This window comes from Ochotona curzoniae, unplaced genomic scaffold (assembly GCF_017591425.1).
Source record: "Ochotona curzoniae isolate NIBS_2020 unplaced genomic scaffold, NIBS_Ocur_1.0 contig_3432, whole genome shotgun sequence".
NCBI lineage: Eukaryota > Metazoa > Chordata > Mammalia > Lagomorpha > Ochotonidae > Ochotona > Ochotona curzoniae.
Genome location: NW_024465859.1, coordinates 22,509,943 through 22,646,316, shown reverse-complemented (window position 1 = coordinate 22,646,316; position 136,374 = coordinate 22,509,943). Strand labels below are relative to the sequence as shown.

The 136,374-nt window shown below is 54.7% G+C and overlaps 7 protein-coding genes, 1 long non-coding RNA gene and 1 other non-coding gene across 17 annotated transcripts in view; 6 read left to right on the top strand and 3 right to left on the bottom strand.

Moving 5' to 3' along the window:
* The window catches only part of RAPSN (receptor associated protein of the synapse), a 9,797-nt gene extending 5,761 nt beyond the window's left edge, over positions 1-4,036 (top strand). The window contains exons 3-8 of one of the 3 annotated variants that reach the window (XM_040980348.1): positions 1,074-1,232; positions 1,741-1,839; positions 1,924-2,046; positions 2,538-2,591; positions 3,473-3,672; positions 3,958-4,036. In XM_040980348.1, coding sequence (XP_040836282.1) covers positions 1,074-1,232; positions 1,741-1,839; positions 1,924-2,046; positions 2,538-2,591; positions 3,473-3,672; positions 3,958-4,030 — 708 coding nt within the window. In that variant the 3' untranslated portion in view covers positions 4,031-4,036. The remainder of the gene's footprint in view (positions 1-1,073; positions 1,233-1,740; positions 1,840-1,923; positions 2,047-2,537; positions 2,592-3,472; positions 3,673-3,957) is intronic. The other 2 variants (XM_040980349.1, XM_040980350.1) reach the window with 2 other exon arrangements.
* A 4,647-nt stretch (positions 4,037-8,683) lies between these two features.
* On the top strand, positions 8,684-13,293 carry PSMC3 (proteasome 26S subunit, ATPase 3). Its single transcript, XM_040980229.1, has 12 exons — positions 8,684-8,934; positions 9,143-9,226; positions 9,485-9,610; positions 10,019-10,123; positions 10,225-10,287; positions 10,612-10,749; positions 11,090-11,233; positions 11,331-11,479; positions 11,959-12,055; positions 12,223-12,368; positions 12,916-12,997; positions 13,118-13,293. Exons 1-12 carry the CDS (start codon positions 8,860-8,862, stop codon positions 13,226-13,228), a joined length of 1,320 nt encoding a protein of 439 aa, XP_040836163.1. The 5' UTR covers positions 8,684-8,859; the 3' UTR covers positions 13,229-13,293.
* Positions 13,294-15,030: 1,737 nt separating this feature from the next.
* SLC39A13 (solute carrier family 39 member 13) lies at positions 15,031-20,929 on the bottom strand. Its single transcript, XM_040980228.1, has 10 exons — positions 20,897-20,929; positions 19,349-19,657; positions 18,230-18,343; positions 17,785-17,906; positions 17,387-17,494; positions 17,189-17,278; positions 16,609-16,659; positions 16,392-16,524; positions 16,194-16,293; positions 15,031-16,111 (listed from the first exon to the last, which is right to left on the bottom strand). The coding sequence occupies exons 2-10, from the start codon at positions 19,647-19,649 to the stop codon at positions 16,036-16,038; spliced, it is 1,095 nt and encodes a 364-aa protein (XP_040836162.1). The 5' UTR covers positions 19,650-19,657; positions 20,897-20,929; the 3' UTR covers positions 15,031-16,035.
* An 11,044-nt stretch (positions 20,930-31,973) lies between these two features.
* On the top strand, positions 31,974-35,530 carry LOC121156465. The gene is made up of 2 exons (XR_005883868.1): positions 31,974-32,088; positions 32,724-35,530. It is a non-coding gene; the product is annotated as an uncharacterized LOC121156465 (long non-coding RNA).
* A 9,482-nt stretch (positions 35,531-45,012) lies between these two features.
* SPI1 (Spi-1 proto-oncogene) lies at positions 45,013-60,502 on the top strand. Its single transcript, XM_040980227.1, has 5 exons — positions 45,013-45,303; positions 47,340-47,436; positions 58,389-58,582; positions 59,262-59,424; positions 59,836-60,502. Exons 1-5 carry the CDS (start codon positions 45,259-45,261, stop codon positions 60,153-60,155), a joined length of 819 nt encoding a protein of 272 aa, XP_040836161.1. The 5' UTR covers positions 45,013-45,258; the 3' UTR covers positions 60,156-60,502.
* Positions 60,503-63,399: 2,897 nt separating this feature from the next.
* On the top strand, positions 63,400-78,639 carry MYBPC3 (myosin binding protein C3). Its single transcript, XM_040980347.1, has 34 exons — positions 63,400-63,424; positions 64,443-64,709; positions 65,258-65,353; positions 65,426-65,542; positions 65,666-65,814; positions 66,865-66,982; positions 67,463-67,511; positions 67,658-67,687; positions 67,817-67,870; positions 68,487-68,507; positions 68,791-68,954; positions 69,468-69,600; positions 69,765-69,767; positions 69,875-69,999; positions 70,100-70,205; positions 70,332-70,498; positions 70,797-70,962; positions 71,473-71,579; positions 71,678-71,707; positions 72,497-72,636; positions 72,794-72,874; positions 73,429-73,588; positions 74,004-74,108; positions 74,246-74,434; positions 75,263-75,397; positions 75,538-75,705; positions 76,421-76,509; positions 76,685-76,880; positions 77,011-77,150; positions 77,272-77,431; positions 77,560-77,696; positions 77,962-78,148; positions 78,261-78,298; positions 78,388-78,639. The coding sequence occupies exons 1-33, from the start codon at positions 63,400-63,402 to the stop codon at positions 78,269-78,271; spliced, it is 3,825 nt and encodes a 1,274-aa protein (XP_040836281.1). The 3' UTR covers positions 78,272-78,298; positions 78,388-78,639.
* Positions 78,640-79,361: 722 nt separating this feature from the next.
* MADD (MAP kinase activating death domain) lies at positions 79,362-125,986 on the bottom strand. Of its 6 annotated transcripts, XM_040980220.1 has the most exons (37): positions 125,859-125,986; positions 122,120-122,265; positions 120,200-120,796; positions 119,299-119,602; positions 118,735-118,866; positions 117,961-118,074; positions 117,291-117,371; positions 114,031-114,209; positions 113,456-113,691; positions 113,143-113,299; positions 112,824-112,927; positions 112,532-112,722; positions 111,919-112,175; positions 111,537-111,676; positions 110,620-110,721; positions 109,317-109,376; positions 108,833-108,935; positions 108,279-108,465; positions 108,032-108,182; positions 107,544-107,750; positions 105,797-105,850; positions 104,767-104,867; positions 104,143-104,226; positions 102,972-103,130; positions 95,805-95,913; positions 95,474-95,536; positions 95,111-95,231; positions 94,910-95,015; positions 93,766-93,876; positions 90,976-91,083; positions 84,897-85,061; positions 84,576-84,648; positions 84,341-84,447; positions 82,573-82,581; positions 82,291-82,360; positions 80,521-80,567; positions 79,362-80,266 (listed from the first exon to the last, which is right to left on the bottom strand). In XM_040980220.1, exons 2-37 carry the CDS (start codon positions 122,179-122,181, stop codon positions 80,162-80,164), a joined length of 4,956 nt encoding a protein of 1,651 aa, XP_040836154.1. In that variant the 5' UTR covers positions 122,182-122,265; positions 125,859-125,986; the 3' UTR covers positions 79,362-80,161. The 6 variants fall into 6 exon arrangements, with proteins under 6 accessions (XP_040836154.1, XP_040836156.1, XP_040836157.1 ...); XM_040980222.1 differs by lacking the exons at positions 82,573-82,581; positions 125,859-125,986 and having other exon boundaries at positions 122,120-122,517; XM_040980223.1 differs by lacking the exons at positions 82,573-82,581; positions 95,474-95,536; positions 105,797-105,850; positions 125,859-125,986 and having other exon boundaries at positions 122,120-122,517.
* On the top strand, positions 92,845-92,951 carry LOC121156585. Its single transcript, XR_005883889.1, has one exon. It is a non-coding gene; the product is annotated as a U6 spliceosomal RNA (small nuclear RNA).
* A 1,201-nt stretch (positions 125,987-127,187) lies between the features above and the next one.
* NR1H3 (nuclear receptor subfamily 1 group H member 3) lies at positions 127,188-136,058 on the bottom strand. 2 transcript variants are annotated; one of them, XM_040980218.1, is made up of 10 exons: positions 135,839-136,058; positions 135,041-135,119; positions 134,296-134,484; positions 133,647-133,913; positions 133,241-133,449; positions 132,941-133,120; positions 132,681-132,780; positions 127,974-128,087; positions 127,692-127,786; positions 127,188-127,499 (listed from the first exon to the last, which is right to left on the bottom strand). In XM_040980218.1, exons 2-10 carry the CDS (start codon positions 135,081-135,083, stop codon positions 127,353-127,355), a joined length of 1,344 nt encoding a protein of 447 aa, XP_040836152.1. In that variant the 5' UTR covers positions 135,084-135,119; positions 135,839-136,058; the 3' UTR covers positions 127,188-127,352. The 2 variants fall into 2 exon arrangements, with proteins under 2 accessions (XP_040836152.1, XP_040836153.1); XM_040980219.1 differs by having other exon boundaries at positions 135,842-136,057.
* Positions 136,059-136,374: the final 316 nt, after the last annotated feature.

The following is a 136,374-nucleotide window of genomic DNA, read 5'->3' as shown; positions in this document are numbered from 1 at the left end:
GGAACCAGGAACTCTCTCTGAGTCACCGATGTGGGTAGCAGGGGCCCAAACCCTTGGTCCACCCTCTGCTGCTTCTCCAGAGAGCTGGATAGGAAGCAGAACAGCTGGAATTTGCCTCGGCACTCCGGTATAAGATGCCAGTTCTCACTAAGTGGCAGTCTCACCCACTGGGCCACAACGCCAGTTGCAGGAAGAAGCTTTTAATCATGGCGATTGATAACTTTCTTTTGGTCATATTAACTCAGAGTTAATAATAGATGGGTGAAATAATAGATGGGTGGCCTGTGTGACAGAGAGGAGAGAAACTGGGCTGTAGCTGAAGAGACAATGAGGTCGAGAGAAGATTGTTGGTTTTATATTTTTTTGCATTGACATTGAACACCAGATGAGAAATGCCAGACTGTTTCTCTAGACGGTGGTTGTATTCCCATGCAGAGAGAAGGCTCCATAGAGACTGGGGAAATAAGGGCGGGGTGCCAGCATGTGCAGGGGTGGCCCTGGATGGCAGGAGAGAGCTCCCCTCCCCAGGGACCCAGGGACCCAGGGACCTAGGGACCCAGGGACCCAGGGGCTGGTGAAGGGAGCAGGGGAGGGGAAGGGGAAGGTGCAGTGTGCAAGGTGGATTAGAAGCTTCTCTGCGCTTTCCTAACAAGGCAAGGTCCTGGGCAGCTGATGAACAGGGAGCAAAGGCATGTGGAAGTATGCAGAGCTGACTGCGTGCCTCACTGGGGTCCTTCTAGCCCATGGCGCCAGCTCTCTGAGTGGAGACTTCAGCTGCTGTTGCTGCTGTAGGGCACAGGGAGGCAGTGCTGTTGCGGGGTTGTGTTGTGTCCACTGTGAGTGACTGAGAAGTCAGCCAGTTTTACTGCACATGCGTTCACCCATGATTTCTTGTACATCTTCCAAGTACCTGGAGCTTACTGGCTCTTGGGATACTCTGGCAAACCCTTGGTTGTGCACCTGCCTGCCCGGCAGCATCCTCTGTCTAGCAGGCTCTTCCTGTGGTTGTTCCAGTGAGCCCTGAAGAAAGCTACTCACTGCACCCCTGTCTACCCCTCCTGTGTCCCCTGCAGGACTATGAGAAAGCCCTGTTCTTCCCCTGCAAGGCAGCGGAGCTCGTTAACGACTATGGCAAAGGCTGGAGCCTCAAGTACCGGGCCATGAGCCAGTACCACATGGCCGTGGCCTATCGCCTGCTGGGCCACCTGGGCAGCGCCATGGAGTGTTGTGAGGTGGGGCGGCAGGATGGAGATGCTGGAGGTAGGGTGTGGGGTGAGGATGGGGGTCTGGGACCTCCAGGCTTGCCCCTGGAGGTCTACAGCTGAGCCCCTGAAGTCTGCGTTTATTTCCCTAGCCCTGCCCTGAATCACCCCTTCCTGCCAGGGGGATGTCCTTCACGTCCAAAGTGTGGCACTTTCAAGGCCATGATAGCCTTTGGCATTCCACCCATCCTGGATCGTGTCCCACCTTTGTCATATACTAGCTGGGTGAGCGCCACCAAGTCCTGTCAGGTCTGAGCCTTAGTCTCCACCTGTCAGGTGACAGTGGCCAGCCCGCTGAGTGCTGTGACATCAGTGGTTTAGGACGTGAGGCCCCAGACACTCTGCTAGCCACACCAGGCTCCGAGGATGCTGTCTCTTCAGACAAGTTTCCCCCTGCCCCCACCTCCACTGGGGTGGAGTGGTCCCCAGGGGCAGGCTGATGGCTGGCCTGAGCCACCTGCACCTTCCACCACTGCAGGAGTCCATGAAGATCGCATTGCAGCATGGGGACCGGCCGCTGCAGGCACTTTGCCTGCTCTGCTTTGCTGATATCCACCGGAGCCGTGGCGACCTGGAGGTGAGGCAGCGGGCACTGTGCATGTGGGCAGGACAGGTTCAGGCCAGGTCCAGCCCCTGTTCACATCCCTGCCTGGCTCTGCAGACGGCCTTCCCCAGATACGAGTCCGCCATGAGCATCATGACCGAGATTGGAAACCGCCTAGGCCAGGTGCAGGTGCTGCTGGGTGTGGCCAAATGCTGGGTGGCCAGGAAGGCACCCGACAAGGTGAGGCGAACCCCTTCCTGCAGTTCCCCCCCCCCACTCCTGTCCCGTGCTCATTGTGCCCTACAAGGTAAGGCGAGTCAGGCAGGCAGCCAAGTGTCCTTGGCTAACATCTTGCTGTGCATTTATTTACCATCAGTCTATCCCTGTTGCATGAGCCCAGGTTGTGTCCTGGCGTTTTTCAGGTTCAGGGGGGCCTCAGGACTTACCTGGGGACCCACAGCTAACACTGGGCTTTGAACCTGGAACAGTTCAGCTGCCTCTTGCAACCTCAGACACAACACCCTGTGAGATGGAAACCTTCTGCCCATTGTACATCTAAGTAAACTGAGGCAGGAGGAAACTCACCCACACAGCCCTGGCCCCAGCACTTGTCTCTTCCTACAACCTTCCTACACTGAGGGTGGCCCTCCCTAGTGCCCACGCCCTGTGCTGTGAGCCGTGCCTCCTGTCAGACGTGCTGTCCTCAGGCCTGCCCTTTGCTCACCCTCCAGGCTCTGGATGCCATCGAGAAAGCCCAAGACCTGGCTGAGGAGGTGGGCAACAAGGTCAGCCCTCTTTCTGGTATCAGAAGCCCAGGGAGGGCATGTGTGTGGTGGAGGAGGGTCCCTGTGGCCCATTCACAAGACCCCTTTGGAGGGTGGGGCAGGATTTCCACAGCTTGGTGGGAGGATTTCCACAATTCTAGGTGTGTGTTAAAACCCCGATACTGCCCCGTCCCTGCCCAAGGTCAAGGCCTACCCAGAGCTGCAGCCTCGTCAATGTCAGCTGTTTCATGGCAGCCCAGGTCTAGCCGGGGATCCAGAAGATGCCAATATGCTGTTAGGGGTAGCTTCAATTAGTAGAAGCAGGAAAGCAAAGCAATTTTTCTTCAAGATTTATTTATCTTTATTGGAAAGTCAAAGTTACAAAGAGAGAAGGAGAAACAGAGAAAGAGAGAGAGAGAGAGATCTTTCATATGTTGGTTCATTCTCCAAATGGCTGCGATGGATAGAACTGGGCCAGTCTGAAGCCAGAAGCCTCCTCTGGGTCTCTGGGTTCAGGGTCATAAGGCTTTGGGCTGTCCTTCACTGCCTTCCCAGGCCATAAGCAGAGAGCTGGATTCAAAATGGACCGGCTAGGATGTGAACCAGCGCCCATATGGGATGCTGGCACCACGGGTGGAGGGTTAGCTTGCTATGTCGGCACTGGCCCTAGCAAATCAAGTTTTATAGTCAGTGCATTGGACGTGGGCAATAAATTTCCCAAAACACAAGGTGCCCAGGCACTTCTAGGGTTGAAGGCCTCTGACGTCACACACACACTGCCATTCTGCATGAAGGGCAACCAAGGCCCAGCAAGGACACTTTACTGAGGTCCATCAGCAGCACAGGGATGCAGCCGGCACCTGACTCCTCCGGCACTAATTTTGGCTTGTCCCGGCACCCAGCTGAGCCAGCTCAAGCTGCACTGCCTGAGCGAGGGCATCTACCGTGGCAAGGGGCTACAGCGGGAGCTGCGGGCACACGTGGTGCGCTTCCATGAGTGCGTGGAAGAGACCGAGCTCTACTGTGGCCTCTGCGGTGAGTCCATCGGCGAGAGAAACAGCCGGCTCCAGGCCCTGCCCTGCTCCCACATCTTCCACCTCCGGTGAGTGGCCCTAACAGAGGAGGGGCGGGCAGGGGACCCAGGGCTGCCGGAGGACTTGCCAGTGTTCTCATTGTCCCCTGAGAGGCTGCTCCAAAGACTGGGAGTCAGACACACAGGGCCAGGCCAGATCAACTACAGCTCGGCGGGCAGGGCTGGGAGACAGAGCAGGTCTGTCTGTGTCTCCCTGACTGCTCCCAGCCGCAGTCAAGTCACCATCCCAGCTGGAGAGGAAGACAGCGACTGGGGGTAGCCTAGATGAGTGGGCAGAGCTGTATGCCTCCCTAGGTGCCTACAAAACAATGGGACCCGGAGTTGCCCCAACTGTCGCCGCTCCTCCATGAAGCCTGGCTTTGTATGACGTCAGTGGTGACTGCTGAACTTTCACCTCTTGCACCATCTCCTCAGAGGCTGCTGGCCATTTTGGGGGGCAGCCAGCTGGAGTGGGGGGCCTCCCCAGGACAGCCAGAGCCCTGAGGCCTGCCCCTTGCAGGTCTCTTATGTACCTCACTGCCCTCTGTGCCCTTTTGGACTTTGTTCTTTATAGAAAAATAAACCAAAGCCTGTACTTGGTTCTGGTGGCTCAACTTTCCCTGGCCCGGCCTGGGGGGAGGGCGGCCAATCTCTCCATGGTAGCTTCCACAGCACCCCTCACCCTGGCTCCAATCACCCTGTAAGGACCCCAGGGTGAGACGCTGACAGGTGGGGATGGGAAGGCGATGTACAACCAATAGGCCAGAGGAAAGATACGGGCATGTTCCCCATGGCAACTCCCACATCCACATGGTGAAATGAACCTTCCATTCAGGTTCCATGACTGAAGGAACAAATCATTCATTCATTGCTCAGGCACTGGTGGTTGAGAAGTCCAGTGGCCCAGGGGCTAGCGGGTTAGGAACCTGTCGGGGGGCCTGCCTCCGGTTGCTAAATGGTACTCTCGGGGTTCCTAAGAGTGCTCATCCCATTGGTGAGGCCCTACCCTCCTGGCAGAGTCACTTCCCCAAAGCCCCTCCATCATACTGCAGGTTTCCATGTGAATCTGGGCAGAAGGACACAAAGACTTCGGTTTACCCAGATGATAATGGCAGATTTTGCAGCATAAAATTTTTTAAAATCCGTATTATTGGAAGTAAATACATTAAAAACCAGATGAGGAAGTTGGACCTCGGGCCTAGAAGGGATAGTACCTTAGGACCAGGGTGGAATGGGCACAGGCTGCCCTGGCTAATGCAGATCCAGGGAGCTGAGGTCCCACATGCGAGGCCTGTAGTGAATTCCCCATTCCTGGCTCTGGCCCACTGACTGTTAGCATGCACTTGAGGAATGAGCCAGCAGGGATGTGCGTGTGCGTGTGTGTGTGTGTGTGTGTCTCCCCCTTTCTCTCTCAATCTCTCTGCTTCTCAATTTACTTATTTATTATTATTATTATTTTAAAAGTTTTTTTTTTTAATTGGAAGGTCAGATTTACAGAGAAGAGAGACAAAAATCTTCTTTCCGCTGATTCACTCCCCAAGTGGCCACAATGGCCAGAGCTGAGCTGATCCAAAGCCAGCAGCCAGGAGCCTCCTCCAGGTTTCTCATGTGGGTAAAGGCCCAAGGCTTGGGCCATCCTTGACTGCTTTCCCAGGCCACAAACAGGAAGCTGGAAGGAAAGTAGAGCAGCTGGGATATGAACCGGCACCCATATGTGATCCCAGCATGTGCAAGGCGAGGACTTTAGCTACTAGACTACCGTGCCAGATCCTATTTATTATTTTTTTAAAAGTATTTATTTGAAAGAGTTACAGGGAGAGAGGAAGGGAAAAACAGATCTTTCGTTTGCTAGTTCACTCCACAGCTGGCCACAATAGCTGGCTTGGGCCAGGCCCGACCCAAGAGCCTGGAGCTCCATCCATCTGTGTCTCCCACAAGGGTGCAGGGGCCCAGGCACTTGGGATCATCCTCTACTGCTTTGCCAGACACATTAGCAAGGAGCTCAACCAGAAACCAAGTAGCCAGGATTTGAACCAGGCCCCCTGATATGGGATATGGGGTTCCAAGCGGTGTGTTAATGTGTTGCACCACAATGCCAGCTCCAAATATGTGATCTTTATAAAAGAGGAGGACTAAAGGGCTGGTGAGAGAGGGAGAGGTGTGATACTACTCAGCGAGGGCACATGGCTAGTGGACGAAGACTTGCAAAGGCTGAAGGGATGACCCAGCACTTTAGGAAGATGCGTGCCTGCGCAGTCAGTGATGGCACGGTGGCCACAGCTGGGAACAGGAGGGAGACAGGCTGAGGGCCTGCTGAGCCGGTGGGCAGTGGCAGGCTCGCCTGGACCCTGGTCCTCCTTAAGCTAGGCTGGCAGATGCAGGATTTGGGTTGGAGCAGGGACATGATCTGGCTGGGGTGTAAAAGAATCCCCTGGTTGCTATGTTGAGAACAGGCTCCGTACACGACAGCTGGCCCGGATACTCTAAAAGTGTCGAGGTCGCTAAAAACCCAGGCAACTCTGGACCAAACAGCTAAAGCCGCAGGTCCCGGCACTGGATCCTGTTTTTGTTGTTGTTGTTGTTTTCTTTTTAGGTTATAGTGGGGAAAAAAAGTTATTTGTTAAATAAATGAAGGCATTTTATAGGGACTGCGTAGTAGGATTATATCAATGCATTGGTATGAACCATGAATTTATTTCATAACATAACCCCCCAAATTAAATTAAATTAAATTAAGTTTTAAAAAATTGACTCATAGAAGTCACCACCATGGCGAGGGGGTTAAGGTGGAATCAGGGTGGAAGGCCACAGAAGCGACAGATGATGGTGGTTATAACTGGAGGACATGGGAAGAGACACTTATTTCATTTGGGAATTTTTAAAAAAGAATTATTATTATTATTATTTTAATTGGAAAGGCAGATATACAGAAGAGGAGAAACAGAGAGGAAGATCTTCCATCTGATGATTCACTCCCCAAGTGACCGTAACTGCCGGTGCTGCACTGATCTGAATTCAGGAGCCCGGAACCTCCTCCAGGTTTCCCACATGGGTGCAGGGTCCCAAGGCTTTGGGCCATCCTCAACTGCTTTCCCAGGCCACAAGCAGGGAGCTGGATAGGAAGTGGAGCTGCCAGGATTAGAACCAGTGCCCAATGGGATCCTGGCACGTTGATTCCAGGTTTACAATGAAGCACTATAAAGGACTCAGAAGAAAGTCCTTTGATATTTTAGTTTTTCTCCCTACCAGGGAATGGGACCTGGGGACCGACCCAAGAGAGTACTAATGGATTTGGGCATAGGGCTCTGGTGAGGAAATACTTCCCATGGTGGTTAGGGATTTAATTTGTTCTTCATTCCATGGGGAAATCCATAGGGTGTGTGTGTGTGTGTGTGTGTGTGTGTGTGTGTGTGTAACAGGCACTCTCCTAGGCCCTTGGGGACTTGTGGTATAGGAACTGTGCCACTTGCCCCAGGAGTTATAGGGCTGGCATGGGGGTGGGGGACATACAAGTTGGAGGGGGAGCTGGGAAGGCTCCAGAAATGACTATAAGACCCTGCAGGAGTTCCCCAGTTCCCAGTGGGGACCTGGGGCTCTGGGAAGAGCAGAAGCAAAGCCCAGAGGCATAGCTGGTCATGGCTTTGAGGGGCAGAGGCCGAGGCACAGGAGGTCTGGTGGTGGTAGCCTGGCCCTACACTCTAGGTACCTATCCTGTTGTCTTTGTTGAGGGACTAACGTTTGGGAAGGACCACTCAGCTCAGACTTTGCTTGCTGTTTCTTTCTTTTCCTTCCTTCCTTTCTCTATCTCTTGCTCTTTCTTTTTCTCTCTTCTTTCTTTCTTTGAGTGAGGTGGGGCACTCTGGGACATGGCTTGCGACAAAACAAAACAACAAACAAACAAACAAACAAACAAACAAACAAAACACCCTGGAGCAGCAGAGCTAGGCACTACTAACCCAGGTAGTGTGAGCTCTTCCTGCCTGCAGAGGCAACCCACTGCATGCCTGCCACGAGAGCCAGCGATTGCCCACATGAGCTGCGCTGGCATTCACCCGCAGTCTCCTCACCGAGTGCACTTCTCACATACAGAGGGCTCTGGGAGTCTGCTCTGATGATAGAGCAGTTTCTCGCTCTAAAACTGGTTCCTGGGGGCTGGCATGATGACTTAACAGGCTAATCCTCCCCCTTCAAGCACAGCAGTTCATGTCTCGACCCTGCACCCAAGTGGGACACCCAGAAGAAACTCCTAGATCCTGTCTTTAATTCAGCTCAGCTCCTGCGGCTATTGTAGCCACTTGGGGAGTGAATCAGTGAATGGAAGATCTTTCTGTCTCTCCTCCTCTCTGTACATAAATCTGCCTTTCAATAAAATATATATATTTTAAAAAGCCCTCCACTTTTAAAAATAAATAAAATAAAAATAAAATAAACAAAAATACATAAAAATACATCCTGCATCACGAACTTCCTGAAAACATGCATTTGAGAGACAAGAGAAAAAGAGCCTTCATCCGTGGGTTCACGCCCTGGGTCACTGCAATAGCCCTGACCTGGGCATCCTGGGCTGAAGCCGCGAGGCAGGCGGTTAATCCAAGCGGGTGCCAGGAACCCAAGCCCTGGCGCCATCACCGCTACCTGCTCGGCATTAGCACAAAGGTAGAATCCGGAATCGAACCCGGCATCCCATGTGGGGATCCCCACTGCTAAGTCAAACGCCAGCCCCGACATTACTGTTGCTGTCCTTTCCACAAGGCTAACTATGTTACTGATAGTTTTGGGGCAATGCCATGGAGCAAATATCCAAATTCTTAGGCGGGGCCAGAGTTTGACGTTGAGCGTGCTGTGGCCAGCTTAAAACTACATTTCCCAAGAGCGCCCCGCGGAGCCTACGTTCTCTCCCACCTCTTCCGGTTTTACACTCAGGCCCCGCCCCCGCTTGGCGTTCTGACCAATAGTGGCCACCCCTCACCTCTTGTTATAAATACCGGGGGCGGGGCCGTTTCAGGACTCGCCGGGGTTGGCCTGGTGGGGGCCGCGTTCGTCTTCGCAGTCGAAGACGCAGATTCGCTGCGTCGGCGCGGCCGGCGCTGGTCCAAGCGGGAATAGGGGTTTCGGGGCGCGCGGTTCGCCCACTAGGCCAAAGACCTTGAGAAAGACGGCCTTCACCTTCCGCCGTGCCTCGTACCCGGTCAGGTGTGCGGCCTCCTCGTTGAGGAAATGAATCTGTCGCCGACACTCGAGAGTCCGGTGACTCGGCAGGAGAAGATGGCGACCGTGTGGGATGAGGCCGAGGTGGGCACCGGGGCAGCGGGGGGACCCCGAAGCTGGGCCCCGCTGGACGGGGAGGAGGTGGCTGGGGATCCAGGTCTGTCCCTGTCCCGTGGTGGGGTAGACGGACATGGGACAGTCGGGGGAGGGGTGGGCAGGGGTCCCGACTGACTCCTCCGGGGAAACAGGCTGTGCGTGGGGAGATGTCTGAATGCAAAACCATTCTTAACAGCAAGATGGGATCGGAGAGGAGGTGCGCAAGATGTCCACGGAGGAGATCATCCAGCGCACGCGGCTGCTGGACAGTGAGATCAAGGTGGGCGTGGGGGGAGCCCCGAGCGGGCAGCAGGCCTGGCACCTGCAGCTGCCCCCCAAGATCCCAAAGAGGGACAGGGTGGCGGCCTGCTCTTTTCTCGAAGCTGGGAAACTTGGCCACAGGTTTCTTCCTGTGCTGGATGTAGTCAGAGCCTAGGAGCTGGGCCCGTTTACCCAGGGGTGGGAGTGGGGGGCTCCCGGACCCCTGCCAGAGCTGAGCCCAGCCATGATGATTCACCTGCACGGGTCCTTCTCACAGATCATGAAGAGCGAAGTGTTGCGAGTCACCCACGAGCTCCAGGCCATGAAGGACAAGATCAAAGAGAACAGTGAGAAGATCAAAGTGAATAAGACCTTACCGTACCTTGTCTCCAACGTCATCGAGGTGTGTGTGTATGTGGAGGGCTGAAGAAGGGTTATGGGGGTCGGCGGGTCTTAGACCCAACCCTGGCTGGGGCTGCTTGGGTAGGGGTGGGTCGACACCAACCAGCCTGCTCCCACCTCCCTTCCCGGGGACCCCTTGCCACGCAGGTGCAGGGCCTGGGATGGCTCACAGGTCTCCTTTTCTTCCCCGGGGAGGGCTGGATGTGCCCTATACAGGCAAGCGCACCAGCGAGAGGGAGAGCTTGCCACACCCCCCTGGCCTGGCTGTCACACCTGTGCCAGGCGAGCTTCTAGCAAGAGGAGAGCGGCTGGGCCGCCTACCCTGCTGTGGTGGAGACTGTCCCAGCTGTGGATGCACCAGGCTCGGGGGCCTGGGGGGAGCCCAGGGGCTGAACGTCTTCCTTTCCAGCTGCTAGATGTTGATCCTAATGACCAAGAGGAGGATGGCGCCAACATTGACCTGGACTCACAGAGGAAGGGCAAGTGTGCAGTCATCAAAACCTCCACGCGACAGGTGAAGCCAGCACAGCAGTGGTGCAGGGGGAGGTAGGGAAGGGCAGAAGAGGTGTGAGGACAGCTGCTGAGGGCACTCACCCCTGGGACCTTCCCCCACAGACTTACTTCCTGCCAGTGATTGGTTTGGTGGACGCCGAAAAGCTGAAGCCCGGAGACCTGGTGGTGAGTGGCGCTAGAGTCTGGGCTGGGCCCCAGCAGTGAGGGTTCTCACACCAGCCAGCTGAACCCTAGTCCCGACCCCCTGCTGCCCCCTCCTGCCCGCTCCCATCCCAGCCTCTTCCCCAGTTTCTGCCCCTGCTTCAGTCCCAGGCCCCTGTCAGCTCTGGATGTTGGCAGAGCAGGCAGCCCAGCAAGCCTGGGAGACAGCGATGGCTTGATTCTCATGCTGCCCAGTGCTGGAGCTTTCCTTTCACTCTGCAGATACACCCCCCACACACCATGAGCTAGGGCTTGGGACCCCCTGCAGACGTTATGCTGTGCCCTCAGGGTGTGAACAAAGACTCCTACCTGATCCTGGAGACGCTGCCCACAGAATACGACTCGCGGGTGAAGGCCATGGAGGTGGACGAGAGACCCACAGAGCAGTACAGTGACATTGGGGGCCTGGACAAGCAGATCCAGGAGGTGTGGGCTCGGTGGGGGCCGTTCACCTGTCGGGATCCCACCTCCTTACTAGCCCTGTTATTCTCAACCTCTGTCCTGGGAAGGAAAGGAAGGGTGCCAGGCAGGGAAGCAGATGTGGACAGCTTGATCGGCCCGTGCAGGGCCAGACTGGGACTGGAATTTAGGCCTTCTACAACTATTGGCCAGGCCATAGACAGCCTTGGTGGCAAGGAACATTCATGTCCCCTTTGGGCAGGGGCTGGCAAGGGACACTCTAAGTCAGAGGGGGAGGGTACAGTAGTGGGTGGGCTGTGGGAACCATTGCAGTGTCACTGTGCTCACTCAGGCTTCTCCCCTGTAGCTGGTCGAGGCCATAGTCCTGCCCATGAACCACAAGGAGAAGTTTGAGAACTTGGGGATCCAGCCTCCCAAGGGGGTGCTGATGTACGGACCCCCGGGGACTGGGAAGACATTGCTGGCCCGGGCCTGTGCTGCTCAGACCAAGGTGAGGCATTTGGGAGAGTTGGGCTGGGTGGGCAGGCTCCAGGGGCCTTGCATTGCCCCCAGCCTGACCCCTCCCCCCACCTCACTGCCTCCCCCAGGCCACCTTCCTCAAGCTGGCTGGGCCCCAGCTGGTGCAGATGTTCATCGGGGATGGTGCCAAGCTGGTCCGGGATGCCTTTGCCCTGGCCAAGGAGAAAGCTCCGTCCATCATCTTCATCGACGAGCTGGATGCCATTGGCACCAAGCGGTGAGGGAGCCGTGGCCCCAGGGTGGCCTCGGTGGCTGTGAGTAGGGGTGGCTTTTCCCTGTGCTGGATCCCAGCTCCCTGCCTGGGCCTGTCCTCCCTGGCCTCCTGCATCCCTGACCATCCGCTTGCTTACGAGCTGCCGTTGTATACCTTTGAGGGCGCAGGTCTGGCGGCCTCCATCCTGTGTCCCCGCAGGCCTCTGGGGGCTCCACCCACAGTGCTCCTTAGGGTAAAGGCTTTCTTTGCTGTGCCACCGCCTTCCCCACCTGCCAGGCTGTCGGTTCTCATCCAGGCTATACCTCTGCCAGGGTCCTCCGCATTAGACCATGTGTCCTGGGATCCCCGCTGTGGGCTCCTGTGCCTGCTCCACACACACGCTGTTCTTACTGGACAGCCTGGGTTGGGCTTCGGCGGCAGCACGGGGGCAGACTCAGCCCCCAGTGGGGCTCAGCCGTGACTCCACCTGTTGTGTGCCCCAGCTTTGACAGCGAGAAGGCGGGGGACCGAGAGGTGCAGAGGACGATGCTGGAGCTCCTGAACCAGCTGGACGGCTTCCAGCCCAACACCCAAGTGAAGGTGAGCGGCAGCCCTCCTGGAAGGAAGAGGAGAGAGAGGGACCCTGTGTCTGGCTCTGCCCTCTGCAGCTCTCTGCCCGCGCCCGGGCCGCCCTCGGCCTCTGATGTCCGTGGCTGAGCCTGTTGGTGAGCACCTGCTCAGTTCAGGGAGCTACTTCTCTTCCTCAGGTGATTGCAGCCACCAACAGGGTGGACATCCTGGACCCCGCCCTGTTGCGCTCTGGCCGCCTAGACCGCAAGATCGAGTTCCCAATGCCCAATGAGGAGGCCCGTGCCAGAATCATGCAGATCCATTCCCGGAAGATGAACGTCAGGTGAGCAGGGCCAGAATGGCCAGCAGGGCGTACCCTGGCTCTCCTCTCCAAGCTGTCTTCCAGCCTTGGCCAGGCCCCACCACAGTGCACCTGTCTGAGGGAGTGGGGCCTCACGCCTGGGTGTCCAGCTCCATTGGATTCCTGCCCACTGTGACAGGGCCAGAGGTGCTGTCTGCCAGGGGTGAGCATGCCCAGCATGGCTGGGGACTGTCCAGGCAGGGTCTGGCGTGCCAGGATCAGACCCGCACTGCCTTCAGCCAGAGGTCTGACAGCTCGAAGCAGTGCAACATGTTTTGGGGACAGTAATGGTGGCAGTGGCACCACCATGCCTCTGCTGAGCTGCTGTGAGACCAGCTTTGGTCTCTGCCACCACTGCTGCCTCGCCACAGACCCAGGGTGGGGAGAGGGAGAAACAGAGACAAATCTTCCATCTGCTGGTTTGCTTCCCAAATGGCTGCAGGGCCAGAGCTAAGCCTGGCCCTGGGAGGACTGGGAGGACATCTGTCCGTTGCATGCCTTTCATTATGCACGTGCTTCCTTTCCCCAGCCCTGACGTCAACTACGAGGAGCTGGCCCGCTGCACTGATGACTTCAATGGCGCCCAGTGCAAGGCCGTGTGTGTGGAGGCGGTGAGTGGGCAGGCGGGTGGGCGGATGGGTGCCTAGGGCTCCTGCCCTGGAGATGAGGGAGCTGGGAAAAGCCAGAGCGGCGGTGGGGGCCAGCCCTCAGCCTGTGTGTGCTGGCTGCAGGGGATGATCGCGCTGCGCCGGGGGGCCACGGAGCTCACGCATGAGGACTACATGGAGGGCATCCTGGAGGTACAGGCCAAGAAGAAAGCCAACCTGCAGTACTACGCCTAGTGGGGCCTCGTCGCCCGGCTCTGCTGTTGGCACAGTTCACAATAAAAGATGGTTTCGGGTCCCTGGCACCTGTCTGCATCACTTTTTCTGGGTTCTTGGAGGGGGCAGTACCCGTGGGAGGCCCCTTGCCCTGCCACAGCAGTTGTCGGAGTCGCAGCTGCTAGGGTCCTTGAGCCCTGCTCTCCCTCCACCCCCGCGGCTCCAGTCTGCTCTCCTGCAAAGCCAGGCTTTGGGTCTTGCCTCCCTGACATTTGTCACAGTGTGCCAGCTGCGGGACCTCCCCTGGGTCCACACTCCCGATTCTTCTGTGTCGTCCTCCAGGGCCCTTTCTCTGCTGCGTTGTCTTGTGCTGTTTGCTCCCACCCTACATCTGTCCTAATTTGTCCTGAATCAGCGAGGCTCGCCATCCAGGGAACAGGGCTAATGACCATCAGTAGGGCATCCACATTAGGTGTTCTAAACAACTCCACCCTGAGGCTGAGGGGCAAGGCAGCCCCACAGCCACACCCTCTGCCCAATTTCCTGAACCCCTACATGGCCTTTCAGAGTGGCCCCTCGTCAGCTCTACTGCTCAAGAGAGCCCCACCTTTTCCCTTGTCAAGCAGATGTGACCACCATGCGTTCCCCATGGAGGACCATCCCCTTCCCAGCCCTCAGGAGCACCTTGGCCCTGCCTGGGGTGTCACACTCCAACCAGGCGCCTAGCACCCAAGGCAGTGCTTCTGGCCCCAGCCCCTCCTGGCCTGGGTGGGCGTTCCTACTGCCTCCTCCATTCCCCTTCTGACCACACAGTGAGTCTACAGGTGTGTCCTCTTTAGCTGTAACGCAGGGCTTCCCCACAGCCAGGAGCCCTGAGGGCCTGTGTAGGCCAGCCTGGGCTGGTGGAGACCAATCTGTCAGACCCATCCTCCTGCGGGGGGCTTCAGCCCCTTGGGATCTCTGTGTCCCTCAAGCCTTTATGAATGCTTGTCAGGGAGCCAGATAACCCACCTGGTGAGGATGTCACTGGTTAGGGCTTGCTGCCCACCTAGGCTGGACCCCATGACACCCCCCAGCCAGCTAATGAAGGCTGCTTCCCTTGGTGTGGACAGGAGTGGGGGCCTGGACTCTGGACAGCACTGGTGGGGAAGCAGCGCCCCCTGGTGCCTAATGTTGACAGAGGAACTGCCTTTCTTGTTCTTTCTGCTTTTCTTCCATCCTCCTTTGCCTTCCCCCACCTTTTTTTTTTTTTTAAGATTTATCATTTTTATTGGAAAGTCAGATTCACAAAGGAAAGGAGATATACAGGAATATCCTGCATCCTCTGGTTCACTCCCCAAGTGGCCACAGTGGCCAGAGCTGAGCTGATCCAAAGCCAGGAGCTTCTTCTAGGTCTCCCAAGAGGGTGCAGGGTCCCAAGGCTTTGGGCCGTCTCCCACTGCTTTGCCAGGCCACAAGCAGGTTGCTGGGTGGAAAGCGGGGCTGCTGGGATATGAGCCAGTGCTCATCGGATCCTAGCACACGCAAGGTGAGCACTTTAGCCATTAGGCTACTGCGCTGGGCCCTTTCCCTTTTTACATGAACAATAATCACTGCATTGAGGCCAAAGCTGACTTTCCTTTCTTGATTAAGTTATCAAGCCTCTTGGGAAGAAGTCCTGCCAGTTAAGTCTTGAGAACAACCCCCTAGAGTGCTGGGAGGTGCACTGGCACTGTGGCAGACTGGGCAGTGCCCAGCTGCTCTCAGGACTATAGGCTAGCACCAAGGGCCAGGCACCCAAGGGTTCCAAGGCACGCTGCAGGGCAATGGAGGAGCCCGTGTGAGGATAGCATTTATTTATTTATATCTCATCCATAGAACACATATTTACAAACAGAAGTGGAGCCACCGCAGACCCTTACTTGTTCAGACAGCGCGGGCCAGCACAGGGCCAGAGCCCGGCTGCGGGGCAGGCCAGCTGAGCCTGGGCGTCAGCCAAGGGTACGCTGGGGATTATGGCTCGGCATTCTCCCGGGGCGCATTCCTGAGCGCTGAGCACACGGGGCCCTCACCACCACTCCCCCTTCCCCCAGCCCAGGGGCCCTAGTGGGCAGGGTAGCTGCGGGTCACACCCTTCCAGCTCCCAGGGCGTCTGCTGGACCTTGGGTTGGCAGGAGCATCGCTGAGCTGGACTGGGAGGGCAGCCTTTCGGGCTTGGAGCTGCTCACAGCCCTGTAGGCTGCTGTTTGGCAGCTCGCGGTGGCAGGAGCTGCTGGCACTGCCGGAGAGTGCTCACTGGGGATTTGGGAGCTGGCCGGGGTGGGCAGCCCTGAGGAGACGGCCTTGGAAAGCATCTGTTGCTGGGTGCGGGTAGGGCTGGGGCCCGTAGTGTGCGGAGGCGTGGGGTGGGGGGCCCACCAGCAGCCCCCTGCCTCTCCTTTCTTTGGCTGTGCAGGTGCTGAGGAAGGGCCAGCAGAAGGGGGCTGCTCAGGTAAAGGTCCCAGCAGGAGGCAGGGCAGCCTCGGGGGTCCCCTGTAGCCCTGAGCAACTCAGGGCCACTCTCTTTCCTTCTGGGGTCCTGGCAGGGCATGGCCCCTGTGGAGCACAATGCTGCAGTTCCTTGCTGTTCCCTGTGGGGTGACAGGGTGGCAAGGAGAGAAGGCCCCGGCGCGGCAGGAGGCACGTGCTGCCCTGGGTCCCAGGGCACAAGGCCCCAGGGATCACAGTGTTGGTCTCACACACGTGCACACCCCCACACCCCTCCCGCTGTTCGCGCCCCGCGCTCACACACACTTGTCAGAGTGAATCGGAGTCTCTTATTGCTGGGCAGGGCGGGGCGTCGGGGAAGGCTACTCTACGAAGAGCGAGAAGAGCACCATCACCACGATGCCCGAGCAGAGCAGGAGCACCTGCTGCAGGGAGTGCCTGCGGAAAGAAGGGCACGTCATGGGCGGGTGTGCTGGCCGTGCCAGGCCCACAGGGCTGCAGCCAGGCCAGGGCCACTCACCACGGGTCGTCTTCCTCCAGGAGGTCGGGCAGCACATTCACCAGGGCGATGTAGAGAAAGCCCCCCGAGGTGAAGGGCAGGATCCAGGCCACGGTCTCCTCTGCGGTGGGCGGAGGGTGCCAAGGGGCTGTGAGCCCAGGGCCCCAGGCATGCCCCCGCCCCCAGCCTGCCGCCACCGCAGCCCACTGAGCCCCGTACCTACGCCCTTGGGGGACTGTGTACAGATAGCGAAGCAGGCACCCAGCAGGCCCCCCAGTGCTGTGGACAGCTGCAGCTTGGCTGCACTCCAGCGGTCAAAGCCGGCCCGGAGCAGGATGGCAAAGTCGCCCACCTAAGGGGAGGTATGGAAGCTCACCACGGGCCGGCTGGGCCACAGCCCCACCCCACCCTGCCCCTGCCACCCTGGGTTGCTCACCTCGTGGGGAATCTCATGCAGGAGGATGGCCATGGTGGTCAGGAGCCCAATCTGCAGGGGTGGGAGGGGGAGGGGAGCCTCAGTCTGGGGCCATGGCGACAGATGCATGCACGCACTCAAAACCTGCTCCAGCCCACCTCTGGACTACTGGCCGACACGGCCTGCGCCCGCTCTGCGTTCTGTCCTGGGGGAGCCATGGGGAATCGTGCAACCCACAGGATGGGGAGGTGCGTACCACCAGGCGGCAGTGACAGGGACCCAGTTGAGATGTAGGGTTCATAATGTGCCCTGGGGGAAGTTAGGCCAAGCCTGAAGGTAGGGACACCACAGGCAGGGGGACAGTGTGAAGTGACAGAGGGCTCAGCTGGCCAAGCACCAGCAGATGCCTGGGACCGGGACACCACAGGCAGAGGAGGGCAAAGGGGAAGCAGGGGTCAAGCCCAGCAGCTGGACAAGGATGCTGGGAACACAAACAGGTGCAGTGTGGTCCCAGGATGAAGGGGAGCAGCAGAGAGGGTCAGGCGGGCAGGTGGCACCAATGTGCCAGGGTAGGGGCCTCCCCCGCCAACTCTCCACTCACCTTCTTGCTCACCAGGAAGCTGGCAGCCACGGCAAGCCCGTGAGTGAAGTTGTCTATAGTGTTGGCTAGCAGGTTGAGGTAGCCGCTGACCTGGGCAGGGGTGGGGTAGTGTTGGGGGGAGAACTGGGCTGAGTGGTATGGTTGGGGTGGGGGGCACCGAGGTTTGCGTGTCAACAGTGTCCTGAACTGGTCACTCACTTTGACGCTCCGAAGCACAGCTCGCAGGCCAGGCTGCACAGCTGGCTGGGCTGGGCACTGGCCTCCATTGAGTGTAGCGGCAGTGGCAGTGGGGTCTTTACTGGGGCCCTGGAGATAGGGGGGCAGGACAAGGAGGGAAAGGTGACATTCAGTGCTGCCCCCTGCCCCTCAGCTAGGGTTGCCACAGGAGAGCAGAGAGGAGTCCCTGGAGTCCCCAGCTAGGCCTGGCTGCTGCTCCATCAACGCCTGCCCCCAAACTCTGAACTCCGGCTGCTGCGCCATTAGAGCCACGGCAGGCACACGTCACCAGTCCCCAGGCCCTCCCAGAGAAGTTGGTCTCCGCCTCCCACAGCCCCCAGGCAAAAGGATGGAGACCCAAGCCCTGCCCGCAGGCCCACCTGGCCACTCCCTTCCTTCCTGCTGTCCAGGAACATCTTCTCCAGTGCCAGGAAGGTCAAGAAGCCGGCGATGACCCACAGTCCCAGCTGCTGCTGCTGCTGCAGGCTCTGCCCCTCGCCACCTGCAGGGGCAGCACTGACAGGGCCAGGCCGAGCCAGGGCCGAGGGAGGGGCCGTTTGCAATGGGGCCTGGTCCAGGGCTGGGAAGGGGCAGGGGCATGGCTGGCTGGGCATTGGGCTGGGGTGAAGGGGGCCAGGACCCCCAGAGGAGCTGGGGTGCCGCTGGGACCAGGATGATGATTCCCCCTCCTCCTAGGCAAGCTCCCTGCCAGCTGCCCAGCATCCCTGTGGCAGGTAGCTGGAGGGTCCAGGTTAGCTCAGGACCCTGGACACCAACTTCACCTGTGTGGCCCTCTTGCCCCCGTGGACCTGTAGCTTCACTCACCAGGGCTGGTGCTGCAGATGTAGGCCCAGGATTCAGGCAGCAGGTGCAGGAAGACATTGCCCAAGAGGCCCCCCAAGGCGAAGCTGAGCAGCTGCTTCAGGCGCCGAGCCCCAGCTGCAAGGCAGAGACGCCCGTGCTCTGACGCTCCCACCCCCGCCTCCCCCATGCTCACCCAGCTCACCGGCTGGTTCCATCTCTCAGCCAGCCTGGCAAACCCCTGGGAGGCTGGATGGGGGCAGCCACCCTCCCCGTTTCCCTAGCACCCCCGGGCCCAGCAAGAGGCAGGAATGTTTGATGTGTGGGGTGAAGCTGCCACTGCATCACAGCTAAGAGCTCTCACACGAAGTGTCCTCATCTACAGAGGGGATCTTGCAAGAGTTAAGTGGCAAGGTGTACTCCCAAATGCCCTTGAAATGGGCAGTTTTCCGGGTCACCACTCCCTGCAAAGTGGTGGGGATGTTGAGAGTTCCAGTGTCCAGGGCTGCAAGTGCCCCGAGGGAGTCCCAACCCATGCCTTGGTTTGGCAGAACAATGGACAGAGGCTTGGCAGCTGGAAGCAGCTGGTGGGGGCCATGGGATGTCAGCAGAACGGGGCTATCCCAGGCTGGGGGACCTTGGGCTGGGCAAGGACCCTCTCTTGCCTCTTGCTTTCTGAGTAATCCAAGTGTGCCCTTTGCTAACCATTCAGAGCTACCCCCAGGGAGGGAATGAACCAGCAGGCTGCTGGGCCCCAGGTCCCCCTGAAGGGTCCATGCCCAGCCCCCTCCCTGCCCCAGGCAGTCTGTGTTATGAAGCTTTACACTATGAGGAGGAAGTTAGTTTAGTAGTCTTCCCAAGGGTACCCACGGGACACATACCAGTCACGGTTAGCCCCCTCTTTTAAGATAGGAGACAGAACCAAGTAAAGGAATTTATCTGATGCTACTGGGCTGGTAAGTGGCAGGTGGCACTTGAGCCCCAGGGAGCCCGGCACGTGTATTTCCAAGCCACCAACTGCATGGTGGTGGCTGGTGACTACCAACAGCCAGAGTGAGGGCAGTGCAGAAGAACCCGTCCTGCCAGCCCCTGGGGTCCAAGGTGAGCAGTGGCACCCATGGACGTCAGGGGCAGGGCACCCACCTTCTGATCGGAGCAAGGTACCCATCTCCAGGGGGATGATGAGTAGCGGGAAGACCCCACTGAGCCCCACCAGCAGGGAGCCCAGGAGCGAGCAGACCCAGGTGTCTAGTCTTTCGGTCGCCAGCAGGGCCCCCCAAGACTCGCTCTCATTGTTGTCCAGGCGACAGGCTGCGGCGGCTGCCCGGCTCCGCAGGCCCGGCTGGCTGCCCGCAGCATCTCCCAGCAGCTGCAGAGCAAGGGTGGTGAGGAAGAGGAGCCTTCGGCCCGCCATGCTGCAGCCAGGACAGGAATAGCCGCGCATGCCACGTGCTGAAAAACACAGAGGCCACCCACCTGATTAGGCCACGTGGCATACCCCCTTCCCTCCCCCAACTCTACCCCTCCCCAAACTGGCCTCCTACTTCCTGCCAGCCTTGCCCAGGACCCCCACAGTGGGTGTGCCAGGCACAGGCGTCCTGCTCCGGCACACGCCAGTTCCCAAGGAGCAGACGTTGGCCAGTCGCTGGCTGCATGTGTGTCGGCGTGTCTGCTGGAAGCTACCCTTTTCCCAAAAGACAGGGTGAGGCTCTGGCCAGGTGCCCTTCAGTGCCCAGCTGGGTATGTCTGGCTGCCAGGCAGGGCCCAGGGGAGGGGGGGTGGAGGCCACCCCAGGCAGGGATGGGGCAGCACTGGGAAGCCCGGGGTGGGAAGGACCCTTGCAGCCCAATGTCCTCGAGGCACAGAGAAAGACGGCAGGTGAGGCAAACAAGCAGGCTGTTGAGCAAGAAGATGTTCACAGGACACAAGTTTTAAAGAACTGCAGGGCACTTCCCCATGGCCAGGTACAGCAGCCCTGCCACCTCTCCTCTCTGCCTTGGCATCCTCGTCCCGGGCCGGGGGGTGAAGATGGGGTGGGCGAGAAGGCAGGCAGAATGGCCAGAGTGGGTGGGGGGCTCTGGCAGGGCACACAGACAGCCCCTCCTTCTGCCGCAGGGGAGTCCAGCACCGCCGGCAGGAATGTGTCCAGCGGCAAATCTCAGGGGGATCACAGGATGTGGCAGTGCGTGACTCAACTGAGCCAGAAGTTCAATCTGGAACTTCAGGCCCGCGGTCTGAACGCTGTCCTGCCTCATGACCTTGAGCTGGTGCTGTCCCTGCCTCAGTTTCTTCAGCAGCTTGGCGAGGGCAGAGGGAGAAAAAAAAAAAAAGAAAAAAGGCCGCTACTTCTGGACAGTGGATGAGGTGCCCAGGCCTAGGGGCAAGTCCAGGCCTTCAAAGTGTCCCGAAGGAGCGGGTGGGGACCCCCTCACCTGAGGGGGGACCTGAGGCAGCGCTGGGCCGGGGGACCCCAAATTTGGCAGAGGTGGAGAAAGTCAGCTGGAGGGGGTCAGCGCGGGAGCCGGGCGGGTAGGCAGAGATGGGCAGCCCAGAGTGGGCGGCAAGGGCGAAGTAAACTCCTGGGCTCTGCGAAACAGGGGCCCGGCCGGGTGATGCGAACCGGGGCAGCTCGGGGTGGTGGCGGCCGGGGGCGACGCGGCGGGCGGTGCCGCGGGGTCCGCGCTCACTCACCGTGCGGCGGCGGCGGCGGCGGCGTGGCTCCAGGCGGCCCCGGCCATCCAGCTGCGGCGCCGCGCCCCGCCCCGGGCCAGCCCCGCCCGGCCGCCCGGCCCGGAGCCGCCCCCCGGCGCGGCCACGTCACACGGGGCCGGGCCCGGAACCCGTCGCTGCCGCCGCCGCCGCCGCTGCTGCTGCTGCTGCTGCTGCTGTAGCCGCCGCCCTCCGCGGGGGCCCCCGGGGCTGAGGGGGAACGGCGGCCCAGGGCGCTTCCGCCTCGCCTCCTGGGGTTGGGGGGACCCGAACGGACAGCGCACTTCCGCTCGGGGCGGCTAGCTGTGGCGGACGGAAGTGAGGTTCCCCCGACGGAGGCCGCGCCCCGGCGGGGACGACGACCGGGCCCGGGCGACTGGACTTGGTCGGTCGAACGGCCAGGGCTGCAGTCCCGCCCGCGGCCGCACGGGGGCGCGCCAGGCTGCCGGACGGACCAGCCCCGCTAGTGGCCCGAGCGAAGCGGCCGTCTCGGGGCTCCGATGGGGCGGCCGCGGGGTGCTCCTCCTCTGAGTCAGCTCAGCCTGGCTCCTCCAAGAACCCGGGAAAGGGGAAGTGCCCGCCGCAGGGAGGGGCCTGGCCCCCGGGAACCTCAAAAGAGGGAATTTTATTCTTACTCATCGAATTATTTTTATGCTTTGGTTTTTCACTGGGAACCTCAGGCCACGGTCACCAGGGCTTTTGTAACCCTTTGGGGTCCAGTGCCTGGTGACCGGACAGAGCCCGGGCGGGGACGGGCAGGGCAGCAAAGGGCTTGTGCCTGGCCTCCTCCGCACTCCATACCTACTGTGTGCCCTTCACTCTGTCTGCAGTACCTGGGTGGGTCCTCATTTTGTCCTCTGAGGAGGGAGGGACCAGGGCCGGAGGGGTCAGGAGCTTTGGGTCCTTGCTTACTTGTGAGTACAATGGAGCGCGACGTCATCAGTGCCCCCCCACACACACACTATGGCAGGCCCCCCTGGCTCCCTGGCACCCTGTCACTTCTCCCTCTATTGGTCTTTTAATTTTATTTATGGGAAAGGTGAATCAGATTTACAGACAGGAGGGATAGAGATGTTCCATTCACCGGTTCACGCCCCAAATGGCGGCAATGACTGGAGCTGCAGCCAGGAGCCGAAAGCCTTCTGCAGGTCTCCCATGTGGATACAAGCTCCTCTATTACTTTCCCAGGCCACAAGCAGGGAGCTGGATGGGAAGTGGAACAGCCAGTACATGAACTGGCACCTCTATGGGATGCTGGCACTTGCAGGTGGAATTTTAACCTATTGAGCTGGACTCAAACCACCTTCTAGTCTTAGAACCCCAGCTACTGGTGGGCAGAAAGAGCTGTGTGTCCCCCCAAAAACTCACCCCAAGCAGGCCCACAGATCGGTCAGGACACCTGGCTGTCCCTATATCTACCCTGGCAACGAATTCTAAGATGGAAGGCCCAAGTCTGTTTGTCCCCAAGGGGAGGAAGACACTCAGAAAATCTGCTGCCCCAGGAATTCTCCAACTGCCCCCCTCCACGTATGCAAATGACCCCACTGTATGCAAAACACTTCACAATATGCAAATGATTTCACAATTACCAAGTCAGTATTTTGGCCTCTGAGGGTTGAGGGCTTTGGCCAGGGGATGGACAGTGCGGGGCCAGAAAAGCCCCCTCCTGCCCACTCCCCCCTGAGCTGGAACTTCCACAGTGAGACTCAGCTGAGCTTGGAGTCCTGGGGCAGTGAGTGGGACAGTGGGGGCCAGAGGCTGGGGTAGACCAGGAGACCAGGTAAAGGAGGCCAGGGTACCTGAGATGGGATTGTGTTTCAGCACAGTGGGTGGTGGGAGTTTGCAGCGGTTGTTACACAGTTTATAAAGAACCAGAAGGAAGGTGTGTGTAACTCTCCCTGCAAAGGAATGATCCATGCTGGGGCCTCCGTTGTGGCAGAGTGGGTTAAGTTGCCAGCTGGGGCACCAGCAGCATCCCATAGGAGCACTGATTTGAGTCTTGGCTCCTCCACTTTTTTTTTTTTAATTAGAACCGGCACCCATATGGTACCCTGGTGCATTCTTTTTTAAAGTCAGATATACAGAGAGAAGAGAGAGAGAGGAAGATCTTCTGTCCGATGATTCACTCCACAAGTGAGCGCAACGGCCGATGCTATGTCGATCCGAAGCTGGGAACCAGGAACCTCTTCCAGGTCTCCCACGTGGGTGCAGGGTCCCAAGGCTTTGGGCTGTCCTCGACTGCTTTCCCAGGCCACAAGCAGGGAGCTGGATGGGAAGTGAAGCTGCCGGGATTAGAACTGGCACCCATATGGGTTCCTGGTGCGCTCAAAGCGAGGACTTTAGTTGCTAGGCCACAGCGCTGGGCCCAGCTGCTCCACTTGTGATCAGACTCCCTGCTAACATACCTGGAAAAGCAGCAGAGGATGATTCAAGTACTTGGGCCCTGTGCCCATGTAGGAGAGACCCAGATGGAGTTCCTGGCTTCTGGCTTTGGCCTGGTCCAGCCAGCCGTTTGGGGAGTGAATCAGGATGGAAGCTCTCTCTCTTTCTCTCTTCCTCCTTCCTCTGTGTAGCTCTGCCTTTCAAATAAATCTTTCCATAAAAAAGAAGTGTTGAAGGAAACGGGTGTACCGACCCCTAGATTTGATCAGTACACATGGTATACCTGTGTCAGATGCTTACGCTCGCCCCGTAAATATGTGCAATCAAAAACCCTTCAAATTGGATCTGCCAGGGGCTTCCACGCGCAGTGGTAAGAGAACTGAGATGTGGAAATATTTCATATGATCTACTACTTTGACATAATGACAAAAAGAAACTTTGTAAAGGTGTTTGCGGTTACTAAGTAATGGAGTGTATAAGTCTGTGTATTATGGATAAGTATAAATATGGAAGATCACACATCAGAGTGATATGGTGGGGACAACTAACAAGGAGGGGGAGGACGAAGCGCAAAAGGGAAAGAACACATGAAAACCTCCCATGGGGGCCCGACGCGGTGGCCTAGTGGCTCAAGTCTTCACGAATGCGCCGGGATCCCACATGGACGCTGGTTCTAATCCCAGCAGCCCTGCTTCCCATCCAACTCCCTACTTGTGGCCTGGGAAAGCAGTCGAGGACGGCCCAAAGCCTTGGGACCCTGCACTCGCATGGGAGACCTGGAAGAGGTTCCTGGGTCCTGGCTTCAGATAGGTGCAGCACCAGCTGTTGCAGTCACTTGGGGAGTCAATCAGCAGACATAAGATCTTCCTCTCTGGCTCTCCTCCTCTCTGTATACTTGACTTTGCAATGAGAATGAATAAATCTTAAAACAACAAAAACAAACCCTCCCATGGGGGCCGACGTTGGTGCCATTGTCAAGTCACAGCTCGTGATGTTGGCTTGGTTAGCGTCCCAGTCCCACCTCTGGTCCAGCTTCTTGCGATGTGCAGGGAGGCAGCCGGTGATGGCTCAAGTACTCCCTGGCACCTGTGGGAGACTTGGATGAAGTTATGAAATCCCAGGCTTCTGGCTTCAGCCTGACCCAGCCCTGGCTGTCACAGCCATTTGAGGGGTGAGCTAGAAGGTGGGTCTCTCCACCTCTCTGTATATCGGACTTGCCAATAAAAATAAAACTTAAAAAAAAAGAAGCACTAAAAACAAGACATAGAAGATGGAATTGAAATTCGTGTCAAATCCTAGGCATTCTGGGACGTCAGACAAATGGATCTACAGCTCTCCAGGGTGGAGCCAGGCAGGTCGCGGTCCACCTTGGCTGGCCAGTCCCGGCCCCGGCAGCCCAAGGCCCCCTCACCAATGAATTGATGTGTCGGAAATCACTCACCTGTGCTTATCATGGAGCAAAGAGTGTGTGGTCCCACTGAATGTCTTTTTCTTTGTTGGATTTATTTTGTTTATTTGAATGGGAGAGTGACAGGAGCAAGGAAGAGAGAGAGAGAATTGATCTTGCATGCACTGGTTCACCCCACTGCTGGCCATGACAGGGACTGGGCCAGGCTGAAGCCAGGAGCCAGGAACTCCATCTGAATGGCAGGGGCTCAGATTCTTGGGCCATCACCTGCAGCCCTCCTAGGCACATTAGCAGGCGCTGGGTCAGAAGCTGCACAGCATTACAAGGGATGTCTTAGTCTGCTAGCCCACAGTGCTTATATCCTCGCTTTAAATCTTTATCTGTTCTGTAATATTTTTTTATTCCCATATATCCACATATATGGATAATGTAATATCTACTTCCCCGGGTCTGGTGCTGTGGGGTAGCAGGTAAAACCACCACTTTGAGACACCAACGTCCCATATGGATGCTGGTTCGAATCCTGGCTGCTCCACTTCCCATCCAGTTCCCTGCTTGTGGACTGGGAAAGCAATGGCGGATGGCCTATGTCCTTGAGTCCCTGTATATATGTGGGACACCTGGAATGAGATCCTGGCTCCTAGCTTTGGGTTGTTCCAGCTGCAGCCATTGAAGCCATCTTGGGAGTAAACCAGCAGCCCTGTTTCCAGCATGGTCCCTTCTTGCCTGCAACACGTGGGCACCGGTGAGACGGTGCAAGCTTAAACACACAGCTCCATGAAGGTCCACTTGGTCAACTCCATGTCTGCTTGCCTCCTCTTCGGGTGCAGCAGGGGCAGGGGGTGGCAGTCTTGTGCAGCATGCACTGGCACCCAACCTTAAGGGGCTCTTCTTCTTTATTATTATTTTTTAATTATTATTTTAGATGATGCTCACACAATTGATCAGAGTGGGGAGGATCTAGGGTTAGGAAAAAGTGGGTGTGAACATTGTTTCTAAACTTTCTATTTCTGTGGGGAGGGGGGAGATATAGGAAGAAGAAGCCTCCCAACCACCCCAGTACCCAGGGATGGGGAGTAGCTAGCCGATATCAACCCAGGGTCCCGATGTGACGGAAGTGCCAAGGCTTCTGCCCACGTGGATGCGATAGTTCTGAAATACTGTCAATCTCACCTATCTACAGAATTAGGAAATTCTTCCAATGTCCATTGGCTGACATAGTTGACCTTAGTGTGTCTACTTGCCCAAATATTTCTGTCATAGCTTGACTGGGGTAGTTGTCCAACATGTTGTATTCTCCAGTCTCTGCTATGGTACCAGATGTTCTCTGTAGGCCCCAATGGGCTTCCGTATCCTACATGTGCGCCAAGGCCTGCTGTCCACCACTCTGTCCTTTATACTGAGGAGGACCAGGTGGGCCCATGGACCCAGGCCTGGCAACCCATGTCCCACTGGATCCCTGAACCCTGGGGGCTCTCAGATTTTTTTTTTTTTTTAAGATTTATTTATTTCACTTGAAGCACAGATTACAGAGAGAAGGAGAGACAGAGAAGGGTCACTCCTCAAATGGCTGCAATAGCCAGAGCACCACGGGTCTCCCAAGGGGCCCAAGCACTAAGCCCATCCTCCACTGCTTTCCCAGGCCATATGCAGGGGGCTGGAGCAGAAGTGGAGCAGCCAGGACTAGAACAAATGCCCATTTGGGATGTTGGTGCATCCCAAACAGCCTGCTGAACCATTGTGCCAGGACTGGGGCTCTTCTTTAATGCATGTGTTTATTCTGCACCTGCTGGCTTTCTTTACCTCTCTATCCTTCTCCCTGTCTCCTTGGGAGACCCTCCATTTTGTGATAATCAATCCTTTGCTCTTTAAAAATCTTATTAGAAGGGCAGAGAGACAAGATAGAGTCAGGGAGAGAGAGAGAGAAAGGGGGAGAGAGAGAGTGAGAGAAAGAGCATTCTTTTCTGGTGTACTCCCCAAACGCCCACAGTAGCCGTGGGCTGAGCCGCATGGAACCCAGGAGCCAGGAACTCAACCTCCTCAACCTCGGGCTTCCTGCAAAGGTGGCAGCGCCTCAACCAATTGAACCAGCACCTGTTGCCTGCCAGGGCACACAGGGGCAGGAAACTGGAAGCAGAGATCAGCTCAGACTGCCAATCCAGGGGCCTTGGGCAGGATTTGGGCAGTACTACCACACCACATCTGGTGCCTGCCTCAGGAACAGGCTGCTTTTATGCCAGTTTTGAATGGGTTAGTCCCTGTTATTTAAACATATTACTAATGCAGAAAGATACATTATTTCTATGAATTCCCTTGGTACCTTACATACCCACTACATTTTCAGGCTTGCAATAATTTCTCCCAGCATTGTGATGTAGTCAGTTAAGCCTCTGCCTGTAACACTGGCATTCCATATGGGCGCTGGAAGTCCCAGCTACTCTACTTCTGATCAGACTCCCTGTTAATGGGCTTGGAGAAGCAGTAAAAGATACTCCAGGTCCTTGGGACCCTGTGGTTATGTTGAAAGCCCGGATGAAGCTGCTGCCTTTTGTTCAGCCTAGCCTTCACTATTGGCAGCTGCTTGGGGAATGAACCAGCAATCAGAAGAGTCTCTCTCAATAACTGTGGCTTTCAAATAAATAAATGCCTCATAATAAAAAATAGTAATGCTTTCTCAATATGTACTTCTAAGTCAGGAGGGTCATCAGATGTTCTATTTAGCACAAAAACATTAGAAGAGGGCCTGAAAGGATAGCCTAGTGGCTAAATCCTCACCTTGCATCCTCCAGGATCCCATATGGGCACTGATTTGTATCCTGGCTGCTCCACTTCCCATCCAGCTCCCTGCTTGTGGTCTGGGAAAGCAGTCGAGGATGACCCAAAGCCTTGGGACCCTGCACCCCCGTGGGAGACCTGGAAAAAGCTCCTGGCTTCAGATTGGCTCAGCTCTAGTTATTGTGGCCACTTAGGGAGTGAACTAGCAGATGCAAGATCTTTCTCTCTGTAAGTCCTGCTCTCTGTAAATCTGCCTTTCCAATAAAAGTAAATCTTAAAAAAAAAAAAAAGCATTAAAAGGGAGGAATCAACCTTGTGATTTGTAAAGACAAGTCTGCCTTGGCTTTGAATTTCACAGAAAGCTAAGAATTTATCTCCCGGTATAAATCTGATGTTTTGCATCCATGACTTCTGAACTAAAACCACCGATGGAGGCGGTGAGGCTGCGGGTTGATTGGGGCTGGCAGTCACACCCTGCCCTTGAGGGCCAATTGGTCCAGTTTCCATAGCCAGGAGTATCCCAGCTGCGCTTCCCTGCCTTTGGCGCCTCCAGGTGGGGTTCGCGGGGTTCTAGTCTCATTCACATCCTGGGGGAGCGGTCACTTGGGGCGCAGCGTGGTAACAACGTCCCCCTCCCCCTGTCGGAGCCCTAGACCTTCATTTGCATTTCCCTCAGCAGCCCTGAGGCTAAGCACCCTTTGGCCGTTTGCTGGACACAGTGCGTTTCCTCTGCGGTTCCACACCGACCCGGGTCTGCCCCTGTTCCCGAGGGACCGGGGTTCCTGCCGCTCAACCCCCTCGGAGGCTCCTCCACCTCGCCCAGCCCCGTGCGGGGTGCGCCTCTGTGTGTGTGGGTGCTGGGGAGTGCGCCTCTGCGCCACAGGCCCTGCCTAGGGGCCCCTCTGTTTCCCGGAGCCCGAATACGCGCGCTCGTGTGAAGCAGCACCTGCTGGCAGCGAGGCACGCCGGAGCAGGATGGTCGGTCCCTTCCGCTGCCCACCTGGGGGCCGGCGCCCTCTCCGCTCGGCCGGGCAGCTGCGCCCCGCGCTCCCTGGGGGGCGGGGGCCTGCGGCGGGGCCCGGGACGGGGGCGGAAGCTGCCGAAGCAGATAAGGGCAGAGGGTGGCTTGCGGCGAGACTGTGCGGGACGCTGACGCCCTCACCGGGCGATCTCCCCCCTCCATCTCTCCTTTCCCGTCACTCCCTCCACCCCACCCCAGCATCCCGCATCTCCTAGCCTGAAGGTCCACTCTACCCTGCCACTCCCAAGCCTGGGACATCCTGGGCAGGAGACCCAAGGGAGGGACAGGAGATGGGGTTGGCCTACCCTGTAGCCTGGGGTGAATTCAGCTGAAAGCGTGGGAGCAGGAACCCCCGCTCTGAATGGTGGGCGCACCTCTCATTGCCCTGCTGCACACCTTCCTGACTTCAGGCTCCCTTCATCTTGTTCTGGATGAAAAGAGCCTAAACACAACCAAATGCAAGGGCAGGTGGTCCTTGGGGACCACGACTATAAGTGTGAAAGGACCAAACTCGGGGTTCCTGACCCTGAGGCTGGAGGCATGGAGCAGACAGGAAGGACCCTCCTGGGCACGGGCTGGTGTCTCTGACTTGGAGGTGGGTGGGGACTGGGGTTCAGTCCCTGGCAAGGCTGTGTGCCCTTGGGAAGTCCCCTGCCTGGGTTTCCTTGCAGGTTGCCTGGCAGTCCGAGTAACACCTACAGACCTAAGCTGTGATGAGGCTGGGATGAGATCATGCATGAAGAAGGGTGAGCCTTCTGTGAAATGTTCAGGGCCACAAGAGAGGCCATTTCTGGGTTGAGTCACTGACCCGGGGAGTTGCCCCTGCAGAGCCAAGAACATCTGATGCCAGGCTTAGCCCCCCCATAGCAACAGAGAGAGATCTTCAATCTGCGGGTCTGGGCCAGGTTGAAGCCAGGAGCCAGAGACCCCAGTGTGGCCTCCCAGGTGGGAGGCAGGGCTCACCTCAGCAGGAAGCTGGTACCAGGGGCTGGGTGTTGATGTCAGGTCCTCAGATGTGTGGACTGTAAGCATCTTAACCGCTGGGCTAAATGTCCTCCTCTTTCCCAACCACCGTCCCCCAAGGGGCTTTGTCATCTAGGAGGGCTGCCCATCTTTGTGGATTCTGTCGTCTCTACTCCCAGGAGCACTTGAGGTTGAGATTGTTCAAACTCTGATATCCTGCAGCTTGGAGCAAGAGGAGCAGCAGACTCTGGGGTCGGGGACAGAGCCAAGAGGCTTGGGTGGAATTTGTGGCTGCAGACCTGGGCAGCAGGGGCACTCACCAAGGCTGCGAGTTCTCTTCCATGCAAAGAGGACCACCTGGGCCAGCACTGTGGCATAGCCACCACCTCACATGAATGCCAGTTCGAATCCCAGATGCTCTAGTTTTTCTTTTCTTTTTTTTTTTTTAATATTTATTTATTTTTATTGGAAAGGCAGATATACAGAGAGCAGGAGAGACAGAGAGGAAGATCTTCCATCCACGGATTCACTTCCCAAGTGGCCACAACGGCTAGAGTGTGCCAATCTGAAGCCAGGAACTCAGAGCTTCTTCCGGGTGTCCCACGTGGTTTTAGGGTCCCAAGGCTGTCCTCGACTGCTTTCTCAGGCCACAAGCAGGGAGCTGGATGGGAATCAGGGATGCTGGGATTAGAACCTGCACCCATATGGGATCCCAGGCTGTGCAAGTCAAGGACTTTAGCTGCTAAGCTACTGTGCTGAGCCCAGCTGCTTTGCTTTTGATCCAGCTTCCTGCTGATGCACCTGGGAAGGAGTTCAAATACATGGGCCCCTGCCACCCATGTGGGGAACACAGATGAAGCTCCCGGCTCCTAGCTTCAAACTGGGCTACCCCCAGCTGTTGCATCTGTCTCTGTAATCTTGTTGTTAAAACATAAAGGAGCTAGGAGGCCTCGTGGTTTTTTGCACAGTGTCCACTGGACAGGGGGATGGTAGTCCTGAGATGTGGCCCCTGTAGGTGGTTCTCCTTCCGGCCTGCTCTCCGCCTGTCTCCTGCTCTGTGAAGTGGGGCTCAGGAGCCCTATAGCTGCAAGCATTCCCAGATGTTGTGGATGTAGAGTGCCGCCAACTGTTGGGATAAGTCATGGCTGGCCAGGTGTGAGAGCGGTGTGGGAAGCACCAGCAGGCCCGCCCAGATCTGTCCCACACCCAGAGCAGGGCGGTTTCTTTCCCCTGCCTCCTGCCCTTTCACAGTACAGGATGGATCCAAGCTATACCAGGGACCCTGGGGTGCTCTGAGAACAGGCCGTGATTCCCAGCCTGACTCTGGCAGGTGGGGGCCAGAGGAGAGAGGAAGTGGGGGCCTCTGGGGCAGTTGCAGGATGACACTGGATACCCCATGACTCCATTCTACGGCTTCTTGTGTCTGTCAGTGCATACCTTCAACGGAGACACCCCTCTTCCCATTTTCCACATGGTGAAACTGAGGCTCTGGGAGATGAGGTCATGCACCCAGACCTACACACAGCACCTGCTCTGCACCCCGCTGAGCTCACTTGGACCCCAGGAGTAACTGCCACTTGGATGTTTGTGTCTTCCTGCCTGACAAGGTTGCAGGTACACTAAACTAAGGCTCCCTGGGGCCGAGGCCTGGCTCTCTCTCTCGAGCCCCCAGGGCCAGAGAGGAGCACCAAATCTGCAGCCAGTGGAAGAAACGAGCACCCCGTGTTAGAGGGGCGTCCAGGCGAGGCCCTGGCAGGAGGAGGATGACTCCTAGTCGGCTGGACTTGGTTTACTGCGGTTCCCAGAGCTAACCAGAAAGTTTCAGAAATTCTTTTCTTACCTTAAAAATCCATTCAATTTCCCTCTCCATGTGGGCCATTTCCTGCTCAATCTTTTACCTGGCTGGGGGCGGGGGGGAGGGAAGGGGAGGCACTCAGGGCAGGTTGGAGCTGCCTGCTAGGGGTCAGGGCTCCTTCCCCTGTGCCATGGGCCCCAGGCACCTGCTATGTGGCCTAGTCTGGGAGAAGCGTAAGGTCAGGGCTGCCACCGTCCTGGGCAGGGTCCCTCTGTTCCTGGTACCTTTGTCCATCTTGCCCTCTGAATTTCACTCACAGATGCAGGGGTCCAGCTCCACCACCTGTCCCCATAATCCTTGTCAGGAAGTTGCCGCCTTCCCTTGGTTCCAGGAGGGGCCAGGGTCCAGAGAAGACCCCCTCCCCCCATCTCAGCCTGCCGTTCCTTTCCCCCTGTTGGGTTTTATGTGCCTGGAGGAGCAAACTAGGAAGCTTACCCCTGAGAGATTCCCTTGCCCAAGGGGCACAGCGAGAGAGGCTCCGAGCAGGTGCAGGAGTCTGGTGCCCAGGCGTGCTGAGCACCGGCCAGGAGGAAGGAGGGGAGGCTGGGGGCACCCCAGGGGCTGCTGCCGGGCAGGTCCCCGTGCCCAGGCTAGGGAAGTTTCTTATTTCTCCTGCTCCGACTTCCCCCTTTGATTTATTAAAGCCATGAAATACTCGGCTCTCTTCTCTTTTCCCTGCTCTGCCCGGGGCTGCAGGAGCGCAGGCCTCTCCGGGCGCCCAGCTGCCGCCTCCATCTCAGGGCACATAGCCTGGGGCCTGGCGCCCAGAGGTGAGCAGGGGACAGGGGAGGGGACAGGGCAGGATGAGGAGGGGCCCCAGGCCTCCTAAAGGCAAGCCAGGGAGCAGACCTCCCACCCCTACCCTGGGAACCCCGGGGCCAGGGCTGGGACTTGGACAGAGGGTGTGGCAGGTGTGGGTCTGACTACAAGAGGCTCCCTGGGGTCCCCTGGGGTGGGGGAGGGTGGCGGGCTCTGGGCCAACGGCTCCAGCCAGGCTCAGGGATGGGGCACCCTTGTGGGGTCAGGTTCCGGCAGGCTAGGCCCCTCAGAGCCAGACTCCTGGATAGACCAGAAATGGCTTCTCCCTGACCCCTGACCCCAAACTCTGCTTGAAGGGTGGCCAAAGTCAGCCTGGCTCAGGCCGGCCTGGGGATTGGGCTAAGAAGCCTGAAGGTCAAAGAAGGCCCAGGGGGCTGCTGGTTCCCAGGGGCCAGAGTAGAGCTCCCTGGCCCCAAGGTGCGACACAGTGTCCCTGGCTGCTGGGCAAGCCCGGGACAGAGCGAGCGGCCTCCCAGCCCCTGTGCCCCTGTGGTAATGGGGCTGTTGGCGTTTTGCAATGGCTCGGGGGTGGGGAGGCGGCGCACACACGCTTCCTGTGGTGACCCGGCGCTTCCTGTTTTCACAGGCGCCCGCCTTGCTGCTGCCGATGTGGAAACAGGGGCAGCTGCAGCCTGGCTGGCTCCAGGCTGGGCGCTCCGACCCTCCCCAGAGGGGCCTGAGTGGGCTCACCACCCCCACAGGCTCCAGACCGGGGCAGTGGGCAACCTAAGGCCCCCTTCTCCCCCCTTTCACTGTGCTAGGCACCCCCCCTCAACCCCCCCATCCCCAACAGCTTCCGCCCAGAGGAAGAGGCCGGGCGGGGGTGTTGCTCTGGCCCAACGAGCAGGTGGTCCCAGAGGTCAGAGGTCAGGGCAGGGGGCCAGGCAGTGTGGACAGCATTAAGCTTTGGGCTCCGCCTTGGCTGAAGGACCCTGATCCCGTGTGACGCACTCAGGCCTTCAGCTCCTCCTGTTATGTCGGACATTTGCGCTGTAATGCCCCTCATCCATTTGTGCCCCACTGGGGACATGCGTGGAATGACCCATCCCAGAAACCTCACCTTTGAGGACAACACTGGGCTCATTGAGGTGGGAATTCATGTGATCCTTGACCGAGTAGTGGGCCCAGGCTGGGCAGACAGGGTGTGGCTGGGACAGACAGAAGACCTGGAAGGATCCCCCATGCCCCTCCCCAAACAGGGGGGAAAGCCTGGGGAACCTTTTTGTCCAGCCAGCCACAAGGAGGGGTGGCCACCTCCCTCGCCTTGTCCTCCAGGGACTGGGGGTAGGGTGGTAGCAGGCAGCCTGTGTCCTTGCCCACCTGTCCGCCCCTGGAGAACCAGGCCTGAGGCCGGCCGGCATTGACTGTCTTCCCTCTTGTTTTTGAACTGAGAGTGCAAGAAGTGGAGGAGAGATGACTTGGCTTCTTGCTGAGTTGCTACCAGCAACTGACTCTCGCAGGAAGAGCGTCTTGGCAGAGCGCTCAAGGCCTGAGCCTCCTGGGTACTGACCCCAAGTTCAGCCTGAAGCCACCCCCCGGGCTTCTAGAAGGTTCTGAAATGCTTGCTGCACAAGTAGTGCCTCCCCCACTAAGTCTTAGGGCCCTGCCAGGACTCTGACCAGGAGCCCTCAGGGCTGGCTGGCTGGCTGGCTGGCTGAGGTGTCTGGCTGGCATGGCCCTTACTAGCGTGCCCCCAGTCCCGGGCTGGGTGCTGAGCTGGCAGCTCCACAGCTGCTTTAAGGCCCAGTTATAAATAAGCCCTGTGTGGCCGAGTCATCAAGTTCTACCGCTCCTCCGGGCCAGCTGCATCACCTCAGTGACCACAGGTGGGGGCTGCCCAGGGCTGGGCCCACCCGACCCTTCTCCCATGTCAGGCCCCATGCTGGCCGGACTGAATGCCTTTGCCGGCGAATGGGGCAGGAGTGGGATTTGGGGGAGGGCTCTCGGATGCGAGCTTTGAGCATCTGGTGGCTCCTGGCGGGCCCTGGGCCTCCCTCGGCCCAGGCCACATGTCGCCTTCCTGGAGCCAGCAGTTCTTCATAAACCGAAACCCGGAGAAGTGAAGTGGCTGTGGCCAAAGCAGCTCCAGGCCCCCAGCCCCCACTCCCACTCCATCCCCGACAGCCCCAACCCCCGCTCCACAGGGCTTCCTCTTTCCTTCCCTGCATGGCTCCCCGGCCTCCCACTGGCCAGCCGAGCCCCCGGACACCCTGCTCGCCTTGCACAGTGACCACCCCTGGCACACCATCCCTCCTCCCCTGCGGCCCACCCCAAGGGTCCCCTTCCCCTCTTCATCCTAGGACCCTCGCGTCAGGGTGCCTAGGAGTGGCCCCCTGCCGCCGGGCCCAGCCCATTCCCACAGTTCTCAGTTCCCCTTCGCTCTTGGAAAAGCTCCAACTCCAATGGCAGCCCCTGGGCTGCGGGGCCCTGCCTGGGGGTGGCTTGCCAGGCACCCTTGGTCTTCATGGTGGCCTGGAGGGACAGGAGTCCAGGGGCTGTGGTGGAATCAGAGTACCTGGGGCCTCCTGGAGGACATGGGAAGCCGCAGCCATCATGGTCCTCAAGTTACACTGTGTGGGGGCCCCATGTCCAGGATGGATTTGGGGCAGGGAGAACCCCCTACCCCTGCCCAACTCACCAGCCAGCCTAAGTGTTCAGAAATTGGTATCAGGTTGGGGAGGAAGGGAGTGAGACGGCGGGGGATGACATCCTCATGATTAATTAGGCCGCCCTGGCCTGCAGCTCACGGCGCTCAGCTCACTATGAACACGCAGCAGGCTGCTCCCTGAGTGGCCATTGAACAGAGAGAGGAAAGCATAGGCTGAAGGACGCACATGGCTGTGCCAAGGGCCCATGCTGGGATGCTGGGATGCTGGCAGCAAGCTGCCAGGCCCAGTGCCCTGCCGGCTCCCTCTGACAGTAGCTCACTCCAGCTCATGCCTCGGTGGCCCTCCCAGTCACCTGCTGAGGACAGGAGCAGGGCGAGCCTGAAGTTTAAGGGCAAGCAGGACTGGGACTACAGAACCCCAGATGGGGCCGCCTGCCTTCGGGTTCAGCCCAGGCCTTGCCAGGAAGGCTCTGCCTGCTGGCATGCCAGCCGGGGCAAGGCCTGGCCTGAGCCCACTCTGCCCCAGCTGGCTGGCTGGGTCCCCCACAACCAGGCCCTGAAGAACCCCTAGTCCTATGGGAAAAGCTGATGGAGTCACCCAGTTTGGAGCTAAGAGGGTCTCAGAGATGGTGGGCTGCAGGGAGGGGCAGTGAGTACTGCCTGGGCTGGTCCTGGGACCAGGAAGGAGTATACCAGCCAGAGCTGAGTCATGTACATACACACACACACCCGTGTCTGGGCTGTGTAGCAGTTCCCACGGCCTGTCCTTCCTCAGACCTAGTGAACTCCTACGTATCCGTCAAGGCCCATGGACACCTCATAGTGTGACCAGTCCTGGCCAGACCTCCTTCTTCCTTGCCTAGGGTCCCAAGCAGAGCCAGAAGCCAGGCCTCCTTGGTCTCAACACCCTGGCCAGCCCCACCCGGCCAGGCGTCTGCTCCCTGGCTCCAGCCCCCGCCATCCCCTGGTCCGAAAAGCGCAGTTTCCCTTTTCTGGGTGACCACACGCCTCGCACAGGGAATTTCCACCACAGCCTGCGGAGCCTCTGATTCACTCAGGCCTTGCACGGAGTTAACTCCTTCCAGGCCCCCGGCCCGGTCTTCCACACCCGCACCCTGGGCTGCCTCCCACTCCCAGCTGGGACACTCTCCCCACCTCCAGGGACCTGGAGGCAGCCCAGTGCTATCCTCCACGCTGAAGGCCGCCCCTCACTCTCTGGTCCGAAAGGGCCCGCTCTCTACCCCGTTGCACCCACAGATCTCTGTGCCCAGGGGGTCATGGCCCAGGACCCCCCGGGGCTGAACTCAGGTTTTGGGAAGAACATGGCCTGTGTCCCAGGGCTACCTCGGGCCCTCTGTGTCTTTAAGGCCTGGGGCAGGAGTGTGCACCCTGAATTCAAGCCTCACCGATACTCCAGAAAATGAGCAGGAGCTCCAACCCAGAGCCTGGGTGGGCAGGGGTCACCACTAGCATCTCCACTTCAGACCCAGCTGGTTTTGCCCTTGATCAAAATGGCCCAGGACCCCACAGGTGGAGCCTGCCAGCCAGCTCCCCTGCATTTTTGCACTGCTGGGCTGGGGAAGAGGGGACAGCCACTCTCCACCCTCCCCCGCCCCACCTCCTCCCATGGGGTACGGGCATGTGCAACTTAGGTCTCCTGTCAGCTAAAGGGTCTCCAGGGTCACACCCCTAATCCCTAAAGGGATCAGTAAAGCTTGAGAGACCCGTGGGGCAAGTGTGCACTAATAGACCCCCACACTGTCCCTGGCTCAGGCTATGCCATCGCTTGGTGCAGGCCACAGAACAACCGTGGGAAGCAGGGCTGGCGGCTGCTGCTGTCCTGGCTGCGGGGAAGTCACACGGCCCATCCGTGGTAGGGAAGATCCCTGGGATCCTGGGGATCAGGAGAAGGTGGAGGGGGCTGTGCAGAAGAGGGGGCCGGGGGTGGGGAGTGGCTCCTGCGCTTGGCGGGTGAGCAGGGGTGCGGTGCTGCCCGTGGTGAGCAGGCGGAAGTGGCTGTGGGTGGCGGTGGGTTTGAGGTGCCGAGTGATGTGGCCAAGAGGTGAGCTCCTGTCTGCAGGCCTGGTCAGCAGGAGACACGGGTGTGGCGGAGGTGGCCGGGATTTGGGGCTCAGAGGTTGGGGGGTGGGGTGGGGAGGAACCTGGGCCTCCTCTCTGCTGGGGCTGGGGTATGAGGGGTCAGGAGCTGTGGTAGAATGGGAAGGAGAGACTGAGGCAGGGAGTGACCTGGGAGACAGCCTGGAGGAGGTGAGCCCTTGAAAGGCAGGGGTCTTGGGGTGTGAAGGAGACCCCAGGGGGTTGGGAGTGGTGGGGTGGGTGGGGGGTGGCGCAGCTGTGAGCAAGGGCTATGGGAGACTGAGAAAGAGGTTCTGGGAGTATGGGTTTGGGGCTGGCGGCAGCGGGAGGGCTGGCCCCAGGGCTGGGGGAAGTGGAGAAAGGCTGGCCGTTCTGTTGGCTACAGGCCCACCCACCTCCCGGCACAGGCCTTGCAGGTTTGAGTTGCAGCTTGTGGATGGACAAGAGCCAGGGGAGGATTTTCAGGCAGGGAAATACCCGTGGGAGAAACTCAGGGTCTGGACAGCCCCAGCTGTGTGCCCTGAGCCTGCCCCTCCTCAACCTGATAAGCCCCTCCATCTCCCACCCCACTGCCCCACAGAGCTGGCTCAAGGTGGGGATATAGCTTGCAGCCCTTTCTTATAGCACTACCTGCCCTGCCTCCACAGACGGGGCGGGCCCCCGGGGTGAGCTGTCATCTGTACCCTGGATGGGCTATGGGGTGCCTGCTGCCAGCCACCTCCAAGCTTCATGGTGCCCTGGACATGATAACGGCATCAACTACAGGTTTGGTCACAGAGAATGCACCTGCCACAGAGTCCATTTTGCCCAGAATCAATGCTCAGCCATTGCACTGCCTTATCCCCACAGCCACAGGTCCAGTTGGGCCTCTCCATGGTGCCCGATTCACATTGCAGCCCAGCGCAGGTGCACGCAGCTTTCCCCACCCTCTCTTGCTCTGGTCCAGAACTCTGCACTGGCAGTTTGGCCTGAACGTCCATTGTCTGCTCACTTGTCCCCACCCACTCTGCTCCTTACCGCCTGCCATGCCGTGCACGGGGCATACCCACCTGCTCTGGTTTTTGTTTTTTCTAAGTTTCACAAATTTTCCTTGTATTTGAAAGCCAAGGAGACAGAGCATCCAGTGGTTCTCTCGCTCCCCAGATGCCTGCAACAGATGGAGCCAGAATGGAATCCAGAGCTTGGAGCTCCACCCAGATCTCCCAGATGCAGAGCAGGGACCTAAGCACTCAGCCTGTGAGCCGCTGCCTGCCAGGGTGCATCTTAGAAGGCAGCTGGGAACAGAGGTGGAGCCAGGAGTCCAACTTGGCCCACCCTCACCCCCACCCCACCCATATGCTCTCCCCAGCTGTGGGAAGCTCCATACAGGGGGTGGGGGTGGGGTGGAGCCTTGGCTTATTGCATTTCTCAATGCCCTGAGGCTCCCCGAGGCCAAGGCTGGAGCTGGGGGAGCCTTGAGGGGCCCAGGCGGCACAGGCTGGTGGGGCCTGCTGAGCCTCTCCCAGTGTCTCAACCGGGAGAGGAAGTTGCGAGACGGCCATTTCTGTGCACAAGCTCAGCGCTTTCTGGTCAAGAGGCCTGTGCTTTCCCACATGCCCTGTCACACCCCGTGGGGGGCCGGTTGCTAGAAACGTGGCATGCCATTTCCTCATTTTTGACTGTTCTGGGCTGAAGTTTGGGGGTCCGTGAGGTCAGGGGTCATGTTTCAGGACACCTGCCTGAGTTTCCCATCGCCAGCTGTTGTGTTAGCACCCCACCCACCCCCATGCCCACAGTAGGGCCATGAGCGAGACCTCAGCACCCTAGACTTGCTCAGTCTGTGTCACTCTGCAGGGCCCAACCCTAGGCGGTCACCCACAGGCCTAGCAGGGCAGGGACAAAGCGCAGCAGGAGCTCCTGGTACAAGACTGAACAAGTACAAGTAATATCAATGTGACAAAATCTGCCATTGATCATCAGCCAGCTCCACATTTAAAATAACACTGCCCACCAGTGGGTACTTGGCACAGCACTGGGGGGAGCGGTGCTGTACTGCTGTGAGTAAAGCGCCACCTGCATTGCTAGCACCCCATGTGGGTGCTGGGTTAAGTCCTGGCTGCTCTATTTCTTAACCAGTTTCTTGCTAAAGCACCTGGGAAGCAGGGGAGGATGGCCCAAACACTTGGGGCCTCTGTACCTGTGTGGGAGACCTGGAAGAAGCTTCTGGCTCCTGGTTTTGAGTCAGCTCAACAATAACCTTGCAGCCATTTGGGGAGTGGACCAGCAGATGGAAGATCTCTCTGTATCAATCGCTGTGACTCTTTTTCAAATAAATAAATATTAAATAAAATGAAATGAAGCAAAGACTCCATCTGGGATCCCTCACATCAGGTGTCAGAGTGCCTGGGTTCAGTCCAGCTTCCTGACACCGCACGCCCTGGGAAGCAGCGGCTGACGGCTCAAGGACCAGCGGCTCTGCCACCCACGGGCCACACCGGATGGAGTCCCTGGCTCCTGGCTTTGGCCTGGCTCAGCCCTGGCTAGTGCAGGTGTTTGACAATGAACTAGGGGATGGGAGCTCTCTCTCTCTCTCTATATATATATATCTCAAGGGCAACATGACAAAATCTATTGTTTATCATCAGCCACCTCAACGTTTAAAATAACACTGCCCACCAGCGGGTACTTGGCACAGCACTGGGGGGAGTGGTGCTGTGGTGCTGTAAAGCCTCCACCTGCATTGCTAGCACACACACACACACACACACGCATGTGTTATATACTATATGTAAGTTATATATATAGTATACACATACATATTTGCTTTTCAAACAAAATGGAACAGAAACATTTAGAAGGAAATAACATGCCGTTTGTCCCAGGAACTTGTGGCAGGCATGTATCTGACCAGGTATAGGTGAGTATAAGTTATGAACCACAGCCTTATTTATAACAGCAAAGGGGAAACAAATGCCCTTCAATGAGAGACCAGCTAAATTATGATGGCACAAAAATAAATTCTGACAATGAAATGCTAGCCAACAAGGGGAAAAGCACAGCCCTGTGCAACAGTGCCAAGAGGAAAAGGGTTCTCAAAGGGGCGTGTGCCACAAACCTCCCCTTACGGAGTGCTGGCAATATTGGTTACGGTGATGATGATGATGATAATTTGAAAGGCAGAGGTGCAGAAGTGGTTGGGAAAAGATAGAGAGAGAGAGACGTCACTCCTCCCCTGGTTCATTCCTCAAATAGCCAGAGCCGAGCTGATCTGAAACCAGGAGCCTCCTCTGGGTCTCCCACATGGGTGCAGGGGCCCAAGCACTTGAGCCATCTTTTAGGTCACTAGCAGGGGATTGCAAAGGAGAAGGAGCAGCCAGATTCAAGCCAATGCCCATATGGGATGCTGACATCACAGGTAGCAGTTTAATTTGCTATGGCACAATGCTGGCCTCATGTTTTAGGTCTTGACCTGGCTGGTGCTTACATAAATGTTAGCTTTATGATGTATGATATAATGTATAGATGTAATAGATGGATATAACATTCATTTGTTTTTTTGAAAGGCAGAGTGACAGGGAGAGAGAGAGAAGGAGAAAAAGAGATCTTCTACCCACTGATTCAGTCCCCAGATGACCACAATAGTCAGGGCTGGGCCAGGCCAAAGCCAGGAGCCAGAAGATCTATCTGGGTCTCCCACATGGTAGCAGGGTTCCCAAGTACTTGGACCATCCTCCATTGCTTTCCCCCAGTGGAGCAGCCAGAGCTCAAACTGGCACTCATACAGGAAGCCAGGGTTGCAGGCAGTAGCTTGATGTGCAACACCACGACGCCATCCCCATCAGCCACTTCTTGACTCTTAACGGGGTTGTTGAAACTGTTGTGAGACCAAGTGCACACACCATCCCTCATCTGCTGCAGTTCCGGGCTCATCCTCCTAACGTGGTGCGTGATGCTGAGCCTCCCCTGTGATGGGGAGCGGTGACCCCCACTGCCCAGGATCCCCAGAGAGACGCGTGCCATGTGTTGCTAACCTGGGATACGCTCGGGGCCAGCATTGTGGCCCGGCGGGTAATGGCACCACCTACCACCCGCACGAGAGTCCCGGATGAGACTCCTGACTTCCGGTTTCAGCCTGGCCCAGCCCTGACCATTGTGGTTGTCAGACAAGTGAACTAGCCAATGGAAGACTGTCACTCTGTAGCTCTAAATAAACAGACCCTCTTATCTACCTTTTAATTACAGTACGGATTCCATTGGATGTCTGTTGCTTTTACAATAGACTTTGTGAGGTGGGCAAATTATAAATCCATCTGTCCTAAGTACACCCAAACGGGTCTACTGTGCGGCCATGACAGAGAACAAGGGGCTGACCTTATGGCACAGCGGGCGAAGCCACTTGGGGACACCTGCTTCCCAAATTGGGGTGCCTGGGGTTGCAGCCCACCTCTGCTGCTGGTCCAGCTGCCTGCTGGGATACTGCAACTGGCCAACGATGCTGGCAAGGACATTCTGGCTCCTGACTTTGGCCTGGCACAGCTCTGGCTCTCCCATGTATCTGGAGAGTGAGCCAGCCCGGGGGAGAGCTCTCTGTCTCTCCCTGTCCTTGTCCTGTTACTGTTTCAGATATACCAAGATGAATATATACATTTTTAAAAGACAGCTTCAGAGGTGTGGGCATGAAACAGATTTAGAAAAAGAAACAACCACAGAAGCCCAGGGGAGCAACAGGGAGCCTGTTGCTGCTGTGCCAAATGTCTACAGGATTGCCCGCAGTCAGACACCAGCGGTGGGCCACGGACCACGTCCAGCCTGTGCACCTTGGGGATCTGTTGACTTTTGTACCCTGTACATGTGTCAGCTCTTCAAGAAATACAAGAATTCAAAGTATTTTATTTGTTTGTTTGTTTAGCATTTCATTCCTTGGAGCTCTCCAAGAGTTTTGGTTTCAAGACAACTTCCTATTGACAAGAATGAGAGGGATCCACGCCTTGCTGCCTGAATTCTGGCCCCTTGGCGTCTCTTGTGATGCCCCTGTAGAAAGCGGAGGGAGACAAGCACGTCTGACCTTCCGGTCCTTTCCAGCCCCTCCCAGCCCCTCCCAGCCCCAGCCGGCCTGGGCTCCTGCCCCCCTCTCCTCTGGCCCTCTGGGTGCCCGCTCTTCCAGCCATGCCTGCCCCATCCTCTCCCCTTCTGGCCCCTGAGCCGACTGCTTCCTTACCTTTTGCCCACTTCTTGCTTCTCTCTGTGCCCTCCTATAACCTTTCTGCTTTGTTTCTCTTTCCCTTCCTCACGCTGCCCTGCCCACTCTCTCCAGGCCCTGGCTTCTCTGAGCTCTCCTTCCTACTCTCTCTCCCCACCCCCTCAACCAGGAAGGACCAGCCGTGCCTTGGCTCCCTGCCCCGGGTCTCTCCCCACCAGCTGGGCGACTCAAACCACTAAAATCTGGGAGTACTGGTCCTTGGTGGGCGGTTGGATTGTAAACATATGCTTCAAATCTTGTATTGATTTGGGGGCCGGCAGGTAAAGCCACCACCTGCGAAGCCAGCATCTCATATAGGCGCCCCCTCGAGTTTCAGCTGCTCTGTAACCAATCAAAATCCCTGTTTATGGCCTGGGAACGCAGCAGAGGATGGCCCGAGGCCTTGGGACCCTGCACCCACGTAGAGATCCCAAAGAAGCTCCAGGCTCCCGGCTTCAGATCAGCACAGCTCTGATCATTGCAAGCATTTGGAGAGTGAACTAGCAGATGGAGGAGCTCTCTTTCACTCTGAAATTCTTCCTTTTAAATAAAAATAAGTAAATCATAAAAAATGTGGATGAACAGTTAAATTAGCACATGAACAAACCAAACCAAAAGGCCCGGAACACATGAATGAATAAAAGTAACTGTCAAGGAAGACTTAGTTGTCATGGAGTCCACAACAATGGGCTCACGCGAGTCAGTCACCGGAGCCAGCCTGGCCTTCCTGATAGGGAAGTGGGGAGTGGGGTGGGGGCCGAGGCTCGGCGGACTCCTCTCTCCTTTTGGGGAGGGGCATGCCCAGGTTGCCAGGAGGCCTTAAGTCTTTGGGAGCTGGATTTTTATTTTTTTTTTTTAAATCCCGAATGCAGCCAGAAGGTATCAGCCATGCTGAAATGCAAGCAGGCCCACATGAATTCCAGCTCTTCCCTGCCAGTTAGAGGCACCTGCAGTCAGGGACTCCATCAGCAGGAAGAAGAGAGGGGAGAGGACATAAAGCCAGTGCTTAGAAGACGCTGGAGGGGAAATGGAATGTTCCAGAAGTTTCTCCAGCAGCGTGCTCTCACTCTAGATCAATGGGACCAAAGCTACCTTCGCCCCTCCTCCCACCCTCCATACCTGCTCAGCCACCCTCTGAAGGCAGGAGGCTTCTCCAGCCCTCAGCTCTGAGGCTGGACCTCAGGACCTGACAGAAGCAAGAGGGAAGATGGATGGATGGATGGGAAGATGGATAGGTAGATGGGAGCGTATTAAGGAATGTGTGGAGGAATGAATGGCTGGAAGGATGATATGTGTGTAGATGGTGGATCAGTGGATGGATACACAGATGAATGAGTACATGGATGGATGGACCCTGAGTCACCAGTCCACGAACACACTAAGATGCTTCAAAAATTTTTAAAAAGCCTGTGGGAAAACAGAGGCAGGCATTGTGACATAGTGGCTTAAGCCGCTACCTGGGGTGCCCACACCGGTTCTAGAATACCCATTTAAATCCCAGCTACTCCACTTCCAACCCAGCTTCCTGCGGATGTATCCTGGAATGCAACAGCTCATGGCTCAAGTGTGTGGGCCTCTGGCACCCACAGCAGAGACTCAGAAACCCAGATGGAGTTCCAGGTCCCCCATTGGCCTGGCTCAGCTCAGCTCTTGTGGCTATCTGGGGAGTAAACCTTTCTGTTGCTCTTGTAGATGAAAACACATAAATAAACTTTAAAAATTGTTAGAAAAATAGAATAAAATATAAAATAATTTGTACATAAACCTAAAAAAATTATTCAAGAGGTAGAGTTAGAGATTTCATCTGCTGGTTCACTTCCGAAATGGTCACAATGACTAGGGAAAGGCTAAGCAGAAACCAGAATCCAAAAACTTCCTCAAGCCTCCCACATGGGTGGCAGGCACTCAAGCACTTGAGCCACCTTCTGCTGCTCTCCCAGGAGCATTAGCAGGGAGCTGGATCAGAAGTGGAGTAGCTGGGGCTTGAACCAGTACTACCTAGAGGATGTCAGGTGGGGACTTAACACGCTGTCCCAAAGTGCCTGCTGCCAGTCATGAGCTTCTTGAGCCTGCCTCATACAATGGACAAACCAGACGGAGACAGGAAGCAACAGGTTGACAATGGAGGGACAGACTGATGTATGAACACAGAGATGGCTGGGTGGACCAGGAGATACAGGTTGGGGATAGATAAATGGACAGAGAAAAGGACAAGTGATGGGCAGGTGGATTAAGTGGATAGGTGATGGATGGCTAGGTGGGTGGGCACAGGGAGAGACAAATAGATGAATGATGGGTGATGAGGAAGATTTATAAACCAAGCAGGTGAGACTGATGCTTAGGCAGGGACGGTGGAGGGGGGCAGGGAGGCTGAGATATAGGACTTGGAAACAGACCCCTCCCTCAAGAGCAGTGGGAGTGAGGCAAGTGGTGATACGGGGTTGTCAGAAGCTCAAGGCCTCCCCTGGTGGAAACGGAGCCTATAGGAAGGAACTTGAAGGAAAAAGGAAAGTGGGGCTCCACTGGGCACCCTAAGCCTGAGCCTGGGCCAATCTCGGCCAAGCTGGGCAAGGGGAGCAAGGTGCTTGGGGGTAGCCCTCAGCCAGCCAGGCAGGTCCAGAAAGCCAGGCAGGCCCCATGGGACAGCCTGCACTGACAACCCCCTACCCCCAGGGAACTGGCCGTGGCACCTAGGGATCTCCAAAGAAACAGACATTGGTTGGGTGACAGGACCAAGAGGGAATCTCTGGGCGCTGGCGCTGTGGGAGCAGCAAAGGCCTTGCCACCACCACTGCCCCCCTGCGCAGGCTTCCTCTGGGCAGGGGGCCTGGCCCCCACGGCCTCCCCCGGCCAGCCCCTTGGAGCACCACCTGCCCCGGCCGGCCAGAGACTTCCTGTAGCGTACGCAAGAGATTTATGCAAACCGGCTGGGGCGGTGATGTCACCCCAAGGGGACTATCTCCCAGCGGCAGGCCCTTCGATAAAATCAGGAACTTGCTGGCCCTGCAATGTCAAGGGAGGGGGCTCACCCAGGGCTCCTCTAGCTCAGGGGGCAGGCCCGAGCCCTGCGTCTGGCCCGTGGCCGTCTAGTGCCCCCCTGCCCTGACCCTGGCCCCCCGACGGGACTACCCATCCTAAGGGGCTCCGCACTGGCCCCCACCGAGGCAGGGGATCTTGACCGGCTCGGAGCTTGGCTGAATGTTACAGGCGTGCAAAATGGAAGGGTTTCCCCTCGTCCCCCCTGTGAGTACTGGGGCTCCTCCGCTGGCCCCACTGGGGCCTGTCGGATGCCCACCCGCTTGCCTGCCAACCTTGCCACCCCGCCAGCCCACCCGCGTGCTGCCCTTGGACGTGCTATCAGTGGGAAGACATGCTTCCTCCCCAAACCCCTTGCCGCCAGAAGACCTAGCCAGGAGCCACTGGCTTCTTTGGAGGGCACACGTCCTGGCGGGCTGAGGCTGGGCCCTCAGTGGAGCTGTGATCGGTGGGGCCTGAACGGTTATTTATAGATGGCTTGGGTGGCAGGCAGCAGCAGCTCCGGGCAGGGGTGCCAGGCCGAAGATGGTGAGGGCGGTGGCAGGGTGGCTGGGGAGAGGAGTAGGGGAGCAAGAAGGGGCCTAAGAGATAAGAGGCAGAAATCTTGGCAGGGAAGCCAAGGGGCCGTAGCTTGGGGGCTGTTTGGACACTGTCACGACTTTGGGTCCCAGTGCCCAGCCTGGGGCCTGGCACAGAGGACACAGCTGTTGACCAGCGGGTCTGGGCCTGGGGCCCACAGATCCTAGAGAAGCAGGGCCTGGGCCGAGGGCATGCTTGGTGCAAGCTGGGCATGGGTGGAGGGGAGTTGGCATTGGGGCCAAGGTTCAGAGACAGCCAGGGCAGAGACTTGGGGCTGCCCCAAGGCTGGGACTGAAGTTGGGACAGGTTAGAAACTGGGTTGAGTGTTGGACTGGAGCTGGGACAGAGGCCGACTTGGGGTCAAGGTCAGGGGCTTAGTCTTGGGGGCAGTGGGGTGTGGAGTCACAGCAGTCCCAGTGGGGCACCCCAGTAGGGCTGGGCAGCAGCTCCAGGCAGAACCCCAGTGTCCTCCGCTCTCAGTGACAGTTACAGCCTTGGGCAGGTGTCAGGCGGGCATCCCTTAGAGAGGACCCTTTTCTGTTCCCCTATAGCATGTCCTCTCAGGGGGCTGGTGGGGGGTGCCGGGAAGGGCTGCTGGGGTCTGCCTGCCTGACTCAGCTTTCCCGGCCTCCAGTAGCTCCCTTGTCTGCCCCACCCCAGCTTCAGAGCCCTGGAGGTTCCCAGGCCCCATCTCAGTGGCTGGCTGCGGTGCTGGGCTTGTGGGCTCCTCACTCGGCCGAATGCATGCAGGACCAGCCAGCCTAGCTTGCTTGGCACCCTCAGCCCCCTCGCCTGCCCCTAGGGCCTCTCTGAGCATCTCTGGGAGGGTGGGCTTTTTCTGAGGCCTGCCCCCTCCCCCCGTCCCAAGAGCCAAGTCCCCAGGGCCAACAGAGCTGTTGTGCAATTCTTGGGCACACACTGCGGGGGCAGGGAGAGGCCTGGTGACTGTTGGGGTTACTCGGGCTGTGCAGGTCTCTGTGCCCAAGCCAGGGTGCAGTGGCGGGGAGTCGGGGTGGGGGGTAGTGCAGGGTGTGGGAAGGAGAGTAACAATCAAGGTCCCCTGTCCCTTGGCCCCCAAGGTCTGCCTGGGTGACCGAGCCATCTGTCCCTGAGCAGGCTCCAGGGCCAGGTGCAGGCTGAAGGGGGAGGGTAGGGTGGGCTGGGGAGGCTGTGGCTGGAGGTGAGCCTGCCCCGTGGGGGCTGGGGTGCAAGCTCTGTGTGACACTGCCATGGGGCGGGGGGTGGGGCAGGCGCATGAACATGCGTGACCAAAGAACAGAGCTGTGGGCGTGTGTGGGCTCCGGGAGCTGAGTATGCCCCATCACGTGAGAGTGTGGTGTGTGCATGAGATGGTGGGTGTCAATGTACCCGTGTGGAGGTGAGCTGGCCAGGGGTTGCCAGGTGTGGGTGCAGACCTACGCAGAACAGCGGAGCAGGGGACCACGGCCTCTGGTCACCTCCCACACTTAAGGCCCCTTTCTGCTCCGCTGGCCTGACCCCAGGAGTGCAGGGAGGTGACTGACTCCCTTCCCCCACCCCAACACACCAGGCAGGGGTGGAGGGAGGCTGCATAGCAACTGGGGTCTCCCCTACCCGCCACCACCCTACCCCACAGTACAGGCCTCACCCCCCTCTTCTCGCTCTTTCTCTCTCTCTCTGGGCAGCCATCAGAGGAGCTAGTTTCCTATGACACAGATCTGTACCAACGCCCGACACATGAGTACTACCCCTATCTCAGCAGTGATGGAGAGAGCCACAGTGGTGAGTATAGGCCCGTTGGCCCCTCCTCATGCCCTGTCCAGGCCCCCTGAGCCTGCCTGGGGCCTGCAGAGAGAATGGGCCAATGGTTTGGGGGCTGCCTTGGAACAATTAGGGTCAGATGCTGTAGTTCTGCGGGAGGCAGAGGACGGCATCCCCACCCCAAAGAGGGAGTGTCACTGGCGTGCCCAGACTGGGGTTAGTCTGCCAGTTACCCTGTGGCACAAGGACCCTGCGTCTCCGGGAGCTGAGCAGTGTGGCCGTCACAGTGTGTCTGCTCCTCGCCTGGCCCTTCTCCTCTACTCATCCCCCGAGACCCCGCCCAGGCCCTCCTCGTCTCTGCCCATCACCCCCCGTGGTGTGCGGCCACCGTTGAACCTGGCCCTGCAGACACTGGGGACCGGGCAGCTCTGTGCAGTGTTGAGGCCCAGCAGTGTCCCTGGCCTCTGCCAGCTAGGTACTAGATGTCATGCCAATTACGATAAACTGAAGTGTCATTGCCCAATTCTCCTGGGGTGGGGTGGGGAGGCGCAGAGCAAACCCTTTGCTGGGACCTGTTGGTTTTCAAGAAAGTGTCCCAAGCCTCTGGGCAACTGACGTGGAGGCCGCAGGTTTGCTGGGGATACCAGGTGGGCAAGAGGCCTTGGCCAGCCGGGGTTCCTCTAGGCTGCCAGGTGCAGCTGCCGCACTGGGGCCAATTCAGGAGACGGGTGCCCCGGGCCAGGGCAGGGGGTGGTGAGAAGATACTCACTGTGTGGACCTTGGTGTATTAGGATGCACCCCTCCTGAGCCATCCATGTCCCCTGGGACGGGTACTCTAGGGTGTCCGAGAGGGGATGTTGGGGTGTCTGCATTCCCAGAGGACAAAGGGCTGAGGACGCTCTCACAGTTGAGGCCATCCCTGGTGGCCAATCCCTCGGGAGCCCACTCTGCAGATGCACCTGTTGTAGTCTCCCTCCGCTAAACGGTTGCACCCAGGGATGCCACATATGGTCACGGGTCTACATGGGAGGGCTCTTGGGGTACATGCCAAACCTTGACAGCATGCACACCTGCGGCCTGGAGGCGTGGCCTGGAAGCGCAATGGCCACACCTGGGCGGGAAGGAGTGGATGACACAGGCTTCTCTGGGAACTTTGGGGGGACAAGTCACTTTTCATTCTTTGAAACACCAACTGTAATTCTATGAAAAAAGACATCCCCTTTGTGGGAAAATCCAGTGGGTAAAGTCTCCCTCCTCCAACTCTACCCACAGCTCCTTTCTCACCACCCCATCCCCACCCCCACCTAGGAGCCAATGTGACCCAGGACGGCACACCCACTCCACCACAGTCCCTGAACCCAGCTGGCCCTCTGGCCTTGAGGATGGGCGCCCCCTGGTGGCTCCAACAGGGATGCTTCCCCTCTGCTGGGTTTGGTGCACCTGGCTTCAGGTCTCAGCTTTTGGTCCTATTAACAAGAGGTGCTTCCAGTTTATCTAGAAACCTCGCTAGACCTGGAGCAGGGACTGATGGAGGGGGCACATCAGAGAAAGCATGGCTTTTCCAGGTGCAGGCCCACATAGCTTCCTTACATCTGGGGGTGATGCTGCAGAAAATAACTCCCAGGTGAACTGCCTGGGAACCTCCTTCTGGTCACAAAGGCCTAAGCTCTCCAGTTGTCCCTGGGCTTGCCCCTGTCCCAGGATTTGGATGATCTCATCTGCACCTGTTGGAAGACCTTGTCTGCAAATTCTAGCCTAGCGATGCCCCCACCCCCATCGGTCAATGCCTGCCTGGGCTGTGTCCACATCTCAGGACAGTGACCCTTGGGGGAAAGGCTTTGGTGCGATTGCGGGTCCTTGGTTCAACTTCTCACCTGTGGTGTAACCTTGGGGCGAGTCACAGAACTTCCTGGAACCCCAATTTCCTCATATGTCAAACCAGACTGACCTTCCAGTGCTGCGATGGTTCAGTGAGGTAGCTCATGAGGGTCCCATGCTAAAGAACCAGGCCAGGACATGCTCCCCACGGCTGTGCTCACACCAAGGCCTCCCGTGTCGGGAGAGAAGCAGCAGCTGGGGACGTGAGGGGCAGGGGCAAGCAGAATGACACACACCTGGGTCACTATCCCCTGACTCACGTGACAGAATCAGCCACCCACCCATCTGTCCACTCATTCTAACCCCCACCCACCCATATTTCCACTGCAGGATCCCCTCATTGGGCCATGTACCATAGGCTCTGATTTTGTGCCAGGTACAGGCACTGCTGTAGGCACTATTGAGTTAAACCTTCCTACCCCAGCAAGGGCAGATGCGGCAAGCATCAAACCCACAGACACAGGCACACATGAGCAGGGAGCTGGCTCAGAAGTGGAGCAGCCATCGGGATCTGGCCCTGCAGGCTCGAGCCACTATGCCACAACACTGGTCCCCACATCCTTTGCTTTTTTTTTTTTTTAAGATTTATTTTTATTATTTTTTTTTATTGGAAAGGCGGATATACAGAAGGGAGAGCCAGAGAAGTAGATCTTCCATCCGATGATTCACTCCCCAAGTGAGCGCAATGGCCGATGCTATGCCAATCCGAAGCCAGGAGCCTCTTCCGGTCCGGGTCTCCCACGCGGGTGCAGGGTCTCAAAGCTTTGGGCTGTCCTCGACTGCTTTCCCGGGCCACAGGCAGGGAGCTGGATGGGAAGCGGGGCCGCCCGGATTAGAACTGGCGCCCATATGGGACCCCGGGCGTGCAAGGCGAAGACCTTAACCACTGCGCCACCGCGCCGGGCCCACATCCTTTACTTTTTAAAAGAACATATTCATTGCAGAGACTTGAAAAATATGACAACGTTTCACATAGGACATTCCCCTTTCTTTTTAATTTTTATTTATGTTTTTTAAAATTTATTATTATTTTTTTTATTAGAACATCAGACATATAGAGAGAAGGAGAGACAGAGAGGAAGATCTTCCGTCTGTTGATTCACTCCCCAAGTGGCTACAATGGCCAGAGCTGAACTGATCTAAAGCCAGGAGCCTGAAGCCTCTTCTGGGTTTCCCATGTGGGTGCAGGGTCCCCAGGCTTTGGACTGTCTTCGACTGCTTTCCCAGGCCACAAGCAGGGAGCTGGATGGAAAGTAGAGCTGCTGGGATTAGAACCAGTACCCATACAGGATCCTGGCACATGCAAGGCAAAGACTTTAGCCACTAAGGGTACCGCGCCGGGCCCCATTCAGCTCTTTCAATCTCATTTCCCCTCTGTCCCCAATCCATGTTACTGCCCGTCTTTGCCCAGATTTTATTCTACTATGATCCTGTATGTTTGTAAACACACACACACACACACACACACGTGCACATCCTTCACACTGCAGCATGTCGCTCTTCTGAAATGTGCTCGTTTGTAGTTAAACTTATTGTAAATGTTTCTGTGTGCCACCATCCTGGGGCACGTGGGCAGGGCACGTGGGCAGGGCACGCAGCCTCTGTGTCCCCGTGTCTCTATAATGACACCTGTCTCTCTGGGTTGCTGCCCTGACTCGGAGAGATTCCACCAAAATCGGCCCCCAGAAGTCAGGTGGGACGCGGAGGGGGAACTTGCTATTGCGACAGTCTTCCGTGGAACTGTGTGGGACAGTTTTGTGGCTGGCTATGTTGGAACTCACGCCCTGATTCTGTTCTTTCATTTGATCATTAACTAGTCAACTGCGGATAGAAAACTTGGTTGAAAATCCTTGAAAACTTGGAAGCATTTCTCTACCATAAATTGGTTGCTGGAGTTTTTCTTATAAAATCTGATGTCATTTCATGTTCTCTCTTTTTTTTTTTTTTTGAAAATAATTTGGTTTTTGTTTCCATTTTTGCTTTCCCCTGTGTTTTGTTGGGTCAGTCTGGGCGGGATTCGGGGGGGCTTAAAATTACTCATTTGCTTATTTGAGAGTGGGCTCCCACCTGCTGGTTTATTCCCCAAATGTCAGTGGCAGCTGGAGTTGGGTGGAAGCTGATTTCACTCTAGGTCTCCCACGTCGGGGGCAGTGTACCAACCATGCTAGCTGTACTGCTGTTTCCCGGTCTGATCATCGGGAGCTGGGATGCAGAGCTGAAGCTGGGGCCCAATTCAGCTACTCTGATGGGGAACGAAATTGTCCCAACCTGAGTTTTAAATGCTCTGCCAAATGCCAGCCCCATTTCTGCAAGTTTTTGGTGTCTTCATTCTAGCGAAGTGGTTCTAGCAAATAGGTTTTTCAAAGGTGGTGGTATGGGCCCAGCGTGGTAGCCTGGTGGCTAAAGTCCTCACCTTGCACATGTCAGGATCCCATATGGGCACTGGTTTGTGTCCCGGCTGCCCCGCTTCCCATCCAGCTCCCTGCCTGTGGTCTGGGAAGGCGATTGAGGACAGCCCAGGGCCTTGGGACCCTGCACCCACATGGGAGACCCGGAAGAGGTTCTTCGCTCCTAGCTTCAGATTGGCACAGGTGTAGCCATTGTGGTCACTTGGGGAGTGGGTCAACAGACAGAAGATTTTCTTTCTGTCTCGCCTTCTTTCTGTAGGTCTGACTTACCAATAAAAATAAAATAAATCTCCAAAAAAAAAAAAAGTGCTGGTGTTGTAGGTTAAGCGGTTGCCTGTGACACAGGAATCCATATGGGTTCCAGTTCAGGTTCCAGCTGCTCCACTTCCGATCCATGTTCCAGCTAATGCACCTGGGAAAAGCATCACAAGACGACTCAAGTACCCGTGGGGGAGACCTGGATGCAGGTCCTGGCTCCTGGCTTTCTGTGGCCCAGCCTGGGATGCTGTGGCCATTTCGGGAGTGAACCAGCAGGTGGAAGGAGAGAAACTGTGAAAGAGAGCATTTGACCATGACAGGAATAACCCAGGCAAGGGATGATGGCATTTAGGCCAGGGTGGTGGCAGGACAGAGGGAAAGGACAGCATGCATTCAAGACAAAGATACATCTGAACATATCTGTAGTTTAATTTTTCAGTAAAGAATGCTTATTTGAAAGGCAGAGTGAGAGTGAGAGAGCATGCGAGAGAGCTTTCATCTGCTGCTTCACTGCCCCCAAAGGCCACAGGAACCAGAACTGGGCCAGCCTGAAGCCAGGGACCTGGGACTCCCTCCAGGTCTCTCACGTGGGTGCAGGACCCAAGGAGGGGCCATCCTCTAGTGTTTTCCCAGGTGCCTTAGCAGGGAGCTGGACTGGAAGCACAGCAGTCAGGACTCTAACTGGCACCCCCATAATGGACTCTGGTGTTGCAAGCCATGGTTTAACCTTCTGTGTCCATATATAATTTTCAAGAGAGACAGAGTTTACATATCCACTGGGTCACTCCCCAAATGCCTACAATGTGTGGAAGTCAGGAGTTCATTAAGGCTTCCCAGGGGGCTGGCAGGGACCCAACCACTTGAGCCAGCACCTACTGCCTCCCAGGGTGCACATTAGCAGGAAGCTGGAATGGAGAGCAGAATCAGGATTCGAACCGGGAACTCTGATGTGGGATTTGGGTAGTCCAAGTGGTGTCTTAGCTGCTAAGTCAAATGCTTACCTCATCCTAACCCTTTTCATTTTGGCTTATTTCAAAGCTCATTCATTTTGTAGTATGTGTTTGAATTTCTTTTTATTTCTTAAAATTTATTTTTATTCGAAAGGGAGAAAGAGAGAGACAGAAACAATCTTCCATTCACTGATTTGCTCCCCGAATGGCCACAACGGCCAGAGCTGAGATCCAAAACAGGAGCCTGAAGCTTCTTCCAGGTCTCCCACGTGGGTACAAGGACACAGGAACGTGGGGCATCTTTTGCTGTTTTCCTGGGCATTTTATCAGGAAGTGATAGAGTCGGGTTCAAACCGGTGCCCATGTGGGATGCTGACACCACAGGCAGAGGCTTAACCTACTATGCAGGCCTCTCCTTTTTTTTTTTTTTCTATTAAAGACTTATTTATTTGTTTTTATTTGTCTCAGCAGTTACTGGGTGGGGAGGTAAAGAGAGAGAGAGAGAATTGCTTTTATCTGATGGTTCACTCCTGCAGCGGTCAGGGCTGGGCAGACCTAAACCAGGGATCTGAATTCCGCCCGGGTCTTGCACACGGGTAGCAGCAGCCCAGGCACTTGGCTCATCTGCTGCTGTTCTTCCAGGCTGACAGCATCTATTGATCTGCAAGTAGACATTTTGTTTGTTTCTGTATTGTTGCGACTATTGCTGCTATGAATGTGGGTGTATAAATATTTCTTTGAGACCCTGAATTTAATTCTTCTGAATCTATACTCAAAAACAAAATGGCTGAATCACATGGTTAATTCATTTTTTTCACTTCTTGAGGAACAATCGTGTGTTTTTAAAAGATTTATGTTATTTATTTATTTTATTGGAAAAGCAGATATACAATGAAAAGGAGCTACAGAAAGAGCTTCCATCTGCTGGTTCACTCCGTCCCCCAAGGGGCCACAATGTTCAGAGCTGAGCCGATCTGAAGCCAGGAGCTTCTTCTGGGTTTCCCAAGTGGGTGCAGGGTCCCAAGGTTTTGGGCCGTCCTCTACTGCTTTCCTAGGCCACAGGCAGGGAACTGGATGGGAAGTGGGGCAGGCGGATGCATACTGATGCCCAGGAGCCAGCACATGCAAGGCGAGGATTTTAGCCACTAGACTACCATGCTGTGCCCTGTCTTATACCATGTTACAATCCCACCAATGGTATATGAGCATTCTAGTTTCTCCACATTTTCACCAATATTTGTTATTTTTTCTGTTTTGCTTTTGTATTTGTTTTTAATAGTAGCCATCCTGACAGGTGGGGCAGAATTTCTACTTGTGGTAGGTTTAGTGGTGGCAAGCATTTCAAGTGTAACTTCCTGTCCATCCATCCATCCATCCATCCATCCATCCATCCATCCTTCCATTCATCCATCCATCCATCCATCCATCCATCCTTCCCTCCTTCCTTCCTTCCATCCATCCATCCATCCATCCATCCATCCATCTTCCATCCATCCATCCATCTTCCATCCTTCCAAATTTCCATCTCCTGCTTCATCCTTTTGCATCATTAACCTGTGCACCCAGCAACTTATTCACACATGCAACTAGTTACCACTAATTCACCTTTCCAATTGTCATTCCTTCTACCTACCAAACCCTCCACCCATCTCATAGTGACCCCTCCCATTAGTACATACATAGAACATATATATTTAAAGATTTATTTTTATTTGAAAAGCAGAGTTACTGAGAGAGAGGGACCTGAGAAGGTGTTCCATTCGCTACTTCACTCCTGCAATGACCTCAATGGCTAGGGCTAAGCCAGGCTGAAGCTGAGAGCCAGGAGCTTCTTCCATTGAGCCATCCTCTGCTGCCTTCCTAGGCACATGAACAGGAATCTGGATCAGAAGTAGAGCAGCCTGGACACAAACTGGAGCCCATATGGGATGCTGGTGCTGCAGGCAGTATGTTTATTTGCTAAGCCACAGCGCCAGCCCCTACACCACTTATCTTTTATATGCCAGACACATTGTTAGGTGCTGGAGAGTGAATAAGATACAGATCCAGTCAGCTGCAGCTTAGTTACAAGGGAAATAATGAGGACGCATGCTAAACACCACAAGCGCTTCGCTAAGCAGCTCTCTGTGAGCTCCACGAGTCCTGTGCAGAACTCTGCACTTCACTGCAAGGACTTTCTCTGCTCCATTCTGAATTCCTCACCTTTCTTTTCTGTTTTGATGGGGCTTTTGATCTCCCTAGGGAGATCAGCTGGGGTTTCTGTTCTGAGGAGATAAGGTTAAGTGAATGACACGGCTTAACATTTTTTTGAGGGGGTTATTTTGAATATCATTTTATTTTTGTCTGAATGACATAAATGAAATGAGTAAGAATAGAGATGTGGAGGCAGGACTTTGGCTCTCGACTGAGAGTTGGTTTAGAGGCAGGAAATGAAAGATCAAGAGCATGGATCACTTATGACCGGCTGGATGACAGTTCCGTGGGTGTTGGTTCAGTGATGGGTGGACAGACAAATGATGAATGACAAGATGGTTCATGACACATGGTAGGCTGGGGAGATGGACGTTGGCTGCCTGAGTGATTGCTTAACAGTTTAATGATGTATAGGTGGGTGGCTAGATTATTGATGGATGAGGTGGATGGATGATGGATGGATAAATACATGATGGGTGGATGGATGATGGATGGGCAGATGGATGGATTAGTGAATGGATGGATAACGGATGGATGAGTGGGTGGATGAGCGATGGAGGATAGACGGATGGGTAGACGGATGGATGATGAATGGCTAAACGTAATCAGTAAGGTGGGTATTGTGGTGTGGCGGTGAAGGCACTGTTTGGGACAGCAGCATTCCATGTTGGATTGCCAACATTTGAGCCTCAGCTCCACTTCCATTCCAACTTCCTTGTAATACACACCCTGGAAAGATGGCTCAAAAACTAGGATCCTGCCACTCCTGTGGAAGACGCAGTGAAGTTCTAACCTCTTGGCCTCAGCCCCATCCATCCCTAGCAGTCCGGGGGAGGGAGGGAATTTGGAGAGTGAACCAGCGGACTCAAGATCTGTCTTTTGTTCTCTGGATCACTTTGCCTTTCAATCAACGAAAAATAAATAGAATTTTATAAACGCCGCAGCCGGTCTTTCAATGTCACCATGGCTTTTCTCAAGCGTTTAGCCACACGCTGGTGGAAGTCTGCTCTGTGCTGGGCGCCAACCAGCTGCAGAAATGAGGATCCGCAGTTATCTGCAGAACTGTAAATGCCTCTGTTCTTCTGGGGAGCTGGAGTGAGGCTAAGATAGGCAGACAAAGGGTCAAGAGCGGCATAGATGAGGAGTCAGTGCCCAGGCATGCTGGCTTCGGTCAGGAGGGAAACTCACTTGCCATCCTTCAGAATGTCCCAGAATGCAGCATCTCTGCTACCAGAAAACGTTCATGACACCACTGCCCAGGGTCAAGGGTAAAAGTGAAAGGTCAAGGGTATAAAGGCAAGGTCTCCATTGGGCCTCCTAAAGTCTTTGTTGAAGCCCAAGAAGGTGCCATGGCAGTCCTCAGGGATCCCTGTTTCAATGAGCAAAGTAGCTGCCTGGAGCCCCGGTGAGTGCAGGCTCCCAGGTCCCTGCTCAGCCTGTCACTGTGGGTCTCTGCTGGGGCCCAACCCGCCCAGTTTCTGTGGCCCTGGGGCAATGGACAAAGGCCAAATGAGAGCACCCTTGGGAAACTAAGACCAGGGGTCCTTTGTGGAGCTTCCAGAGGTGGAGGAGGAGGGGGAAGGAAAGCAAGCAGTCGGGTCCCCCTCATCTCAGCCCTCAGAGTGTGTCCAGGGTTTCCCAGACCTGCAGCGGGGGCAGGTTTGGGGACCGGGAACTGGCAGGCAGGGCCTGAGGAGCTGGGCCCTTCCATGTAGGCAGAGGACGAGTAGGCTGGAGGGAGAGCTCCCGCTGCCAGCTACCTGCGTCAGCTCCCTGAATTCCCCCATGGCAAGTGGAGCCTCTGGGGCTTGGCAAGTCACTGCAGGAGGTTCTGGTTCACTTGCAGCTTTATGATGGAGTAGGGAGAATCAGAAAGCATTCCCACAAGGCAAGGGTCACTCATTCGTGTGTTCATTTATTGCTTTGGGGGATGTCTGCTGAGTCCAGGCACGGAGGACACAGAGGTGCCCAGGGCCATCAGGGTATGATGCTAGGGTGCCACCTATAGCTGCTGGGACAAAGTACCAGCCAGGTGCCCTAAAACTACTTTCCTGGGCCACTGGCTGACGTGCAGGGAGCAGAATAGGGAAAAAAAAAAAAAAAAAAAGGATATGAGAAGTGTCTACTCAAATCACCTGCCCCTCCGGGCTCTGAGAATAAAGTACTAATCGCGTAGGTGTTGGTGGCGGTAGTCACGGCTAACATGTTGGATCTTATCTGGAGCCAGGTACTTTTCTGCGGGCATAAGATGGGTATACATGCAGCCTTGGTGAGCAGATGGGAGAAACAGGCTGAGAGAAGTGGGACAGCCAGCCTAGGGCCACACAGCACTGAATGCTGGGAATTCAACCGAGCTCTGCTTGATTTTCAAATCCTGTGCTTTTTGTCCTCTATGCCACATGGCCTGCTAGAGGTGGATGCTCGTTGGACAGGCAAACAGGACCATCCTGTTAGAAGGGGAGGAGAGGGAAAAACCAAACAAATTCTGTCTAAGCTACACAACAAAGCAACCATGGATACCAGGACCAGAGCTGAAATACACGGGCCATTCCTTAGAGCTAAATGAACAAGTGTGTGTGTGTGAGAGAGAGAGACAGGGGAAGGGGGATGCAAGCAGGTATGTGTGTGCACACGTGTCCCCAGACAGTGCTTTGACCTGGCACTAGGGAAGAACTCCCCCAGGTCCAGTTAGGGCTCCTGGGGTCTGGGGCTGTCTGCCAACCCTTGCCAACCTCTCCCCCAGCTCATATCCGCCCATCACAGGCCCAGGCCACCCACAGCGGGGCAGGGGTGGAGGTTCTGGGAAAGTTTCCCATCCAGTAACCTCACTGGGATACAGGTGTATTTGCCCAAAGTCACGGCTTGGAAGGGGCCCAATCATGTCCCTGGAGAAGCTCTGGTGTCTGAGGAATGATGGCCCTGTGCTTCAGCTGTCAGGCCGTGGCTGTGTAACAAGGCTGTTGTGTGTGAAAGCAGGGGCAGCCAGGTTGGGGGCTTCTAGAGGAGAGTGCTGGGGGTTTCGGCAAGAGTGGATGCAGGGGGCATCCTCCCAAGCACTCAGATCCACATTTGACAGGTGTATGTGCTAAGGTAAGAGAGATAGTACCAGGATGCGGGTGTGCTGTGTCCTGGGATGCAAAAACAGGCGGTACCCGGCTGTGACTCGGCCTCGGTGTCCTCATCCACGGAATGGAGCCACAGAGTCCAGAGGTGGGATAAGAGCCTGGGCGTGGCCAAAACCCCAGGCAGCCTGGCCTGACCCACTTCTGATCCTCACCCCCCACAGATCATTACTGGGACTTCCACCCCCACCACGTGCACAGCGAGTTCGAGAGCTTTCCCGAGAACCACTTCACGGAGCTGCAGAGTGTGCAGGCCCCGCAGCTGCAGCAGCTCTACCGCCACATGGAGCTGGAGCAGATGCACAACGTCCTCGACACCCCCATGGCGCCGCCCCACGCCACTGGCCTCGGCCACCAGGTGCGTGGGGCTGTCCTGCTTGCGCACGCACTCCTGTGTGCATCCGCACGCCGCCGCCACCGGTGCCCCCCCCCCCCCAAGGGTTCGCAGGAAGCTGACACAGCTCTTACTCAACTTGGCTTCCTGCTCCCGTGGCGCCAACGGCGGCCTGAGCCCCAACCGCTGCTGTCTGATCTCCCTTAGACTGACCATGTGGCCCCCAAAGTCCCTGCCCGCACCTCTCACCCAGTAGGACCAGATCCCAGATAAACTCCACGCCAACTCTTCACCACGCACATTTACGGGGTTCCAAGCCTCCTTGCCCCCTTGCCTAGTGCAGCCCAGCTTATTGGCTCTGATTGAGCCTGCTCCTGGGGCACTGCACACTTCCCGCTCCTGGGTGTCCCCACCGCCACCCTGACCTGAACCCTTCAGCCCCAGCTTGGGATCCTTGCTGGAGTCTGCTAACCCTCGGTGACTCCACTCACTCCTGACCCTGCCCCCAGAGATGCTACAAGCCCCTTCGCCTTGGTGTCACTGCCTTGGGAACCTGCATCCAGCGACTTCCACCCCTACACTGTGCCCCCCACCATCGCTTCCCATTTTCCTATCCTTCTGTAACTCCAAAGACCCACATACACCCCCTCCCAGTGCCTGCGCTGCGCCTCACTGACCTCAGCCCCTCTCCTCTCCCGCCCAGGTCCCCTATCTGTCCCGGACATGCCTCGTGTATCCATCCCTGTCCCCACCCCAGCCCAGCTCCGATGAGGAGGAGGGGGAGCGGCAGAGCCCCCCGCTAGAGGTGTCTGACGGGGAGGCCGACGGCTTGGAACCCGGCCCAGGGATCCTGCATGGAGAAACAGGTAAGGGCTCCCCACCCTGGATCCAGCTCCCATCCCCACTGGCCTTGACCCCGCCTGGATCTGTGCTTCCTAGGCTCCCAGGCAAGGCCATAGCCCTGGCAGTCACCTTGCAAGGTTCTGTGTGTGTGCGTGCGTGCGTGTGTGTGTGTGTGTGTGTGTGTGTGAGAGAGAGAGAGAGAGAGAGAGAAAGCACGCGCCGGTTAAGGGCAGGTGAGTGTGCCTGTGGGAGTGTGTGAACACATAGAAGTGTGCGTGGTGCGTGAGTGCAGCTGAATATGCACGTGGGAGCACACGTGTGCACGTGAGGGGTACAGGCCCATGAGAAAGTGGGGCTGTGTTGGATGGGGATGCCCCTGGGGTCCCCTAGCCGCCCCCAGCGCACCTGGCGCCTCCCCCTACCCTCGCCCGCAGGCAGCAAGAAGAAGATCCGCCTGTACCAGTTCCTGCTGGATCTGCTGCGCAGCGGCGACATGAAGGATAGCATCTGGTGGGTGGACAAGGAGAAAGGCACCTTCCAGTTCTCGTCCAAGCACAAGGAAGCGCTGGCGCACCGCTGGGGCGTGCAGAAGGGTAACCGCAAGAAGATGACCTACCAGAAGATGGCGCGCGCGCTGCGCAACTACGGCAAGACGGGCGAGGTGCGCAAGGTCAAGAAGAAGCTGACCTACCAGTTCAGCGGCGAGGTGCTGGGCCGCGGGGCCCCGGCCGAGCGGCGCCACCCGCCCCATTGAGCCCCGGCCCCCACCGGGCCGCCCCGCTGCCCATAGCATTAAGCCCTCGCCTCGCCGTCCCGGACACAGGGAGCGCGCTCCCAGGGGCCAGAGGCTGGACTGTGGCGGCCAAGGTTCGCCGCCCCCGTCTTCCCCCTGAGTACACCCTGCTTTCCCCTAGTCCCACTCCAACACCCGGACTCCATTCCCCACCCTCCCCTTAGGGTGGGCTGTCGAGTAATTGGGGGGGCGTCCTGGGAGCCAGTTCTTCCCATTTGGAGGACTCCCCATCTGGATCCTTCTTTATAAGCACCTATCCTACCCCTCCTACACTGATCATTAATTCAGTAAAGTTGTCTCCAGTGAAACCTCTTGATGCTTTTAAAACTGTTCCATCACCTCTGGGCCAAGATTAGTATGGGGGAGGGAAAGGAATCAGTAGTGGAAGATTCACTTTGCATGTTATTAATCCAACTGCAAATTGGTGCTGAATTATAACAACGGTAGCCGCAACAGGGACATTTTTCTGGTCATTGGCATGTCAGCTTTGAGAGGTGGAGCGTGACATCAACTCATTTTATGGAATGGAGAAACTGAAGTTCATCAAGGTCAAATGCTTTTGCTGAGGCCACACCGTGGCAGGGAGTGTTGGCCATGAGCCTTAGGCAGCTTCACATGTCAACCTGCCTTGGGAGCAGACATTGAGCTCTGAAGTCCCAGGTGGCTACAAAGCGCTCTCATGAGGTGCATGTCCAGCGGGGCCTTAGACCCAACAAGTGAGACCCTGGGATGTAGCGGATGTAGCTGTGTGTCCAGGCTCCCAGCCCCCAGCAGGGGAGACCCAGTCGAAAATAGACCGGAAGCACTAAGGGAGGTGGGGTGCACACCCCTGAGGCAATTCCTTGGGGGCCTCCCTGGGGCCATCAGTACCACCCTGTGCCCCTCTCCAGCCCCAAGGGCCTGTCTGCGACTCACCCTGCTGCCCTTGGGGCCCGACACCAGCCTCATAGTGATCAGCATCTTAGGAAGGTGCAGAGGCAAGGTGACACGGCTTGAACATGAAACATGGAGGAAACAGTGAATTTGGGGGCTGAAAGAGATGGTACATTTGGACCAACTGTGAAATACTGCTGTGCAGACTTCCTGTGCCATGGGGGTAAATGCTTTCATTTTATTCTTTTTAAGATTATTTACTTGAAAGGCAGAGTTAGAGAGAGAGAAGGAGGGAGAGAGAAAAAGAGAGATCTTCCATCTGCTGGTTCACTCTCCCAGATGGCCCCAACAGCGAGAATCGGGCTGATTCCAAACCAGGACCCTGGAATTCTGGCTCTTCCCTGGGGACGCAGGGGCCTTGCGCCACCCCCTGCTGTTTCCCAGCACAACAGCAAGGAGCTGGATGAGAAGGGGAGCAGCAGTGCCTGTATGGGATGCTGGTGCCACAGGTGGCGACTGTATTTGCTATGACACAGCACCAAGCCCTAAATGACCTTTCTTAATGTTGGGTCTGGCTTGGAGGGTGTCATCTGTAATTTGCTTGTTTCTTACAGCAGCTGATGGCCCTGAAACAATAAAAGATGGGAATCCAGTAGGGATGGGGCGGGGGGAGGGGTGGTGTGGACCAGGCTGTTGAGGGGTGGTGTGGACCAGGCTGTTCTGATATCACGCTCTGTGCTGACCTATGTGATCGACTGGCAACAGCAGGCTCTGCTCTGCTGCTCTGCTGTCCTCCACTTTGGGGTGTATTTACAGTCACCCCACACCCTCACAGGCAGACTCCTCCAGCCCCATTCCCAGTTCCTGATTTGCCAAGTAACAACAAACACTGATTCAGTATTTTCTACATGCCATGCACTGCCTTAAAATATTTCATTTTAATTAATAACAGAGTGACAAGATAATAGATAGATGGGTAAATAGATGATAGATAGATGATACTTCATTTTTTATTGTAAAGGCAGATTCAGAGAGAGAGAAGTAGAGACAGAAATATCTTCCACTCACTGGTTCACTTTCCAAATGGCCACAATGGCCAGAACCGAACCCATCTCAAGCCAGGAGCCGGGAGCCTTTTCCAGGTCTCCATGGGTGCAGGATCCCAGGACATTGGGCCATCCTCCATTGTTTTTCCAGGCCACAGGCAAGGAACTGGATGGGAAGTGGAGCAGCCGGGACATGAACCATGGGATGCTGGCTCCTGCAGGTGGAGCTATCATACAGTCCCCTAGATAGGTAATCTTTCATCTACCGGGTCACTCCCCTATGCCTGTGTCAGCTGAAGATACAGGGATCGAAGCCAGAAACTCCATCCGGGTCTCTCATGTGGGTGGCAAAGGGCCCAACCAAGCTCCTGAGCCATCCCCTGCTGCCTCCCGGAGTGCGCCATGAGCAGGAAGCTGGAATGGAAAATAGAATCAGGACTGAAGCCTCACACTCCAACATGGGGCTGGGCGCCCCGAGCAGGAGTCCCTGCTGAGCCAGTCGCCCGACTAGCACTGTAATGCATAAACCCTCCTCACACGTGTGACAGCCCCACTTTTCTGATGAGAAATCCAGCAGATGGCAGTGCTGGGGGTCTTGCGGGGGTGGAGGGTGGTCTGTGGCCCAACCTCCCCCTCCCCCCACCTGCCAAGGGCATGCCTGATTGGTGAGCCTCAGACTACGGGCCAGGCATGCTTGGCTTCTAGGAGTTACAGTCAGGGGCTGGCATTGTGACATAGTGGATTAAGCTGCCAGCATTCCACTTCTGGTCCAGCTCCCTGTGAATGCACCTGGGCAGGCAGTGGGAGTTACCAAGTCCTTGGGTCCTTGTCGCCTACGTGGGAGACCTAGGTAGAAATCCTGGCTCTGGCTTCAGCCTGGTCCAGCCCCAACCATTGTGGCTGTTGGGGAGTAAAGCAGTGAATACAAGTGAGTTCTCTTTCTTCCTTTCTGCTTTCACATAAGTACATCTTAATCTTAAAAAAGGAAAGAGACTGGGGCTTGTGGTACTCTGGGATTCACCAAGAGCAGAGGCCATTGCACTGCAGTGGGGCAGGGGCAAGGGATAGGAGCCAGCCAGGAACAATGTGGTCCTACCTTCTACCCTAGCAGACCTCAGCTCTCTGGAATTTGTCTATATTTAGCAGGTGCCTGGGCAGGAGGCAGATAAGCAGAGCTGGGGAGTAGGGGGGAGGCCCCCATATATAGTGAGGAGGCCGGGACCCCGCTCAGTCCCTGTCTGGGTGGTCTGTGCCTGCGTGGTGCCTGGTGCGACTTCTCTCTCACGATGCCTGAGCCAGGCAAGAAGGCAGGTGAGTCCTGGTCAGGGTCTGCGGCTAGGTAGGGGGTTAGGGACGGGGGCGTCTATAACTGGGGAGCAGGGCTGGGAAGAAGGGGTGGTGAGGATGAGGTTGCATTCTCTGCCCCATCCTTCTGAGGATGGAAGGGAAAGCCTGACACAGGGACCCGCAGGGCTGAGAGTGCCAGGCAGGGAGCAGCATGTCCCCAAAGCCAGCAGGTCCCAGGACCAGCCCCTGCACACCTCCTTCTCCGCTTCTACAGGCCTCCTGTCCGGCTCCCATAGGAGCCCAAGTTTAGCCTAGACAGGAGCCAGGCTCACCGCATGCCCTTGTACCAACCCTGCCTGCTCTGTGCCTCGGACTCCCTGTCTGTACAGGGAGGGCATGGCTTGGTTCTGTTCAGCTTGTGCAGCTCCAGCTCCACTCCCCAAAGCCGGACCTGGTCCAGGCTCAGGGCCTTGCAACCACCCCCGTTCTCTGGCGGAGAGCAGGCATGAGGTCCCTGAGCCCAGGCTAAGGGCAGAGAAACCTGCAGAGCGGGATCGGGCAAGGTTGCCCAGGGCAGGCTCCCAGCCCCCAGCCAGAGCCCAGTCTTATCTCAGTTGCTGATTCTCGGCTGAGGCCCTTGGAGGACAAATTTAGCCACATTCCATGTAAGTGGAGCTCCTGCTCCCTTGCCAACCACCCCGCTGCCCTGCCCCCTGCCCATGATGAGGTGGAGGGGGTGGGTCGGGTGGGTGGGAGTTGGGCTCAGCAGCGGTGAGTGGAACATTCAAAGTCCTGTGTGGAAATCAGGATCACAGCCTTGGCTTTCCTGCTACCTACTATGCACACATGTACAGTTCACCCAAACCTGTCCGGGCCTCAGTGTGCACATCTGAGAAACGGACATCCTAAGTGCACCTAAGTGATCGGAGACATAAAAGACATACTGTGTGATTTCACGAGACAGGCTGCAGGAGCAGGGCACACAAGTCCCCCGTCCCTGGACCCTCCCTCCCCGCCCTGCAATCTCCATCTGGCCCTTCAGTCTCAGCTTTCAGCAAGAAGCCAAGATCAGCAGAGGTGGCCACGGGCAGTGATGCTGTGTTTGAAGCTGAGACCGAGCGAGCAGGAGTGAAGGTGCGCTGGCAACGGGGAGGCAGTGACCTCGGGGCCAGTGACAAGTATGCCCTTGTGACCGAGGGCACGCGGCACACGCTGACCGTGAGGGATGTGGCCCCTGCTGACCAGGGCTCCTATGCGGTCATCGCTGGCTCCTCCAAGGTCAAGTTTGAGCTCAAGGTCATAGAGGCAGGTAAGACCTAGGTTAACTTAATTTGGGGTTTACACTTCTGCAAGCAGAGGAGGCCCCACCACTTCCCCTGGCCCCCTAGGGAGCTCTACTATTCACAGCCTTGCCTCAGCTTGGGCTCTTCCTTCTGTCCGGTGTGCCCTTTCCTGGTTCTGCAGTGAGATCCCCTGGCCTGAGCTGGTCCCCGTGCTGCAGGTTCAGGAGAATTCAGAGGCAGACAATGGCAGTCCCCAGGTGTAAGCGAGGAGGGGCCTGGCTGGAGGCTGCAGCCTGGGGAAGCAAGTAGGGAGGAACCTGCAGGTGGAGAGGTTGCTGAGTACAGGGCTGGTGGGGACCCAGCTCAGCATGAGCCAGCCCCACCCCCCCACCCCTATGAGGGACCCCCAGGCTAGGGGTGGGTGGGAGACAGGGTCCCAGAAGTACAACTGGGACCCAAGCACTTTGGACATCCTGCCATGATGAGTGGTGTGCGTGAGAGGGTAGAGACAAGGTCTCGGCTTAGAAGCTCTGCCATGACAATTCCCCCACCCCATCGATTCTGCTCCCTCCAGAGAAGGCAGAGCCCTTGCCAGCCCCTGCACCTGCCCCTGCTGAGGCCCCTGGAGTAGACCTGGCCCCAGCCACAGAGCTGGATGGCAGCGTCCCAAGTCCCGGAGGTGAGACAGCTGAGCAGAGATGGTCAGGGCTGGCTGGCAGGTGTGGGTGTGTCCCCAAGGCAGGTCCTGAAGATCTTTGCTCTACAGCCCCCAACGGTTTTGCCCCTGGCTGCCCTGGGGCCTCCGACGACCCTATTGGCCTTTTCGTGATGCGGCCTCAGGATGGCGAGGTGACCGTGGGTGAGTCTGGGCTACCGGGCAGAATAGGGAAGGCTGTGGGTGGGAAGGGAGGCAGGCAGCAGGGTACCATCCTGAGTCTCCTCTCACCAACACCCTCACTTGTTTTTTGTCCCTCTCCTGCAGGGGGCAGTATCACTTTCTCAGCCCGTGTGGCTGGGGCCAGCCTCCTGAAGCCCCCCACGGTCAAGTGGTTCAAGGGCAAGTGGATGGACTTGAACAGCAAGGTGGGCCAGCACCTGCAGCTGCATGACAGCTATGACCGGACCAGCAAGGTAGGGGCTGGCTGTCACACTATGGGGGGTAAGGAGGGTTCAGGGGACACAAGGAACAGCGACAGAGAGCTCTGGGGTGGGAGACACAATAGGGCATTGTGATAATGGGGGCATCCAGAAGGTGCGAAGAAGCGGCCTGGAGGACGGACCTGAGGGGCTCTTTGGGGGTACACAGAGAGGCCCTTAGATCTTGGGGTTCCACAGAATGCAGACAGACCTGGGGATGTCAGGGGGCATCCGGAGCATGTGTCCAACAAGGCTTGCATTGCAGGGGGCTACGGAAGCACCAGGGTCACCCACAGGTGAGGTTGAGTGGGTGCCAGAGCTGAGGGGGCTCCCAGGGACGGACCAGGGCAATTCCTCCCCACAGGACACCCAAATTTGGGAGATGCCATCACCGTCCCATTCCCTCAAGGCCAGTCCCCGGACCTTAAGCTCTGAGTCCTCCTTGTATTCTGACCCCCTTAGTCTCTGCTCCTCCTAACTTTTCACAGTCCTAAATCAGATGAGCGGGCTGCTAGCCACGCACGGCCGACAGGTTCAGCCATGTGTGTGGGCTCTGTCTTGCACAGTGTTTCATTGGCCCTTTTTTAAAAAAGAAGATTTATTTTATTTTTATTGGAAAGTCAGATATACAGAGAGGAGGAGAGACAGAGAGGAAGATCTTCTGTTCGATGATTCACTCCCCAAGCAGCCCCAAACACTGAGCCAATTTGAAGCCAGGAACTTTCTCCAGGTCTCCCACACGGGTGCAAGGTCCCAAGGCTTTGGGCCGTCCTTGACTGCTTTCCCAGCCACAAGCAGGGAGCTGGATGGGAAGCAGGACTGCTGGGATTAGAACTAGTGCCCATATGGGATCCCGGGATGTGCAAGGCGAGGACTTTAGCCACTTGGCTACAGCGCCAGCCCAAAGCATTTCATCATAAGCAGATGCCCATCATCATGGGCTTGCATTTTGCGCCAGCAGATGGCAGTCACAGGCCTGGAGAGGGATGAGAAGGTGGCTGGGTGTCTGCCACTCTGGGAGATTCTTGGTTCATCCCCCAACAGGTCTACCTATTTGAGCTGCACATCACCGACGCCCAGGTTGCCTTTGCCGGTGGCTACCGCTGTGAAGTGTCCACTAAGGACAAATTTGACAGCTGCAACTTCAACCTCACCGTGCATGGTGAGGGTCCTAGGCTCGAGCTCCCTGTGGATCCTGGTCCCCGGGGCCTGCCATCACTCTCTAACACCACGGGGCAGCACTTGGAGGGGTGGGAGGGCATCTGTGCTGAGCGGGTACCCGCTGCTCACACAGTGGGTGTGAGCAATTCATGGAGACCCCCAGGGCTGGGCTGGGGACTTCAAACCGAGCACAGACTTGACCTGCGGTGGGCTCTGCTTTAGTCAAGGTAAGGTCCCCTACTCCCAGCACAGAGACAGGCAAGCGGGAAGCTGAGACAGGAGGAGCCCGACCAGCTCCTTATCCTGGTAATGGTGGGGACCAGGAACTGTCCTTGGCCAGGAAGGCTGGCAGGTGGGCCTAACAGGTGGATGGCCACCCTCAAGGTGTAGTTGGGTGGGCTTGGGGGTTGTTGGAGACCCCAGTGCAGTGCCTTCCCAGTGCCCCTCTGAGGCCCCCTTTTACTCTTCTCTCGGAATCCAGAGGCCATTGGCCCAGGGGACCTGGACCTCCGCTCTGCTTTCCGCCGCACGTAAGTTGGGCAGGGCTGAGGGGTGGAGTCCTGCTAAGGTCTCAGGCCTGTGAGGTCAGGGCTGGGGGATGGGGAGGCAAGGCTCTTGAGAGGGAAGGCAAGCCAGTCCCCAAGGGCAGGTGAGCATTGAGAATCCAACTCCACAGGAGCCTGGCTGCAGGTGGTCGGCGAACCAGGTAGCCTTCCCCCATCCCTAACTGTACTGGTCACAGCCCCCTGTGTCCCCTCCCCATACTTCTACACTGCACCCCACCCCATCCTGCTCCCAAGTTCCTCCCAGTCCCCAGCGCTGCCCTTCTGCGCAGTGACGGTCACGAAGACGCCGGCACCTTGGACTTCAGCTCGCTGCTGAAGAAGAGGTGAGGTCGAGCAACGACATCCACTGAACAGGTTACTGTACCCCACTCTCCTCGCCCCAGGGTGGTCCATGGTGGGCAAGAACGATGGGGGGGTGGGCTCCGTACCACTGTGAATCACCCAAGTCGCCATGCCTGCCCTCCAAGCCTGGCCTGTGGGAGCTCCCGCCCTCCACCCTGGGCTCACAGGAAACAGGGATGGCCCTCGGGCTGCAGGAGTTGCCCACCAAGCCCACCCAGCCTGACCCGCGTCTCTTCTCTGTCCTTCCCCTCTCATTCGCATCACCTTCTGCCATGACTGCGGCTGCCCAGAGAGTAAGATGTGGGTTCAGGGTGCGCTGGGGCAGGCAGCAGTGTGCAGCAGGAAATCAGACCCTTGTTGGGGGCGGGGGAGTGTCTAGGACCTGCCCCGCCAGGGTTCTGTGAGAGGCTTTTACATAACACGGTGAGGGTCCTGATGGGATGGGCCCCCGTGCTCAGCAGCTGCATGGCTGTTGGGCAGTGTACACAGGAGGGAGCCCAAGGATGCAGGGGCTAGTTGCAGGGAGCAGGTAGAGGTCTGGGTGGGAGGGAGGTCTGACCTGTCCCGTGTCCTTTGCCCTCTATGTGCCCCTTGGAGCAGCAGCTTCCGGGCCCCAAGGTGAGTGCCCTGCCCTGTCCAGCACCCTGGCCTCCCCCTGGCTTCAGCCACAAACCCCTTCCCAGCCTCAGGCCCTCCTCAGCCACCCTGACCCGTAAACCTGGTCCAGAATCCATTAGGAGGGAAGGGGGCAGGGAGCTGTTACAGCTGCTGGGTCCTGGGGCCGAGGAAGCCTCATCCCGGGAAAGGGTGCAAGGGGAGTGAGGGACCTGTACCCTGCCCCCTGCCTTCCCCTAACCTTTGGTGGCCACTGAGTCCCCTCTGCGTGGATCCTGGGACCCAGGGACTCGAAGCTGGAGGCGGCTGCCGAGGAAGATGTGTGGGAGATCCTGCGGCAGGCGCCACCCTCGGAGTATGAGCGCATCGCCTTCCAGCACGGCATCACCGACCTGCGTGGCATGCTCCGCCGGCTCAAGGGCATGAAGCAGGAAGAGAAGAAGAGCACAGGTTAGCCCCGGCCCCGGCAAGCAGCGGGTGCAGGTTAGCCCTGCCCTCACCAGAAAGCAGCAGGTCCCGCTCCCACTCCTATAGCATAAGAGCAGAGCCCAGGCTGCCAACCCCAGTCCCACTCCTTGTGCAGGAAGAAACGAGTTCCCAGAGTAGTACAAAAGCGGGGTCACTGTTAAAACAGAATCAAGAGGGAGGGGAGGGACGCTTGCCTCACTCCCAGAAAATGCTTAATTCTGATGTCCTTCATCTGAGCAGAAGGAGATTCCAAGGAAGACAGGAGGATAAAAGAGAGAGAGAGAGAGAGAGAGAGAGAGAAAAGGGGTGACCAAAACAGGACAGAGATGAAGACAGAGTCACCCCCAAGACATAGACATGGGGAGACTGGGAGGGCTGACTGGAGGACCCAGGTTTGCCCACAGCCCCATGGCCAGGCCCCCCACACACCCTGCCGCTGCTCACCAGGAGCAGGTGTGGGGGGCGAGGAGACTGGGGCTGAGGAGTAGCACTCAGTCTTTCAGAAGAAGCTGGAGCCAGCCTACCAGGTGAGCAAGGGCCATAAGATCCGGCTGAGCGTGGAGCTGGCTGACCCTGACGCCGAAGTCAAGTGGTTGAAGAATGGGCAGGAGATCCAGATGAGCGGCAGGTGCGTGAAGTGCTAGGGTTTGGGCTGTGGTGAGAGCCTGTTGCCCTGTCTCTTTCTTTTTTCCTTGCTGGGTTACATTTCCCATGTTTCTGACTCTGTCTCGCTTCTTCTCTCCCTGTCCTACTCCCTTTTGGAATGCTCCACTGGCTTCTTCCATCCCACAGCAAGTATGTCCCCATCCTGGACGGCCTGGGGTGGGGACAGGGTGTCATCTGAACCTGAGGGAGGCACCCACGCCTCTCCTACTGCTCTCCTGGACCCTCCCCTTCCCCAGGTACATCTTTGAGGCAGTGGGCACCAAGCGCACCCTGACGATCAGCCAGTGCTCCCTGGCGGACGATGCCGCCTACCAGTGTGTGGTGGGTGGTGAGAAGTGCAGCACTGAACTCTTTGTCAAAGGTGGGTCCGGGACCACCTGCCCCAAGGGGATGGAGACCTGGGGAGGGGACGAGGTGGCCCCTGAGTGTCCTGTCCTCATGTTCTCACTGCTGCGGGACAGAGCCCCCAGTGCTGATCACGCGCCCTCTGGAGGACCAGCAGGTGATGGTGGGACAGCGGGTGGAGTTTGAGTGTGAGGTGTCGGAGGAAGGGGCCCAAATCAAGTGGTGAGTGTCAGGGACTCCCAGGCATGGACAGGGGGGTTGAAGATAGCTGAGCTGGGGGAGTCAGTTGCATCTGTGTAAAGGAGGCCACAGCCCCTGTCATTTTCCCCCTTACCCCTAACCGGCCAGGCTGAAGGATGGGGTGGAGCTGACCCGGGAGGAGACCTTCAAGTACCGGTTCAAGAAGGACGGCCACAAACACCATCTGATCATCAACGAGGCCACACTGGAGGACGCAGGCCACTATGCGCTGCACACCAGCGGGGGCCAGACTCTTGCGGAGCTCAGCGTGCAGGGCGAGTACCCCACCTGCTCACCAGGAGGTTGAGGGAGGCAGACATGGTGATGGGAGGATTGGTTGGGCCTGCTCAACGTCATTCCTGGAACGCTTGAGTTTCTCAGTGTGCACTGCGTCACATGGGCCCAGTTGACCCCTCTGCGACACATGCACGTGTTACATGGATGCACACAGTCGTCAATGCTTGTCTTGCCAAGGCCACACATGTCCAGACACGCCCCCATCCTCACAGAAATCGACACCCACACCCTCCTCCCCAGGAGCTCACTGCTTCTGCCTTTCCCCTCACACGCTAGAGAAGAAATTGGAGGTGTACCAGAGCATTGCGGATCTGGCCGTGGGGGCCAAGGAACAGGCCGTGTTCAAGTGCGAGGTCTCAGATGAGAACGTGCGAGGCGTGTGGCTGAAGAATGGGAAGGAACTGGTGCCAGACAGCCGCATCAAGGTGTCCCACATCGGGCGGTAAGTGTGTGTAGGCAGCCAAGGGGGATGAGCAGAGCAGGGATACGTAGGGAGAGAGACAAACACGTCCAAGGAGAAGCCACACGTGGAGAAGGGAGAGGGACAGAGGGTCAAGAGCACGAGAGATGGGCCAACTGGTGACCCAAGCAGAACGGGAGGCCAGGGCCCTTTGATTCATCCCTGGGGCAGCTGAGCCAGCCGTGCTGGGCCCAAGTTTTCAGGGATTAACATGTCCCAGCCCTGCTCGGGCTTCAACAGCCCTGCCAAGGAGATAGTTTGATGTAGAATCTGTCTCCACTGCCGGCTTCGGACAATGCTTGAGGGAGCTGGACAGCCCAGAGATAGAGAAGCAAAGCATTCTCTTTCAAAGTCAACACACCCACGAGCCAGGACAAAGCTAAGGCCTGCTGGAGCCCCAGCTGGGGGTGTCTGGGGAAGACAGTGGTATGTGTGGCCCTGGGGAGACAGCAGAGGTCAGGGCAGGTCCCCTGAGCCACCACCACCTTGCAGGGTCCACAAACTGACCATCGACGACGTCACGCCCGCTGACGAGGCAGACTACAGCTTTGTGCCTGAGGGCTTTGCCTACAACCTGTCTGCCAAGCTCCACTTCATGGGTGAGCTGATGCTCCGGGGGAGGAGGCATGGGGGTGGCAGAGCCAACATGCCAGGCCCCGCCCTGCCCTCTATGCTACCTGCCTTTCTTCTCTTGTAGAGGTCAAGATTGACTTCGTGCCCAGGCAGGGTGAGTCTGGGGTCCCTGCGTGCTGCCTGGACTCTGCCCCCTCCTCCCTTCCTCTGGCTCCACCCTCCACTCAGACCTAAATGAACAAGGCTCTGGGCATGGAGTCCTTAGACCTAGCCCTGCCACTTATGCCCAGGGACCACTTAAATTCTCTCCTAGCCTCTTTATCATCTTTGAAATGGCAGTGTGGGTGGTGCCTCCTTCTTGGGGTGGTTATGGAGAGGAGGTGAGGCTGAGACCAAGATGCCAAATGAAGTTCCTAATGTCCAAATGTAACACCCTTTGCGTCTTTGGGAGATCCCTCCCCACACTGGATCTATTTTATGGTATCATTCATTGCAGCAGGGTTCTGTGGCGAACAGTTTGGTAAACACTGACCGTTTATTCCAGCTGTTGGTGATTCAGGGGCCATTGACTTCCCCTCATCTCTTTGCCACTGGTTAAAGGTTCTGAAAAAGCCATGATCAGGAAGCTTAAACTTGGTTTATTTGACCATGGAAATGATTTTATCCATCCAGTGAAAAAGCTGGGGGTGATGGAATGTTCTAGAGCTCGATAGGGTTGGCGGTTATTTGGGTGAAAACATTTGGTCAGACACACCAGAAGAGGCTCCAGTCCACTCAGTTGGTCCTATATGAATGGTGCCCCCACAAAAGTGAGGGTCAAAAGCCAATAGCCAAGGTCATGGGCTCCCAGCAGTTCCTATGCCCCACCCAGGTTCCTCTCTGGCCATGGCCCTGGCTGTCTCCCCTCTCTGACCTATTTCATTGTTCCCTGCCCCCACCCCAGAGCCTCCCAAAATCCACCTGGACTGCCCTGGCCGCACACCAGACACCATCGTGGTGGTGGCTGGAAACAAGCTACGCCTGGACGTCCCCATCTCTGGGGATCCTGCTCCTACCGTGATCTGGCAAAAGACCATATCACAGGTACCATAGCACCCAATGGTGAAAGAAGTATGTGGGACCACATACCATCCCATCGCGCATGCTCCTGTTCCGTGGCTGGTCACCTGCTGGGGATGACAGGTGGGGAGGTGAGAGGAGACAGGGGTCCCTCCAGGCTTCTCTCCTGCTCTGTTCCCAGGGGAAGAAGGGCTCCGCTGTATCAGCTCCTGATGCCTCACAGGATGCCGGTGACAGTGACGAGTGGGTGTTTGACAAGAAGGTGAGCCAAGTGTTTTTGTCCCTCATTGCTTCCTCTCCCTGGAAGTGTGCATTGGCTCAGGTGCACACATCTGCTTGGGTGTGAACCTGCCTGGGTGTGCACCTGCCTGGGTGTGCACCTGCCTGGGTGTGTACCAGGCCATGTGTGCCCCTGCCAGGGTGTGCACCTGCCCTAGGAAGGGTCCGCCCTAGTGGAGTATGTAACTGAAAGGCGTGAGGGACCTGATGCCCTGGACATTGCCAAGAAGCCCTTGTGACTGGGCTGCTCCCTAGGTCCTGGATGCTCACCACAGCTGTGTGGGAGGGAGACTGAAGCACAGTCTCCAGCGTGACCCACAGACCTAGCACGAAGGCAGATCCAAGGCCCTTTGTCCTGGTGCTCCCCCATTCATTAAAGGCTTTTGAACGTCATGCTTGCTCTTCCTCTCCCCCATCTCTGTCATGGCTGTGGGCTCCTGTGCTGGGCTCCCCCCACCCCCACCTCAGAGCCCTTACACCATTGCAGGGGCCTTGGGGCTCCAACTTGGGCTCTGACCCAACTTCCCATCCCCGCAGCTGCTGTGTGAGACTGAAGGTCGGGTCCGGGTGGAAACCTCCAAGGATCGCAGCGTCTTCACGGTCGAGGGGGCAGAGAAGGAGGATGAGGGCATCTACACTGTCACGGTGAAGAACCCCGTGGGCGAGGACCAGGTCAACCTCACAGTCAAGGTCATCGGTGAGGCCACCTAGGGTTCCAGGGCTGAAAAAACAGAGGAACAGCCCCAGGGAGGGCCTGGGCCATTCAGCCGTTGGCCCAGATGGGGCCACCACATGGGGCATCTGTGTGGACTAGGGCAGTGGCCGTGGGGGATGAATGGGGCTGGCGTTTCTGTCTGCAGATTTGCCAGGACACAGCTGTGCCCAAATTAAGTCTGAGCTGGGAGCAACCCCTTGTACCTGGGGGAGGTGACGCCTGTAGGGAGGCATCTTGGGGAAGGCATCTTGGGCAGGGCAAATCGCACAGAGAAGGAACGGATGAATGAATAGACGGATCACGTAGACCTGTGACACGAGCCGATGCACATTCTAGAAACAGGCTGTTGGTCCCGCAAGTGCTGAAAGAACCGTGTGGTCCCCTCTCTTCCCTCCAGATGTGCCGGATGCTCCTGCAGCCCCCACCATCAGCAACGTGGGCGAGGACTCCTGCACCGTGCAGTGGGAGCCACCAGCCTATGATGGTGGGCAGCCGATCCTGGGTGAGTCCTAGGGCCCCAGGGCAGGGTGTGGGAGGAGGTGCATGGAGGACAGGGTGGGTAGGGGGAAAGCACGGGGGTGCCAGGGCTCTAGCCTTCCCCCACTCCCAATCAGAGATCCCACCTCTCCCCCTGACCAGGCTACATCCTGGAGCGCAAGAAGAAGAAAAGCTACCGCTGGATGCGGCTCAATTTCGACCTGCTGCCGGGGCTGAGCCACGAGGCGCGGCGCATGATCGAGGGCGTGGCCTATGAGATGCGCGTGTATGCAGTCAACGCTGTGGGAATGTCCAGGCCCAGCCCTGCCTCCCAGCCGTTCATGCCTATTGGTGAGCTGGCACTGCCCCCAGGCTGTCTGTGCTGCCCCCTCCCATCTGCTCTGTTGGGCTGCCACTGCGCTGGACATGAACACCTGGAGTTGTCTTGAATCCTTAGCTGGGGAGAGCCCACCCCCATTTTACAGACAAGGAAACTGATTCTTGGGAAGGTAAAGTGACCGGCGAGACAGCACTGTCCCTGTGTTGGGTTGTCAAGCCTCACTCTCCGCGTCTGTGAAATGGGGATAACACCATGTGCTTTAGAGAGCTGTCATTAGGATGGACTGAGATAAGGCGGGCAGGGCACCTTGCATGCAGTAGGGGTTTACTGAATGCTAACTGTTCCCCGCCCCTTCAACTCAGGATTTGTTGGTGGGATCAGAGGGAGCACCCATGGGCTGAGGCCTGACTGGGAGAGTCCCTAGGAGGTGTGTGGCTGGTGGGGCCAGCTCCAGAGTTCCTAGGAAGTCACCGGGAGTCCCCTCTCTCCCTGGAGACTTTCTTCATCCCTGCAGTGGACATCTGGAAGGAGAAAGCAGAGGCTAAGGGCGTGGCCTTGGCCCTCCCAGGGTGTGTGTGGGGGGAGGCTCCCTAAGCCCAGCTTGGGGGGACAGCAGGAATTGGCAGGCGCCTGTGTCAGAAGGGGCAGCTTGCTGTGCTCTGGGTCACCTAATGACACAGCTTGGTCCACATCTTCTGGCACAGGTGTTCTTCCTATTAGATCCTTAACTGTGGCTTGGGGACAGTCTGCTTTGAGTTTGGTGGGCAGGGGTGGATCCAGGGTGGTGGTTGCTGCAGGCTCACTCACAGGGGACCCCCTCCTACCTCCTCTCTGCCCAGGCCCCCCAGGTGAACCCACCCACCTAGCCGTGGAGGACGTCTCTGACACTACAGTCTCCTTGCGGTGGCGGCCACCAGAGCGTGTGGGAGCGGGTGGCTTGGATGGCTACAGCGTGGAGTACTGCTGGGAAGGCTGTAAGTGCTTGGCCCCCATGCTCCCCAGGCTGGCTCTGGGGCACCCCCAGGCCCGGGCCCCAGCCGGCCACACCCAGCTCAGGGCTGGAGCAGCAGGGCTGGGCTGTCCCTTACTGACCCCATCCCATTTCCATGGGCAGGTGCTGAGTGGGTGGCTGCCCAGCAGGGACTGACGGAGCGCACATCCCTGTTGGTGAAGGACCTGCCCACGGGGGCCCGGCTGCTCTTCCGTGTGCGCGCACACAACGTGGCAGGGCCTGGAGCCCCTATCACCACCAGGGAGCCCGTGACTGTGCAGGAGATACTGCGTGAGTGCCCCCCAGTGGTCCATCCACAGAGCCTGACCAGGAGAACGGGGCTGACCAGGGCAGGAGGGGCTGAGGCCTCAGGTGTGTCCTTGGCTTCGGGCACTCTTGGTTCTTCCACAGCAGCTACCCCTCCACTTTTTGGGGGAACAGAGAAAATCTAGGTCGTGATGCCCAGGCTCAGTCAAGTCCCCCAGGCCCCGTGGACAGGAACTGTCTGTGTCCTGAGGACTGAGCCATGAGGCCACTATGGGTCAGTTTGGGCCACCTGGGATCCACTTGTGTTCCTCTTTCTAGTTCTCCTACGGAATCTCCATCCTGTTGGGGGCTGGTTCTTAAAGCTGGAGGGAGGCAGCTAACCAGGCAGGACACAGCATTAGAGTATAGGGTCTGAAAGCCTTGCTTTGCCTGGCTCATGGCTTTATAGGCTGTGTGGCCTGGAATGAGTAGCTCAGCCTCTCTGATCCCTGCCTCCAGTAGCAGTGTAGCCAGGTACAAGTGGGAGGAGAAGCTTGGTGAGGCATTTGGGAATGGGCAGTCTGGGTTGTTATGAGTTAGGGGAAGGCCAGAGGAGGGACAGGGCCTGGCAGGCAGCTTTCCCCTCTCCCCTTAGCTGAAACTGAGTCGGCTCTGTCTCAAGTGAGAGACTGGAGCTGTGGAGCTCCTCAGGGCTAGGGTTGGGGTGGGCATGGTTTAGCCATCCCCTCTGTACTCACAGAGCGACCACGGCTCCAGCTGCCCAGGCACCTGCGCCAGACCATCCAGAAGAAGGTTGGGGAGCCTGTGAACCTCCTCATTCCTTTCCAGGTAGGGCTCTGACCCCCTTTCCTGTCCCCAAGGCTGAGGCCACGTTTGTGGTTCATGCTGTGTCTTAGGAACACTCCCCCCGCCACCCACCCACATACATACACACACGTGAGGTTAGCCCAGTGACTGGCCCTGGCAGAGAACCAGGCGCACGGTGCAGCTGTCCCACCCCTAGGGCAAGCCCCGGCCTCAAGTGACCTGGACCAAGGAGGGGCAACCACTGACCAGCGAGGAGATGAGCATCCGCAACAGCCCCACAGACACCATCCTCTTCATCCGGGCTGCCCGCCGTGCCCACTCGGGCATCTACCAGGTGGCAGTGCGCATTGAGAACATGGAGGACACAGCCACTCTGGTCCTGCAGATCGTGGGTGCGTGACTGCCAGCCTCCCTCCACATTCACACCCTGGAGTTGGGCTGCCAGGGGCAAGGAGGCGGGCCTCAGCTGTGGTTCAGGTGGTGGGGGGAGGGAGGTAAGCTGAGCTGATCCTCCTTCTGCAGACAAGCCAAGCCCCCCGCAGGACATTCGGGTGGTGGAAGCATGGGGTCTCAATGTGGCTCTGGAGTGGAAGCCGCCCCAGGATGACGGCAACACGGAGCTCTGGGGTTACACAGTGCAGAAAGCTGACAAGAAGACTCGGGTGAGCCTGGGTTCGGGTCCCCCTTGCAGCACCCCCTCTGAGCAGCCCAGGGAGGCCATTGGCAGCAGTGGTAGGGGAGGCAAGCTACCCTCTGAGGTCTGCCTTGCCCCCTGTGCCCCAGGAGTGGTTCACAGTCCTGGAACATTACCGCCGCACCCAATGCATAGTGTCTGAACTCGTTATTGGAAACGGCTACTACTTCCGGGTCTTCAGCCATAACATGGTGGGCACCAGTGATACAGCTGCCACCACTAAGGAGCCTGTCTTCATTCCCAGACCAGGTGATCCCTCCTAATTCCCACATGGGGATCTGGAGCTGAGAGGTGGGCAGGGGATGGGGGAAGCAGGGGCACCAGAGCCTGGCTTGGTGGGGCCCTCTTGACACCAAATTGTTGCCTGTCATCCACAGGTATCACATATGAGCCACCCAACTACAAGGCCCTGGACTTCTCCGAGGCTCCAAGCTTTACCCAGCCCCTGGTGAACCGCTCCATCATCGCGGGTTACACCACCATGCTGTGCTGCGCCGTCAGGGGCAGCCCCACGGTAGGGAAGCTGGGGCTCTGGTGCAGCCTGACCCAGGCAGCAGGGCTCACAGGTGTAGTCCTCTACCTCCTGGGAGTGGGGTGGGAGACATCTGCAGGGACCTCTGCTTGCAACAGGCCTTGGTCCTCCCCATCCACTCTGAGTTCAAGCCCAGCCTTCGGCATGGTCTGGGATTTGTGGTATTTACTGCCAGAGTAGAAATAAGTCTGTCTAGGGCTTGCACCCAGTACCCCCTCAGCCTGGGATGGTCTGTCTCCACTTGCAGCCCAAGATCTCCTGGTTCAAGAACGGCCTGGACCTGGGGGAGGATGCCCGCTTCCGCATGTTCAGCAAGCAGGGGGTGCTGACCCTGGAGATCAGGAAGCCCTGTCCATTTGACGGGGGCATCTATGTGTGCAGGGCCACCAACTTCCAGGGCGAGGCGCAGTGCGAGTGCCGCCTGGAGGTGCGAGGTGAGGAACCCTCAGGTGTGACCCTGCTGTCTGGTACCAGCTGAGTCCTATCTGGGTGGGTCCCAACTCCCTGGTGGGGAGGTCCCACATGATGTGGCCTTCTCTCCTGCAGTGCCTCAGTGACCCAGGCTGGCTTCCAGGGATGGCCAGGTACGGAAGCTGGATGGGACTGAGCTTCGGGCTTTTGGTGGGCTGGTGTTCAGGCCTCGGGTCACTCACAATGGAGCCCCCCATTACAGGCACAACTGGATGCCAGCCCCTCCCACCTGAGAGCCGAAGAGAAGCCAGCGAAGCCAGCATCCTGCTCCTGGATATGTGTGTGTGTGCAAGGAGCTGGGGCGGGGGGTGGGCAGCAGCGATGGAGCAGGCTGAGTGGGCTCTGCTCACAGCAGACCATTAGCACCCCCACAAAAGCTCTCAGAACAGGGGGCAAAGAATGGGCCAGCCTCCTGCCTGGCCTGTCTTCTCAATAAAGGATGAGCACAGCCTCAGAACGGAGCCTTTGTGTGCAGTGGGCTCTGGAACACTGGCTCATCACATGTAGCTGCTTCCTGGATGCTGATACAAGACCAGAGAATGGTTCTAACCTAACGTGAGCAATGAGCACTAGACCCTCGGTCTACTTCCACATTCACTCCTCGGTTGGGGGGGTGGAGGAGCTGGCATAGAGGGTAGCCTAGCATAGCTCTTCTGCTCGGGAGCCTGTGCCCACCACCTGTAGTCTTGGCAGGTGGGTGTGGGCTGTGTCCACAAGTGCTGGGGTTGAGCGGCATGGGGCTGCTGGAGCCCTGGTGAACAGCAAGTCCTGGATCTCAGGCAGCAGAGGCAGTCCTGTCCTCCCTGACACTGCGGGCCAGGAAGGCCTCCCCTGTTGAGGCAGGCCCGATTCTGGGACGGCCTGAGTTGTGGTCAACCTGGGACACTCCTGGCCCAGGACCCAGAGCCAAGAGCCTGGCTTCAGGCAACTGTTTGGGCCCCTAACCCTGGCTTGGCACCACAGCCCTGGGGGAAGGAAAGCTCCTTGTTCCAGCTTCTCCCCAGGATCCTGGGGCTTGTTGGGCAGCAGCTGGACTTCAGCCCAGGTATGGGTGACCCTACCTCCCTCATTGCCTGCCCCAAGGGCATTTTTGGAGTCCAGGCGCAGCCCTGCCTCAGGCCTGGACTGGGGAGGAGACCTCATTGACCACAGGGCAGCCAGGGAGGCCAGCAGGAGTTGAGGACATTTATTTCATGATCACGTGGCTGTACATCTTCTATAAATAACATGGAGCAGGAATATCTACATCCTCCCTCACCTTCCTCCCCCAGCCATCTTGCCCACCTGGCACCCATGCCAGGAGATGCTGAGTGGATTTTACTTGGCCTTTCCCTGACCCTTGGACAGAGCAACCAGTGGGACACTGCTAGCCTCCTTCCAGGGAGGGAAGTCAGTGCCCAGCACAGGGCCGCCCTGGGTGATGCTGCTGGCTTGGGAGATGTGAAGGAGACTGGGAAGTGTGGCTCACTCAGCTATCCCCAGACTCCTCCCTTCCCCTCCCTGCTCACCCCTCAGTTGGGAGAGCAGGCTCAGGTCTCCCCCTGGCTACCCAGCATGGACCTGCTCCAGGAGCCTGGTCAGGCTGAGTCACACAGGGTGTAGAGCTGGCTCCTGCACTAGGGGCATGTGGGGAGTGGCAGTCAGGGTGCCGGGGTGAGAACGAGAGACCACAACACCAACATCTACAGGACACGCCATGGTGGGCTCACACTGGCCCATCTCTTTCTCACACACACACACACACTCTCTCCCTCTCTCTGTTGGGACAGCTCGCCTTCTGGGAGTAGAAGGGAAGAGAAGGTGGCAGGGGCTAGCTTAGCCCTGGACAGAGGGCTCAAAGACACACTCAGACTGAGGCATGCCTCGCGGAGCACACTCACACCACCGCCCACGTCTTGGTGCTGATGGGAGCACTGTGCACGCGGACACAGCAGGGCGTGGCGGTGTCCCCTGGGCTGGCGGCTGCTGCGCCCCTGTCAGCTGGAGACAGGCCGAGGTGGGGTTCGGAGACCTTCCTCGCTGCTGTGCGCGGCGGCCACATATGAGAAGAGACACAACACGGAGTAGCAGATCTCGTGGGCCTAGAAGGAGAGAAGTGCGCACAGGTTGGTCCTGCCAAGACCCCAGGGTCTTCCTGTGAGGAGGCTGTGCCAGGCCGCCAACTCCTGCCCTCACAGTAGGGTATGCAGCCTCGGAGGCTGGCCCCAAGGGAGAGCGGGCTTGGGATGCATGTGCCTGCTGCCTCAACTGTCTCTAGCACCTGCAGCACCCACCCTCCTCCTGGGTTGAGGTCCCCTAGCAGCCCTGGCATATCAGGGCCAGGTGGCACACTCACCATTGGTGTCTTGTACTTGTGGCTCACCACTTCTTTAATTTCAGGAACTAAAACCGGACAGGCAAGAGACAAAACAGAAAGTTCAAAACTAAGAGTGACAGTGCCAGGTTCCCTCAGGTGGCACTGCTTGGCACCAGGGTCCCCGTCCCCTCTTGTGGTCTCTTGTAGTGGTTGCAGCAGCTCAGGGTACTGCAAGGTATCAGCCCCCAGAGCTTCTGTCTGGGCCCTGCCCCAGACTGCCCTGCCGGGGGCCTGCTGGTGCTCAGTGTTTGACATCTGTGGCTCTGCTGGGCCCAGTCTGGTCCAGCACTGTCCCAGGGCACCTGGGGGCTGGCAGTGGGCAGTTCCCAGATCCAAGCTGGGAGAGGAGTGCCGTCTCTAGGCTGTGCCTCACCTTGCTGAAATGACCATGTACTTAACCCTGTCAACAGCCCCAAAGTCTGGGCATGTGATGCACACACAGATCCCTTTAGTTCCCCAGCCCCTACCCAGAGGGTCCTGAGGCTACGGGAAGAGGTAGCCTGCCAGTGTCCTTCCCTGCGTGGCAGGAGGAGCCCAGGCCCGCCTGTGTGAGGGAGAGCGTCAGAGGGCTCGGGAGCAGACACATGGAGCGGGAGGCAGGCGGGGGCAGCACCCAGAGAGCTCAGGCAAGTACACACATGTCCACAGCCCAGAATGCCACACTCAGAGTCGCCCTGTCCCAGCCATGCAGGGGTTCTGCCTGGCTACAGGAAGGAGAGGGTCCCCCCCATCAAGGCTTGGCCACCATCACAGGAGCACAGGGATGTGGTAGAGCCCTGGGAGCCAGAAAAAGTAGGGTGAGAGTTGGCACACCTTCTCCTGATCCTGGGAGTAGAATTTGGGGGACTGGGAGTTAGCAGATTAAACACTCGTTAAAGGCCAAGCAAGTTGCCAGACTCCCCCCAAACATCTCTCTGGCAAAACAGAGAAGGGAGCACAGGGGCAAGGGGGTGAAGGGGAGGGGAGAGAGGAAGAGACACAGTGGGAAGTGGCAGTGGGAGCGGCTGGAGTTGGGGGAGGAAGCCCGCCCACCGGCTGCAGGGCCTGCAGGACCTGGGGGGTAGGCAGCAGGAGCCGAGCCGAGGTCACTTTACCTGCTGGAGAATGAAGGTTTTCATAGCAGCGATGAGGGCCACAAAAGAACGAAGCACAGACACAGCCGAACTCAAAGCCCCAGAGCGAGACCCTCCCTGCACCACGCCCTAGCACCTGCTGAAGGGGCGGATGGCGCCTGGCTTCCACTGCCATTCCCCCAAGGCACAAGACCTGCCAGGTCTCCCTGCCCCCCCACCATGGCGGGTGTGCCCGCAATGCCCCATGCCCCTCTTCTAGCACAGGGACAGAAGGGACAGCAGAGCTGGGCCAGGGGGCCTGGGGAGAGTGCTGGGCTGCTGGAGTCTGGCAGCAGGCAACATGGACACAGCAGAGCTCGGGCATGGCCGGCCCGATGGGCCCCAGGTCTTTCCGATTACCAGCTCGGCTGCTGGCCAGGGGAGGGGAGGTGGCGCTACCTCCCCGAGCCTCTTGGGTGCCACCTTACACTGGCTCTTCCGCAGCCACTTGCCGGGGCTTGCCCTCTCCATCCCTGCCCATCTCGGGCTCCCCCTTCCTTGGGCCCTGTCACTCCTTGCTCTCCTGACATCTCAGCAGAGGCGTTTCTTCTCCCTGCCCCTCATGCCTCCTCTGGAGCGCCGAGGTCTGAGTTACTGCCATGGGAGTCCAGACCTAAGAGCAAAATAGTGTAATTACCAAATTCCTCCAGGACAAAGACGCCTCGAACTGTATTGCACTTTTTAATGTGATTCAGCTCTATGAAAACCTGCAAGAGAGGGAGGGAGGGTGGGGTGAGGCCTAAAGGCTCCGCCCCGGTGCCCCCACGAGCCCGCTCTCCCGGCTTCTGCCCCATGCCCACACAGAGGGAGGACAGAATCACACACAAACACGCACACAAGCGCGCGCACACACATGCACACGCACACACACACAAACTCCAAAGCGCTAAGAAGCAAAGACAGCAGAAAGGGTGTGTACCTTCCGCTCCTGGCCGGAGGAGAAAGCATGGGAGAGAAATGAAGGCGTTAGTTTTAACGGTCAAGTCCAACCCGAAGGCCCCTGTGTTGGCCTGGGCTGCCCGCCCATGCACTCTGCCTGGGCAGTGCTCCAAGGACACGGTGCCCTGTCTTCCCCCTCAGCCCGTCAGGTCTCGACCCTTCCATGCATCCTCCTCCGGCGCAGAGGGGCTGGCACGGGCGCAAAGCTCCCCGGAGGAATAGGGGGAGGACTGTCCTTAGGGTAGGAGCGCTGGGGTCTCCCAGGATGGCTGTGGCGATTGGGTTAACAGCTGCCACTTGCTGGGCGCCTCCTGGGAGGTCTGTGATCCTTACGCCTCAGTGGGTACAGTCTACGGGCGACTCCTGCCTCAGTGTCCAGCCTGAGGATCAACAAGCCAATCTACGAATAACAAGATGGGGCTTCAAATCCTAGAACATCTTGGCTCCAGGCCGATGCCTGTCCTGTTTTGACTCCACCACTGCCCAACTCTGCAGGGAGGGTCTGGCGTGTCCCCTTGTGTGCCATCTGAGTGCTGTGTGGCAGAGGCCACACCATAGGCCACCATCTCGTTACCAGAGGGGCTAGGCCAAGAAGTTGACATTTACTCCCCCTGCAGAGGGGGTCTCTGCTGGGCCTGAGTCAAAGGCAGAGTGCCTCACTCTCCTGCTTGTCATGGTGTCAGTGTGGCAGACACCCCCAGGGCAGGGCCCCGTATCACTTAAGATTTTCATCTTTGGGAGAGGAAGTCATAGCTCTAAAACATGGCCAGAAACCTGCTCCCTGAGAAGTGCCAGCATCTGGGTGGCCCAGGAAAGCACTTAGGCAAACTCCACTTGGGGCTGATCCCAAGGAGTTTATGGGTTTAATGCCCTCCTAAGCCCCAGACTGAAACCAGTGAGGAGCTGTGCCTGAGCTCAGGAACTGGGGTGTGGCCTGGCGGTAGGGGTGGGAGCCTCAGGGAGAGGAACTGGCCCATCAGGGAAGTGGGAGGCAAGGCACTTGGGTGACGTCGGAGCTGTGGATGGAACTGGGATGATGCGCTGGCCTCAGAAAGAGATTAGCCTCAAGAGTGTCCACTGAGAGAAAAAGTAAGACTGTGTTAAAAAGGCCGGGAGGGAGACAAAGGCAGCTCCTAGGGTGGCATCGCCACGAGGCAGAGATGATCCTTGAGTGCTCCCCCACCACGAGAAGGGGCACAGGGCCTGTGGAGCGGTGGGGGCGGGAAGGGGGGAGACAGAGCGGGGACATTCAAAGGAAGGGAGAGAATGAGAAGGACAATCGGCGGGAGAAGGAAACGGCAAAGAAACACACGCACTTCCAAGAAGACAGAGCCAAGTCGCCCGTCCGTGCACGCAGACACACTGGAGGAGCTCAGCCAGTCCAGACTCTCAAAGCAAAACCACCAAGCCAAGCATGCCCTGGGGGGGGGAGGAGGGGCAGGGGCGCTGCGGACAGGGGCCGAGGGAGACGCTCCCACTCACACTGTGCGAGACTAACTGCCGGGCAGCGTGTCCCCCAAATCTCACTGTCTCTCAGCCTCCCACCACGCTTTCTTGCTTTGCCGCCAGCGTGGTCACTGATGTCACTGTGCCCTCCCCTTGCTGTCTCTTGGGTCCAGCTGCTCCAGTTGGCCCAGTGGCCCTCTCTCACGCTCACTGGGAAGAAGGTCCTTGGGGACCTGGACAGAGATCCCTACTTCAGCTGGAAGTACAGGGGCAGGCAGCCTCGGGCTGCCTCCTCCACCTACCTGGTTATGCATGAACTTGAGATTGATCCCTTCCAGAGTGACCTGCAGCAAGCCACCCTCACCAGTTTTCATGTCCTGCACAGGGAACTCGCCACCTAGTTCAGGCCCTGTGGTGAGGGAGGGGGTATCAGCTGGCCAGTGAGGCCGGACAGCCCGTGCCCGACTTCCTCGTTGGACCTCCACCATGCAGGGGGACCAGTGAAGACCCCCTCTGAGGGACGCGCTGTCTTCTCACCAGGCTTGATACTCTGCTGCCGGGCGGCCGCACGCTCCATGCTGTCCTTCACGCAGTAGTACAGTTCGCGACACTGAGGCCCAGGATGGAGGGAGAGAGAGCTGCTGTCACACGAGCCTTCTGGGGCTCCCCACCCGCTACCCTCTGATGGTTGCTGAAGGCTAACGCTGACACCAGGGCTCAAGGACACTTGTGTCCCACACAACAGCTGGGGACCCAAAGGGGGTGCTCCCGACATGGATCCTTTACTTTCTTAGCTTGTAATTTGGCCTTCGCTGCTCAACCCACCCCAAGGCCTACACCTGCTGGCAGCCTGAGTACCTTCTTAGTGTAGAACTTGTTGAGCTGGGTTTCAGAGCCATTTCGACGCCACAAGCACAACACTTTGGTCTTGGGGCAGTACGTCATATTGATGAGTTTCTCGTACCACCAGCGCTCATGGACCGTCCCGATGTTACTGCGCAGCACCACACAGTCATCACACACCTGGGTGAGCCAACAGAGCCGCTAGGTGGCACTGGTCTCTGCAGAGCCTTGCCCACCCCTGGCCTCATGACACTGCTTCTCACATGACAATGATGGGGCAATTGGGTCCTGGGCACCATGTAGGCAGACTTTCTGCCCGGTGGAGACACACATACACACACACCATACATACACACCACTACTGGACATCATATCTGCTAAGGCTGTTGAAAGCAATAAGGCACTGGGGTTGGCATGATGGCCTACCAGGCTAATTTTCTACCTGCAAGCCCTGACATCCCATATGTGTGGCAGTTGGTGTCCCAGCTGCTCTACTTCCCATCCAGTTCCTTGCTTATGGGCTAGGAAGGCAGTGGAGGGTGACTCAGATCCTTGGGCCCCTGCATCCATGTGGGAGACCAGGGGAAGAAGCTCCTGCATCCTGGCTTTGGATCAGTTCAGCTCTGGCCATTTGTGGCCATTTGGGGAGTGAACACCTCTCTCTGTCTTTCCTTCTCTCTTAAAATCCATCATTCAAGTAGAAATAAGTCTTAAAGAAAGAAATGAGGGCACTGGAAGGATACTGTGTGCAAGCACACAGGACTCCTTCACCTCTGCCATCTTTGTCGTGTCCTGTACCCTAACAGTGTTCCCAGCATGTCTCCTGCCTCACTTGTTAACCTTCAGAGTCAGCTCCACGGACAAAGGCAGGAGACGTGGCAGACTTAACCAATGCATTTTCTAATTCATTCTTTCTTTCTTTCTTTCTTTCTTTCTTTCTTTCTTTCTTTCTTTCTTTCTTTCTTTCTCTCTCTCTCTCTCTCTTTCTTTCTTTCTCTTTCTCTCTCTCTCCCTCTTCTCTTTAGATTCATTTATTTTATTTGAAAGTCACAGTTAGAGAGAGATATGGAGCAATCTTCCTTCCATTGCTTCACTCTCCAAATGGCCGTAATGGCTAGGGCTGAGCCAGACCAAAGCCAGAGCCGGGATTCTTCCAGATCTCCCACGCTGTTAGCAGAGGCCCAAGTACTTGGGCCATTGTTTATTGCTTTTGCCAGACCATCTGCAGGGAGCTGAATCAAAAGTGGAACATTCAGGACATGAACTAGTGCCTATATGGGAATGCCAGCATTGCAGATAGTGGTTTCAACTGCTGTGTCATAATGCCAGCCCCCCTTCCCTATTCTACAAAAACATTCTTATAACTAATTTCAGAATAAATATGAACAATGTTCACTGCATAAAAATTATATAAAACACGAGGCAGGCATGCATGCAGTGGATGAGACTGCGTTGCCTAGCGGAATGTTCAGGTTCAAGTCCTGGGCTCTGTTCTGACCCAGTTTCCTGCTAACGAACACAGGAGTCGTCAGACTGCCTGGCTTCTACTTCTCATTCTGCCAGTACTTAGCTGTGACTCCTTGAACACAAACTCATCTGTGTACAATAAACTTCCGTCTGGTGTACAATAGGGCTAATATTGTGGAGTAGATAACGAGTTCATGTGCCAAAAAGCCTGGGTGCACATATAGGAAGCACATGTAGTCAGCTACTATAATCACACCACACTTACCAAAACTATAATAATGATCATTACTACCACGTGAATGGTTCTTCAGTCTCTCTCCACGGGGGCCTCTCACCCCAAGCTCCTGAAGAGCAGCTTCTCAGCCTCATTCTGTCCACAACTGAACTCGGCTTCTCTCTCTGGGCAGATCCGCCTCTCGTGTCCCCTGCCTGATGCCAACCACGCACAAACAGCATTCCTTGGCCCTTAACCTCATCCATCACTGAGTCCTCACATGTCTCTGAACCACTCTTTCCTTCCCCTACTCCGACCACCATCCTTTATTCCTCCTTCAAGTCTAAGCTGGGGGGTGGCTTCTCCTGGAAAGCTGCCTGTGACTTCCAGTCCTTGGCTACATCTATGTTCCTGGAAATCCTGCCCCAACCCTCCATGGACACCCCCTCTCATGAGGCTCATCATGTTTTGTGGCACTTGTTATGGCTACTCAAATCTAGGAGAGCAACAGAAGTCAAGTCGATCTGCCCCACACCTAACCGAGGGCTTGCGTGTATGACGTGGGCCCCACAAATATTGGGTCAATGAGTAAGGAATACATACAACTCTCAGGGTTCAGCAACTACATCAGAGCTCAGTGGAGTTCCAAAAGGATTAGGACAAGGCAGGTTAATTGGCAGGACTGATTTGGAAACCTGAGTTCTAGCCAAGCCTGATCCCATGGTTTGCTACATGTAGGAAATGGACACAACTGCTTCATCTGTTAGCACCACATGGAGGTGGTGGGCATATGCAGGACACGTGATTTCTGGGCCAGAGGAATGATGGTTAACAACGTGGTTTCCTTGGGCTGCTGATGAAGTTACGAATGGACAGTCTTGGGGCTGGCAAGGAGGTAGAACCTATCAACATTTTAAATGTGTGTATCCTTGATTTGGAAACTCCATGTCTAGGAATATATATCCTAGAGCAAACAGTGAGAGGTACTAATTAAACAGGGTAATGACTGAGCATTGACTTAAAACATAAAAAGATGTCCATGACACATGAAGTTAAAAATACCAAATTATGGGGCCCGGTGCGGTGGCCTAGCGGCTAAAGCCCTTGCCTTGAACTCTCCAGGATTCCATATAGGCACCAGTTCTAATCCCAGCAGCCCCACTTCCCATCCAGCTCCCTGCTTGTGGCCTGGAAAAGCAGTCAAGGATGGCCCAAAGCCTAGGGATCCTGCACCCATGTGGCAGACCTGGAGGAAGACCCTGGCTCCTGGCTTCAGACTGGCTTAAGTCCAACCGTTGTGGCCCCTTGGGGAGTGAACCAGTGATTGGTGAATCTTTCTGTCTCTTCTCTCTATACATCTGACTTTGCAATAAAAATAAATAAATCTTTGAAAAATACCAAATTATATAATGATATTTGAAGTCTGAAATCCATTTTATAAATGTCAAAACAAATTCCAAATAAATAAATGATATTTGTGCAAACAGGCTTCCCCTGCCCTTAAAGCTGAAAGGCTACACACCAAACTCTCTACAGCGGTTACCTCCGGGGAGTGGGATAGGGAGAAAAGTGAGGGGAATTTTTACTTTATGTAAAGTTTTATATTGTTTACAGCTTTTACTGTTTTACTTTTGTAACATAATAATAATATAATAATAATAATAAAGCAATAAAACATTTAAAAGCCTTCCCAAAAGACTGCCCCACAGATCATCTCTCAGGCTGTTCTAAGAAAGGTGGGATCAGACTCTGAGTGGCCACCAGGTGGCACAGGGTGGAGGTACTGAGTGAGCATCAGCAGGTGGCACAGGGCAGAAGCACTCTTGTTCTGTGTGGTAATATGGCAAGAAGAGACATCTGGGAGGGTCAAGGGACCAATCTCCCACGACAGAGGCTCAGGGTGAGGTGAGAGTGTACTTCTGCAGAAGGACAGGAAGTTTTTAGAGAAGTCCAGAAAGGAGAGGAACGACTTGCCACTTCCACGGCAGCAGACATCCTCGGTGAGGGCTCAATTAGAGGAACACCAGGCCACAGGCTAACGGCCCTGGAAGGTGCCAGGGAAACGACCCCTCCTTGATTCAGCCTTGGTGCGGGCTCGTCTCTCACCCCCACACTCGCTCGCTAAACTACTGGCTCAAAAACTGTGTGAAAATCAAACTTGGCTAAACCAAAGCCCAAAAGAGCACTAGAAAGGTTATTTAGTATTACTACTTTACGTAGGGGTTGCTTGTCCCCTAAAATTACTGAAAATAAATCTATTTTAGAGTTATCACAGAAATGAAGAAAACATGGACAATCTCCCTTTATAATCCCAGAGTAAGAAAAACTTTCTCCAAGTAGGCCTCAAAATCCAGAACCCATAAAAGTAACTGATTAATTTAACAGCTTTTATGTGAAAGTAAAAGGTCTCCGGGGCAGGAGTTTGACACAGCAGCTGAGACACCATCAGGGGTGCCAGCTCCACTCTTGATTCTGGAAGGCAGCAGGTGACGGCTCCAGTCATTGGATGCCTGCCACCCATGTGGGAGATCTAGATTGAGGAGATCTCAATCGGGTTGCAAGTAATTAAACAGTTAATTAGCAGTTAATTGCCTTCCAAAATACACTGACTGGTAAGTAGATAGGAAGAAGAATGGATTTTATGGCCAAAAAAATACCACAGGCAAAATCAGAAGATAAATGACAAACTTTACAGTGGCCAAATCTGGCTGCCTAAATGTGGCTCACTGACCATTACAAGAGAAATGACCACGTAAGATAACTGGAAGAACGCAGCCCCTCCTTTGAGGGATTCTTGCGAAAACATTCAATCTGAAACTGGGGCCCAGTGTAATGGCTCAATTGACTAATCCTCCCCCTGCAAGTGACGGGATCCCATAGAGGCGCCAGTTTGTGTCCCAGCTGCTTCACTTCCCATCCAGTTCCCTGCTGTGGCCTGGTAAAACAGTGGACGATGGCCCAAAGCCCTGGGATCCTTCACCAGTGTGGGAAAAATGGAGGAAGCTTCTGGCTTCAGATTTGGCCTTAGACTGAGCTCCAGCCATATGGCCATTTGTACAGTAAACCAACAGATGGAAGATCTTTCTCTGTCTCTCCTCTCTATAAATCTCTTTCCAATAAAGAAAAAAAAATACAGAACCTCATTCAATAGATACGCGTCTGAAACTGATTAGATCTCTAGTTTGAACTACTAATGTCTAAGAAAGACAAGTGGTACAGAAACGTGTTAGTGACGCCCAGGAGGGTGTCTGCCAAGAATGCGGACGGTGAGGTGCTCCACGGGTAAATGATCCAACGTGTTCAACAACGGCCAAGCGGGAGTGGTGTGAGTTACGGGGTGCCAACGAGTCCTGTCAAGCAGAGACATTAGTGTGCTGTCCCTTTGAGCCAGCAGTCCCACATCAGGGACTTCTTTCTTACTGACATGTGTGCACAAGTTAGCAACAGCCAAAACCTGGAACCCGCCCGAGCATGCCCAGGCACTGACTGGCAGTCACAGTGGGAACACAGGTGGTCCTAGAAAGCAGGGCTACCTGTGCTGATACAGACCACCACCAGGATGTGTTTAATCAAAAAAGCAATATTTCAACAGATACATTGTGCCACTTCTTTTTATTAAAAAATGAATAATTTATATCTATATTTCATTGCTTACATAAAATTCACTGTAAGACAAAAAGAAAACCAATGAAACTGGCTACGGGGGGGGGGCGGCATTTGGCCTAGCAGTTCAGCTGCCGGTTGGAACATCTACAACCCACATTACAGCGCCTGGGTTCAAGGGCTAGCTCGGCTTCAGTTTTGGCTTCCTGCTAATGCACACCCTGGGGGACAGCCAATATTGGGCCAAGGAATTGGATTCCTGCTGCCCACTTGCGAACCTGGATTGAGTTCCTAGCTCCTGGCTTCTGCTCAGCCTAGCTCTGGCCTTTGCTGGCAGCTGTGCAGTAGATCAGTGGACAGAAGCTTTTATCTCTCAAATAGAAATTTACAAAAAAGGAAAACCAAAATAATAATCGAGTGTATGGGACTATGAAGGGATGAATGGGAAACTGATGGAAGGAGTTGAGAATGAGTGCAAACCCTCCCAAAATATACTATTTTATGTTGTTCCAGTTTATGGCTAGTATGGCCATTCATTCATTCATGGCTAGTATCACCTATTCAATATATACTTAAAAGAGGTGGAGCAATAAAAGAATCAGTACATTGGTTTAACTATTTGTGAAATAACCTGACAATTCAGACAGCTGGATTACAAGGATAAATGGGGGATGAGATGAATGGCAAAACACACACACACACACACACACACACACACACACACACACACACACACTGCTGCCATCAGTTTTAGGAGTTCTTGATGATTTATAGATATTCCTTGAGGTCCCGACATGAACCAGCACCTACCTCCATGAAAAAGATGTCTCCATTTGTGTCTGTGCCTGCGTGTACCACAAATGTCTGCTTCTTCATGTGCCGGCTCCCACTGGACCGGATGGAGAGGTCCCGCCCGTTCTGAGGAAGGAAGGGGTAATGCGCACAGTGGGCTCCCATTCAGAGCAGCCGCCTCAGCTGGCTGCCAACCTCCAGACAAGCACTTGCAGACCTGACTCGTCTCAGGACAGCTGCAACTCAAAAATTCCTGAAGACCCCAAACACCTTTTCTTTGTATGAGTTATATTTATAGATGTCACACTAGAAATTAAAACTAAAAAATATTTAAACATTCACTAACTGATTTAACAACTATAAATCATTTGTAAAAATGAATGACATGGGGCCCGGCGCGGTGGCGCAAGTGGTTAAAGGTCCTCGCCTTGCACGCCCGGGATCCCATATGGGCGCCGGTTCTAATCCCGGCAGCCCCGCTTCCCTTCCAGCTCCCTGCTTGTGGCCTGGGAAAGCAGTCGAGGACAGCCCAAAGCTTTGGGACCCTGCACCCGCGTGGGAGACCCGGAAGAGGCTCCTGGCTTCGGATCGGCATAGCATCGGCCCGTTGCGCTCACTTGGGGAGTGAATCATCGGACGGAAGATCTTCCTCTCTGTCTCTCCTCTCTGTATATCCGCCTTTCCAATGAAAAAATAATAAAAATAAATCTTTAAAAAAAAAAAAAAAATGAATGACATGCAGGGCCTGGCGCGGTGGCGCAAGTGGTTAAAGGTCCTCGCCTTGCACGCCCGGGATCCCATATGGGCGCCGGTTCTAATCCCGGCAGCCCCGCTTCCCTTCCAGCTCCCTGCCTGTGGCCCGGGAAGGCAGTCGAGGACGGCCCAAAGCTTTGGGAACCTGCACCCGTGTGGGAGACCCGGAAGAGGCTCCTGGCTTCGGATCGGCATAGTATCGGCCCGTTGCGTTCACTTGGGGAGTGAACCATCGGACGGAAGATCTTCCTCTCTGTCTCTCCTCTCTGTATATCCGCCTTTCCAATGAAAAAATAATAAAAATAAATCTTTAAAAACAAATGAATGACATGCAATTCAAGTACATTGTTTAAAAAAAAAACATTATTATTACTTTAAAAAATGTGGCACTAGGGCCCGGTGTGGTAGCCTAGTGGCTAAAGTCCTCGCTTTGCATGCGCTGGGATCCCATATGAGCACCGGTTCCAATCCCAGGGGCTCCATTTCCCATCCAGCTCCCTGTTTGTGGCCTGGGAAAGCAGTGGAGGATGGTCCAAAGCCTTGGGACTCTGCATCCACATGGGAGACGCAGAGGAGGCTCCAGACTCCTGGCTTCAGACTGGCTCAGCTCTGGCTGCTGCACCTACTTTGGGAGTGAGTTGGCAGGTGGAGGATCTTCCTCTCTGTCCCCTCTCCTCTCTGTATATCTGTCTTTCCAGTAAAAATAAAATACATCTTTTTTTTTTAATGTGACACTGCTTTCACATTTTATAAAATATATATATATATATATATATAAACACATTCCCCTCTCTGCTTCTGCAGCGATCTATTGCTTTGGTTGACGCAGATGAGGAAAATCTGACCTCATAGTCCCTGACTTGAGAAAGGGAAGGACATCTGAACGGACATACTCGTCTTCGGCACTGTGCAGAACTTAGCAACAATCCGTTTGCTGGACTCAGTGGCAATGAATGCCTTACACTATTATGTTAACTGCATCTGTGTGCCTTAAGCTTCTGAGGGCACCTTTTAGCCACACTTAGATGTGTAAATCACACACTGGGTGTGAGAAGTACTAGTTTCCTGGATATTACAGCTCTTCCAAATGCTGACATGTTTTATTATACTGTATATTTAAAAACCTCACCCATTGTGCTCACTTAGGTGGCACATATACTAAAACTGGGATGATACAGAGAAAATTAACATGGCCCCTGTGCAAGGATGACACACAAATTCGTGCAGTGTTCCATATTTAAAAAAAATTTTTTTTAAATCACATTCATGAATGTAACTACCTATCTCCTTAGAAAAGCCTTACAATGTTGGAAAGCTTCAAGTATTCCAAAACTTAAGAACTTGAATTCTACCATGGGCAATAAATACTTATCAGTTGTTTTCTTTGAAACGACTCAATTTATTAGCTTTAGAGAAAACGTCAGCCAGATACTCAACTCTGAATAACCACAGTTTGCTAGCCCTCCTTCTGAGTAAAAACGCTGTCCCCTTGCTCATCTCGGAACTCAAACTGTTGCAAGCTGCTTTCCTCCAAACCACCACCATCCTCGGTGGGCAGCAGAAATGCTTTCTGTACACGTTTCACTCTGTCCCCAGAACATCGGAGATGTGTGACGGTCAGCGGGAGCTAATGAGAGCAGAGGGACTCGCTGCTTCATCCAGACACTGGCTCTTTCAGAACTGAGTGCGTCAAGTCAGGACTGAGACAGCTCCCGGCACATCTGCCAGGGGAGAATTCTACCACTGAACCACCAATGCTCTGGCACATTTGGGGTCCTGCCCTTGTCTGTGCTGAGGTGCCAGCCGTCTCACCCACCATCACCACCACTGCTTTTGTAGTATCAGTGCAAACATCAGCTGGGGAGAAAGGCACAGAGCACACTAGTATTATATGATGAAAACGCTGTTCACAAACATTGTACTGCAACCGCTGCACCAGGAGGATTCTACCCTAAAAAGGGGCTGTGAGCCTCATCCAAGCATCACAGACCACTACCCCATTTCCAAGCAGGGAGCAAAGTGGACCATACAGTGACAAAACCGAGTGATACTCACCAGGCTAGCCAGCTGATCCAGCACCTCGTTGATCTGCTGGCTGTACACAAGCCCAATGTGGGACTTCCCCATCAAGCGCCTCACCTTCTTCCGGATGTCATTTTTATTCACCTGAAAAATCCAAACAAGAGTCTTAGTAAGAGATCTGTCCCTCTCATGACCAAGATGAAGGGTCGACAAGCGTATGGCTAGGCATCCTCCCATCTGGGTGAAACAATTTTCTGACAGAGCACACCGCTGCACATGGGGTGGCACTTTGAACTGCGCACCCTACCAGGGTGCTGGGGTGAATCCTGGCTTGAGCTCTGCTTGGCTCCTGCAGAACGTGGTTCTCCAAGCCGCTCTGCACAGGCGCATTTCCTCTTTATGTCCAACCAACACTGAAATATTGGTTCCTAAAAGCCTCAGTGTAATTCAGAAACTGTGACGCACAGGGGTGCTGGGACTCGGCTGTGGGCAGAAACCCTCCAAAGGTTAAGGATCATTGTCCTTTCTCAGCCCCTGCAATGCACCAGAGCAATGAACATTCCACAGAGAATGGATCCAATCCAGGGGCCTGACCTGGAGGGTGTGCTGTGCATCTGCTCAACGCACCCCTTCCACATCCGGGCAGGCTGGGAGAGCAGGAGCAGAACCCCAAGTTCACTGACAACCTTAGGTCTCCCCTTTCCACTGCAGCATTTGTTGAGTTGGCAACATTATTTCTTTTGCAACTATGGGAACCAAGCACAACCAACTCAAACTAGAACCTACTATTATTTTGTTAATGGGCAGCTCTTTCTGCAGCCAGAGAAAATTCTGTATGATGCAGGGCTAATACTGAAGTTTGAACTCTGACCTTGATTCCCAGGATTTTAGAAATGACTACCACACACAAAATATCTGTGGGGAGCTCTACCGGAATCCTAAACTACTTAGCAGGAGGAGCCCAAGGCAGCATTCAAAGTAGACACAGGAGGAGGAGAGTGGACTCAGCAGCTGGGTGACAGTGCCCTCAGCACACAGCTTTGGCTCACATGGGAGCTGCGGGGGAGCTCAGTCAGGCCGAGCCCTGGGAAGCTGCTTGCACAGGACTTAGGAGACAAGCAGCAAGTGCCACCTTTCCAGCATCAGGAGCACGAGACCTAAGCAAAGCTGTCACTACCTTCATTAGCAGCATGTAGGAGATGAGGTTATGCAGAAGGGTGGCCAGCAAGCGATCTTCGTCATCCTCCAAACGCTTCCGGTCATGCTCTCCCAGGGACAGGTACCTAAGCGGAAGACCAGACCCAGGTCATCCCTCAGCTTGGAGATGGCAGAATGGAGCAAAGGTGGAACATTCCCGAGGGTTGCCTGAGAGCCATACCTGTCAATCATTTCTTGGGGACCCTGGTCCATACCCATCCCTTCTCTCTCCAACATCACAGCATCTAAGAATGCATCTTCCCAGAACTGCATTTGGTCCCATAAAGTAGAACGCTCTTTGCCTACAGATAGGATAAAATGTTTGCTAAGGGTATTTGTTCAGCATTTAAAGACTACAACTGACAAATAATAAAAATGAAGAAAGAGTAAATACCAGATGGGAGTTGTTACCAATTTCAGAGTAAGAGGAAAACACAAAACTCTGTACCCCAGACCTCACAGTCCAGCCCCACACGCCTTCACGCGAGCCCCAGGCCCTCCCAAAGCGGAGGGACAAACACAGCACGCAAAGAAAGGTGGTTACTTATAGAAAAGGTCTCCATAGCAGCGTCCTCTAACTGGTCCCACATTGATCCTTTGTCCCTTCCTGCCAATTTGTGAGCAAGAGGAAAGATAGGAAGACAGAAAGACGGACACTGATGGTTAATGCCAACACCAAAACCCCAGCTTGTCCTTCCCCGACTGTGCGGCTCAGACCCAGTTATGTCGCTTGCTTCAGACACCAGCCCACCAGCTGGTGTCAGCCGTGGCATTAGCAAAAACCCAAGTGTTTGGCTTCCTGGTGTGGTGCCACCCTCTCCCCGGACAGCTGGGTTTCCGCACTGTGCAAGGGGCCTCCCCAGGCTGCTTCTCACCTAGGAGTCCCTCATAGAGGTACACGCGTTGGCTGACGTCTTCAGTACAGCGAATTGGGCTGCCCATTGGTTTCTCCTTCACCTTCGGCTTCAGGCTGTGGGATTTCCCCTAGAGAGAACAGGTGATCGGCCGGCTGTCCCGCACAGGTGCCGAGTGAACTGAGCCTTAGGGGGAGGCCCACACAATCAGGCGCCAAGTGCAGTGACACACTCTGATCCCCCTACTTCTGCTGCTACTCTGTGGGACTCTAGGATTCCAGCCAAGCCCGTCTGATAACTCTGATTTCTATCACTGCTTCCTACGTCATATTTTTTAATTCAAAGATATTCTCTTAAGAAAAAAAATTGGGCAGGGCGGGGGGTGTTGGTATTGTAGTACAGCAGGTTACACCACCACCTACAGCACACAGATGTGTCAGTTTGAGTCACAGCTGCTTCACATCTTCTCCTTTTTTTTTAAGACTTATTTACTTTTATTGGAAAGGCAGATTACAGAGAGGAGGAGAGACACAGAGAGAAAGATCTTCCATCTGTTGGTTCACTCCACAAACAGCCACAACAGCCAGAGAAAAAGTGATCTGAAGCCAGGAACTAGGAAGCATCTCCAGGTCTCCCACGCGGGTGCAGGGTCCCAAGACTTTGGGCCGTCCTCAACTGCTTTCCCAGGCCACAAGCAGGGAGCTGGATGGGAAGTGATGCAGCTGGCACACAGACTGGCGCCCCTAGAGGATGCTAGGACTTGTTGGTGCAGGATTACCCTGTTAAGCCATCATGCTGGTTCTTTTTTTTTTTTTTTTTTTTAATGTGAAAGGTAGAGTTACAGAGAGGGAGAGACAGAAAGAAAGGGGGAGAGATTTTTCCATTTATTGGTTCATCTCCCAAATAGTCCCAATAGCCAGAATTGACCTGGTCTGAAACCAGGAACCATGAGTTTCCTCTGGGTCTCCCACGTGGGTACAAGGGCCCAAAGACTTTGGCCATCCTCTGCTACTTTTCCAGGTACATCAGTAGAGTGAAGGGCTAGAAGGAGAGCAGTCAAGACTTGAACTGATGTTCACATGTAATGCTCGTGCGGCAGGCAGAGTTAGCCTGCCAGGCCATGGCACTGGCCCCAGTTGCTTCACTTATTTTTATTTTTAAGATTTTTCAAATTTTTATTTAAAGGCAGATTTTAAAAAGAAAAAAGGAAACACAGAACGAGAGAATTTCCATCTGCTGGTTCACTGAAGTAATCTGAAGCCAGGAGCCAGGAGCTTCTTCCAGGTCTCCCACGCATGCACAGGGGCCCAAGACTTGTGCGCCATCTTCTGCTGCCTTTCCAGGCTATAAGCAGAGAGCTGGATCAGAAGTGGATCAGCTGGGCCCGACGGCATGGTCTAGCGGCTAAAGACCTCACCTTGAATGCCCCGGGATCCCATATGGGCGCCGGTTCTAATCCGGGCAGCTCCACTTCCCATCCAGCTCCCTGCTTGTAGCTTGGGAAAGCAGTTGAGGATGGCCCAAAATTTTGGGACCCTGCACCCGTGTGGGAGACCTGGAAGAGGTTCCTGGATCCTGGCTTCGGATCAGCATAGCACTGGCCGTTGCACTCACTTGGGGAGTGAATTATCAGATAGAAGATCTTCCTCTCTGTCTCTCCTCCTCTCTGTATATCTGACTTTGCAATAAATAAAAAAATCTTTAAAAAAAAGAAGAAGTAGTGGATCAGCCATGACACAAACTGATGCCCATAGCGGATGCTGGTGCTAGCAGGTGGAGGATTAGCTTGCTTTGCTCCCACACTGGCCCCTGTTTCACTTCAGATTCAGCTCCCCTGCCAATGCACCTGGGGAAGCAGCAGAGGATGGTCCAAGTACTTGGCTCCCTGCACCCAGGAAACCTAGATGCATAAAGCTCCTGGCTTTAACTTGGGCAAGCCCCAGCTATTCGCTACTCATAACAGGAATGAACCATCAGATGGAAGATTAATTTTTTTCTCTCTCTCCCCTGTTTCCCACCCCTATAACTTTACCTTTCATGTAAATAATAAATCTTTTTTTTGGAAGTCAGATATACAAAGAGAAGGAGGAGAGAGAGAAGATCTTCCGTCCAATCATTCACTCCCCAAGCGGCAGTCATGGTTGGAGCTGAGCCAATCCGAAGCCAGGAGCCTCTTCCGGGTCTCCCATGCGGGTGCAGGGTCCCAAAGCTTTGGACCGTCCTCTACCACTTTCCCAGGCCACAAACAGAGAACTGGATGGGAAGTGAGAACTGGTGCTCATATGGTATCTCAGCATGTGCAAGGTGAGGAATTTAGACATTAGGTTACTGTGCCAGACCCCGTAAATAATAAATCTTTTTTAAAAATTCAGGCTAGTTCTCTGGTATCAGCATGCTATAGTAGAAAAAAATACAGGGTTTAAAGTCAATATGACTAAGTTTCAAATCCTTGACTCTTATTAGCTATGTGACTTTAGGATAAATCTTAGCTTCTCTGAACTTCATTTTCCTCCCCTCTAAAATGAAGGTTAATGTTTTTAACTCATAGGATTATTATAATAATTAAGTTTGAAAATGCATAAGGGCCCAGCCCAGTAGCCTAGTGGTTAAAGTCCTTGCCTTGCATGCACCAGGATCCTATATGGCTATCGGTTCATAACCCAGCTCCTCTACTTCCCTTCCAGCTCTCTGCTTGTGACCTGGGAAAGCAGTGGAGGACGGTCCAAAGCCTTGGGACCTTGCACCCACATGGGAGACCCAGAAGAAGCTCCTGGTTCCTGGCTTTGGACTAGCTCAGCTCTGGCTGCTGCAGCCACTTGGGAAGTTGAAACAGCAGATGAAAAATCTTTCTGTCTCTCCTCCTCTCTGTAAATCTGACTTTCCAATAAAAAATAAATAAAATATTTCTTGATAAGAGAAAATGCATATACATAAAGCATTTAACAGTACCTAGTGCTGCTTGACAATGTTAATTTCCTCTCTTCAATCATCTCTTGTTCCCTTGAGATATACCACTGTCTTCCACTTCTGTGATAATAAGCTTTATACTCATTATAGAAAAAAAAAAAAGATTTTCAACAAGGTAAGAAGCTGGTAAAATCATGCCTCTTCATAATACATGGAATAGCAGAAGCAGAGAAGGTTAAGCAACACCTAATTAGTGTAATGTCCAATGGATTGTATGACCCAATAGATAATATTATATATATAGCTAAGCCAGCCTTCTTGAGCCAAAACAATTTAGGTAACCTCTCTCAGCAACTCAACTGCACAAAGAATGCTTGTCCATCAGCATAAGACAAGTAAGTGTTTTTCCCAGGAAGGTAACAAGAGGGGTGGTTTGAGGCTGAACCGTTCTTCGCCAGACCTACATGCATTAAATACGTCTCCAAATGCAGGATGGAAGTACAGTAGAGGGATTCTAAACGTCTAAACAGCAAGTGAGAGAGAGCAGCGAGGCCATCGGAGCAGGCCTGGTGACGCCAAGGCAGCTCCCAACCTTCACGCTGTGAGGGTACTGGCTCCCTTAGGGACACACAAACCAAAGACTGGAACGGGAGTGCTCACCAGGAACACCAAATGGCTCTCACTTACACTGATCTGTCTTTCCCACAGACCCCAGACAAGCACCTCTTAGTGAGCAGTCTTCGTCTTTGTCTAATAGTACAAACTGGCAGTGGCTGAGCATTGAGCACTGCAGGAGCAGGCACACGCCCTGCAAGGCAGGGACTGAAAGAACTCACTTCATTCCAGCTGATGGAGCGCTTATGGGGTGATGCAGGATGAGAATGTTTTCTTCTAAAGCTTTTTGCCCCTCACCTCTCAGAAGACACACACTGTCTGCTGGATTGTAAGCTCCCTGAGAATGGAAATCACGCCTTAGGCACCTGTTTCTCAAGTGCAGAATCTGGAACTTCTCGTAAATCACTAATAAATGAAAACTTCCAACACCTGTTAGAAGTACACTGAATTAATATTTTCAAGTTCTATGCAAATAGAGCTCTGACCAGAATAAAACTGAACTAGTCCATGCAAACACATAGACTGATATCAATGAAAGCTTTAATTAATTGTTCTAAGAGGCACAATTGTACCTCTTTGATCATTTTAAACACAAGGGCTACAACCACATCACATTCACAGCTCTTACTAAACAGGGCAGGAACCTGACTCACCAAAGATTCAAGCCAGCGTCTTAGCCCACTACACAGCAGAATAGCCTAACGGCTAAAGTCCTAAGCTTGCACATGCTGGGATCCCATATGGATGCTGGTTCTAATCCCAGCAGCCCCGCTTCCCATCCGGCTCCCTGCTTGTGGCCTGGGAAAGCAGTTGAGGACAACCCAATGCTTTGGGACCCTGCACCCGCAAAGGAGACCCGGAAGAAGCTCCTGGCTCCTGGCTTTGGATCAGCTCAGTTCTGGCCATTGTGGCCCCTTGGGGAGTGAACCAGTGGATGGAAGATCTTCCTCTCTGACTTTCTTCCTCTCTATATATCTGACTTTCTGATAGAAATAAATAAATCTTTACAAAAAAAAAAAGAAAAAGAAAAAAAGAAAAGAAACATTTTCCTTAAAGCTAAGTACTTGCAGATTGCTGTTCCTTGCTTCATCTTTTCCTTCTTATTATCACTCTCTTTTTAAAAAGGCTTGTTTTTTATGGGCCTGGCAGCATGGCCTAGCGGCTAAAGTCCTCACCTTGAATGTGCCAGGATCCCATATGGGTGCCAGTTCTAATTCTGGCAGCTCCACTTCCCATCCAGCTCCCTGCTTGTGGCCTGGAAAAGCAGTAGAGGACGGCCCAAAGTTTTGGGACCCTGCACTCACGTGGGAGACCCGGAAGAGGTTCCTGGATCCTGGCTTCAGATCGGCATAGCATCGGCCGTTGCGCTCACTTGGGGAGTGAATCATCGGACAGAAGATCTTCTTGTGTCTCTCTCCTCCTCTCTGTATATCTGACTTTCCAATAAATAAATAAATCTTAAAAAAAAAAAAGGCTTGTTTTTATGTAAAAGGCAGAGTTACAGAGAGGAGAGATTGAGATAGTGATCTTTCATTAGCTGATTCACTCTCCAAATGACTGGAGCTGAGCTGATCAGCAGCCAAGAGCCTGGAGACGCCTCTGGGTCTCCCACACAAGTGCAGGGGCCTGTGGATGTCAACTGTCCTCTGCTATTTTCCCAGGCCATAATCAGTGAGCTGGATCGAAAGTGGAACAGCCAAAGACTCAAACTGTCACCCAAAGGGGAAAGCTTAGCCTACTATGTCACAGCACCGGTCCCTTCTTAGTATTTTTTAAATTTTTTTCCATTAACCCACTTCTTTCCCTTATTAAATAAATAGGTTTTTTTGTTGGTGGTGGTGGTTTTTTGTTTTGTTTTTTTGCTAAGAAACAAAGCTTACAACTCCTCTGTCAGGACTCAGTCCCTGCAGGTGAGTGCAAAAACCAAGACTGGGAGCAGCCTAGACCAGACCAGGTTATAGTACCAGTCAGCATATGTTTGGGTCAGGTCAGGGGGTGAGCCAAGCTGGGTCAATTCATAGCACCCACCAGCATACGGCAGAACCAGGACAGGGTGCAGGAAAAGCCAAATTGGGCTGCAACACCAGCTAGTCCACATTAGGGCTGAGACTGGGGGCTGAGGCAGGCCATGCCAGACTGGACCACAACACCCACCAGCACACAGTAGGGTGAGCCTGGGGGGGCGGGGCAGAAGATGCTCCCCTGCTGGGCCATTGCTCCTGCTGGTGAACATGAGGACTAGGACGGCGGGGGGGGGGGGGGGGCAGACCAGACTAGGCGGGGCTACAACACCCGTCGGCCTGCATGTGAGCTGGGTTAGGAGGAGAGCCAGGCTGGGCTAAGTGATGGCATGCACTGGTGTATGCGTGAACCAGAGTAAGCACAGGCTGGTCAGACTTTGTCGCAGCATCAGCTGGCAAGTGCTGGGAATGGGGACAAGTCCTGCCAAGCCACACAGCAGAACGACCTGGAAAAGTGCAAGATCCAGGGCTGGGAGTGGGTCTAGTAGGGAAACTGTAGGCATCTCTTTGATGGGCTGCAGATCTCACCCACCAGTGAGCATGAGAACCAGAGCTGGGGATGGACCTATTTAGACAGGTGGTAGCACCCACTAGCATAAGTGTAGGCTGGAGAGTGAAGTCAGCTGGGCTGAGCTAGGCTGCAGCACCCATTGGTGCGTACAAAAGCTGAATGGGATGTGTGACAGACCAGACTAGTTTGTTGCACATACCAGCATGTGCAGGAATCATGGCCAGGGGCAGACCTGGTAAGGCGTATTGGGTCCCTCCAACTGGGCTATACTTCCCGCTGCTGTGTATGAAGGTCAGGTGTGTGGTGGACAGAGTTAGGTTGGACCCTATCATCCACTGATTTGCATAAGAGATGGGGCTGGAGACAGAACTGACCCAACAACTGTGACTACCAGTTAGCGTGTAGGCTGATGTGGGAGATGGACTGAGCTGGACCTCACACTGGCTGGCAAACACAAGAGTCAGGTCTGGGGTCACCTCATATGAGGTTTCTTCGGGGAACCCCCCAACTGGACCCCTGGATTTTCCACTGGGAAAATCACAGGATCTGTGGTCAGCCCATGGAGTGCATGTGTCAGAACTGAGCCTCCTGAGTTGCTGAAGACAGTGCGGCAGATGGCATGCGCAGATGCACCTGGGGGATACTGCAGTTCATTGGGGCCTCCAGAGGAGATCTAGTACCACAGAAGAGGATGGAGGACAAAACAAATTGAACAACTCTCCATGCCAAGCATTGATAGCAAGTATGTGGGTGAGTGGAGACTCAAGGGTGGACTATGTCAGCCAATGGACCTTGGAAGGATTTCCTCATCCTTGGAGCAACAAAATCAACAGCATTTCAGAACTATCAAAATCACCATAGCAGTACTCTCGGAGCTTGATCCACATGGGGACTCCGGGATGACATCAGGTAGCCGCCCCCCACCCCCGCATACTGATGTGTTTGGGAGGCTGGGTGCAACCTCTCCCCTTTTTTTCTCCACTGGAAAAAAATGGTCCCATATACCTTCTCCTATTCTTTGACCCTTCCCACCCTAATCAGTGGTCCACATGGACATACACCCTCCTCAACTATGTAATCATCATCAAAAATAAAATTCAAAAAATATATATAATATAAAAAAGGCAAGCTTACAAAGATGGCGCTTGTGGCAGAGTTGGTCTCAATTTCACTGTCAGACAAAGTTCCCCGAGAGCTTGCCAAGTGGATGCTGCCCTCGCCGCCTGGGCCGTCACCTGCATTGCTGCTCAGATCACTGTCGGCTCCCAGAGTCTCCCCAGAGCTATTACTCACCTGGAAAAGAACAAACATGTGAGGGCTGTTGTCCAGGGAAGAACCCCAGAAATGCCAATCTGTTACAGGCCTCTGCTGCCATAAAAAAGCATCATCTTGAGCTTGGCACAATAGTTTAGTGGCTAAATCCTCGCCTTGCATGTGCTAGGATCCCATATGGGTGCTTGTTCATATCCTGTCTGTCCCACTTCCTATCCAGCTCCCTGCTTGTGGCCTGGGAAAGCAGTTGAGGATGGGCCAAAGCCTCGGGACCCTGCACCCTTAGGAAACCTGGAAGAAGTTTCTGGCAACTGGCTTTGGATCAGCTCAGCTCCGGCCATTGTGGCTACTTGGGGTGTGAACCAGCAGATGGAAAATCTTTCTGTCTGTCTCTCCTTCTCTCTGTAAATTTGCCTTTCCAATAAAAATAAATAAATCTTAAAAAAAAAATAGGGCTCAGCATAGTAGTCTAGTGGCTAAATTTCTCGCCAAGCAAGTGCCAGGATTCCATTTGGGTGCCAGTTTGTGTCCCAGCTGCCCCACTTCCCATCCAGCTCCTTGCTTGTGGCCTGGGAAAGGAGTAGAGGATGGCTCAAAGCCTTGGGACCCTGCAATCACTTGGGAGGCCTGGAAGAAGCTCCTGGCTTTGGATCAGCTTAGATGCTACAGCCGTTGGGACCACTTGAGAAGCGAACCAGCAGACAGAAGATCTTTCTCTGTCTCTCCTCTCTGAAAATCTGCCTTTCCAATAAAAATAAATAGATCTTCAAAAACAAACAAACAAAAACCCAAAAAAGCAAAGCACTGCCTTTGAGTGGTGTGCCAGACAGCCTCTCAAAGCCCCTCCATCAGTGGATGCAGAGAAGCCCTGGGTGAGACCCTGCAGACACACGCCCACTACAGGTGCATGTCTCCATCATGACAGCCATGTTGACCAGAGACTCTGAAAGAACCTCCAGTCAGAAAGAGTGCCCTTCTCCAGAAGGGGACTCCACACCCTGCCCGCCAGGATGCCAGTGTGGTGTTCCCCTACCACGGTGCTAACTTCAGAATCCTGGCTGGAGCTGCGGATCATAACAGCAGGACTCACACCGACCACTGAGTCTTGATCCATCCTCTGAAACGAGACATGGGAACAGGCCCATCAGGGGAGGCGCCCCATCTTGTCTCAATCTCTCTCAGAAACACATGACCTTCTCCTCTGACCCTGTCCCCATCCTTAGGTTGTCATCCCTATGGAAGTCAGGTAAAACAGGTATGAGTAACAAACAAGACAACAGAAAGTAATATACATTCAGGAAACATGATAACTGTCAGAAATACATAAAAGACTAAGGAAATAGAATAAGCCCTAAAACTACCACCCACTTAACCAATGCTTTTCAGTATATTCCTCCTTAGTCTTTCCTTAAAACATTTAAAAAATAAAACTGGAATCATACCATACTTGCAGCTTTATAAACATTTCCTCATGTCATTAATCTTTAACTATATAATCTTTAATGGAATTTAATACTACATTAGGTGGGTCGATTGTATTTATTTCATCACTTCCTTCTTATAGGTATTGATGTTGCTTTGAGGCTGTTTTAACTTAAAGAAGTTTTCTGAGAGAGCGAATTTGAGCCTTATGATTCTCAACAAGACTGCCACAAACCTGGGAACCAGAGGTCAGGCTCACGCCACTGTCCGCACTGATCTGGGACTTCTTCTCCTCTGTCTCACCAAGGTCAAAGACGGGTTTGATTACTTCTGGTCCTGAGTAGGGGAAGATTTCTGTTACTCAGCACACAGAGCAAGGGGGCAGGCTGGTGAAGGGAAGGAATGGCAGCATGATCTGGCCTCAGATCTGCTCAGCACATCCCAACTACTTTTCCAGGGACTGTGCCCCCCACCCCTCCCGTGGGATCCACTGGAAGATGTCCCCAGATGCCTTGAGAACCAAGTAGGATGAATCAGGCCTGGTCTCAAGGGATTCTGCAGCCATCTTCTTGTCCTGAGAACAGTATGAGCCACTTGCCCTTAATTGAAAATCCCCACAGACAAATGTCTCCACCACAATCCATCATGCTCAGAGTCCAAGTGTCCCTGGGCCTAGGTCACTCACTGCTTCTGTGACATCTGAAGGAGCCAGGAAATGCCAGGTCCGGTGCACAAAGAGACACCTACTGTTTTAGTGGGCACTGCTTGCTCCCACCCAAAATCATCTGCCCCAGAGGTAAAAGCCAACCCTGGTGCCACCCCTCCAACCAACCCACAATGATATGGCAGAAGGACAGAATGACAGAAAGCAAGAGAGCGTGCCTAGGTAAGCCACCAGAGAACTGGGCAGCTACAGACTCAACACAGAGGGATGGCCACCATCTCTGCCAACTGTGCCCGCAGGCCTTCCAATGGGTTGGGGAAGGATCAGCCAATGAGGTCACTGAATGAGAACCAACTTCTAAGGGGTTTGCCTCTGTGACACCCTGGACATTCACAGCCTGCGTGCTAGAAGGGAAGGGGCACGAAGCAGCCTACCAGCCACACGCCTGGGAGTCACACACCACCTGCCTGCTTTCAATCTGTTCACCATCCCTCAAGAGCAAATTTGGAGTGGGGTTGACAAAGGGCACCTGCCCTGCCTGGGCCCGGGGAGTTGGCAGGTATGGGAGACTTAGAGACAGGAAAGGGCATTTGTTCCTTACTCTGTTTTTCCAAAGCTTTTTGCTTTTTCACTTCCTGGTGCTTGTTCCACAATTCTACCCCAGATGCAACGCAAGCAGGAGAGAAAGACACAGAGTCAGAGGCTGGTCAGACAGACGGAGTGGAAACCCCCCACCCCAGCTGCTTCAGGCTCAGACATGGAATCACCCACCAAGAGGCACAAAGACATCTTCATTGAGGGGAAGGAGGGGAAACCAAGAAATCCAGTACTTTCCCCAAAAACTTATGAACTAACAGTTCCAGACTTCTAACACTAAACCCCAACATGGCAGTGAAATCCTTGTAGATGAAGTGGGAAGGCTTGGGTGAGGCGTGTCCACTGTGGTCTGATGAAACGGATCCATCCCAAGCTGTGGCGCCTGAAACCTGGGATCTGTTTCAACTTCTACCACCTCAGGCACTCTCTGAGGAACCAGGGAATGGCAATTTTCACGGATTCCAATTCCAGATCAGAGAGAGGAGCATCTCAAGCAGCCGAAGGTTTTCAAAAGTGTGAGCACCAATCCTCCAAGTCACAGGACAGGAGAGGTCAACTAGCAGGCAGACTTCAGCAACCCTCCTGGTGCTGCCCCAAAACCAACTCCCCCTCACAACCAGTGCCTGCCCTACCAAGACTTAACAAGTCACCTGTGAAAACATGTGAGTAGAGTTAACCAAAGCCATTAAAAGGCCACGGGGAAGCAGATGGAATGCCAAGAACATCAATTCCCTGCCTGGAAGGAACCCCATAGTCTAGTTAGCATGATCTGCTTACTGCCCAGAGAAGGAGACAGACTCAGAGATGGAAGTGATTTGCCCAGGACTGTAGCTGGGGACTGTCCTAGCTGGGGACAGATACAGACCTAAAACTCAAGACCATCAGACTAGTAAGTTGGTACCTTTTCTAGAACATCCCATGAGGCAAGACAGTCAGGGCTCACTGGGAATACACTGAGAGAGTATTCTGCTGACTACCCAAGCATAGTTTCTCCATAAAGGACACTGGCTCCTAATTACTATCTCTGGGAACATAAAGCAACAGCAGTGACTGTGACAAAGGCATCAGCCGGAGACCTAGTGCCCAGGGCCCTAGCAGAAGAAAAAGGAAGATACAATCTGGGATTCTAGGGTTGAGCAGGTGGTGAGCCAAATGCAAGCGATACCCAGAGAGCTCCCTAAGACACCACCTTAAAGGACTTGGAGAAACACCACAGGGAAGCAAGCTTTCAGTCACGTCCAGGGAGGCAGTCTGAGAGAGCCGAGTCTGAGGTCCAGAACTGAGGGGAGCGGGGTTGGCAGACAGGCCCAGAGGAGCAAACTCCAGGGCAGTGCCACGGTAGATGGGGAAACCTGCTTCAGAAACGCAGACGACCACACCGTCACAGCCCAGAGATGCAGTTGTAAGCTTCCTCATGTCTTCTTAGGAGCTCACATAGCCTCTCTACTAGCAGGAAATAATCCAGATGCACAAACAGGGACCCAGAATCCAGCTCAGACTTCCTGCACGGAGCCTCGCCAGGTCCTTTAAACACAACTCCGGCTCTTCCTCGAGGATGTGGATCAGGGGTGGCCATGCAGAAAGCGTGAGGGAAAGAGAAGAAATGCTACTGGAAATGGGCACAGGCTTGTCTCCCTCTCAAGACAGCAAAGCATGGGGAAGAGAAAGGCGGGATTCTGGATGAATCGAGAGGGAGGAATACTTCAGAAGGCAGATCCCCACCCGCACACACCAAACACAGTGGCACGTACCAATAGAAGCGACAAAATTCTCTTCCTTTAAACTCCTGGTGTCTGGCTCCTTGGGACCTTTTCCTGTAGCACTTGGTGCCCGAGGTCCCAGCTGGGGAACTCTCAGCTGAGCCATAGCTTTTGCGTCCCCCCGCCCAGCCAGACCAGGGTCCTTGCCAGCTGGGGTAGTTACACTCTCTGTTGGACTTTTCTTCCGCTTGTCTGGTTCTGGGGAAAAGATTCAATACAGAAAAGTGGTCAAAAGAGGTAGTAAATGGCAACCAAGGAAAGGAACCGCACTGGGAGAAGGAGAAAGAACATAGAAGTGGGAGGAAAGAAAGCTAACACTCCACCTTTGATGACAGAAGAAACGCCCACAGATAAACATGCACCCGAGACTAAAATCTCAACGCCTACAGGAAGCATGGTGCTGGGGAACTTGCTGTGGGGACAAGCACGTTTTCTCTTTTGGAGATGACTGGGGGATGCCTGGCTGATGTGATCCCTACCTTTACTATAGTAGTGGGTCTGGGCTATCTCCAGAAGCCCAAAGATGCTGGCCATGCCACCCAGACCTGCGTGGGCATAGGACTGCTCCAGACTGAGGATTGTGCACTTGAGGAGGTCCAGCATTCCCTTATACACCTTCCGGCTGATCTCCTGCAATGATAACCCAGGCAAGGCAATGGCCAGACTGCCTTTTGAGTCCACCTCCCTCTGCCCAGTTGATCCCAATGCCTCAGCCCAGATACTGACCACATCTGGGATGACGTCCTGCCGGGCATCGTCCTCTGACTGCACGATGCGGTTCAGCTTGCTCAGGACGAAGACCCGCAGCTGCTCGCTCTCCAGCAGCCGGCGCACCTTCTTCATGTTGAGCCAGCCGACGCCCTGGCCATCGAGCACGCTATGTACCACCTCCTTCAGGAACTGCTGGTTCTCACTGCGGGGCCCACACACCACTTCTGTCACCATTAGCTCCTTGGCAGAGCCTCCCCTCTTGCACAGGCTAGATGCTTCCTTCCAGGCGCAGATACAAAGTCAAGTATGCAAATGCTCAAGATTAACACCTGCCTGTCCCCTCCAAATACCCTGGTCTGCCCGAGTCCCCAGCTCTGCTATCTCCCACTCCTCAACGCTGTGAACAATTACCGGTGCACTGGATTGCATCAGCATGGACACTGTTGGCAAGGACTGTTGTCATCTACCACCCAGAGGGTTTTTCGCCCATTCTTGAGCATCCCTAAAGCTTTGCACAGCAACCATGACCTCTAGCTGCCAACTTTTAGAACAGCACTGCTCTTCAGTACCTGGAATTGCTGGATCGACCCTGGGGTGATGGAGGCTCTCTCTTCACTGTGGGGCTGTGTTTAATGACAGAAGATTTCTGGTCCACTAAGGCCCTCCTGTTTCCTATGGTGGGAAAGAGACAAATGAGAGCCTTTGTCACTATCGTGGTCCAGCAACTCGTGTTAGCTGGCCATGATCCAGGCCCATTCCCCAGAAGGGCTGGGGGAGGGTGGCACTGGGGCGTCACGTGGAAGTAGAGACCAGCCATGGCAATGTGGAGGAGGTGGGAATGGAGACTCAGGCCACTCCACATGCACCAGCAGGACGCCCCATGAGCAAGCATGGGCGTCCCAGGGACAGGGCAAGGCAGGTCACGCAGGTGATGCTGCTTGCTGCCTGAGGAGGATGGCCCTCAGGCAGGCATGAAGATGCTAGGAAAAAAATAAAATAAAATAAAAACTAAAAACCCCAAAAGTTCATGCACAGCTCACAGGCAAGACCCACCTTCACCACTCCCGGGGCCGGCTTCAGTAACAATCTCCATTAGAGTATTTAGCCCAAATACTGGGACACAAAATACACAATTAGTAGGTGCACCACGAGACCACAACCCCTATATACCTGTCTGAGGATTTACACCAGCTCATCTGAGAACTCTCCCAAAGCTTGAACAGTGCATGTAACCTTGGGTCTTAGGCACTGCGGAGCTGGAAGCCAAGTGACCAGGAGACACCCAAGGCTTCAACAAAGACCATCCTTAGGACTGTGGCCTCTGCAACCACAGGCAGGGTGAGCGTACTCAACAGGCACATGCATGACGGAGGGATTGCTGATTTTCATGAAACATCTAGCACAGGGGTCCCGAGGGCCTGTGGGTATGTTTGGGGAAGAGCCCCTATTTTGCAGATGCTGTCATGGGAATTCGGGGGTAAGGTATCAAGATGAGAGGCAAGTGGGCGGGTTCAGTGCAGCAAATGAAATGAAGCATCAGCATGCAATGAAGGAGTTTCAATCATTCTTCTCTTAGGATATATCCAATCAGAGTCAGAGACACCACACCTCTCCATCCCCGATCTACCTAACCCCTGCACCAGCACTGGTGTGCTTCCTGTATGACGAGTTCTGATGCCCACTGGCCTATTTATCTTATGTTTCCATTCCTAACAAGGAACATTTCATAGACTCCTGATATTTTTAATCATCGGGAATGAGAGATAGGTCAAAGACCAGTATTTTATACTATACTTCCTACCATAATTAAGTATTTTGGCACAATATTCAGAAAAAGCAAACCAAAGTCAACATAAATTCAGAAGCCCCTCAAGGCATCAAGAAATCACAAAGAAATTCAAACAAGGTCTTAATTGCCCCTAGGAGCCAACAAATACTATCTGGCCCCCTCAGAATCTAAACAGACACCAAGCCACAGAAAGACAGAATCCTACCAGCACTGCCTACTCTCCCTAATCTCTATGTGCAGGCTGACTCCTGGGGATGGATTCTGTCATAAGTCACGCAATGAGAACCTGGTGGCTGACTGGGGGCAGCTGGAGACGCCTGTGTTCATCATGTCCCACCACTAAGGTCTCCCCAGAAGCAGTGGCAGCCACGTAGTTGTTATTACCCAAAAACATCCACCAGGACCTTCTCTGGCCACAAAGGTGGTTCCCACATGATGTGCAGGGAAAGCCTGAGAAGCCGCGTGATCAAACGACTCATCACACATCAGACTTCTGAGAAGCACCCACAGGCCCAAAGTACCTCCCAGAGAAGAAACCTGGTTTGGCAACAGGTAGGTTGTGGTTACCTTTCAGACTGGGGAAGGGTGTGGTCTTCTCTCGGGCACCTTTGGTGGGTAGAGTGAGGTTCGAGAGACTGAAGCTTGTACTGTGGTTCCGATACAGGCTGCCTATCCAAGGGAGGGGTGATAGGAGGGAGTTAGCAGGACAAACAATGAAAACCCCATGTTCCCGGGACTGTGCATGCTCTTGTTCCCCTCTGTTCTTTGCACACAGAATCCCCCATCAGTAGATCAGATAGTCCTCTGCTCTGCCTCAGAAAAAATCAAGTCTAACTCGAGGCAGGACTCTTTGAAACCCATTCACTTTCTTTGGGTAGCTTCAATGATTGCCATGTCTTTCATTTACTATGAACATAGCATGAAAACAGGTAGTTTATACACTTCCCGTATGAAGCTGACACTGTCCCTCCCTGGCTTCTGAAAAAAAAAAACAATCACACAATTATCCCTTCTGGTGACTGGAGACCTTACTCCATCCTCAATCTTTGACTGATACCTGCCACTCAAGGTCTGAAATACACTAAGCACAGAAACCAATCTCAGACAGACTTCAAAGCCTGTTGATGGAAAAAAAAAAATCTCTCAATGGCCAAAGAACATATCAGATATATATATATATATATACTCAATTTTAACCAGTACATTTCAATAAAGAGCGTGAGTATTTTGAATATAATGCTTATTTTTCAGTTGGTCAGTCAGCTGTCCTGCCTTAACAAATCTGAGATATCCAAACATAATGATAATGACTAATCTGACCCTGCCCTTTAAGAACCTCCCCTGAAAACATTTGGTATTACTTAAATGATAAAGAATCAGGCCTTGACCATGCCAACCCAGCCCTCCATCTGCAACTGGAAGCTGGATGAGCCTGACCATGGAGGAAACAGAATTAGGGAATGACAGCCCTGAAGGCCACTTACTGGCAAACGACACGATGCCCCCGAAGCCCTCGGTGCTGTTGTTGGAGACGGTGGAGTTGGGAGAGCTGGCACGGGAGTCAGATTCAGCATCGGAGTCACTGGCCAGCTTCAAGCTGTTGGGCCGCAGCAGCTTTTGAGCCCTTGAATGCACAGTGGCACCTGTGAGCCCCACACAGGGGTGCCTGATCTTGGGAGTGTGGGCCTTCACTACGCTGCCATCACCACGCCCTTCCACATAACTCCTCGCTCCCAGCCACCCTCCGGGAACGCAGGACCACAGGAACATTCAGACATCTCAGAATTTCTGACTAACCCTTGCCCGGGGTCCACTGTAGTGAGATCTTTCAGTCCCGCAACTAGAAGGGATTCCCCAGGCTCTCACTGATTGCCACTGACATGTTGGCTGAATTGGGGAGTGTAACTTTCTTTCCCTTGCTCATCATCGTATTCCTCAGGGTGAAACCCATATTGGGACTCAAAGAATGGATTGTCATAGGTTTGCCAGCACACTGACCCCTCTCCGGTTTCTGCCTGACGCCTGTCCACAGTCGGTTTGCCAATGCTGGGAGGCACGATAGGGAGAGGCTTGGAAACACCACCTGCTGCCTTAGCATCTGTCTCCGTAGAGTCAGCGGGTTCCTAAGGGACATATTAAATAAAAAGTGATCACCTGTTTTTCAGCAAGGATTGTTTGTATTCTCATTCTGGCAGGCCAGGCCAGATTTACTAGATTCTTGGCTAAAATAAACGTGTGGGAAAGTACCTACAGAATCCCCTATTGTCATTCCCCACAAGTTACATCCTAAACAATGCTATGATCTTCTGGGGTCAAAACTGTCTGTGAGCCTAAAACCCACACCCCAGGGGTCTATGGAGATGAGAAGATCGTAAACAAAAAGGCAAACTAATGGCTACTGTGTGGTTCTCCTAATGGACATAGGGCTATATTCCCACCAATGCTTCTTGCTCGCCCACCCCTCCATATCCTCACATACAGAGCTGGTTCCACGGACGATGGTGCTGGGGCTACTGCTGGCGGTGGTGCTGGAGCTGGAGCGCGCTGGGGGGATTTCATGAGAGTTCTCGCTGTCTGGGCCTGGCTCCTCTGCTTCCTTCTGGTTCTGCAACTCATCGATCTGGACCTCGCTGGCATCGCCCAGGGCTGCGTGCGTCAGAGGGTCTACATCTGGCAAAACCCAAGGGAGGCAGGTACAGACCACTCCATCCCCATCCAGGAACTCCAATCCCAGCCCAGGGATGGCCAATTATCTACCCAAACCCACTTACTGGGAGTATCACCGTTGATGTCACATTTCATCATTTCACTGACAAAGTCACCAAGGGAGGAGTAAGAAGAGCTTGAGTCATCATAATCCATGCTATCACTGCCACTGCAGAGTGAAGAACATAAAATATATACATACATACCCGGAAGGGGCAGGGGAAAACCTGCGATTAGCATTAGGACAAAACAAGAGGAACACTCTAAGTTCAAGGTTAAGGAGTAAGACAGAATAAAGATGCCAAGAAAAAGAATCAAATATAATCCGAGGCTGCAAAGACTGAAATTCTGCTAATAAAGGGCTAGTGAAAGGGGCCTGCTCGCCTGTCATCAGTAGGGTCGGAGTCAGAGTCGCGCTCAGGTGGCACGCTCAGTGCCTCGGCCAGCTGTGAGTTGCTGTCATAGACCCGGTAGTGGATGGGCTGCAGCTGGTGAGCATACCACTTTGGCTTGTCACCGATCAGGGCAGGGTCAAACATATCTGCCCAAAGCAGAGAAACAACAGAGTTAGCAATGAGCAATGCATCATATAAAGGCAGGAAGAAATTTATAGCTAAACAGAAGTGGAAGGGGATAGGGCAAAGATTAGCAAAGAAACACACAAAGGAGGACAAAGGCAAAGGGTGGGTGGACTTACTGTTGTGAATTCGCTGAAAGGCATAGTTGGTGGGGTTAAGGATCCATTCTCCAAAGTACTCCACGGCCTGAGTTCTAGCCAATTTCTCGGCAAAAGGAGTCTGTCGGGGACGTGAGGCTAGAAAGGAGCCGGTCTGAAAAGCTACCACTGGCCGAGGGAAGAGACGCAGGGTACGTGTGTGCAGCTGGAAGCCCTGCAGCACGTTGGCAGAGTTGAAGAAACGGACCATGGCCACTCTGGGGAAGAAGGTGGTGGTGAGGCAGCATAAGACCATGCCCCATAGAGCAAGGGTGTCCATGGTTCGAGGTTTCAGACCATTTGGTCAAGCCATCATATAACAGGTTTCCAAAGTCAAAAGGAACGGTGTTTTAAAAGAGTCACCAATCCCTCCCTTCTCCCATGAATGTGAGCAACCATTTCTCTTCTTTACCTTATACTTAAGTAGTAAACACACCCCCAGAGTCACATGCATTTTCTATATAAAGAAACTCTATAGCTCGGGGAAGTACTGTGTGTCCCAAGGTCACCGAGAGAGCAATTTACAACTCATAAGTAGAGAGCCTGCTCAGTCTCACCTGGTTGCCACATCTACAGAATCCACGTCATTGCCGTAAATGAGTGGGTTGAACTCGGTGGAAGGGGTGGACTGCAGGTCACTAGAAGGCCTTCCCAGGAGAAAGGGGATCTCCTGGCCCTCGTGGAATTTCTCCAGATTGAGGATGGGCTGGGTGTTAAGACTCATGCTGGCGAGGGCCTGTGGAGGAAGCACTCTCTCATTCAAGGCACACTGCTGGCTAGCCAACCAATCTCGACTGCTAGGAGATGCCTGCTTCAAAGTCTTCTATTCCATACTTGGTCCCTGATGAAAAAGTTCTGCAACCAAGAACTATGCTAATTTGTCAAAAAATGACCAACTTACTTTAGATCCTTCATCTTTAGAAAACAGTCTGAATTACATAGCAATTTTAGTATTTATTACAAACATTAAGGGCATTGCATGTCCACATAGACCTCTGATTAAGATGGAGAGGGTTGGGAAAGGGCGGAGAAAGGGAAAGGAAGGTGGGCAGGATAAATGTCTTTCTTTTCTCTCCTTTTTATTTTTTTGGGGGTAGGGATGGGCAGCAAATGCACTGCTCTTTGCTATTACACTACATCAGTGCCAGAGGACAAACATGGTCATTTGATATCACCTTAGAGACCCCCACTGGGTAAGCATGGTAGCCTAGTGGCTAAAGTCCTCATCTTGCATGAACCAGGATCCCATATGGACGCCGGTTCTAATCCTGGCTGCTTCACTTACCATCCAGCTCCCTACTTGTGGCCTGGGAAACAGTGGAAGATGGCCCAAAACCTAGGGACCCTGCACCCATGTAGGAGATCTGGAGGAAGATTCTGGCTCCTGGCTTCAGACTGGCTTAGGTCCAACTGCTGTGGCCACTTGGACAGTGAACCAGTGGATGGAAAATCTTGCTTTCCTCTGTAAATCTGCCTTTTCAATAAAAACAAATAAATCTTTGAAAAAGAATGTTCCAAAGGTGTTACTTAAGTGGTCCTGAGAGGTTGCTGGCTTTATTGCACCAGAGGTAAGAAATTCTAAGGGCTGTTGGCTGTCCACGTCTACCTCAGTGTGTCCACAGGCCTAGGTGCTTGCCATAAAGTTTGGCCTGCTGTGCTGTTCAACCCACTCTTTTCTCCATCATTTGAAGAGGTACTTAAAGTCTTCTGTTGGCTTAGATGAGCTGACTCTCTTGTCTTTCATGTACATCCAGACATGCTCTCTATTCTTGCATGGTAGTCAGCAACTGAGGTAGCCCAGGCCTGTAACATGTGCTCACATGTCTTTGTGAAGTTCCCTGAGGTCAGGGGTGGAGCATAATGGTCTAGCTGGGAGCCACCTAAGAAACCCCTCTGCAGAGGACTCAGACCTGGCTCACATATGTACCAGCTGCTGTGGAGCCAGGTCTGGCCTGCATCCTGCACCAAACAACAGATGAACCAGAAGGTTCATCTGCCTGGCCAGTGCTGCCCCCAGGACTGATTCTCATAAAAACTAGTGAGTGCTATAGCCTTAGCCCAGCCTAGTCCACTCCCAGGGCTAGCTCCCATCCATGCCAGCCCCAAAGAACCCTTACCAGGCCCATACCCAGCTCTGGTTTTTGCAGGCTAGCGGGTTCTGCAGCCCAGTCTGCCCCAGCCCACACCCAGCCTGGTTCTTGGGCATCCCTGTGGGTGTTCTAGCCTAACGTGGCCCTGCCCATCCCCAGTCACAGCTCTCACCAGTGGCTGCTGCAGTCTTGCCCAGCCTGGCCTACCCCCAGCTCTGGACTGATTCAATATATCTGGGGTGACTGTGCATCTTTATTTTTTTATTTGGAAGGTGCACACAAACACAGAAAAAAGAGACATATTTCCCACCTACTAGCTTACTTCCAAAATGCTTATAACAGCTAGGGATGGACCAGACTGAAGCCAGAAGCCAGGAACTCAATCTCAGTCTCCCACATGGGTGGCAGGGAGCCCAAGGATTCAAACTCAGGGACTTGGGCATCTTAGGATGCCCAATGCCCACCTCTGATTCCATACTTTCAGATTTTTTTTTTTTTACTTTCATTTTTTTTACTTGCAGGGTAAACACATATATACACACACAGGGAAATAGAGAAATCTTTCACCTGCTAATACACTTAAATGCCTGAAATAACCACTGTAGCATCAATCTAAAACTCTGTCCAGGAACCCAAGTACATGAACCACCACATGCTACCTCCCAGGGTGCACATTAGCAGGAAGTAGGAAGTAGAAGTGGAGCTCAAGTTTGAACCCAGGAACTCAACAAGGAATGTGGGCATCCCAAACCACACCTTGATCACTGAATCAACGGCACACCACTTCCCCGCTTCTACAGGCCTAGGTAACACTAACGTTGCTGCTGGTCCGGGGACCACACTGTGAGCAGCAGGATCAATGAGCCCTAGCATCTTAGTGCCTACAAGCATTTAAAGCAGATTTCTATGTATCTACCTTCCCAAGACATTGGTCATATTTAACCTATCAGCAGGAAGAAAACCACAGTGAGTGAGGTCACCCAGAGGACTTGCTGAGCTTGCTATCCTCACCAGACTCTGCAGCACCAAGATTTGATACTACATCAGCAGGGCTGAAGCAAGTGATAGCAATGACACAGACCAATCCATATAAACCCAGGTATCATCAAAGGAACTAGTACGTACTTAGAGGACACACAGAAAGATTTCTCAAGATCCTCTAAACAAGCATGGATTCCTAAGAATAAATCCAGTGCCATCTGGTGGTCCTATGTTACACAGACAGCAGGGGAAGGGAATGGAGGCTTGTCAAGTTTTACCTTCAGGTACTGTGTTCGCATGCAGGAGAAAACAAACTAATGAAAAAAGTATATAAGAAATTACTCAAAGACTCTACAGGCTCATGGAGCTCAATTCAAGAAGATAACACAATTATAATTCACTAAGGAAATATGAATCAGATGGTCCAAACTTCTAACTCCTGCCTGTAAGTCTGACAGAATATTCCAAAGCCAACAGAGTTGATTTTCACAGCATCCCTGGCACCAGAGGGCAACAGGGCATATAACCAATCAGAGGAAATCTACAAACTGGGATATGCTGCTGTTTAAGCCCATCTGTTCCAATTTTAGTATATGTGCTGCCGAAGCGAGCACAAGCCCATCTGAGGTAAAGAAAATCTACTACCCTGGAAGTTAAAAAGGAAACTGGCTCTTAGAACAACCGTGTTCCTTCAGCAAGCCTATGGCATCTATTGTTCCCTGTTTTTCCTTTTGTTCTTCGCCTACCTGCTTTAAATGTTTCTTCAGCTCTAATGATTCTGGTTCTGGTAGAATAGGTAGCACTTCTGCATTGGTGGGGGCAATCACCTGCAGGAGAGAAAAGGTGAAAGTCATGGAGAATTAACCGCTCGGGAGTTTTACCTACAGAGAATTACAAGACCAGGAAGATGCCGGGATTAGAACTGGAGCCCAAACGGGATCACAGTGCATTCAAGGTGAGGACTTTAGCCATGCAGCCACCACGCTGGGCCTTTTTTTTTTTTTAATAAGGTTTAACAATGGACATACAGTCTGAATGTCTATGTGACTGCCAAAATTTGAATGTCCTTACACTGTAGAATATTAACACAGTTTTTAAGTCTGTACTAAAAGGCTGTTTTTCACAAAAAAAAAAAAAAAACAAAAAAAACTACATCCCAGAAAGCCCTCAGAAGACGGTCTACACCAGGCCCTACTGTTCTTGGGAGGCACAGTGAGCACATCTTTGAGTACTAGTCAATGGCTTGCTTAGTCAATAAAGTAAAAGCAGCATTTTAAAAGACGTTTTTTGATGAATCTCACAACAGAAATTATCCACTGATTTAGAGCCTTTCTGGGAATCATCTTAAAAAAAAAAAAATGAGTCTCACAGGACTAGGTCTACAGCAATCCTCTCCCTGGCCCCAGAATGCCTCACCCTATTGCTGTCCAGATCCACCAACCACACGTCATCAGGCATTTTGAAGTCCAATTTGTAGAGGAAGAAGCTGGCAGGGACTCCGATAATGTATGGGGTGGGAGCCAACAGCAGCTATGGAAATAGCATAGAGGGTCGGAAATAAAGGCAAAAACGACGGTGAGCATTATCGAGCTCATAAACTTTCTAGAGGTTTTCCAAAATGCTTGAGAAAAAATGCATGTCAAACATCAGATATTTTTTAGATTCATAAACGTGACACAGTACATTATATATATATGATTCCACATATATACGGAATTTTTTTTTTACTTATGTAAAAGGCAGAGAGATGACTACTACTTCACTCCTCATAGTGGCCTCATTGGCCACAGCAGTCAAGCGAGGCCAGGAACAGGGAACCCCATCCAGATCTTCCACGTGAATGATAGAACATTAGCAGGAAGCTGGATTGGAAGTCGGGCACCCAGCACTCCGATATGAGACACCAGCACTGCAGGCAGTGGCTTGATCCCTGTGCCACAATGCTAGCCCCTGTATAATTTGAACATCGGCAGCATTGCAGCCAGGAGACTACATTAATTAACATTAACTGTGGCAAACATAAAAACTATAGGTTGTACCATCTTATCAGTTTAAATTAGTCAGATTTTACAAACTAGAAAGTTGTGAGAGGGAGACAACTTAAACTAACACTCACTCACTTCCCTGGGCATTGAGCCTGCTCTTTCAAGAAGACAGAAGTGACAGAGTCAGATGACGCTTGAGACTCACCTGTTCTGCCGATGCCATGCAGGTGGGAAGCAGTGGGATGACAGGAAACATATACTCCAGCGGGTAGATCATTGCCACAAATGCCATCACAGACATGGAGAGTGCATTGTAGTCTCGGGACTGTAGCACCACCTGCCAGGAGCCACCACAAGGTCACTCGGCTGCATAACATACGGTTTATAACAACTTCCAATAGGACAACATGGTATCTGTTTTACCATGCTATTGCCCCAACTTTGTTTCCACAATCACCACTGCACCATGTCTGTCACCTGCCAGCCCAAGTACTGAAGAACTCCTTCCCAAACCACTCCTTTCCCTTCCTATTTCTTGCACTCTGTGTCCCAGCATCACTCATTCAAATGACTACTGCTATTGCCAGAAAATAAGGTCCACAGGATAAAGGAGCGTTCAACAAAGCAGCTAGCTTTCTGGAACACAACCCGTGAGATGCTGGTACCACCCGCATCTACCAGGCACCTGCTCTTCATCAGTGTCAGATGCAAAGTTCCAGGTATGGCTCACAGCCCTTTCTCTGGCCAGGTCTCAGAAGCTGGCCCTCACCTTGTGCTCCAACAGGATGCAGGTGAGCACCTGGAGACAGGCATCCACACCCAGAAGTTCCAAAGGCAGGTGCAGCGGGAAATCTACCAGCGTGAACCGAGAGGGATCCGGAAGAGCAAAGGTCAAAGCTGGTTGTAGCTCCTGGGGCAGGACCTCAATGTCCACTCGCTTCTGCCCAGAGACGGGCACTGGGGAACGCAGCAGTCGGTAGATCCAGGCCTCGATCTCCCGCAGGTCATGCAGCAGGGCGCTTGACTTCTCCTCCACCAGCAGTGATCCGGTAAAGATGCGCCACATGGTGTCCCTGAGGGGCAGGCAAGCAGGAATCGAACCTGTAAACACTGCAGCTGAGTCCCCGGTGCAACCCAATGTAACCACAGAGCCTAGCATGATGATGGCTGGACTGAAGAGTGAAAAGAACCAGAAGGCTTACTCTCAGAGTAAGATCAGAGGGGAGGTAAAGGGCAAGAAGAAACTACCCAAGCAACACCCTCAGAACACTCCTCCCCACATCGGGGCTTCTACAGTGTCATCAAATGATGGTCCCCCACCCCCGTTGTTGATGCAGCTTGACAGCAAGGAGCGGCCCCTTCCCCTTGCCCACTCTGTGAACACAGAGAAAAAAGAAAAGAAAGGAAGCATTTTTCCCACCCACCTTCCTTCATACTTGACCCTCCCCCTCCCTCATCAGAAGGGTGTACATCCCTCAAATTATGTAAAAAATATTAAAAAGAAAAGGAAATTGTAAGTCATCCAACTCCCTAGCATCATCCCAAACATGCCAACCTTCTGCTTGATAACGGCCACCAACTGAACAAGCTGATGTGAGATGCACTGCCCTGGTCCCTGGCCTAACCTCCAAAGGGCCTCCCTCTTCCAAGCAGAGGCAGCAGCCCCATACCTCTGTACGCCTCGAGGAAGGCCCAGCTTCTTGCCCAGCAGGCGCTCGCTGCAGCAGTCCACCAGACGTTTGAGGGTATACAGGCACTCCCGGAAGGTGGAGAAGAAAGGGTAGTGGCTGAGCACACACAGGGACGTCAGGGTGCTGTTGCGGGACCGGCTCCCTGCCTTGGCCCGGCGTTTGCCCCGAGGAGACTGGCTCACATCAGGCGTGGAGTCAGTGCTGGGAGGCTGCAGGGATGCACTGCTCTCAGAGCTCTCGGCGCCCACCTCTTCGGGGACACAGGCGGCCCGGGGTCCCTCCTTCCCGCGGGACCCTGCTCCCCCTTCTCCCTTTTCCTTGGGCATTCGCTTCTGGAAGGAGCGGTAGAAGTTGACACAGATGCCATAGCGCGTGACTCCGGTGTCCTTGTCGGTGAGGGTGAACACAAAGGAGGTGTCATCGCGGAGGCTCATGCGCCGCTGCCGCACGCTCAGGCAGCCCTCGGGCTGGCAGAAGAACACCACATCCGGGGGCAGGGGGAACTCGGCATGGTCCTCTAACGGGTACCGCCGCAGCAGTTCCGGGGTCTGGGCCACGCTATCGCTGCTCGGGTGCCTGAGGAAGACAGAGACCAAAACTCAGAAGCCTAAAGGGGATGGCACACGCCATGAGAGGCTAACCACAGTACAAAAACAGAGATGCTACTTGGGGCAAAGTAACCCAAATGCAGGACCTCAGATGACACAGGGGCAGCAGCATGAAATATTCAGTCAGTGGCCTAGAGGAGTCTGCACTGTCATGAAGTTATCAGTCCTAAAAATGCTTTTGCAAAAACCAGCAACCTAGGGCCCAGCGGTGTGGCTTAGTGGCTAAAGTCCTCACCTTGAACGCGCCAGGATCCCATATGGGCGCCGGTTCTAATCCCGGCTGCTCCATTTCCCATCCAGCTCCCTGCTTGTGGCCTGGGAAAGCAGTCGAGGATGGCCCAAAGCCTTGGGATACTGCACCCGCCTGGGAGGCCTGGAGGAAATACCTGGCTGCTGGCTCTGGATCGGCACAGCACTGGCCATTGCACTCACTTGGGGAGTGAATCACCGGACGGAGGATCTTCCTCTTTATCTCCTCCTCTCTGTATATCTGACTTTGTAATGAAAATAAAATAAATCTTAAAAAAAAAAACCAACAACTAAAGAGTCATGATCCAATGAAGATCTGTTAGTTAATGAATTATCAAAGCAGAGTATGTACCCGTAGGTGGAGAAGGAACACAATGCACTGTGCCTTTTTACAAAACAAGAAAACTGGGGCATAAAGAGTAGATGTGCTCAGGCCTGGTGAGACGGCTCAGTTGGCTAATCCTCCCCTTTGCATGTGCCGGGATCCCATATGGGCACCAGTTCGTATCCTGGCTGCTCCATTTCACATCTCCCTGCTTATGGCCTGGAAAAGCAGTCAAGGATGATCCAAAGCCTTAGGACCCTGCACCCACGTGGAAGACCTGGAAGAAGCTCCTGGCTCCTGGCTTTGGATCGGTTCAACTCTGACCATTGTGGCCACTTGGGGAGTGAACCAGCAGATGGAAGATCTTTCTGTCTCTCCTTCTGTCTGCAAATCTACCTTTCTAACAAAAATAAATAAATCTTAAAAAAAAAAAAAAAGAATAGTTGTGCTTAAGATGAAAAGGAGGCCAACTAAGAGCACAGGTTTGCTGTCTCAGTCAAGGCCAAGGCTCACCTAACAGGACTGTTTTCCCTTCGAGTAACAACCCTACACTCAAGGTAAAGCAGAAGACAGAAGTACGCAAAGCAGCATGGACAAAGGAAACAAGATTCCTTGCAGATTTTACAGCTATCCCATCCCACAAGACAAAAAAATAAATAAATGAATATATATACATATATGTATGCATGCACGTATGTATCAGTCTCTTTGCATTACCTGGCCCCTACGATCACTAGGTAGTCAAGTAACCGAGGACAGAATTTCTTCTCCTGCACCATGTTTCCGATTCATCAGTTCATCACAGAGAAACTTCAGGGCACTGGGCAAGGAGTCAGCATCCCCCAGAGAAATTCAGAGATTGCCTGAAAATGCAAGTTTAAAAGGGGCAAAAAAGTCCTCATAAGATGCAAAGCTGTGCCCGAGGGCCTCTTCCCTCTCTACTTTATCCCAGCTAGGGGCAGAGGTCAGAGGCCCTTTGTTTTATTTAGTATTAAAGATGGGTGAACTTGACACTTGTAACCTCCTGTTCAGGCTCAGGAGCTCAGATGTCAAGAAGTAGGAAAAAAATGGCTTGCCTGCCTCCCCAGGCTTCCCAAAGCAGCTTAGTTCCAGCCTACCTACCCTGGGGCTGTTTGCTAAAAACCAGATGCAGGTAGGTCTAATCAGGATTCAGCCATTAGGATAACAAAAATGAAGTCACTTTCAGGACAGCCCCAGGGTAGACTAGGATATGCCATTCAGCACGCATCTGCACTTCCAGGTCTAGGTGGAAACCTAATTATGTTGTTTCAACAATCTGCTTTCAGCTGGATATAGAACCACTGTGGGGCCTGGCTGGTTCCTGGCACTCACACAATAGCACTAGCTGGCTGTTCTATCCTACTGTCCATGCACCCCCATCTCGCTGCACTGCCTTATCTGAAGCACCTGTCTTCCCCTCCAAGCCAGAAAGGGCACCAGGTGGCTACGGCCACCAGTTCTGCCTATGGTGCTGAACCACGGGCTCTCCTATTCTGGTCTCTGTACCCAAATGAGCAATACAATAGGCACCGATGAGACCTTGTCCTACTATACCTTACAAAGATTGTGGGTGAGATTTCTCTGCAAAAGGTTAAGAAGTGTTCAGGAGGTTTTCTAACCTGTAATTGTAAGATCAGGAAAAGCTTACATGATATTCATGGTCATTTATTTCCTATTGGGCCTCTAAATAAAACATTTCACTCTACTACAAAAGGCTATTTTCAGGCCTGGCATGGTAGCCTAGTGGCTAAAGTCTTTGCCTTGCATGTGCCAGGATCCCATATGGGCGCCATTTCTAATCTCAGCAGCCCTGCTTCGCACCCAGCTCCCTGCTTGTGGCCTGGGAAAGCAGTCAAGGATAGGCCAAAGCCTGGGGATCCTGCACCCGCCTGGGAGACCTGGAAGAGGCTCTGGGCTCCTGGCTTCAGATCGGTTCACCTCTAGCTATTGAGGTCGCTTGATGAGTGAATCATTGGACAGATCTTCCTCTCTGTTTTCCTTTCTCTCTGTATATCTGACTTTGCAATGAAAATAAAATAAATCTTTAAAAAAAAAAAGAGGCTATTTCCAGTTTTCCAGGATTATCTCTGTGCTTGCACGAGGCTACACTAACACACTGTTGACTGTCCACACAGAGTACTCACTATATTAAGACACACATCACTCCCTCATCGGAGGCTGAGTGCCCTCCCATACACAGGGGTGCACACACACTCCCTGTATGTATGCTTAAGGCCCTGTTTGATTTAGATAATGAGCTGAAGTTCTATTTTTTCCCCCTACTTCATAACAAACAACACCTATGTGTGACACCTCACTCCCTCTTCTCTCTTGCTCTCCATAGAAGACCTGCAGGTAAGAGGATTCAGTGGTGTCTCCATAGTGACTCTGGCTCCCAGCACTATTTATAGCAGAGCCTCGGCCCCTCCCCTGCCTGGTGACCGCACAGTGCTAGCAGCTGCCACTGCAGAGCTGGCCAGAGCCCCTAGCACAACAGTTCACTCTCCTGGAACCTGGAGACGCTTCTTACTAAGAATGAGGCTCTCCTCTCCCCATTTCCTGTCTTTAATTTGCACTTGGTCCTAATTCTGGCTTTTGAGAAAGCTATCTCCTTGCCACCAAGTTCCTTCCCGGCCTCATCATTGCTTAGAAAACTCCAACAGTCCCTTCGCTCTCCCAGTGGCTTACAGAGCTGCAAGCACACTGCAGAGAAGCGAACCCCGTTAGAGTGCTGTCTCAGCAACCTCTGACCCAGCAAGAAAAGGGGAGAGAAGACCAGAGAACGAGCAGGACGGATACTGGGGTAGCGGTGGAAACCTAATTCCTTCTCTGGAGAACCATGTAGAGATGTCCAGAGTGAGAGCCGGAGTACTTCCAACAGCAAACAATTCCAGAATCAGCACTCGGGGGTGAACCTTGACAACCAGGGTGATCAAGAAAACCAGGGGCTCTGGGCAGCCCCCACCATCTCCAAGGACGGCCAGAGGCATCTCCCAGGAACACCAGTTAGTCAGGCATTATTAGGTCTCCCCAGGCCCTCTCTGCTCCGAACTAGTTGACACAGATCATTCTCACACTTTCCTTTTTGGAGCCCTCAAGGTCCCCCGCCCCCGCCAGAGCCCCTCTATTTTAGCCAGCACTGGTAGCTTCTTAGCCACACTCCTTATCTCACCAATGGCCACTGCCCTGTTATTCTGATTACAGAGATAACCCATGCTTCTCCTCCTATTCCTGCCTCTCTCTCTCTCCTAGTCTCCACACAGATGCTAAATCCTCTAACACCATCTAGAACTCACATTTTGCCCTCGTAACCAAACCTGACTCAGATCCTGCCTCTGGCCACAACCACATTCAAGAACACTTAACCCCCGGGCCCTATCTTTCCACACCACAAAAGCAGAAAGCTTCAAACGGGTATCCTTGTGTTCAAGTCCACACCAGCATCCACCCCGTTCACAAGCAATCTTGGACTCCCCAAACCTTTCCGCGATCCATGTCTTCTCTGTCTGCAAGCGCTACCCGAAGCACCCCTTTGGGTTGGTCTCTCCTTCAGGGCAGGGAGGATCTCATAGTAAAACCACAGGACCCCCCCCCCCTCCAGCTATCAAAATGTCATCTGTGCTGACGTGAGCATGACAGTAGGCTCGAGACTCCCCTCCTACTCCCTTCCCAGTGACCTTGCAAGCTTGGTAGTAGACTGGTCCAGCGTTGGGGTGAACTGGAGCAAGGAGGCTGGCTATCGGCAGGGCTGGGGACCAGGGGAGGGAGGGAGAAGAAAGGATGAAGGGATGCTAGGGGGTCGTGGGGAGGGAATGCAGCTGCAGGAAACAGCAAATGCTGTTTCCAGTCTATAGTAAACCCATATTAAAATATCAAATTTCAGATAATTTTTCCCCTAAAGAACCAAACGTGATTCTCTCCAAATCCTAATCAAAAGCAAGGCGCACACACGCTCCCACACACGCGTGCACACACACACACACACACACACACACACACGCACACACAGGAGGACAGGCGCTCGTGCAGGGCTCCGGCCCCGGGGCTGGACAGCTCTGCACGCCCCCTCACCTGCTGGACAGTTCCCCGCCCCCGCCCCCGAACCAGCACTGTCTGCCCGGCAGCCATCGGAGCGGGAGCCGAGCAGCCCCGAGCCTAGCCGGAGCCCCGCAAGCCTCAACCCTCGGCGCCCTGACCTCTGGCCGCGCCCCCTTCTTCCTCAGACCCCCAGCCCACTCCCTGTCGAGACGCCACTCCCCCTCGCGCTCCTCTAGGGGCCTTCTCCAACATCATTCCTCCCGGGGGTCCCGGGGACCCTCCGCCCCTAGGTGTTCCCCCTAACACCCAACCCCAGATTATCCAATCATCCGCCCAGGGTCCCCCAGCAGCCTGGACCCTCCTACCTCCCGAGCCTCGAGGGCCCAACCTCGCAGACCTGACGTCTCCGGCAGCAGAGCGTCAGCCGCTCCTCAGCGCCGCTCCGAGCGGCCGCCAGTTCCGCGTCTGCACGGGGGGCGCGTACCACTCGGGTGCCGGAGGGGGGGAGAAGCCGAGGGGCCTGGGCCGTACCATTCGGCTGCCGCGGGGTTCAGGGCTGCACCACCCCGGGCGCTCAAGGGTGGAGCCGATCTCGGCAGAAAAGGCGGCTGCGCACACACCTATCCACGGTGGGAGTGGGAACGGGTTGAGGAACACTAGGCCAGCCCAGCGCTGCTGCGTGCCAAGGGGAGGATCCAAAGGAACACCTTTGGCTTAGGTTTCTCAAACAGATTTCAATTCGACGTGGCCATTGAGTCCGTTTTGACGTAATGTGAGTTCATCGGAAAGTGATTTCTCAAGGTAACCTGCCACTGAGGTTTTCTGACCGCCCCCCCATTCCTCACCCCTCACCTCTTTCCCTGCACCCCCCTACGCTGTTTGGCAGCGCCCGGCCTTCAAGGCTGCAAAGCCGGTTACCGGGGCGGTGGAGCATACCAATCCCGGAGTTAGGGGGGTGGCGGTGATGGGAGTCGGGCTGGGCGGTATCACCTACACTGGGCGCGCTAAGGGAAGCGGCTGTGAAAGGCGTCGTGGTGCTCGCTGGGAAATGGAGTCCAGTCCCTTTGCGAGAAGACATACTACAGGGTGGCTTTCCCTCACCTCAGGAGACTTTTTCTGTGTCACAGGATGAGGATCAAAACTGGGTGAGGGGGAGGAATGAGATGTCTGTATCCTGTTTCAGATGCCAACGAAAAACACTCGTGCATTGCGCGCGCGCGCACACACACACACACACACACACACACACACACACACAGGCTTGGCTGAGGCGTTAGTTCTGAGAACCAGCAGCCAGGGGACCCGCTGCCCCGGGCTCATTCCGAAGGCGGGAGAAGGAGGACGGCTTTGCCTTCAGCCTTGCACCGACCCAGATGGCGCGTTCCTCCCGTCCCCCTCCTCTGGCTCTGGAGGCGGATTCTCAAGGACAGCCATCCTTCCCGGTCCAGATCCCTTTCCCCAAACTCTCTCGTTCTCTATTCTTTTTGGCCTTCTGCTCAAATACGGCCAGACCAGACTTATGTGCGAGGTAGCCTTGGGATATTTATGGCGATAGAGAATTTCTCCTGGCGAGGTTGGGGACAGGAAGCCATGGAGGGCAGGGGATGGGCAAGGAGTCAGCCCTTGTTGGGGGGCAGCCCCCAGGCCTCCGTGCTGGGCAGGGTCTTTGGATGGAGCAGACCCCGCCTCCCACACCTTCCCCATCCAGCAGCCACCAAAACTGCAAAACCCTTCAACTTTCCTTTAATGCCATGGGAGGATTTCCTGGCCCAGCTCCCAGGAATATTTGCTCTTCAGGAGGTAGCCTGGGGGGTGGGGGCTGTCTCAGCTGTGCGGCCAGAAAACAGAAGATGTAGGGGAGTTTGGGGTGGAGATGGGCAGGGGAGAACAGTCACTCGTTCACATCCCAGATCTCAGACAGCAGAGGGGGCAGCTTTTTGTCCTGCAGGCGCAGCGCGAACACTTGCTCGGAGTGGACGCTGCTCAGTGTCCGAAGGCTCACCAATTTCATCAGCATCCGTGGAAACATGAGCCGGTCCTGGGAGGAGAGGTACAGGGGGAGGGGGCAGGAAGGACAGGCAAAAGGGCAGCGTTAGCTCTCCCCAGGGAAGAGGGGCAAGCGGAGAGTTGTGGGAGAGGCAGAGGATTGCTGAGCGCCCTGTAGTTGGAGAGGGATCATTGAAGAGCCAAAGCAGGGGTGCTGGGGACAGGGGAAGCAGGGGAGACTCACATGGGGGTGGTGGATGGAGACGTAGGCATGCAGGGCCTCCACATATGTGTGTTGCAGCCTTTCTACCTGGAGCTGGTCCTGCACGTTGGGCCGGTCTACAGGTCACCAACATAGTGGAGGAGCAGGTCTGGCCAGGGTCTTAGTTCCATCTCACAAAGCACACCGCCCGCCCCCCCCCCCAACAAACAAACAGGGAAATGTCCCACCCCACCTCTTCCATGACACAAGAGCACAGCCAGGGCCACCACCCGCAGGATGCCTGCCTGCCACCCACTCCCGCACCTGCAGAGAAGATGCTGATGGCGATGAGCAGAGCAAACTCAGCATCATTGAGCTGCAGCTCGTTCATGGCTCTGGAGAACTCAAAGATGGGGTTGATGAACTCCACCTGCAGCCCTGGCATGGAAGATGGGAGACAGTGGCATGAGGCAGGGCAGTGGGAGCTTCCTTCTCCCCATCCCTCAACTCCTCCACTAAGGGAAGCCTTCAGCAGGAAGACTCCAGACTAGGTAACCGTGGGTCAGGTTCTTACCCTCTAAGCCTCACAAGTGAAATGGGCATCCTGTCTAAACCTCTTTTTTAAGATTTATTTTTATTTGAAAGGCAGATTTTACAGAGGAGAGACAAAGATCTTTTTATTTGTTGGTTCATTCCCCCAAATGGAGGAACCAGCTGGAGCTGAACTGGAGCCAGGAGCCTCTTCCCTGTCTCCCACATGGGTGAATGGGCCCAAGGCTTTGGGCCCTCCTCGGCTGCTTTCCCGGGCCATAAATGAGAGCTGAACCAGAAGTGGAGGAGCCAGGACATGAATGCCATCCATATGGTATGCTAGCACTTGGAGGTGGAGGATTAGCTAACTGAGCCATTGTACCAGCCTCTAAATCTCTCTTAAGACATGTGATGGTTAGGTCCCGGTGCAATAGCATAGTGGTTAAAGTCTTCGCCTTGAACGCGCGAGGATCCCATATGAGCACCGGTTTTAATCCCAGCAGCTCCACTTCCCATCCAGTTCCCTGCTTGTGACCTGGGAAAGCAGTCAAGGATGGCCCAAAACCTTGGGACCCTGTACCCATGTGGGAGACCCAGAAAGAAGCTCCTGGCTCCTGGCTTCAGATTGACGCAGCACCGGTCGCTGCGGTCACTTGGGGAGTGAATCATCGGACGGAAGATCTTCCTCTTTGTCTCTCCTCTCTATATATCTGACTTTGCAATAAAAATAAATAAATCTTTTTAAAAAAGTTTTAAAAAAAAAAGATGTGTGATGGTTAAATGCTAAAATATGCAGAGCACTCAGCCCTGGGTGGCACACAGCAGGTGCTGAACCAAATAACAGTAATAACAATATTTCTGTGATGAGGATTTTTTGAGAGCTCAGCATTTCTATTTTATAAATGGAGATTGATAAAGAAACCCTTTCACTGTTAAGTGCCCTTACATATTGGAACACTAGAGATCCATATCAGCTACTACATCCCAAGGGAAAATAGCAGAAGATTAAGGGTGTGGATGCTGAGGCCAGAGTGCCTGGCCCTGAGTCCTGGCCCAGCATCCCCTATGGGCAGCAGTTTGTGCACTTTGTGCCCTGGCTGTTCCACTTCTGATCCAGTTCCCTGCTTATGACCTGAGAAAGCAATGGAGGACGGCCCAAGTCCTTGGGCCCCTTACCCAGAAGAGGCTTCGCATCAGCTCAGATCTAGCCACTGAAGACACTGGTGAGTATATCAGTGGATAGGAAATCTTTAACTCTCCTTCTCTCTTTAAATCTGCCTTTCCAATAAAATAAGTAAATCTTAAATAAAAAAAAGATAATAAGAAAATAAACAGAACTGGAGCGGGTATTTTGCACAGCCGATAGAACTCCCGCATCCCACAATGGAGTGCCTGTATTGCAGTCCCACTTCCTGCTGATGTGCACACTCGGAGGCAGAGCAGCACCCGGCCAGGACACCTGCTGCCGCTGCTCTCTCCTGGCTTGGGCCTGACCCAGACCTGGCTACTGTAGGGATCTGCAGAGTGAGCCAATGATGGCAGCTCCCTCTCTCTTTATCTGCCTTCAAATAAGCAAAAATCAAACAAACAAACAAAAAGTAAACCCAATCTTCCTGCTGAGAAGACTGAATTATGAGGCCAGCATTGCAGTGCAGCAAGTGACAGCCACTTGAACCAGCATCCCATAAGAATGCTGGTTCCAGTCCTGGCTGCTCCACTTCTAGCTCAGTTCCCTGTTAACACATCTGTGAAAGCAAAACAAGATGGCCCAGGCACTTGGGTCCCTGCCACCCACCAGTGAGACCAGGATGGAATTCCTCTCCTGGCTTCAGGAAGTGAATCAGTGCGAGGCAGAAGTCTCTCTCTCTCTCTCTCTCTTTCTCTGTAACTCTACCTTGCAAAAAAAAAAAAAAAAAGACTAAAATACAACACCACTACCTACAGCCATAGCACCTAGCAAATACGCCCACTGTCACTATGCCCCATGCTGTCCCCTAAGCAATCTCAGATTTCTTTTAGCAGCCATCTGTTACACTTTCCCATTTGAGGCTTCTTGATTAGTCACTTCCTGTACTTTAACTCTGATGTTTATCAAGTGTTGTGTGTGTTGCTCCACTTAATAAGTCCCATTTTAGAAAGCATTTCTTGATAAAGTGGTGAGCCCCCAAAGTGTGCCAAACACCTCTTGTCTACAGAGATTAAGACATGATTCTAAAACATAGTTGTGCACCTGTTGGGTCTGCCAACGTGATCAAGTCCATGTCATCTGTCACTTCCCACGGGTGGCACGAGAGAGCACACAGAGAGGAAACAGACCTGACCAAGACCGCATGGATGAAGTGAGAAAGGAAAAAGCAAACATGATGACATCTGAACCTGCTTCTAGAAATAGATCTATAAATAGGTGCAGATTCAGATAACACAAACCCATAAGGGCGGAAGGAGCCAAGATGTATAAGAACCGGAAAGGGTGCAGAAAGAAGGCTGTTCTGAAGGAGATGGTCATGGTTAAGAAGGTCAGAGGTGATAGCCGTTTCGGGAAGTGGTGCTTTGGAGAAGCAGGGCAGAGCCAGTGTGAAAACTGGGTCGAGCTGTCAGATAGCTGTCATTAGGGGCCTATGCACTTGGGCAGTATGCCAGGCCCCATGGGAGGCAAGGGGTGGCAAACAACCTTGCTATGCCCCACAGTGAAGGAAGGCCTGCCTGAGAGTTCAATGTGCTACCTGGGTCGGGACAGGAGCTAGGGATGAGCCACCAGACACCCGTGGACACACCAGACTCCCTTCCAACCCAGGAAGCCAGAGTCTAGCAGCCCTGGGGGGTGAGGGGAGGATATCGCAGCACCTGTGTTTAGCCATCTAGCAACTCACTCTCCTCCAGTCCCTCCAAAACTCCCTGGGCCTCCACACTCTCCAAACCCTGTGCCCACAACGCAAGCAGAAGCAACGTCAGAAGACAATGTCCCCAAGCTAGCATCACAGGGGGAAGCAGCAAGGGCCAGGCTGAAGGGGCAGGCTGGGGACTCGGGTGTTGAGCTTTAGCCTGCTAGCAGCCCCACCTGGGCGTCCCTGCCGTGTTTCTATTCAGTTCCATGACTTACCAGGCAGAGTTCAAAGGGGTGGCAGGCTGCTTCTGACAAAACAATTAAGACACAGGTCGGGACACCCACATTCCACAAGGGGTCCTAGGGTTAGAGTTCCAGTTCTGCTCCCAATTCCAGGTTCCCGATAATGTGCACCTGGGATGACCCTGCCACCCATGTGGGAGGGAGGCCTAGACTGAGTTCCTAGCTCCTGGCTTCAACCTGGCCCAGCCCTGGCTGTTGGCAGACATTTGAAGAGGATACCAATGGTTGGGAGCTTGTGTGAGTGTGTCTCCAATATATTAATTAATAAAAAGACAAAGGGAAAGAGGCACCAGCCCAAGTGATCTTAAAGAACACTTATGAGAGTAGGCCTGGCGCTGTAGCCTAGCAGCTAAAGTCCTCTCCTTGCACTTGCTGAGATCCCATATGGGCACCAGTTCTAATCCCAGCAACCCTGCTTCCCAAGCAGCTCCCTGCTTGTGGCCTGGGAAAGCAGTCGAAGACGGCCCAGGGCCTTGGGACCCTGCACCTGCGTGAAAAACCCAGAAGAGGCTCTGGGCTCTGGCCATTGCGGCCACTGGGGAATGAATCATCAGATGGGAGATCTTCCTGTCTCTCCTTCTGTGTGTATCTAACTTTCTAACAAAATAATAATAATAATAATAATAATTCTTTAAAAAAAGAGCACATGTGAGAAAGGTTTTTGTTCATTTTCGCTGTTAGTCCTTGCAAAATGTGTTTTCCAAATGATTCCTAGTAAAATGCATTATAGGAACACAGTATATAATACAGAATTTTTTGAAAGACCTTTTTTTTTTTTAATTGAAAAGACAGAGTTACACAGAGAGCTGAGGCAGAAAGAGAAGTCTTCCACCTATTAGCTCACTCCTCAAAATGGCCACAACAGCCAGAGCTGAGCTGATCCAGAGCCAAAGCCAGGAGCTTCCTCCAGGTCTCCACATGGACACAGGATCCCAAGTACTTGGGACATCCCCTGCTGCTTTCCCAGGCCATAAGTAGGAAGCTGGAGTGAGAAGTGGAGCAGCCAGGACTCAAACTGGCACCCATACGGGATACCAGCACTACAGGCAGGGTATTAGCCTGGTATGCCACCACGCCAGCCCCCGATATAGGGCCAATCCTGTGGGGGCGCTTCCTTGCTTCTCCTCTAAAGTGACACTTCCACAATGCGCTCAGGGTTCCAGGAACCCAGTTTGAATTCCGGAAACCCACTTGGCCTCATGAGATGGAAGCTGGGGTCTGTCCGGAGCAGCTGAGAAAGGGCTGTTGGCATAGCAGCTTCCTCTCTTAGAAGAATCAGAGGAGCCTCCCTGTGATAGCCCTGAACCCTGGGCCTGGGGCTCAGCAGCCAGTATGGTCACAGGTCCTGACCATCCGACCAGCTCACTTCTCACCTGCTTTGGCAAAATCCTCCCGGTTGTAGCTGAAATCCTTGAGGAAGGTGATGCTCTCACTCCCAGGGTTGTACCTGCGAGACGTCTCTAGAAGCATCACCTGTGTGCAAGCAGCAGACCTCACCCAGGGGCCGGGAGGACCGGCCCTGGCACTCAGCCCTCCTGGCAGAGGGAGAAGGTCTCATCCCTCCCCTCACCCATCCTCGCTTCCCAGCTGCATTCTGGGGGTGCCTCCCATGATGGTCCCCCCTTTCTGGCACCTCGATTGCAGAGGTCTTTAGCAGAGCGATCTGGTCCTCTCTGCTGAGTTGTAGGAAGCCAGGCAGCTGTTTGGCAAAATCCACAATCTCCTGCACGGACACGATGGCCAGCTCGGTGAAGTGGGCAAAGCGTTGCTGGCGGGCCTCCCGGCTGTGGGGGTCCGGGGCCATGGGCCAGGGCTGTCCAAGAGGCAAGGCCGGCATGAGGCGCGCCGCTGTTAGGGAGACCTTAGGGGGACCGTTGAGGGGGCCCACAAGTGCTCATGGTATAGCCACCTCGCCCCAGGCCCCACCAGGTACCGTGACTCGGAGCTGATCAGAAAAGGAACGCCGGTTACACTGTTGCTGGGCTGCGACCAGTTTCTCGATCATGCCCAGCTGCTCTGGGCTGAGCTGGGGCAGGACCTGGGGTGGTGAGGAGGCCCTTGGGGGCATGGCTGCGGCCTGGGCCTGTTCTTCCTCCTGCCGCTTTAGTTTCTTCAGGCGGATCTGCTCTTCCGACAGGACACCTGTGGATGGACGGGGCCAGGAGTGAGGCAGAGCCGATGGCAGAGGGGACAGATGCAAGTTTTGTGGCAAGATGGGGACGGCACTGCAGTGCACACGCAGGGGCTGACCAGGCCCTGTAGGCTCAGGCAGGTGCTTGCCCTCACACCCCACACCCTGTCCCACCGGCCTCTCCCAGGCTCCCAGCTCTGACACTCACACTCCTCCCGCATGCCGGCCTGGCGGCACTTGCGCAGCCGGCACTCCTGGCACTTGCGCCGCATGTAGGTGTCCATGGGGCAGTGGCCACCGCTGTGGCACATGTAGCGTGCTCCCTTGATGACGCTGCGGCGAAAGAAGCCCTTGCAGCCCTCGCAGCTCAGCACGTTGTAGTGGAAGCCTGAGGCCTTGTCCCCGCACACGCTGCACAGCTCGTTCCCCAGCATTTTGGGGGCCGGCCCCTTTTTCCGCTTCTGTGGACGGAGCTCTGCATGACAGGCAAGGGCCGGGATTGCTCTCCCTGACTTTGGCTCTGCCCTGAACACGTGGTAACAGTCGTTCCCTCCACTTTGTAAGCAGTTCTGTTTCTGGTTGGCACAGGGCTACCACCTCTGGGGCACTGGGGCAAACCCTTAGGATGCCTTCGTCCTTGTGTCAACCATAACCATTGTTCCCACTTTCCCAAAGAAGACAACTGGAGCCCAGAAAGTCGAGAGGTGTTCTGAGGACACCGACATTCAGATAGCTCAGGCTGAATGTACTGCCAAGTCTCGGGACCCCAACTATGACAGTATAAGGTCAAGGACCCTCAGGTATTCTTCTGGGTCCAGGGAGTCCCTAAGTGCCTCCCTGAAAATCACCGAGCTCACCTGTGGGCTCTGCAGGGACCTCCATGCTGGGGAGCAGGTCTCCAGGCTCCGCTGCCTCCAACCCCACCCTCAAGGTGCTGCCCGCAGATTGGGGTGTCCCGGCTTCCTCCTTGAGGGGGCAGCTGCTGCGTTTCTTGGGCTGGCTGCATGCATCCTGGGCACGTGGCTCCCACAGCTCCACAGCAGAATCTGAGTCCCCCAAGCCCCCATCAGAAGGAACACAAGAGGGTCTCAGCTCCCTTGGCAGCTCCACTTCCTTCCCCACTCCCTCCCCCAGTGCCCAGCTAGGAAGCTGCAATCTTCTTTCCACCCTTAGAGGGCAGCCAAGCCACAGCTCCCAGGTTTGGGGGACCCCAGGCTTCTGCAAGCTCCAGGCTCCAGAGCCAGTCCCTTGGAGTCTCTTGCACCCCAGACTAACTTAAATGTCATCTTTGTCCCCTACCCCCACCAGACTGGGAGGCTGGTGTTGCATTCATTTCAGACATTCTGTCTAGAACTCCCCAACTTGGCCAGAGCAAAGGAGCATCAGCCACGCCATGCAGCAGCAGGCTCGGCTTGGGCAGAGAACATGCCTAGAGGCCAGATGCCAGAGGCAGACAGAGGTGGTCTGGGCAGAAGGCAAGCTCTGGGCTGCTCACTGGAGGAGGGCATAAGACAGGTGTGGCAGGGTCCTGAGAGGAACAGGCAGGGGAGCAGAGCCAGAAGCCTGGGCTCAGGGGAAGAGGGCTGGCATGAAGATGCTTACCAGCAGAAACCTCAGGCACAGGGGCTTGCAGCCACAGGGACATCTCTTCCTGGAGACATGGACATCCCCCAGCACTGTCCTGTGAGAACGAGGCAGGTTATACTCTTCTGGAACCTGGCACCTTCCTGGCCCTCAGCTCCCTTCCTCCTGGTGCCTGCCATGTGGTGGTACCGTAATGGGTTAAAGCAGACTTGCCACATATGGGTTAACCTGGACAATACCTTCCTCACAATAGCCCTCCAAACTGAGGCCCGCCCTCAAGCCCATTTAACAGATGAAGAAACTGAGGTTCCATGAGAATATTAAGGCAGTTTCCAATGGCCACACAATCAGGCAGCAATAGGGTCAAGATTCCACCCAACCCAGATCTCTCTGACTCCCAGCCTGAGCTCCTGCTCAACTTTCTCCTCCAAAGCCTCTTCCAGGCTGCAGGGAATGTCTGGGCACATCTGTCCAGCTCCCAGCAGGGCTCCCCTCCCCTGCGCTCCAGCACATTGACACCACCAACGCTGGGCAGGGCTACAGTCAGCATGTAGCTTCACTGGTGCCCACCCCTCACTGCAGTGCCACTTTGCAGGGTCCCAGCGCAAACCTCTCCCCTCCAAGACCTCTTTCAGAAGTCCCCAGGAGTTATCCTGAAACCGAAGGAGAACTGGGTTCCTGCCTGCGGCTTCCATCACCAGTATCCCTGGTTTAACCCCGGGAGTCCTTGCTGAGATCCTTGGGACGCGCCTCCACAAATTCCCCATATCCAGGACCTCTTTACACAGAGCCAGGGCCAGTGCTGGCAAACGGAACCACCGAAGCCACCAAACTTCCGGACTGCGCAGTCTCTGGGGCCCCCTTGCTGGCAGAGTAAGCTGGTGCAGTCCCCTGTCCAGAGGCCTTGGCGGCCAGCCGGAGAGCTGGTGCTGTGCGTCGCCGCCGCCGCTGCCGCCGCCGGAGGGACCTGGAGCTCGGGGGAAGTAGCAACGTGGGGGAAAGGCAGAGGGGAGGGGCTGCCCAGGGGTCGAGCCACCTCCTTCCTGCCGACCGCAGGGCCGGCCAGGGACCCGACCAGAGCCGTGGACTGCTCAGCCTCCACCCACGGGGGCTGACTCCTCCCCTGCCAGCCGCCCCCGCTGCCCCCTACCCCCAGCCCAGAGAGCCGCATGACCCTGCACGCTGGGCCCAGGTCCGCGACTGTCCCGTTGCTCTCCTCACCCCGGTGGCGCTTTGCGCTCAAGGACTGCTTCCCAGACACCCCCACCCCAATCCCAGCAGCCTCCAGAGTCAGCGTTCCCGCCCCTCCGGAGACACCTCGCGGAGCAAAGGTCTCGGCGCTGCCGGAGTTG

Excerpts from the sequence above, each read along its gene's own strand:
- PSMC3 (XM_040980229.1), top strand. The coding sequence starts at position 8,860 with ATGAATCTGTCGCCGACACTCGAGAGTCCGGTGACTCGGCAGGAGAAG. Across the intron at positions 10,124-10,224 it reads TCAAAACCTCCACGCGACAG|ACTTACTTCCTGCCAGTGAT; the intron begins GTGAAGCCAGCA and ends CTTCCCCCACAG. Across the intron at positions 12,056-12,222 it reads AGCCCAACACCCAAGTGAAG|GTGATTGCAGCCACCAACAG; the intron begins GTGAGCGGCAGC and ends TCTCTTCCTCAG.
- NR1H3 (XM_040980218.1), bottom strand. The coding sequence starts at position 135,083 with ATGTCCCTGTGGCTGCAAGCCCCTGTGCCTGAGGTTTCTGCTG. Across the intron at positions 132,781-132,940 it reads TAAAGACCTCTGCAATCGAG|GTGATGCTTCTAGAGACGTC; the intron begins GTGCCAGAAAGG and ends GCTTGCACACAG. Across the intron at positions 128,088-132,680 it reads GGAGGATTTTGCCAAAGCAG|GGCTGCAGGTGGAGTTCATC; the intron begins GTGAGAAGTGAG and ends CTTCCATGCCAG.
- MADD (XM_040980220.1), bottom strand. The coding sequence starts at position 122,181 with ATGGTGCAGGAGAAGAAATTCTGTCCTCGGTTACTTGACTACCTAGTG. Across the intron at positions 111,677-111,918 it reads CAACATGTCAGTGGCAATCA|GGCTCAAAAGCTGCTGCGGC; the intron begins GTGAGAGCCTGG and ends TGTGCATTCAAG. Across the intron at positions 105,851-107,543 it reads GAATTTTGTCGCTTCTATTG|AATTGTGGAACAAGCACCAG; the intron begins GTACGTGCCACT and ends CATCTGGGGTAG.
- MYBPC3 (XM_040980347.1), top strand. The coding sequence starts at position 63,400 with ATGCCTGAGCCAGGCAAGAAGGCAG. Across the intron at positions 71,580-71,677 it reads TGCCAAGCTCCACTTCATGG|AGGTCAAGATTGACTTCGTG; the intron begins GTGAGCTGATGC and ends CTTCTCTTGTAG. Across the intron at positions 72,637-72,793 it reads GGCAAAAGACCATATCACAG|GGGAAGAAGGGCTCCGCTGT; the intron begins GTACCATAGCAC and ends CTCTGTTCCCAG.
- SLC39A13 (XM_040980228.1), bottom strand. The coding sequence starts at position 19,649 with ATGCGCGGCTATTCCTGTCCTGGCTGCAGCATGGCGGGCCGAAGGCTC. Across the intron at positions 17,907-18,229 it reads CATCTGCAGCACCAGCCCTG|GTGGCGAGGGGCAGAGCCTG; the intron begins GTGAGTGAAGCT and ends CTGCCCCTGCAG. Across the intron at positions 16,660-17,188 it reads GCTTCCTGGTGAGCAAGAAG|ATTGGGCTCCTGACCACCAT; the intron begins GTGAGTGGAGAG and ends CCACCCCTGCAG.
- SPI1 (XM_040980227.1), top strand. The coding sequence starts at position 45,259 with ATGTTACAGGCGTGCAAAATGGAAGGGTTTCCCCTCGTCCCCCCT. Across the intron at positions 47,437-58,388 it reads TGATGGAGAGAGCCACAGTG|ATCATTACTGGGACTTCCAC; the intron begins GTGAGTATAGGC and ends CACCCCCCACAG. Across the intron at positions 58,583-59,261 it reads CCACTGGCCTCGGCCACCAG|GTCCCCTATCTGTCCCGGAC; the intron begins GTGCGTGGGGCT and ends TCTCCCGCCCAG.